General features: G+C 40.3%; 5 protein-coding genes across 12 annotated transcripts in view; 2 read left to right on the top strand and 3 right to left on the bottom strand.

The window, feature by feature from the left end:
* Positions 1-7421, bottom strand: part of dhrs7cb (dehydrogenase/reductase (SDR family) member 7Cb) — an 18441-nt gene extending 11020 nt beyond the window's left edge. The window contains exons 1-3 of the mRNA XM_055150200.1: positions 7307-7421; positions 2444-2597; positions 837-949 (exon numbers count right to left, since the gene is read on the bottom strand). Coding sequence (XP_055006175.1) covers positions 837-949; positions 2444-2594 — 264 coding nt within the window. The 5' untranslated portion in view covers positions 2595-2597; positions 7307-7421. The remainder of the gene's footprint in view (positions 1-836; positions 950-2443; positions 2598-7306) is intronic.
* Positions 7422-14978: 7557 nt separating this feature from the next.
* Positions 14979-89606, top strand: mprip (myosin phosphatase Rho interacting protein). Of its 4 annotated transcripts, XM_055150192.1 has the most exons (25): positions 14979-15904; positions 37327-37404; positions 40951-41016; positions 55714-55865; positions 56754-56838; positions 56912-57065; positions 59205-59634; positions 66204-66330; positions 67598-67690; positions 68778-68834; positions 68995-69063; positions 69142-69231; positions 69315-69424; positions 69864-70398; positions 70665-70802; positions 72399-74876; positions 77668-77815; positions 78501-78618; positions 80607-80766; positions 80975-81085; positions 83082-83168; positions 83251-83413; positions 86157-86242; positions 87622-87685; positions 88410-89606. In XM_055150192.1, exons 1-24 carry the CDS (start codon positions 15782-15784, stop codon positions 87652-87654), a joined length of 5691 nt encoding a protein of 1896 aa, XP_055006167.1. In that variant the 5' UTR covers positions 14979-15781; the 3' UTR covers positions 87655-87685; positions 88410-89606. The 4 variants fall into 4 exon arrangements, with proteins under 4 accessions (XP_055006167.1, XP_055006166.1, XP_055006168.1 ...); XM_055150191.1 differs by lacking the exon at positions 87622-87685 and having other exon boundaries at positions 14980-15904; XM_055150193.1 differs by lacking the exon at positions 87622-87685 and having other exon boundaries at positions 14982-15904; positions 72399-72458.
* A 1233-nt stretch (positions 89607-90839) lies between these two features.
* On the top strand, positions 90840-102830 carry si:dkey-94l16.4 (uncharacterized). 2 transcript variants are annotated; one of them, XM_020928918.2, is made up of 6 exons: positions 90841-91048; positions 92303-94937; positions 97223-97316; positions 97823-97872; positions 98322-98390; positions 99490-102830. In XM_020928918.2, exons 2-4 carry the CDS (start codon positions 92308-92310, stop codon positions 97853-97855), a joined length of 2757 nt encoding a protein of 918 aa, XP_020784577.2. In that variant the 5' UTR covers positions 90841-91048; positions 92303-92307; the 3' UTR covers positions 97856-97872; positions 98322-98390; positions 99490-102830. The 2 variants fall into 2 exon arrangements, with proteins under 2 accessions (XP_055006173.1, XP_020784577.2); XM_055150198.1 differs by having other exon boundaries at positions 90840-91048; positions 97223-97872.
* Positions 102831-103708: 878 nt separating this feature from the next.
* On the bottom strand, positions 103709-117436 carry bsk146 (brain specific kinase 146). Its single transcript, XM_055150199.1, has 5 exons — positions 117223-117436; positions 109581-109828; positions 108912-109114; positions 107241-107432; positions 103709-106791 (listed from the first exon to the last, which is right to left on the bottom strand). Exons 2-5 carry the CDS (start codon positions 109759-109761, stop codon positions 106060-106062), a joined length of 1308 nt encoding a protein of 435 aa, XP_055006174.1. The 5' UTR covers positions 109762-109828; positions 117223-117436; the 3' UTR covers positions 103709-106059.
* Positions 117437-124058: 6622 nt separating this feature from the next.
* Positions 124059-144179, bottom strand: part of wu:fj29h11 (uncharacterized) — a 54982-nt gene continuing 34861 nt past the window's right edge. For 2 of the 4 annotated variants that reach the window (XM_055150189.1, XM_055150187.1), the window contains 15 exons: positions 143544-143803; positions 142880-143096; positions 142179-142362; positions 140676-140802; positions 140519-140605; positions 139967-140152; positions 138210-138466; positions 137927-138072; positions 137238-137322; positions 134120-134243; positions 131298-131417; positions 129975-130205; positions 126978-127221; positions 126268-126424; positions 124059-125514 (listed from right to left, as the gene is read on the bottom strand). In XM_055150189.1, the coding sequence (XP_055006164.1) occupies positions 125101-125514; positions 126268-126424; positions 126978-127221; positions 129975-130205; positions 131298-131417; positions 134120-134243; positions 137238-137322; positions 137927-138072; positions 138210-138466; positions 139967-140152; positions 140519-140605; positions 140676-140802; positions 142179-142362; positions 142880-143096; positions 143544-143803 (2839 nt within the window). In that variant the 3' untranslated portion in view covers positions 124059-125100. Of the gene's footprint in view, positions 125515-126267; positions 126425-126977; positions 127222-129974; positions 130206-131297; positions 131418-134119; positions 134244-137002; positions 137102-137237; positions 137323-137926; positions 138073-138209; positions 138467-139966; positions 140153-140518; positions 140606-140675; positions 140803-142178; positions 142363-142879; positions 143097-143543; positions 143804-144179 lie in introns of those variants that run through there. The other 2 variants (XM_055150188.1, XM_055150190.1) reach the window with 2 other exon arrangements.

Genomic DNA, 144179 nt, shown 5'->3' on the forward strand with positions numbered 1-144179 from the left:
GTACTGTGTAGTGTAGTACTGTAGTAGTAGTTAGTAGTACTGTAGTAGTAGTACTGTTAGTAGTAGTACTGTAGTAGTAGTAGTAGTAGTAGTACTGTAGTAGTAGTAGTACTGTTAGTAGTAGTACTGTAGTAGTAGTAGTAGTTAGTAGTAGTACTGTAGTAGTAGTAGTACTGTTGGTAGTACTGTAGTAGTAGTAGTTAGTAGTACTGTAGTAGTACTGTTAGTGTAGTAGTACTGTAGTAGTATAGTTAGTAGTAGTGTAGTAGTACTGTTGGTAGTACTGTAGTAGTATAGTTAGTAGTACTGTAGTAGTACTGTTGGTAGTACTGTAGTAGTCTAGTTAGTAGTACTGTAGTAGTACTGTTGGTAGTACTGTAGTAGTACTAGTAGTACTGTTAGTAGTACTGTAGTAGTACTGTTGTAGTAGTACTGTAGTAGTCTAGTTAGTAGTACTGTAGTAGTACTGTTGGTAGTACTGTAGTAGTATAGTTAGTAGTACTGTAGTAGTACTGTTGGTAGTACTGTAGTAGTATAGTTAGTAGTACTGTAGTAGTACTGTTGGTAGTACTGTAGTAGTATAGTTAGTAGTACTGTTAGTAGTACTGTTGGTAGTACTGTAGTAGTAGTAGTACTGTAGTACTGTAGTAGTACTGTTAGTAGTACTGTAGTAGTACTGTAGTACTGTAGTAGTACTGTAGTAGTATAGTTAGTAGTACTTGTTAGTAGTACTGTTAGTAGTACTGTAGTAGTACTGTTGGTAGTACTGTAGTAGTACTGTTGGTAGTACTGTAGTAGTCTAGTTAGTAGTAGTAGTATGTGGTAGTGTGTGTCACCTCTCGAGGGTCGGCGTCTGTACACAGGGTGTCGTACAGAGACTCCAGTTTGTCCCAACTGGTCCCACACAGGATGAGACGAGCCCCGCCCACGTGGAAGAGACGGGACAACTCTGCACACACACACACACACACACACACACACACACACACACACACACACACCCAACACACACATACAGATACTGTTAGAACATTTGAGTAGTACTCTCCATGATATTGTCATGTTTCTGGGGTCACATGCAGCAGAACCTCGAGGCATGGCTCAGTAGAACTTCCAGATTGCTCACAGAAAGATGAAGGGCCCTCTGCTGTTTGACTGTTTTTTTTTTTTTTTTTTTTTTTGTTTTTTTTTTTTTTTTTTTTTTTTTTTTTTGGAAACTAAACTCTTTTGGGTTCATCATTATTATTTAGACCAGGGATCCCCAACGTCCAACCTTTCTGAATCACACGTACTGTGCTGAATAAGTCAAATTTGATGAATTAAATGCCTTTACCATTGCACATGTATTATTTTCATGCCTAAGTTTATACACTGATAAATGGATAATAGTTTATGTTTTATAGGCGTCTAACTTATGGTGACCAGATTTTCAATATAAAAAAAAACTGGGACACCCCTGGTTTGTGGTGGTTGGTAATAATACAATTGTGAAATGAATGAATAATTAAGGAAAACTTTTCTGCACTCAGCCCTTTCAACTCACATTTTCTTTGTGTTTTGGTCGTTTTTTAAGCAGCTTTTCTTTATTTTACCTACACAAATGACAATTTATGCCTCTGTTTATTGTTGGCAGGGATCAAATTGGTTAAAAATAGGGACACCTGGGATATTTCTTGTAGAAAACTGTGACAAATCAGTGGTTTTGGATAAATCTGCTGGGACAGGGGACACAGGGCTCAAAACTGGGACTGTCCTGGGTAAACAGGGACGTCTGGTCACTCTATTCTAACTGTACTTTATCTAAGGCCATGACTCTTTAATATACTAAATTTCTTGTGACAGCTAGAACTAGTAGCTCTCCGGTATTTTTGTTTTGTAAAGATAACTCACTGAAGGAAAAAGGCTGGAGATCACTGATTTAGACTGTGTTTACCCTTAAAGATGCACTGTTCAACTTTTCTGGAGAGAGTCCTCAACCTGTTTGGCTCCATGGAGATGTTAATGCTTTGGGTTAAATTGTCCAGAGTATGGCATAAAACAACTTGTATGCATTTATTCAGCTACAGGTGTTTTATTTATTGCTCAAAAATATCTTAAAAAAAACATTTATTGTTACTGTTGGTGGGGTCGCAAAGCTCCACAAGCCTCCATGGAGATTTTTACATTTATGGAGCTACTATGGAACATTTTAGGCACATCTCCATGGAGACAAGTAGCTGATGGACCCTCCAACAGACAAGTTACAGAGTGCACCTTTAATTGAAGAGTGATTTGGCCCTGGTGGTACTCGAAAGGTCAAATGGTAACGGGAATATAAGGTTTGGAAGTCAAGATAGATGGAAAATAGATGGATTTATTGATGGAAAAGAGTGAAGAAAAAGAGAAAGAAATAGAAAGAAAAATGAAGAGAGAGCAAAAGAGAGAGCAAATGAGAAGAGTTTACCCGTCCCCACTCCGGACACGGCGTCGGTCAGGACCACCACTTTGTTGCGCACTTGAGCGTTGGACATGAACAGCAGGAACTCATTGTACACGTAGTACACACCCGCCGCTACTACTATGAGTACGGGCAGGAGTACTACGAACGGAAGCATGGTCTGAGGACGAGAGGAGAGGGGGAGAGGGAGGGAGGGGAGAGAGAGGAAGAGAGAGGATAGAAAAAAATGAAAAAAGGGAGAGAGCGTAGAGAATGTCAACAAAGAACAGATAATGGGTGAAGAGAAAGAGAGCATGAAGGAAGTATGGAGGAAAGAAAAGATAGGTGGGGAGGTGAGAGTGGAAAGAGAGTGGAAGAGAGAGAAAGAAAGAGGAGAGGTGGGATACAGAAAGAATGGAGGAAAGAAAAGAGAGGCAGGGGGAGTGAAGGGCGAGGCAGGAGAGTTGGAAGTGGGAAGAAAGAGAGTGGAAGAGAGCAAGAGAGGAGAGGTGAGATGAAGAGAGGAGAGAGAGAAAGAGAGGAAAAGAGAGAGTGAGAGAAAGAGTGAGAGAGAAAGAGGAGATGTGAGATGAGGAGAGGAGAAAGAGAGAGAGAGGGGTCAGGGAGAGGTGGCATGTAGAGAGAGAGAAAGGAGAGAGGAGGAGAGGTAGAGAGACGTAGAGATAGAGAGTGAAAGGGGAGAGGTGAGATGAGGAGAAGTATAGAAAGAGAGAGAGAGAGAAGAGAGAGTGAGAAAGAGAGAGAGAGAGAGAGAGAAGAGAGAGAGAGAGAGAGAGAGAGAAAGGGAAGAGGTGTGAAGAGGAGAGAGAAAGAAAGAGCGAGAGAGAGAAAGAGAGAGAGAGGTAGAGAGAGGGGAGAGGTAGAGAGAGAGACGTAGAGACAGAGAGTGAAAGGGGAGAGGTGAGATGAGGAGAAGTATAGAAAGAGAGAGAGAGGAGAGAGACAGACAGACAGACAGAGAGAGGGGAGATGAGAAAACGTAGAGAGAGAAAGACAGAGAGACAGAGACAGAAAAAGAAAGGGGAAAGGTGAAATGGAGAGAGAAAGAAAGAGCAAGAGAGATAGAGAGTGAACGGGGAGAGGTGAGATGAGGAGAAGTATAGAAAGAGAGCGAGAGGAGAGGTGAGAAAAGGTAGAGAGAGAAAGAGAGAGGGAGGAGAGAGAGAGAGAGAAAGAGGAGAGGTGAAATGAGGAGAGAGAAAGAGAGGGGGGGGGGGTGAGATGAGGAAGCGGTAGAGAGAGAGAGAGAGAGAGAGGGGAGGTGGAGAAAGGGGAGATGAGGAGAGGAGGAGAAGAGAGAGAGGGAGCAGAGTTAGTGTCCAGGGTGAGTCACTGAGAGTGTAGAGACCCGGTCGGGGTGAGGATCATGTGGGTGCTGAGGTGAGCTCCCACTCTGTCACTGTCATGTGCACCCACACACTTCCAGAAACACTCCTCTGCATTATTCACATTTGAACCCACACTTGTCACACCTCAGGCCTGTTTTTCACTGTTTACATCAATAAATGAGTAAGTAAACAGATAAATAAGTCACATACAACATATAGAAGTTAGGTGTCCCAGTTTAGTAAAAGTGAAATTGTATCCTCAGAACATTATTTATTTGTGGCATAAAGTGACGTTGAGTACTCTGAATACTTTGAGGAGATACTTTTCCCCTGACAGGCCAGTCCAAAAACACTGTGTGGGTGTGTCTGCAGCGTGTGGAACGGCACCACACACCTAACTTTTCCACTGGAAGGTTCACCACCTGCTTGTTTTTTCCTAGAATCTTCCACCGTATGACATTAACTGTGTGCATCTCATTTGCGGGGTTAGTTCACTTCTACCATCCCCGTTTTTCCAGAATCACATTAAAATGAACAAATATATAAATAACACTGAGCAAGAACTGAGTAGATGTCGACTTCGGCCCTATTCGCACGGGATAAATTCAACCTGGGGACGTCAACTCTGTGTTACTTTAATGCATTTGTACGGGGTAAGCAAAGTCTGTAAATTGCTCTATTTGAAAGTATGACGGAGTATAAGGCTTAGATTTAAAAAAAAAAAAAAAAAGATGCTGGCGCTACGAGAATAAAGTCGTAATATTTCGACATTAAAGTTGTAATATTACGAGAATAAAGTCGAAAGAAAAGTAATTTTACAAGAATAAAGTCATTTACAAGAATAAAGTCGTAATTTTACGAGAATAAAGTCATAATTTTATGAGAATAAAGTCGTAGTCAAAATAAAGTCGTAATATCACGAGAATATCGGCTGCTCGGAGAGTCTGAATGAGTAGGCTGGTGCTCTGGACAAGTTGGAGCATTTTGTAAAGGAGAAGAATCCGTGTATCATTCGTTCATTCGACTGAAACAGGACTGAATCAGGACTAAACCAGGTCCGGAACCAAACCAGAACTAAGACCAGGATTGAGACGGGACCAGATCTGGACTGAAAACGGTTTAGTCCTGATTTAAATCACGGAAATGGGAAACGGCGTTTCCGTGACTTAAAATACGATGCGGGAATATTGCGCCACATACAGACTGAACCAGGACTAAATCAGGACTGAATCAGGACAAAACCAAGACTAAACCGTTTTCAGTCCTGGTCTGGTCCCGGTATCATCTGGTCTAGTCCTTGGTCTGGTCCCGGTTTCAGTCCTGGTCTCAGTTCTTGTCTGATCCCAGTCTCAGTCTTGGTCCCTGACCTGCATTTAGTCCTGGTTAAGTCCTGGATCAGTCCTGGCGCAAATGAAGAAAATAGTTGTTTTTTCATTTTCTTGTTTTTAGTTTTATATTGAAAAATGAATGAATGAATGATACACGGATTGAAAAGCATATTCTTCTGCGGCATTTTTCACTTTGACTTTGAGTTTATTACAACTTTATTCTCGTAATATTATAACTTTATTCTCATAATATTACGTCTTTATTTTGACTTCGACTTTATTCTTGTAAAATTATGACTTTATTCTTGTAATATTACGACTTTAATGTCGAAATGTTACAACTTTATTCTCGTAGCGCCAGCATCTTTTTTTTTTTTTATCTGAGCCTTATACTCCGTCGTATGAAAGAGAAAAGAATGTGGAAAGAAAAGAAAGAGATAGAAAAAGCACAATTATAACAACAAGCACTGAGATGCAGATTCACACGGAACTCAGTTATCAGCGGACGTCTGTGTTTGGTCATTTACGGCAGAATTTTTACTTTACAAATTACATTCACACGGGATTAAGATCTCAGGCATCCTCTGCAATTATTACAAATCAGCAAAGGTCCACAGGTCACACTAATCCTGTGCAAATAGGGCTATAGATAACTAGATAAGATAGTTAAAGATGTTAAACAAATGAGGTAAAACGTCACCAAAAAACATGTCAGTCTTTTTGTCTTGATGCTATTCTCAGATCCTAAACATAAAAATAAGACCAATAACAGAAATATTACATAAAAACAGATTGGTAGTCTTTAGTTTTTCATTTAAATTGGCAGTTTATTTCATATATTCTGTTCAAATAAAAGTTAGGATTAGCTTTGAGACACAAATATCTGTCAACATTCAGTGAAGTTTCCAAGCCTCGGTAAAGTTTTTAACTCGTTGTCCGTGACGACCAAATGCTCCTTGCTGTCCACTGTGTGATCTTTACTTAAGTGTGCATTGTTTTTAGCAGAGGTGGGACCAAGTTTGTTTTGCAAGTCTCAAGTAAGTCTCAAGTCTTTGACCTCAAGTCCGAGTCAAGTCACAAATCAAAGACGGGCAAGTCGAGTCTCGATTCACTGGCCCATAAGACCAAGTCAAGTCCAAGTCAAGTCCAAGTCGTCTACTTTGAGCTTCAAATCATTTCAAATCTTTAAACCAAAGTATCAAATATAGCTTAGATTTTTGCAATTTATATGAATTCTTAACTAAATTTTACTTAAAAGCCACGGTATATTTATATATGAGTATTTATATAAGCAATATATATGCAAATTCTTCCTTTTTAAAAGTCTTGACAAGATCTTAGTGTGACTCATTATAGTCTGAATAGACAGAATTCAGATTTAAAAGTGCTCAATAACAGTGTCTTTGTCTGCAGTGAAATAGAAGGATCATGTTCTCTGTAGTTCCCTCTGTTTCACTGTATTGAACTGTATATTACTGTAGTACATTTGAGGATACTACATCACAGTACTTCCGTTACATCTTAAGTAACAAACACAGAAGTGGGTGAGACATGTTCCAGTTTGTTCCTGTAAAATTAAGAGCTGCATGTATCAACTGTAAAGAGAAAAGTATTTCCTAAAAACACATATATTTTTAGGAGAAGCATCAATCTTCTCAGGTCACAGGTCTCAAGTTCAAGTCAAGTCCCAACTCACTGAGCTTCAAGTTCAAGTTGAGTCCCAAGTCTTCTGACCTTTCACCTGACCACATGTCACAGCCTGCTTGTCTCCATGAAGATAAACACATTTCAGGCAAAGCAATAACAAACTGATGGTGAAGACGAACCCTCCAAAAGAGAGAAAAAAAGAAAAAAAACTAATAGTGAGTAGTAAGTTTAAACATTTTGACTCAGATTAAAGTATGTTTGGTTTTGAGCTCTGCCTTTGAGCTCATTGTGACCCCATGTAAGGAATGGCTTTATAGAGAACAGCTAAATATACTCCCTGCTCTTAAGAATACTGTTACAAGACACCGCCAGGGTCAAGCGGAACACTTCACTTTGGCCTGAACTCAAAAACACGTCAAATAAAAGCATTATTATTTGACTCATTATTTGTGTCAGTCGTGTGCAAGCGTGACGTGCGGCCCCGCTCTGGCCCCGCTCTGGCCCCGCTCTGGCCCTGCTCTGTGCTGAGTGAAAGCAGTGTGCTGGGGTTGTCTCTGGGGACTTACGGGCGCGTGCAGAGGAGATAATCCTCCCGGAGCGCTGCGGTACAATCCCCCGGCTCTGCTTAGGTAACAGGCCCACTGTCCATTCACCGAGTCCCAGCCTGTGTGTTCACTGTCCAGCCGCTCTGACCCACTGACGAGGAGGAGGAGGAGGAGGAGGAGGAAGAGGAGGGGGTAACCTGCGACCAGAATAGACAGAGCAGAGTCAGCAGCGAGAGCGCGTGGAGGGTAGTGTCGCTGCTACCGGGCTGCCAGGGGGTAGAGGGAGAGCAGGGTGGTGGTGTCGTCTGAACAGGAAGCATGTGCAGTTCAAATTGGAAAACAAAAACACATTCTTGGAAGACAATGTTGACTCTTTTTAAAGGCCATGTATGCCTGATGTTTGTGTTTGACTAAAATGTGTCTTCAGATATACAGGGTGTCCCCCCAAAAATTTACATAATTTCACAAGCCAGTAATTTTGGAAATTCTTGTTGAAATAACTTCAAATGTTCACAGAATGTATAGAAACAGATCAAGATTTTATATTGAATGTTTTTTTAATAACTTTGTTTTTATTGGTTTTAAGTAACATTTCAAAACATACAAAAAACATATAAATCAAAAACAATGTAACAACAGTCTGGAGTGACAGGTTCTTATTTAAACATGTATTTGATATTGACATTTTTATGTACTATGTTGTTTTACTGGTGTCATTTATGAAAACATTCCACTTTTCCCATTGCTCATTGTATTTGTACCTTTCAGTTTAAGATTATATGTTATTCTTTCACTGAAATATTCTCCACAATCCTGATCCGGTCTTGTTGTGCGGGTGAATCTGGTTTTAACCAATTCTGTGTAATTCCCTTTTCAGTTGCAGCTAAAGCAGTTTTTGTCAAATACATGTCCTCCTTCCTTACTACATCAGATATATTTCCCAGCTACATCACCAGACATGTGTTCAGAATCCCATATCCCAGAATAGTCGTTAAGGTTGTGTTTAATTGTTCCCATTACATACCCTAATTTTCAGGCAACTCCAAAACACGTGTGAGATCAGCGTCCATTTCTCCACACAACCTCCAGCGCTCTTGCAGGGTGGACGTCTGTCTACTTTTGAATGTTTTATTTTTGCTCTGTCATTTTGTGTCTTGGAATCTGCACACACACTCACCCAAGACTGTGCAGCTTCAGTGCAACATTTGGAAAAACTTCACCAACTGGTAAACACATTTGGACTTGGTACCAAAAATATAAAGAGAAAGGCTGATTATGCAGGGCTAAAGGATTACACATGTGTGCGAGCAGATTCCAAGATGCAAAATGACTTCTCTTTGGGAGTGAACAGCTCCACCTAAAAACAGAACAAAAATTTAAAAAATTAACAAGTGCAAATCAGAGGCAACAACCTGGTCCCCATGAGGCGTCGATGGTTCAGTTCATCACCACAGAAGCAGTTTATGAAGAGCCCAGCCCATATTACATGATCATTATATCCACAATATAGTGTGTGTATGTGTACAGGCCCATGAACATGTGTGTGATGTTGGTCACACATGACAATGTCTGTGTTTACTAGTGTGGAACCAAAATGTCACTTTTCATGAGTTGTGTGTGTGTTATTTGTGTGACTGTAGATCAGTGTGTTGTGTATCACCAGTAAAACAAGAAATGGAAATTATTTTTGTTCCAATTAGAATTTTAACAGCTACACTGAAAGAGAAAGGAACTGTTCTAATTAGTGATTATCTCGAAAACTATAAATATTTGACTATACAAATGCATAGAATTATAAACAGATCAATAGATTTTTCTGAGATTTTGAGACACTCCCATTGCTCGAGCTCCATCCTTCACGGAGTTATAACCAAAAATGCATATTTGACCTTGGTTACCTTGACCTTCAAGTGACCTTGACCCCGGTTATGTGTGTGCTAACTTGTGTGATGATTGGGTGAATATTTTAGCCTGCAGATGTTTCAGAAATTGCAGAAATTGCTGATCCTTTATAATGGCGTGACCTTTCAATTGACCCGTGTGACCTCAAATGACCTTGGATCGTCACCAAACTTTTTTTTTTTTGGTGGCATCAGGCATAGGGGCTTGACCCATGTACCAAATTTGGTGATAATCAGTCCATAAATGGCTGAATTATTGCGGGTGGACAGACACACACACAGACACACAGCCAGGGTGAATACATAACCTGGTCAAAACTTCAGGGACCAGGTAAATATAAAATCTTGATCTGTTTCTAAACATTCTGTGAATATTTGAGGTTATTTCTACAAGAACTGACAAAATTATTGGCCTGCCAAATGATGTCAATTTTTTGGGACACCCTGTACTGTATGATCCGCTCCTGAGGTCAAAATAAGTCCACTGTGAACTGTCTGCATCTGTTTATTGCATTTTATTGTCAGAAAATCCAGAAGTGTGTTAGCATGCTGGTTGTTGTTAGCTTTAGTGTCTCTCTGCTCCTCTATTTATCTTGTGTGACAGTTCAGAAGATGGCTTGGAGCGAGCAGCCGAACAATGTAAACAAGGTAAATACATGTACTATTGCATTGTCTTAATCTAACCAAAAATGTCTCGAATCATTGTCAACTTCTGATGCTTTGAAGGTGCACTATGTAACTTTTATGTTGGGGGTCGGTTACCTTCTTGTTTCTATGGAAATGTCACTGCTCTGCTTGGAATGTTCCACAGTATGACATCGCACAGCTCTACCTTACATTGTGGAGAAGCTTAGCCAGGCTGGTGCCACCTTGTGTCTCCGCTCAATATTCATTTCTCTCCAGAGACTAGGTCAGGAATCAGAATACACTAGACGGTTTGCAAGAACCCCGGAAGTTGTAGACCATGCACCGGCCAATCAGCAAAGAGCTGTGAACGCATGACGTCAAACTGGTCACGTCTGTCTGGGTCCCTGTCTGGCACAACAGTAAACAAAGCATCAAGATGGATGTAGACGAAGACAGACATTCTGTGTTGGCAATGATTCCTGAGATGTTATTGCCCTTCTTCCTAGGGGATTTGGCGCATCACATTACGAACAAATCCTACCACTATGAGGTCAGACGGTTTCTACGAAGTGAAACCGGCTGATGAATCAGGCTAGGGGAAGCTAGCCTGATGAGATCGAAGTAGGAGGCAGACTTCAAAAAATGTTTCTTTGACCAGACACAAATTTATTAAAGTAGACTTCTGGAGTTAACGCAAAATAACTTATCACAAATAAACTGTTCAAACTAAAACCCACTGAAGTAAATGTGATCAGCGATAAAATGAAGACTGCAGACGTATGTGATGTTTGGAATCATCTGGAATTTGTCACTTCATCTCTTCTAATCACATGTACCAGTGCACTCAGAGTTGTGCGTCAGTGGGGAAATAATGAAACTGAGGTGTGGTTGGAATTGTTGATGAGCCGAACGTAACGGAACACTACAATGACATGGAGATGAAGAAAACTGGGACATTTTCTCATTTTTCTTAGATTTTGTAAGACTTACTACCGTGAATAAAGCCCGCCGGAAGTTGTCATCGCATCTTTCCAAACGTCTTCCAGGTTTGTGACATCAGCGTGAACTCAACCTATTGACAAAACCCACTTGCTTATATTCCCCCCCAACAGAAAGTATCATTTCCTTTACATGTAACTTTCTTAAGTCTAAAGCTAAAGCCCTTCAAAAACAATGAAACAAAACAGAACTTACCAACTTGTCACATACATTTATTCAATTAAAGGTGGTTTTAAAGCACATAAATACCTAGAAAAACAATCAAATGAAGAATGACATCATATGTGTAGATTATAGGTCTACCTGCCGCACCAACTCGACAGACAGGTTTGTTTCAAGGGTAATTAGCACGCAGCCACTCACATCATTGTAATAGTCATACCGTAGTAATAAATCATGAATATTTAATTGTTTTTTAATCTCTTTACAGTGCTGGATATGTAATTAGTGTTAATAGACCGTTAAAGTGTCAAAGCCTTAAATGTTTCTCTCTTCTGTGTGTTTTTACAATCAACAAGCTCTACGAAACAAAACATAAAAGGTAGCGGTTCACTTGAAAATGGCCGCTTCATGACATCACAAGGTGGAACAGAGCATTTTGAGCTTTGCAGATGTAGACAGACTAATAATAAAGGGTTACTCAACGTGTGAATGAAACAAAACACAAATCTGGGTATGTCTTTGAGGAGGAAAACATGGGTAAAGCTCAGAGGAATCCATATTGTGTAATATAGGACCTTTAAAACTAATGCCATTAACACCAAGTCAATTAATGAATAAATATGATTTGCTCAACTAATTATTCACCAATATTTGTTTAAATTTTTTAATAGTCTTATTGAAGGAAATGTATGTAATCTCCACTGTGTCTCCAGAGTCTTCACCTGCAGACAGACACACATCCAAGTTTGTCTCATTCTCAGTTTATGAACAGGCCTCATGTGAAAACTCAGAACCTCCAGAATTCCCTCTCTGAGCTGCAGAGGCTGCACTAGCACTGACTCATGACTGGTGCAGGTGCTGGGGTTTAGGGAGTGACTGTTCAGATCAAAGAGGAACATTTTAGGTTAAAATCAGGCATGCTTAAACTATGGTCAAATGAGGTCCTCAGACCAGTTTTTCTTGGCCCCTAGACAGGTAATTTGGCTCATATTACAGTATGCAGTACTTTTTACTGCATGTTTTTAAACATCTAACATTGTGGTCATACCAGCTTGTCCTGTCAGATCTCAGAAGCTCAGCAGGGCCAGGTCTGGTTAGCTGGTTAGTACTTGGATGGGAGACCACTGGGAAAATCAGGTGACACAGTGGGGCACCAGTCTCAAAAACTGTTGCTGTGTCTTTAGGCAAGGCACTTCACCCACATTGAAAGTGGTGTGTGTGCGTGAAAGATGGTGGTGGTCGGAGTGGTCGATGGTGCAGATTGGCAGCCTCGCTTCTGACAGTCTGCTCCAGGGCAGCTGTGGCTACAATAGTAGTTTACCACCATTAAGTGTGGAGTGACTGAATAATGCCCTGTAAGGTGTCTTTGTGACATTTGTCTGTGAAAAGCACTATATAAATAGAAAACTTACCTACTTACTTACTAACAACAGCACCATCAACGGACAGGAGAGCACCTTTGGGGACAGGCTGCTGTCCCTGTCCTGATCCATAGACACAGTCTGGAAGTGGTTTGTTCCACATGGCATATGGCTATTTAACACATTTCTATACATTTCTGCTGTATTATTATTATTGTTGTTGTTGTTGTTGTTATTATTATTACGTGTCATTCATGGTGCTAAAAAATGAATTTCCTTCAGGATCAATAAAGTCTGAATCTATGTCTCTATCTATATTTATACATTCATAAGGCCATAATAAAATATTGAGTGTTTCTTATTGAGGATCTGAGCATTGATAAAGGTCTTGTGGCTCGGTCTAACCTGTTCTAAATGCACATATTGTAATTATTCACTGTAATGACCCCCTGTCTGTGGCCCTCAATGAGCCTGTTTCATGTTTCGATATGTGGCCCTGGATGAAGAAAGTTTGCATATCCCTGATTTAAACACACTGGATCTCAGCATTCAAAGTGGCAACCCAAATGAGAGACTCGTGTGAGGCTCATTCTGCATTCTTGAGAAGAACCAAAACACCAAATTATACGGCTCTATAGATAAGACCATGATTATAACTTGTCTGTCATGCCAAATGTTTTTGTAATTAAGAGTAAATGTGCATTACAATTGTCAACAGTAAAAGATTTGATTTGAACACGTTTACACAGATGACATTTAAAATCAAAATCTTACATACAGTTCCTTTATGGTCAAATGAAATGAAAAATTATTAATTTATTATTAAATTAATGGATTGTTTATACAAGAAATGTCTCAGATGTCCCTATTTTTGACCAATCTGATCCCTGCCAACAGTAAAGAGAGACATAAACTGTCATTTGTTTTGATAAAATACAGAAAAGCTGCTTAAAAATTACCAAAACACAAAGAAAATGTGATGACACTGACTCACATGTTACTCATGAATAAGTTATGAACGGGGTGGGTCCATAACTGTTTTCCTTGGTAAGGCACTCCTTTCATAATTTTATTATTACCAACCACTCCAAACTGAGGGTGTCCCAGTTTTTGATTTTGAAAATCTGGTCACCCGACATAACCTCTTACATTATTGATTTAGCAAAAGCATAACAAAGCCATGCATTTTAAACTACCACAAGAAAAAAGCTTTTAAAAAACCCCAGATACTTCAGCCGTGGAGTGTGTTTCCAAAATTCAGACACATCAGATAGGGATGGTTGGTATAAATAAAAGTGTCATTTTCAAGCATGTTTCCCTGGATTTTAGCTAAACAAATGACATTAAATTTGTCCTTTTACTGTTAGTGGGGAACAGATTGGTCAAAACTAGGGACACCTGGGACATTTCTTGTATAAAACTGTGACAAATTAATGGTTTTGGATAAATCTGCTGGGACAGGGGACACAGGGCTCAAAATTGGGACTGCAGGTAAATAAAAACTGGGACACCTTCAGTTTGGAGTGGTTAGTAATAATAAAATTGTGAAACGAGTGCGTAATTAAGGAAAATTGTTCTACACTCAGCCCATGCGAGTCAGCATAATCACATTTTCTGTGTGTTTTGGTCATTTTTAAACAATTTTTCTGTATTTTACCTAAAGAAATTAAAGTTCAAAACTGGGACTGTCCCAAGTAAAAAGGGGCGTATGGTCACCCTAATCATGACTTAAACATCTTATATTATTTATTTAAAACCCCTTTATGTTTCAGCCTATTTTCCCTAAATGCCTGACTTAAATGACTCTCAGTTCAAACTGAATACTTTTGAAGCACACATTTGTATATATATATATATATATATATATATATATATATATATATATATATATATATATATATGTATGTGTATGTATATATATATATATATATATATATATATATATATATAAGATTTTTCTCAAAATGAGAAACTCTAAGTCAAGTCATTTTTATTTTTATACCACTTTTAAAGGGATAATTCAGAGTAATTCAGTAATCCAAAAATATCAAACTATCAATATATCATATAGCATAATGTGATGATTCAGTATCATCACTGCTATACTGATATATCGTCAAGAGTATTTTTGGTTATATTTTATTAAATAATTTTGTTACAGCGCTAGTTTTGTTGCTTGTTTAGTGGAAGGAAACTTGTTTATGCAGCACATTTGACATATTCACCATTTTGAGGATTAAAATGGGTGTATTTCATATGAACTTTGCACAAGACGTGACTTAACAAAGACTTTTATTATCACAGTCATGATTTCAAATACATTTTTTATTGAAATGTATCAAATCGATCTGTATTATATTGTATCGAATCAAAAGTGCACTGAATCGAGACGTATCATATTGTGGCCTATGTATCTATATATGGTGGTCTATGTATATAAAGGAAATGTGGGGACATAGGGCTGAGGGAACATAGGCACGCTCCTAACGAAACCATGCATTTTAATGTACCACAAAAGAAAAGAAAAGAGCTCTGAATAAAGCCCAGATAGTTGATCCGTGGAGTGCGTGTAGCGTGTGTACCCGAGGATGGCGCCACAGAGCCGGCTCCGTGTCTCCTCCTCCTCCTCCTCCCTGCGCTCTGCCCGCGGTCCGCTCCCTCCGCTCCGTGTGGAGAGAAGAAAATAAACCCCTCCACCACCAACCACCACCGCCACCGCTCTGCTAACGGGGCTAGTTATGGAAGTGCAGCCCAAACACTGACTCCTCCGCGGGGACACCGAGCCGAGACTGCCCCCCGCATGCACCGACCACACCGGGGGGACCGTACGCGGGACCGTGTCGGGATTCCGGGAGCGTTTGTGCTTTTAAAGACGCACACGGGCTTCTTTTCTTTCGCTTCTTTTGGCTCGGGCTAGCTGAGCGTGCTAACCGTAGCCTAGCAGCGAGGAGCGGCGCTGGATGAACTTCGCATGGGTTGACCGCGGTGGTAAAAACGGTGCATCGCTTCTCGTTTGCCCCCGCTCGCATGGTCCCCTCACGCCGGGAGTCTTTCGTTACTCGATGGAGGCTTTCCCCGCGGATCTGGAAGCCTTTACGAACGCGCACATGCTGTTTTTTTCCACGCGATCACGTTATTGATTTGGGAAGCCCACTGGCGGAGGAGCTAACAGGATATTAGCCACTTTTCGCTTTGTGGTCGCAGGCCACGGGACGCTGGTCTAATGGCAGCTAATATTTATTGCAAAGTGTTCCAGAAATGCAGATGATTTCATGCAAATAAACATTGATTTTCCAGACGATCTTTTGGCTTGAAATGCAGCGAGCGGTTGCCAGGTTGGGAGAGTAGGAGCAGCGCAGGAAAGCAGCGGGGTCGCCTCATCTGTTCCGTGGGTTAGAAGAAGTGCACCTCCGTCCGATCGGATCCGAACCGCACAAAGAGGTGACATGTCTGCCGCTAAGGAGAACCCATGTCGGAAATTTCAGGCGAACTTCTTCAACAAGAGCAAGTGTCAGAACTGCTTCAAGCCCCGAGAGCTGCATCTGCTCACCGACCAGGATCTCAACCAGGTAAAACCCCACTAATATTATGTAAATGAGCAGTCAACAATAATGCATCGTTAAAATGTATGGTACATAAAGTGGATTTTAATTGGGAATGGGTTTAAATTTCTCTTAAAGCTCCCACATTGCTCTGTTTTATGATTTATGTTATAATGTTTCGTCATCACAAAGAGACCTGGAGTTGTGTTTTGTTTCATTCACACATGTTTAACACACAAACCCTGCACATTTAGAATGAGGGCTTCTCTCGGACAGAAAACACCCTGTTCCACCTTGTGATGTCATGTGGTAATACAAGAACTGCACCATTGTGTTTTTAAACTCCTTACACCTTCACTAGAATCATTTGGATGTTTTCAGTGCTGGAATTGCCAATCTGTACTGAACAAAAACGTAAAAGGTAGCTGTTAAGTTGAAAACTACCTCTTTCTGACATCACAAAGTGGAACAGAGCATTTTGAACTCTGGAGATGTTGACTGAGTAATCCTTTATTATTAGTCAAACACTTGAATGAAACAACACAACTCCAGCTATGTTTTTGATGAGGTAACTGCGTTCTAACATGACTAAAAGCTAATCTCGTAGTATTCGAGAGACTGGTCTTGGTCTTGAGGCCGGCCTCGAGACGTTTTTTTATTACGGTCTTAGTCTTGTCTCGGACTCAACCGTGTTTGGACTTGATCTTGTCTCTGTCTTGAAGGCGCTTGGACTTGGTCTTTAGGTCGTACACTCGATAGATTTATAAAAACATTGATATATATGTGCCGAAAATGACAAAGATGGTATTGATTTGGTCTTGATGGGCCATGGTCTCGGTCTTGTCTCGGTCTTGTCCTGGTCTCGGGACCCTGTGGTCTCAGACTGTTCTTGGTCTCAATTAGTGCAGCTTTGATTACAACACTACTTAAAGCTCACAAGAGTCAATTCTGCGTGATGTAGGACCTTTAAAGCTGCTCTGTGATGTAACGTTTCTGGTGGGGGGCACATCACCCGCTGGAACCCATAGTCTGCGATGTTATTATTGTGCCTCAAATGTTGCATGGCATTAAACGTATTTATAGTATTTATTTCATTACAATTCTTGTCCGTGTTAAAGCAAAACCTCGGAAAAAAAATCTTATTGTGAGTGGCTTCCCAATTGCCTCTCCACAGAGTTAACCTGTAACTTGGCCTGGAGGGATCATCTGCTTATCTTGATGGAGAAGTTAAAATTGTGGAGTTTTCTGGGCAAAGTAACAAGTTACACTGCACGCTTTAAATACTATTACATAAGAACAGGGGGTGCGTGTGATAAGTTGGCATGGTATGGTTTGTAGCGCTGTATATCATGTCAAGTGTGTAAAGATTAAATATTAACTATGGTGTAATGTATGCGCCCTCATAGAAAATGCAAATAGGTTGAAGGTACAGGTGTTTTACTCCACTAACTTTGACACTAGAGATTTCTGCATTTTATATTCCAGTAATGACAGCCTAGCATATAACGATGACTCAAACCTAGACTAAACTAATACAGGAATCTCATGCATTTCAGAACATGTTTGTAGAGGTGTAAGTACATGGTTAGCGTGGTTAGGTATTTACTTGTATCCTTTGTTTGCAGACAATACTGGGCTATCTAGAAATGCAGCCATTGCGATGTGGAATAGCTCTTGTTCAAGTTGCATTTCGGATTCATTTCACAGTGTTTTAGTTCATTCTTTTATTACTGATTTACTATTTTATAATGAGTTTGTGGAATTTTGGGATGTGTCACATGGGTGTGTAACCAGTAGGGGTGTGCAGAAATGTTTGTTATATCGTATCGTTTAATATGATGATGCAGTTGTGAGCTGCTGTATCGATACATCACCAGTAGTTTTTGGTTTATTTTACTAAATTATTTTGTTACAGCTACAGTTTTGTTGCGTATTTAGAGGACGGAAACTTGTTTATGCAACACATTTGACATTTTCACTGTTTTGATGATTAAAATGGGTGTGTTTTTCATATTCACTTTGGACAAGAAGTGGTTTAACAAAGACTTTTAGTGTCACAACCATGTTTTAGCCATAAGCATATCGAATTGATTGGAAATATATTGTATCAAATCGAAAGCGAACTGTATCGAGATATGTATTGTATCATGGCCTATGTATCGAGCTATGAATCGTATTTTGCAACTTCTTAATTAGACTCAGCCCTAGTAACCAGGGCAGTCCTAACTCAGATCTTTGGATTCTATAGACTTCAGTGTCAAGTTCATTGTCAATGTGATAAAGACAGAAGATAATTAATTGAAACTTTTAATGGAATTGTGTTGAAAGATCAAACCGCTTGGTACAGAGCCCATGAGCCAGTCGTGAGGCAGACAGTTATTTGAGAGGAGGTCAGACTTTGAAGGAGTACATGTGATTTGTTTTGTGTTTTAAGTGGCGCTGGAGTGAGAAACATCCATTTGGTGTTTAAAGCTTTAGTTTAGTCTTGTTTTAAAAAACATTTTGGATTTCTGGAGAATCAATGAACGAAGCACAAACTCACAAAAGCCTGTTCATCCGAGGTGTGAGAAATGTGATTTTATTTGTACAGTAAATCACAGGTGACCAATGAGCTCCGTCGTGCTAAAACAAACAAATCTGATTGGACGATCATGTTCGTTTGGGTTTGAGTCACGACAGAGGGAGTGGTGACTATATATCGATACTTAAAATATATTGAAATATCCATATATCGTATCGTTTAATGTGATCAATAGCGGTCAGTATCAATAGCGTGGTCTGCTGTATTGATATATCACCAAGAGTATTTGTTGGTGTGTTTTACTTAATTATTTAGTTACAGAGCTACAGTTGTTGTTTGTTTAGAGGAAGGAAACTTGTTTATGTGACACATTTGACATTTTCACTGTTTTGATGAGTAAAATGTTTGTGTTTCATATTCACTTTGCACAAGAAGTGGTTTAACAAAGACTTTTAGTATCACTATTCTGATTCATCAAGTTTCACTCTGTAGAAGCCCCGCAATGTTAGAATTCGTTCGCTCGATGGTAGGCGGGTACTTTTTTTCATTTAACCAATCGCTGCCATTTGGTCATGACGTATGTAATACACCACTAACAGAGCTAACCGTTATATTAAGCTTTTCTCAAATCCTGTAGGAAGAAGGACAATAATGTCTTTCCCCTTGATAAAATTCACCAAACATTCTCTTTGTTCCGGCTTTAAATCCTCGATCTGAAGAATCATTGCCAACACAGAATGTATGACTCTTTACTGATTGGCTGGTGCCCGGACTCGCACTTCTGGGTTTTTGTGAACTGTCTAGTGTATTCTGATTCCTGACCTAGTCACAGGAGAGAAATTAAATTGAGTGAAGGCACTAGATGATGCCAGCCTGGCTATAGTATCACAGCCAAGATTTAGACATGTTTTTTGAAATGTATTGAGTTGATTTGAAATGTATCGTATTGAACCAAAAGTGCACTGTATCGAGAGATGTATCGTATCGTGGCCTATGTATCGAGGTATGTATCGCATCAACAACTTCTTAATGATACTCAGCCCTAGTGATAAGCAGACTCTTATCCCTCTGTATAAAAAATACAGTCAGGATTTTCCAGGCAAGTTCCAGGCCAAAAGACAAAAACTCTTAAAGTAATTAGGATCTCGTGCAAGTGAGAAAGTGTCAAATCAGATTAAACTGTCCAGTCACTCCTAAAACCCTTGCTAACTCGCTCCATGCTTGCTTTTTTCCGTTTATGCCCATATAAATCCCAATAAAATAAGATGAGCACACATTTTGATCGCCTGAGACACTGTTGACTGATCACCGACTGAGGCCCACAGCCGTACAAAGCTGCTTGTTGTGGCGTGTGGACATATTGGTGGTGCTTCCTGTTCCATCCCCATCAGTTTAGTCTGTGTTGTGTCCTGTAATTGATCCCAGACTGAGCCCCAGAATGAACAGAGGATCCAAACAGCAGACGTCAGCAGTCCTCTCTCTCTCTCTCTCCCGCTCCCTTCAATCCCGTCTCTCTCTCACCTCTGTTCTGACTTTGTGCTGAGTTGATTGCGCGTTAACCCTTCCCTGCCAAGAGCCCTGAGTCAGGATTGGCTGCAGGCGGTTACATCACTTCCTCTAATCCCACGCTGACCTGGTACACACACTCTGCTGCTGCTGCCGTCTCCGTGACGACAAAAGACTGAGGAGTAGCTTATACGGCCAGGCTACTACACTGTTAACCTCGTGTCAACTTGAGTAGGATTACAACTGAGGAACATTACTATTAGTAGTTTTTATTTTCATATTTTGGGCGATAAATCTACTCTTAGTGATAGCAATATTATTTCTATTTATTTGTTTATTTGTTACTTGATAAGAAATGTGCAAATGTATTGGTTCACATTCAAGGATATCCTTTTAAAGCAAATTTTTGTAACTTTTTTGCCCAAAATAGCACTTTGTTTTTTATTGCACTAAAATAAATAAAATAAAATACACCGTCCTTACTGTGACTGGGTTTATGTCTCCAGAAACGTGACTAGGGATGTAACAATATCCAAATTCCTCGGTGCGATATTTTCACGATATTCACGTCATGGTACAATATTTAGGGCTGGGTATCATTAAGAAATTGCCGATATGATACACAGGCCATGACACGATACATATCTTGATACAATGCACTTTCAGTTCAATATGATATTTTTCAAATTGATTCGATACGGTTCAATAAAAAATAAAAGCTAAATCATGGCTCTAATACTAAAAGTCTTTGTTACATCACTTCTTGTGCAAAGTTCACATGAAACACATTTGACAAATGTCAAATGTGTCGCATAAACGAGTTTCCTTCCTCTGAACAAGCAACAAAACTGCAGCGCTGTAACAAAATAATTTCATAAAATATACCAAAAAATACTTTTGGCAATATATTGATACAGCAGCCCACGATATTGATATTGTATCATCACATTGAACGATACGATATATTGATATTTCAATATTTTTGCACACTCCTAAGATATTTATTGGAATATTTTGTAAAAGCTAACAGAATTGTGAATATACTACTTTTTCCTTTAAAAATGTCTTGACAAGCCTTTGGTTCTGTCATAAACTGAAGAGTTCTTCACTTCTATCTAAAAGTGCTTAATAAGTAATTTAATTGGACTGAAACACAGCAGAGGATCATGGTCTATGTAGTTCCCTGTGTTTCTTTTACCTGTTGCGTCACCAAAACAATAAATTAATTAATTTAAGCAAAGAGTCTTGTATTTCGATATATTGTGATGGCCCATGATATTATTGTGAGATTTCTGATGATACAATGTCACGATATTTCGTTTTTTGTTACATTCCTAAATGTGACTTTTCATCTGGCCTGCTTGATTTCACAGAAATGTTCTTCCTTTGTTGTTCCATCTTCCAACATTAGGTTTTAAATTGTATTACTTATTTTTCTATTTATTTAGACTTGTACATATACATTTATATAATTATGTCTTATTTGACACCTAGCCAGGCTGGCGCCACCTAGTGCCTACGCTTAATTTCATTTCTCTCCTGCGACTAGGACAAGAATCGGAATACAATAGATGGTTCGCAAAAACCCCGGAAGTGCAAGTTCGGGCACCAGGTAATCAGTGAAGTGTCTCATATTCAATGTTGTCAACTATTCCCGAGGTCAAGGATTTAAAGTCGGAACAAAGAGAATGTTTGGTGTATTTTATCAAGGGAAAGACGTTATTGTCCTTCTTCTTACGGGATTTGGGAAAAGCTTCAGCTATTTAACACCTGCCTCTTGCTATCTTTTTTGCTACTTATTTAGAATTTATTATTAGCATTTATATTTTTTACTCTTGGTTATTTTATTATATTGTGATGAGTGAGCTACTGTGTCCAAATAATTTCTCTTGTGGATCAATACACTTTGTTTAAGTCTAAGGCTACGTGTATATGATGACGGTCTGAACAGAAGATGCAAAAGTGGCGTCACGTCTTCAGGAAATCTGCGTTCATATGGTGACGCAAAAGTGTGTGGAATTCGATTGGGTATGCATGCCAGGCGGCTAGGTGGTGCTGCGATACACTATTCGACTTTTCCAATCGGGAAGGTGGTTTCAGATTTTTGCCTTTGCTCCGAAAACACCGTCACCGTCTAAACGAAAGGCACTTCCAATAAAATGTTTTGTCGTTTTTACCCTCAAGCGTTCTTGTGTAAACAGGCCCTAAGTGTAAGTCTAAGTAGCATAAAACTTACATTTAAAGGTGCAGTGTGCAACTTTTCTGGTGGAGGGTCCGTCACCTGCTTGTCGCCATGAAGTGATGTGTTTTATGTCATGGAACATTCCTGGCAAAAGCAAAAACATCTACTGTATCTGTTTATTCATTACAAGTGTTTCTATTGCTCAAAAATACATGAATTCTCTCTGTGACTAGGGTTACATCTCCATAGATCTGATCTGTAATGTAGTGTGTATTTGTCTACCTTGAGATAGATGGGTTTAATCTCATCTGTGGAACATTCTAGACAAACCCTGCACCAGAAAAGTTACACACAATGCACCTTTTTAAACAGATTTATTGAAATGCAAAAAAAAAAAAAAAAAAAAAAAAAAGAACTACTTTTGAGGTCCTGTGATTGAATATCATAAACATCCAATAACACATCTGGAGAAGTCTGTACATACTGATACCTACGACGCAGTGATTTACATTAGGAGAGGACCAGGAGAGGCATTCAACTGCATGAAGTTGGAAACAGCCAGGATAATATTAGACGTGTGTTTGGATGTTCACTCACCCGTTTTAGATCAGCGGCGAAGATGAACTACAGCCTCTCCGCCGAGCATGTTGCTTTGATCTGATCTGCTACGTTTAAGCGAAAATGAAACTTAGTGGTGCTTCAGTTTGTTTGTGCAGCGGATGATCAGCGTAAATGAAATGTTGCCGATCCATTTCTGCCAAAAGTATTAGCTGCAAAGTTGTAGTGGTAATGCTGATTTATTACAAGCACCTGAGCGTCTCATAGGCCCCCCTCCACACCTGTTGAGCTCTTTGACCTTCTGTAGACTGGGACAAGAGTGGACAGACAGGTATTCCTGCGAAGACGTTTTGAATTGGGTTGTTTACAGTCACAGAGAACTCAAAGTGCGCTAAACGTAGGGATTGTAAACCAATTCCATTATCATCCTTCAGTGCCCTTCCTGTAACTTTTCCAGATCTTCACCCGTTTCTAGAAATCGAACGCGCCTCTAGAAATCGTTACACTGTTAGACCTGTCACAATAAATTCCTGCATCGACAATTATCAGGGGGTCAGTATTAGGGATGGGCATTCGATGAAATTTTCTTAATCGATCATCGGAAGAATTAACGATCGATTATCGATTAATCATTAACGTTTTTATATTAAAATGATCATCATTATTATTACTATCTGCACTACTAATCTGCATAAATAAATTCAACTTTACGACATATAAACCGTAACCACTCTAGAGCCACATCAATCCGTTTGACATTATAATGTGTTTAATTCAGTTTTGTGCAACTCTCACAGAAACGAAACTTTAAACCACATCGCTAATTTGCATAAACTAAGTGAAGATAAAACTACAGCTCTTGTGTCGCTGATGCGGTCAACTTCTGTCGGATTAAAAGACATGACTCAGTGGAATACAGGTTAGTGTGACCAGATTTGCGTTTGTTAAAACCAGGACACCGTACGGGGGGCTGGGAGGTGGGGGCTCATCATCGGCATTGCGCTTCTCTCACCTGGCAAAACTTTTTCCCACTGGACACCGAAACATTTGTGCTGCTTTGTACACTGTGCACATGGACTCACACTTCTCCCGAACGCAACGGAAAGCATTGAATTTCTTGTACAAGTCATCGTTAAATATGCATTTATGCTTCGGTACGTTGCAGACTGACCGAATGTAGGTTGCTGTGCGTAGCGTGACCAAACAGGGGTCCGTACATATAGCTCTGCACTTAGAAGGAGCGAGCAAACACAAACATTCGGTCAGCCTGCAACGTACCGAACGCAACGGAAAGCGTGGAATTTCTTGTACAAGTCATTGTTAAATACACATTTGTCCTTTGGTACGTTGCAGACTGACCGAATGTTTCTGTTTGTGTCTCGCTCCTTCTGAGTGCAGAGAGCTACATGTACGGACACCTGTTTGGTCACACTACGCACAGTAACATACATTCGGTTTGTCGATTTAAAATTAATGTAATCGATGAAATTCTTAATGATCAATTATCGATTAATCGACTAATCATGCCCATCCCTAGTCAGTATTACGGATGCAACGATACTGTTTTCCCACAATTTGATATGTATGACGATACATTGGGTCATTATGTTGATTTGATTTCGATACGTTTTAAGACACACAAAAACAAGTCATGTCATTTTTCGTATAATGAGTCTAATATAATAACACTATAATATTACTATAAACATTACATACAATTCATTACAGTACAATTTCTGCACAGCTGTAGTTTATTTGTGAAGTGTTGTAGTTCATTTGGTTCAGTGATTTACAGTGAAAATAAATAAGAACAGAGCTTTCTCATGCTATTTTTTATTTTATAGTATAGCCTACTCTTACTATATCATCATATCAGACTTTTCCTTTTTTTGATGATGATTTGATGATTTCTTTTCCTGCTGAGTCCTGTCACTGAGTTCACACAGGCGCCTGTGTCGGTGCTGCTCTGCCTCGTCTCCAGCAGCAGCAGAGACAGACAGTCACTCCTCCCACACTGTTGAATATTTAAGCTGTAAGTCCCTGTGAAACTGTTTTCTTGTTACATCTGAGGAGGACGCTGTGATAACTGTTTCCCGTTCGGACCAAAATAAATAACAAAGCGTGCATGGAGGGGTGTGTGCATAATAGGGCTGGGTATCATTAAGAAGTTGCCGATACGATACATACCTCGATTCATAGGCCATAATATGATACATATTGCGATACAGGCCACTTTCAATTTGATATGATATATTTCAAATAATTGATACGTTTCAGTAAAAAAATAATGACGAATTGATGGCTATGACACTAAAAGTTTTTGTTAAACCACTTCTTGTGCAAAGTTACTATGAAACTTTGCACAAGAAGTCATCAAAGTTTCATCAAAACAATGAAAATGTCAAATGTGTTGCATAAACGAGTTTCCTTCCACTAAACAAGCAACAAAACTGTAGCACTGTAACAAAATAATTTAGTAAAATATACCAAAAAAATACTCTTGGCGATATATCGATACAGCAGTCCACGATATCGATACTGTATCAGCACCTTAAAATATACGATGTATAAATATTTTGATATTTTTACACACCCCTAGTGCATATCAGCACGTGCGTATCGACCGAACGTTGTATTGAATCGTGAAACCAGTATCGAACGATTCGTTGCATCCCTAGTCAGTATTGTAGATTTTCTTTGCGTAACAGTAACCGAATGTTAAAGCAGATTTATACTACATAATTGAATTTTCAGAGCTTTTAGCCATAGTTGTTTCCCCTTCTCATTTACCATCCTGATACTATGTTTAGAGTGATTCATGCATGTTTGAGTAATCTTTATTCTCCTGTAATTAAGACACCATTTTGCAGATCAACCCCCTTTTTCACCAACACTGCAATACGCCCACTGCCCTGTTCTTACTTCATTCTCTAGTTTTATTTTCTTAATCTGTGATGCGTTTACGCTGACTTACGCTCCCTATGGGCGCAGACATTTTCTAATGCGGAAATCTTTTTAGATCAATATTACAGTTTTACAATTACATCCACAAGTGTCTTAGATTATAACTATATAGCAGAGAAAAGCACTTTTTAAACGACAAGGCTCTGGGTTTTACATACAGTACATCATTGTAGGACTTGGATAATTCCGTTTTAGGGCCTGAACGGTGTTGGGGAAAAAAATAATCTAATTGCGATTTTTCTGGAACGTAAATTTGAACTGATATGCTAATACAATCAAACTGAATCATATTTCAGTTTGTGTACATCTAAACTACAGGGTTAGCAGTCCATTTGTTGTGTCTTTTTTTTTTCTTCTGCTCTAAAGCCAATCCTCGCACATCCTTTCACCAAATATTTTCCTGTTGACAGCCCCCGCCCTGCACCGTTGAGTTTGAGCAGGTCGTCCCTTTGCTGTTGTTAGCCTTACTAGCAGAGCATCCCCCGCTTTCCTATCCGTCCCGTATCAGCGCCGTGCCAGCTATCCAAACAGTCAGCAGGGAGCTCCGTTACACAAGCAGGTTTTGTAAGTTCCACTCTTAAAATATGTAGAGCTGTAGTCCTTGTAGTTGCTTAGTTGCGATTATTTAGTTGATTATGTTTTTTTGCATTTGAATGGCCACAATTAGTAAATCACGCAAGTACCATTTCCTCCACAAAAAAATAAAATAAAATCTCCGGTCTTATTCTGCATACAAACCTACTACCTGTATGTAGTTAAAGGTGCACTGTGTAACCTTTTTTAAACAGCTCTACTTTACATTTAATCAATTACAGTTGCTCAAAAATAACTCAAAAAAAGAGGCATTCTGACTGTGAGTGAGATCACCTCTCCACAGATCTGACCTGTAACTTGGTCCGGTTTGGTCTCCACGAAGTTAGAAAGGTTTAATGCCATACTGTGAAACATTCCAGACAAAGCAATATGGAGAAAAGCATTTGACAAACCCTCCACCAGAAAAGCTGCAACACTGCACTACGGCTGGGTATCATTCAGAAATTGCAGATACAACACATACACCGATACGTAGGCCACGATATGATGCATATCTTGATACAGTGAGCTTTGATTACTTTTCGATACGATTCAATACGATATATTTCAATTCGATTTGATACGATTCAATAAAAAAATCAAGGCTTAATCATGGCTGTGACACTAAAAGTCTATGATAAATCACTTCTTGTGCAAAGTTCATATGAAGTGCACCAATTTTAATCATCAAAACAGTGAAAATGTCAAATGTGTTGCATAAACGAGTTTCCTTCCTATAAAAAAGCAACAAAACTGTAGCTGTAACAAAATAATTTAGTAAAATATATCAAAAAATACTGCTGGTAATATATCGATACAGCAGCCCATGGATACGGTATCATCACACCAAAAGATAGATGTGCACAAACATGTCCTTTAATGTAGTGTCAGTTCATAGTCTTTTTTTTTTTTTTTTTTTTGGTCACTTATCCTTCCTGTATGTATTTAAAATGTGAACAGAATCGTTTTATTAGGATTAGGGTCCTAAATTGCAAATTTAGTCTAATCTTGTCATAAAATTACACAATTTTTTCCAAAAGTTCAGCCCTGTAATCAAATAATTTTGTTGTAATTATAAGGAACTATGTGCAACAGGAGAATGGAGAAGGCGTAACATGAGTTAGATGGAGTTTTAATCTGCCCTGTCATTAATGAAGATTTTGTTCACTAGTACTTCTTCTGTAAGATTGTAATAATTTTCAGATCTTTTACTAGCATCACACCACGCACCCTTTTAGCCGATTAAAGGCCCTAATTTTTTCCCATGCAAAATGTGTCTTGCCCCAGTAAATCTATATAAGCAGCTTTTGAGGTCAAAATTAGAGATCTACCGCTATTGTATTTTCATACCAATAGTTTCTAATTCAGAGCAACTGACGGCCGATAAAATTGATTCTTTAGACAGCTGGTTGGCCAAAACTACTGTGTTTTCCGGGCTAGGCGCTCTCTTAAGCCTCCAACTCCATCGAGAAGCGACTGAGCACCCCACAATCCAGGGCGCCCTATACACGAATCCACTCAGGTGTCCCAGTACGACTTCACAAAGCCGCACCACCAGCAGCGCACGCAAACACACACGGAGCAGATAGCGACCGCGCAGCGAAAAACACCCAATCACACAATCATCACTCCACGCCGACGAGGAACGGAACGGAGGAACGAACCAAAAAGTGAGTCCAATGTGCCACTTCTAGACACAACTGAACAACTAAGTCACTGCGAACACGCCGACAATCCGTTGGTCCCAGACATCACCCTCCCTACACGCCACAACTGAACAAAGCCCAGAGTCACCGTGAACGCCACAAACAAAGTCCCACTGACCCATCTAACTGCTGTGTTTTGTTTAAAGTCCAGTGCTGTTTATTTGTGAAAAAAGTTTGGAAATAGACAATTCAATGACAGTGTGTCTTATAATCCAGAGTGTCTAATAGCCCAGAAAATACGGTAAATATCGGCATATGCTGGAGATTTTTGGTGTGTCTTTTCTCCATGGAGATGTTATTGCTTTGTCTGGAATGTTTCACAGTATGGCATTAAACCTTTCTGTCTTCATGGAGACCAAACAAGACCAAGTTACAGGTCAGATCTGTGGACAGTGTGTGGAATTCCTGTTTTTCTAGTTATTTGAACTATAAAATCTAAGTTAGAGCTGTTTAATGGCATACTTTGGAACATTCCAGGCAGAGTAATGTCATCTCCATAGAAACAAACAAACAAGGTGATGAGCCCCCAACCAAAAAGTTACATAGTGCACCTTTTAAGGCCGATAAAAAGTACATATATTGACCAGATATTTTGGCCAGTTGATGTATTTGTCTGTCTCCAGTCAAAACAAGTCTGCTGCGTGCTGTCTGCATCTAATTATGAAAGATTTTACTGTCCAATAATCTGGAAATGCTTGCATGCTAGTTCTTGTTATCATTGCCGTGACAGTAAAACTCCTCCAAACCACTCTGTTATGAAAAGTGCTTATTAACTCATAGTGGTGAATCATTAGGATGCTCAGAATGCATAAGGTAAGTGAGGAATAATTCTGGACCACTGCAAACTGTTTAAATGAGTATGACAGATCCTCTAATCTTGACTTAATATGGTGGGATAAAACCTGTTGTAGATCTAAATTATAGTTTTACACAAATCGCACAAAATGAAGCAATTTGTGAAGAAAAGTTGGAAAAATATGTTGATATTTACAGGAAGTTCTGTTCTGTTTTAGACAGTCCCACACTGATAACATCACACTGGGAAAATTCTGTTCAAAAGTTCATCACATTTACACAAGAAACACATTTTTCTGACACTTTAAAACAAACACACTTTCTTATATTTCTATTTATCAAACAATAATCTCTGTGTATATTAGAACAGTTTTGGCTGCTAGGTTAGGAAGTACAATTTGAAACCTAAAAAAATGGCCAAACTGGGAAAAAAAAAGGAAAATGTTAAATTATTATATTTAAGACTTTCATTAAAACACACTTTTGTAAATGTGTAGTCTGTCAATCTGTCATAGGTGTTTTAGAATGAACAAGTTCTGTTTTTCACACTTTTAATAGAGTCAAAATCATGTTTTCTACGGCGGTCGGCATCACGCTTTCTACGGCGGTCGGCATCACGCTTTCTACGGCGGTCGGCATCACGCTTTCTACGGCGGTCGGCATCACACTTTTCTGAGACGGTCGGCATCACGCTTTTCTGAGACGGTCGGCATCACGCTTTTCTGAGACGGTCGGCATCACGCTTTTCTGAGACGGTCGGCATCACGCTTTTCTGACACGCTTTTCGACGGTCGCATCACGCTTTTCTGAGACGTCGCTTTTCTGAGACGGTCGGCATGACGCTTTTCTGAGATGGTCGGCATCGTCTGCATGACGCTTTTCTGAGATGGTCGAAATTAAATCTGTAGTCCAATCTGTTATAGGTGCTTTAGAATGAACTTAGTTCTGCTTTTCACATTTTTAAGAAAGTCAAAATCACATTTTTTAAGACTGTCAATTACGTTTTGAAGACTGTTTTTAAGAAGTTATTATATTTAAGATTGTACTAAAGTGTGTTTTAGTGAAATGTGTAGTCCAGTCAGGCATAGGCGCTTTAGAATGAACTAGTTTTGTTTTTCACTTTTTTTTTTTAAGATGGTTGAAACCACATTCTATAAAACTGTCAATCACGTTTTTCAGGATGGTCAAAATCACGTTTTTAAGACAGTCAAAATCTTTAGTCAGCCGAGAATTTCTTTAGCCGACTACACCCCTACACACCAGTCTGCCCTCCGCCTCGCACCACACTACCACCGTCATGGGGCCTAAAGCTGTCTTATGTAAGTCATTAGAAACAGTGCTAACTTCAGAGCCCCGGTTAACAAGCACAAGGTGAGCGCAGTGTTTTTCCAATGTTCCTCCTTACTGAACTGGCACCACTTTAAGTAGATAATACTCTTGTGAATGGAAGGCTTGAGTAGCTCTGAGTAATGCTGTTAAAAAGACTGCAGAGAGGTTAAGGGAATTAGCGTCGAGAATAAAACGTTATTAAGAATAGAATGGGCGGAGAGGGCGAGGAACGCGTCTGAACCAACAAACGGCCTGCATGGAATCGACATGGAAGAGTGTCTAGTGTAAACAGTGCATTTGTTTTGGCGAGCTGTGCGCAGGTATGCCACTCCAAATAAGGTGTGGGATTAGAAGGATTTAGACGCTTCTCACATCGCTTCAGAGCTCCGCACGGTTTTCTGATTTCCTTTATACGTCTTAATTGCGATTTATCTTTTTAAAATCCCGAATCGGCTCAGGGTGCAGGTTTCGCACACATCCAGGAGTATTGACATTTGAGATGAGGCTGAAAGCTGGATTGCTAAACTAATCCAAGAATCCCATGCATTTCAGAACATGTTTGTAGAAGTGTAAACAACGTGGTTAACTCTTTTCTCATGTTAAAAAAAGATACAGATGACGTTCTATTACCTAAATAATTCCAGTTTTTGTGATCACCAATCCAGTTTTTCCATTTCCAAATCCAAATTCCGATACTATAGAGGGATTATCAGACTACGTCACTTCGTGCTCGTCCTGTCTTGTATCATGTCAGTGTCTTGTAGGATTTCATCAGATTTCAGACTCTCACGGGGGCGGGGTCAGTTGTATCGATCAGGTATGAATGAATGTCCGGTTATTGACGTTTGACCCATTTCTTTTTGTCATGGTTCTCTAAATACCTTAAAAACATGCATTGTCATTGTCAGTGTAGTCGCCTCTCCACATCTGACCTGTAACTTGGCCTTGTAGTGTTACTTGCTTGTTTCTTTGGAAATGGATATGTTTAAGGCTGTGTTGTGGAAAATCCCAGGCCAAGCAAAGACATCTCCATGGGAACAAGCAGCTGGCAGACCCTCCACCAGAAAAGTTACACAATGCGCCCCCAAGTATCAACCGATACCGGTGAGAAACTGAAAACAGCATTTATTTTCTTTAAACAAAAATTAAATAAGAAAGCTGCACAGCACATTTGGATCAGTTTTGTTTTAACCATAGGGCCGGAGCCAGAAGTAGCCGGGATTGGGCCTCAAGTTACTTTTTACAGAAAAAGTCAGGCGCCAAGGTCAGAAAGGTTAAGAACCCCTGATGTAGCTATGATTTATCTCTAAAGTACTACAGAGCATCTTAGTGTAAATTCAAGTCCAAACTTTTGGAGACTTTCTGAGCCAGCTACAACAGTAAATAGTCTTTTTTACAACAATATGTCCATCCAAAATATCTGCTGAACCGATATTTTAGAACCGATATATGATCCAGCAAATTTTTCAGGATCTGTACTGATATCCGATACCAGTATTAGATCGGTACATCCCTATTTCTGATTAGAATTCTGCTCAAATTCAAAATGAGGACTTAAGAGAACACTGTGGAGTACTTCCAAATTCAGTAGCATGGCAAAAACAAATTCAGAGTGCATGTTTCTGAATTTGATTGATATGTCCTGGTGGACAATAGTGGGTCCTTGGGGTACATTGACTCCTAAGGGGGTCCGTGGCCTTTGAGAATCCCTTTGTAGTGTTATCATCCAGCATTTAAAAATAGTCAATAACTTTCCTCATCCTTCCTCATTTTGACACTCTGAGTAACGACTTCCTGACTCTTCCTTTCTGTAGTTATCCCAGGTCACGCAGATAGGGTTTAGACTGTCACGCGATTCCCCTTGATAGATGAATGTTCTTCGCAGGGATCAAAATAGCCAACTACAATCACATAAGTGTTCCTCTGCAGCTCTCTGATCGTCCACTTGTTGGGAAATGTGTGTTAAATGCTGCTCGAGTAACCTGCCAGGCTTATACACTGTTGTCCAAACAGATTTGTGTATTTCAGTGACTCGTGATACGAAGGAGCACATTGATCATCAAAATCACAATTCTCTCACCTCAGATTAACAGATTAGTGCTTTGCTCATTGATTCTGCAGAAATCCACAGCGGTTTTAGTTCCCAGTTATCCCCCCCTTTTTCCTTGTAAACAGCCATATTTGTTTTGATAGGTCATATGTGCATGATTCATCTGTGGCCAGAACATCTTTTTTTTTTCTATTATATTGCCATTACGCGAGTCAGTGCTTCGCTGTTTAATGCAACGCTAAGCTCAAATACTCTATGCCAGGGGTGGGCAATTATTTTTTCCATGGGGCCACATGAGAAACAGAAAATATTGTGGAGGGCCAAAATGCTTAACTCAATTCTGCATAATATTAATTGTATTTCTTTATTAAAAAAAGCATTAAATAGCATTGTTTTGATGAGCTGGAAAGACCGGTAAGAGTTTATGACTAGGTTGCCGTACCAAAAATGCCTCTAAAATAAAAGCAATGCAGCTTTAGTCCACGCATGAGGTAAAATTATAAAATGTGTTTATTTTGTAATTCCAAATTAGGCCCTTTTAGCTATCAGATTCAACCAAAGGGCTGTATGCTGGACAATGCCCAGGTCTGTTCTATGCTCACACCTTTCCCCACCCACTCCTCCTATTGGTCAGCCTCTGTCATCCCCTGTGACTGACAGGTAGATTTAACCAGTCACATGTTAGCGATGTGTAAAACAAGCCTGAAGAGGTGTTAGATGTCATCCATGCACCTCTCCTGGGCACTGTTTGAACCCTCATTACAGTGATCTTTAAGATTCTGTACAAGGCTCCACCCACAAGCCTACATCACCCATGCTCCCACATGACAATTCTCTATAAAAAATATAAAAAACATGATACAGAACTGTACACTACAACTTCACAAACCTGATTTGATGTGCTGTAGTTTAATCAGTGGGAGGCACACTGATTGTGTTGTGATAGTGCTCTGAAGGGGAAGTGACTTAGCATAGGGAGCAGAGTCTTTTCTTATAAAACTTGTTAAAACATGTTAATACATTGTTTTCAATGAATATAGCATTTTCAAAACAATCAAGGATGACATATTGACCTAAATATGTCATGTGTTAGCAGTTAAAACCCCACAGAAGTCAAGTAAAGAAGTATATTGTCTTTTCGATGTGTATTGACCACAGTAAAACCAAGCTTGTCATTAGTGTTGTCTTTGTCCCTTAAAGCTCACTGATGACAGTGGAATAGAAATGCTGCTCTTTGTTGGGCTCTGGGACTTTCCCTCGTGCTCTCCGACCCCGCGGGCCTGTAAAGCTCCGATCCGCTGTTCTTCTTCTGTTCTCGCACTGTTTACACACACACACACAGGCTGCTGTTTGTTGCGGTGGAAATGTTTGTTGTGGTTAATCTGGTTGGTTTGTAACATGCAAATCTGCCATAACCAGTGTGGGACAGTGTCCTGTGGGAGTTTGAATACCTCTATGAGTCATGATATTGTTATTACAGAGACATGACTTGTTTGAATTACTGCCACTTTGGAATTGTAATTTGTAGGTAGTTTTTTTAAGTTCTACTTTATTTTAATTATTTTTCTTGATTAACCAGATTAGATTTTGAGTAAAAAAAAAAACACTTGTAATTGAATACATGTAAGGCAGAGCTGTTTAATGTCATACTGTGGAACATTGCAGGCAGAGAAATGACATCTCCATAGAAACAAGCAGATGATGGACCCTCAACCAGAAAGTTATAGTGCAGCTTTAAAAGTGAACGGATTGTAAAATTACAAAAGTACAGAAATGACATTCATTATCACTATAAATTTCTGTTTTGTAAATTTAATCCAATTAATTGGGTGCTTTTTGATGAGTTGCTTATTTGGGATGTAACAATAACCGAAATATCGTGATATCATATCGTCAAAGGTCTCACAATCAATAATATCGTGGGACATCACAATATATCAAATTACAAGGCTCTTCACTTAAATTAATAGTTTTGGTGCAGTAATGGCTAAAACAAAACAGAACTACATAGACTATGATCCTTGATGAAGAAATAACTGTTCTAAGTACTTTTAAATCTTAGTTCTTTGGATTCTGAAGTCTTGTCAAGGAATTTTAAGAGCAAAAAGTAACATATTCAGTTTTATTAGCCTCCATAAAATATCACAATAAATATTGTACTGTGAGATGTATATTTTGAACATTTCGAATTAAGAGATTTAGATATTGTTACATCCCTGTTAACTATACTATATAAGTTTCTGTTATTTAAATTTAATTCAACTTTTGGGAGCTTTTTAATGATTTGCTTATTTTTATCTTATAAACAAAGATGCAACAATAACCGAAATATCGTGATATCTTATTGTCAAAAATCTCTCAGTAATATTGTAGACCAGCACACTATATCGATTCATAAGTCTCTTCACTTAAATGAACCGATATGGTGCAGCAATAGCTAAAAAAAAAAGAGGAAACTACATAGATCATGATCCTTTGCGTCGTTTCAGTGCAGACTGCACAAAGGAATAACTAATAAGCACTTTTAAATCTTAGTTCTTTTGCATTAAATCTCGTCAATTGTAAATCGTGAAAATATCGTTCCGAGAGCTTTGGATATCGTTACATCCCTATTGACTATACTAGTTTCTGTTATTTGAATTTAGTTTGACTTTTGGGATTTGTTTATTTTTATACTTAGATAATACTTTTTACTCAATTTCAGGAAAAAGGATCAAGTCACGGTTGTATTTTTCCGTAGTTTTGTATTTAGCAGCCAGTATTGATACTAAAAAAATTCCATTCACAGGACAAAAATTAACCTTTTCCTGAATACATTGAGAATAATTTTGAGCTGTATCAGACCAAGTATAAGAGCACATAGACTAGTATGGAACCTACCTGGACCACTGAGAATTGGTATTTGTATCAAAATAGTGTTGTTATGATACTTGCAGTTCAAACTCTGTCAGGCTGAAACTTCTAAATAAAGCTATAATATCATATTTTTGCTATTTTTGTTTTCTGGGCCATTTTACTGGCATTTCTTATTTTTATATAACATGTTTGTAGAGTTTGCTACTTTTTTTCACCTCATTGCGCGTTTTTGATGTCGCCCTATATCCTTGAGCGCTAACTGTCCATGTGTTGCATACGTCTGTGTGTGTGTGTGTGTCATAGGTGTGCTGTGTGTGAAGCTAACCTTTTGAATGTGCTGCAGAGCGTCCATAGGCACGCAGAGCAAGTTGAAACAGGGCACATATAGAATAGTGCGAGGCGTGCAGCGACTTGGAGCACAGGGCCAGTATTAGAGCTGAAGGAATGGGCTAATGGTTCACTTCACTGAGGAGAGAGGAGCTTTAAAGAGCCACGGCACAGCAGGACAGCTCCGTGTTTATGTTTCCACTGTTTTTTCTACTTTTCCGCTCTCTGTCACAACCAAGCACAATAAAGAAATCAGCTGGAGCACTGGGCTCTAGGTGAAGCCGGGGTGAAAACAGTTTTATGGACAAATCAAAAGTGCAAAATGATTTCAGTCTTGGGATGGGTACGTTTGAGTTTCTGACAATGGCTTAAACCAGGGGTGGGCAAACTTTTTGACTCGTGGGCTAGAAAGGGTTCTAAAATTTGACGGAAGGGCCAGACCAGGAGCAGATGGATGGAGTTTTTTGGTAATCCACCTCATAAAAGAAAAAAATAACATGGGATATATAGAAAACACATCCCATGTTATTGAAATATCCCATAATTGAAAATCATTACAACAAAATATCTGTCTTTCAAAGTCATTTTATTGAAATGACTCTGAAAAACACTGACAATTATTATTATCATAGTTCAAGTTCAGATGGGCCAGATTAAAAAGATTTGCCCATCCCTGTTTTAAACCAACTGATTAACAGTGAATATTTTTCTTGATAAAAATACAAACTGTATTTCTTTTTTCTTTTTTTTTTTTTTTAAATCTGTGACTCAGTAGAATGCAAATATAGTGATAAAATGATCCATCTCTGCTCTGGGTCATGTGGAGTACTGTCCAAGCAGGGTCACAGTTCCCTCCTCCAGACACACTCGTCTAGAAGGTAATTTATTTCACCAGATTTTGAATTTGGAATGCCTTCGAATTTCTCACTTTGCATTTTTTAACTCAGAAAAAACATTTTTGAATTGTTTTTATTCTGAATGTCAGTTAATGAATGTGTATATTTTGTTTAAAATACAATACAAATAAAATCACCTTTTAAATATTCAGCCCAAATATTTTCAAGCCATCAAATTCAACAGTCAAAATTCACAGTGTAAAATATGCAGTGAAAGAAAAAAATTGCACCAAAGATCCAAGATGCCAAGGCAGAAGCAATTGATCCAAAGTGATTCAATCTAACTTACTAACAAGCTGGAGATGGTGCAGTGAAGTGATCTGATTGGTCAGAATTAGTCTCATCAAAACCTCAAACTCCACCCACAGATGAGAACAGCCAGAAGAAAACCGAATTGATTGCTTCTGTCTTGGCATCTTGGGTCTTGGTTGTAAAATTTGTCACTGAAAATTTTACACTGAATTTTGACTGTTGAATTTTAGGGCTTGAAAATATCTGTGCTGAATATTTAAAATGTAAACTTAAAATTTCAGCAACTAAAATTCAGAATAAAAATAATTCAAACACAATAATTCAAAATCTGATGGAACAAATTATCTTCCATACACTCGTGTCTGTGCCACCTCAGCTGACTGTGTGTAATGGAGCAGCAGCTCTACTCCAAGCTCCTCCCGGGTAGATGAGGAAGGCCATGATGCCACTTGTATCGGAGATGAGTGCAGAATCTTCTCATTCATTTTATTAATAGACCTGTTTTTTTTTTTTTTTAACAAATTCCTGTTCAATATTCATACAGTGGTGATTCATTTTTAGTGGGAAGTTAATGTAATTTATTCCATCACACTGTGATAATCCAGCTGTTAGTGACACATATTTGGTTGATTATAGTATGTGAAGATAGACTAGATCTAGCTGTCGTACTGCTGAGACTGTACTTTCCTATTGTGAGTGACAAAGCCTCTGGCCCCGGTCCCACCTGAGCTGTTTGTTGTTGCTGTCAGTCTGCACATGTCCTCTGCACATGGCCCCAGTGTGCTGGGAGAGGAGCATGTCATCACAGTTAATGAGCTGCTAAAGACTGGCACTGGTTTGGACACAAACACAGTGGAACATCTGGAGTGGTATCTGCAGCCCTCCCCCACGCTCCTCTAATCACTGCCTCACCCACCTCCTCTTTCTCTCGCAGGCCAAACCCATTTATGGAGGATGGCTGTGCCTGGCCCCCGAGGGAACAGACTTCGACAACCCTATGCAGAGATCTCGGGTAAGGACATGTACCGTCATCATTCAAGCATGTACTGTGTATTGGGTTAAACACTGTGTACAGGCAGTGTCTGAGCCCAAACATACACTGCTACAGATGTCACCATATCTGGTTTAACTATTGCTGCACAGAAAGCATGCATTTAAGTAAAGAGACTTGTCATTTGATATACTGAGATAGCCCATGATAATACTGCGAAACCTTTAACAATGCCATATTAAGATATTTCTGTTATTTTTACATTCCTGTCAAAAGAAACAGAAAACACACACCAAAGTTCATGCAGAGGTGCAAATGCAAGAATCAGCAACTTCAAAGTGAAAAAATGCATAGCACACTCAGATGGCCAGTGTCCAAAGCTTTTTAAAATTTTTACTATGCATAGTGTGCTATGCTTTGTTCACTTTTTTAAATAGTTGCATCCCTACATCCAAAAACAACCATCTTGCTTAAGGGGCTTGGTCCCTGATACAACAACAGTACAACCTTTCAGTTGTGGCTTTTCATCTCACTGAGCTTTGCCCAAAACAGATTGTAATAGATACCATTGACTTAAAGATGCACTATGTAACTCATAGTTCCCACGGTCATGGAAATCCTGGAAAAGTCATGGAAATTGAAAATATCATTTTGCAGGCCAGTCATGGAATTTTAGTATCTCTTTCACGCAACTACAGTGTTCTGTTAAGTTCTCATTAGGCTATTCTGATTATTTCTGAACATACTTTTGTTTTAAAGAGACGACAATAAATGCACTGACAGAATTTTGAATGTTAAAAAACTATAATCCCAAACCATAAGGTGAGTGGAAAGGGTTAACATTTCATATTTAGCCCTGAAAGTCTAATCAGTTGTACACATGTAGGTGCTGTAAAGTCATGGAAAATTCACTTTAAGTCATGAAAAAGTCACAGAAAAGTTTTGAAATTATGTCAGTAAAAAAGAGTGGGAACACTAGTGGTAGATTTTCTGGTGGTGGGTCCTGCCTCCTGCTTGCTGTCATGCATTGATTTACCTATGGGTGTTCCATTTTATCCCCACTGAATGATTCTCTGTGCAATCATAGCAATAACTTTAAACTAATTAAGTTTAATGACATACTCTGGGGGAACATTCCTTACATCTCCATGGGGACAGGCAGGTGACAGACCCCCCCCCCCATCAGAAAGTTACATAGTGCACCTTTTAGTATAATCACTAAACACTTAAGTGCTTAAGTAGTATTGCATGAGCAGGACTGCACCAAAATAGAAGACAGACACACATCGTAAACTGTGAGCGTCCAAAAGGCCAGAGTGTGCCCGTGTTTAATGTACTGTTGTGTACAGCTCATCAGTAACATAAGCAGCCTGCAGCAGTGGTCGGGCCAGCTTCCTGTTCCCTCTCTCTGTTACATGCATTCACTGACATCATTTTACTACACAGGCACTATAGGTGTGTTCCACAGACTGTATGAACATAGCTGACCCACTAGCCGTCACGTTCCAAATAAGAAGTGAGCATGGGTGTATTCCATTGACTCCAATTCACTTTAAATTGAAAAACGTTGCTTCTCTCTCTGTAACTGCAGCTGTAATCCTCGTCATTTTGGTCTAAAAATGTTTGTATCAACCTGCTCTACATGATCCTGGTATTTTTATTTCTGTATTTTGTAGGGTTGTTCCGATACGATACCACACATTTTTCAGGTACTGGTATCGGCAAGGTCTCAGACTGAACCACTACCAATCCGATACCGCTGTGTATTTTCCTGAATGGTGACATATAGATGCAAGCAGCCGCTGTTTACCTCGATGGCTATTGACAGACACCTAAAACACGATAATAATGACAGAAGAGAGATTTGTGTTACCTCTTTGATACCTCCATTTAGCCTTTGGTGTGGACACTCAACTTGGTAAAATAATTAAAGCTACCGAGAGTGCAGCGTCAACAGCACTAACTCAGACTTTGTTTACTCTGCAGAATTAGCCATGTGCTCTGAGGATGAGCGTCTTTTTACAGGCCTCAGTTTTTTTTTATCCATGCACTGCGGTAGAAAGTAGAGATCTAACAATAACTCAAATACCGTGATATCGTATCATCAAAACTCTCTCAATAATATCATGGACTGTCACAGTATATCGAATTACAAGTTCCTTTGCTTAAATGCATGGTTTTACAGTAGCAATAGCTTATAAACATAAACTACATATCCCATGATTCATTTTTGTGCAGACAACATGAAGAAAAGTTATTTACTTAAATTCTTGGGATTATGACGGAAATAGTTCACACCAACTTCACACCACTGTAGAAAAGATTTTAAAATCTTAATCTTATCTACAGTTATGACAGCCTATTGCCTACGATAGCGTTACATCCCTAGTAGAAAGTACCGTATTTTCCACACACGCATAGCTCTTAAGGCTCCAACCCATCAAAAAAACTACTATGCGCCCCACAATCCAGAGCGCCCTATACACGAATCCACTCGGGTGTCCCAGCATGACTTCAGTAAACTACAAAGCCGCAGCATCCGCAGCACACGCAAACACACACGGAGCAGACAGAGACCATGCAGCGAAACACTCCCACAACTACACTCATCATTCCACGCCGACGAGGAACAGAACGGAGGAACGAACCGAAAAAGCGAGTGCAATGTGCCACTTCTAGACACAACTGAACAACTGAGTCACTGCGAACACGCCGACAATCCAGTTGGTCCCAGACAGCACCCTCCCTACACGCCACAACTGAACAAAGCCCAGAGTCACAGTGAACTCCACAAACAAACAAAACCACTCACCCATCAAACTGTTGTTTCATTGAAAGTCTGGTGCGCTTTATTTGTGAAAAAAGTTTGAAAATAGACCATTCAATGACAGTGCGACTTATAATCCAGAGCGCCTAATAGTGCGGAAAATACGGTACATATCCCATGATTCATTTTGGTGCAGACAACATGAAGAAATGTTTTTTACTTGAATTCTTGGGATTATGATGTAAATAATTCACACCAAAATCTTGTCAAGATAAAGATAAAAGCAAAAAAGTTTCCTATCTACAATTATATTAGCCTCTCTAAAATACCGCAATAAATATTGTGCTGTGAGATGCATATCATGACAATATCGTACCGAGAGATTTTGATATTGTTGCATCCCTAGTAGAAAGTAATAAAGAAAAGTATAAATACTTAAATCAGTACTACTTATCATCAAGATCATTATAGATTTCTCTAATATTTTAGTACTCACAATCGCCTTAATAGCCTTAGTGTACTTCTTCATAGCTTTATTATCGGACTGGTATAGGTATCGACGAGTACATCAAGGCCAAGTATCAGGATCAGATTGCAAAAAAGTGGTATTGGAACAACAGTAACATTTTGACCGTAAATCAATTCCTATTCCTAAAATGGAACTCGGCTCAAAATTCACCTCTATAACTATCAGCCTCACTGAGCTTCGTTTGACTGGAGCTGAACTTCATACAGTCTATGGGTGTTTTGTTTGTGTATTTTTGTATTGTACTCTGATCATGGTCCTTGTGCGTTTGCAGAAGTGGCAGAGGAGGTTCTTCGTGCTCTATGAACATGGCTGCCTGCGCTTTGCACTCGACGAATCGGTGAGTTTATTTTTTATTTTTTATTTCTTTTACAGGTTTGTCAAAAGGAAAGCAAACATGCACTAAGCCTCCGTCACAAAGGCCCAGCAACTGTGACCAGTGTACAACGGTTTTTCAACACATCAATCATAACATCTCCATTGTGAGTTATTTTCAATCAATCAACCAGCCTTTATTTTTAGAGCCCCTTACAACACTGAGCGTGACATAAGTACTTTCCAGTGACATCAATCAAAGCCATAGAAAAGCATTAAACTATTATACATTACATACAATAGTACAAACAGTAAACAAGTGCGTTACTGTTAACCCTTCCAGATCTAAGGGCAATTTTAGTACATTTGTCCTCGCCTGGATTTTTATTTTTTTTAATTAGTTTTGCTATTAAAACTCTCCCTTTTACCCCCTAATTAAGTGTTATACATCCTTTTTTCAGTACAGCCTGTTTTTTCACAATCTGCTGCTGGAGTTGTGTCATATGACTGTAATAAAAACGATAGGACCATAAATTCAAATGAGGAGAAAAAAAAAAAAATCAGATAGTCAAACTCACTCTTTCATACAAAACACACAGTAAACATGTATAAGTGACTTTTTGGACATACAAAATGCTTAATTTAGGACCTTAGCTACAAAAGTGCAAAATATCAAGTCTGTAAGTAAACAAAAAATATCCTTATTACCTCAAAACAAAACAAAAGTGCAATCGCCTCATGACTTTCCTTGTGTCAGTCATGTTTACAGCTGGTGTCAGGTCCAGGACACAGAGCCACATCACTTCCTGCATTTCCATGGACTTTATTACATTTGGATTTGGACATTTGGACTGAATTAAACTTTTCAAATAAAAATAGCAAGAGATGTGCAATTACACAGACCGAGGTGCGTAATTTGCCATTTATTTGAGAAATAGCTGCACTTAGAGCAGCTTTTTCAATTGTTAGGAACACAGACGCTCAGAGCATCGACCATTTTGACTCACTACACTCTTTGGCAAAAATTAACCAATAAAAAATGGATGGAGCGTATGAGTTTAGCGGAAAATTCCTACTGGGCACTTGTTTTCCCTACGTTATCACGCAGCATGTGATGTAGGATAATGCCGGAAATATGCTCAGAAAACCACTTTTCTCTGCTTTTTGTGGAGGAAAAAAAAGTTTCTATTTTTTATCACTGGAAAGTTGGTTATATAAAAAATTCCCAGGCATCGTAGGCGATACCGTCGGTCTAGAAGGGTTAAAAGCCTAGATTTAAAAACGCAGACTATTTTGTGATTGATGTGATGAATATGACTTTACCTTTTATACTGATTGCAGATTGAATTTTTTGTTTTGAAGTTTTATCGAGAATCATGTAAAAACTGCTTGTGACCAGACTATCTACTGGTGTTGTCTCGTATGGTGTATTATAAGAGCAAGCGAACTGTGTTGTACCTGAATTTTACAGTTTTTAAAAACATGAAAAACAAAATTAGTTCATTTTAAACAGTTTGCAGCGGTCCAAAATTATTCCTCACTTACTTATGCATTTTGAGCACCCTAATTTTTCACCATGAACAGCTTACAAGCACTTTTCTCTTCAAGACTAGAGCAGAGTTTTGACAGCACAGTAAAGTTAACAACAGCTGACAATTTCTGATTATCAGACAATAAAACGCTTTCTGAAGATACAGACTGTGCCCAACAGAGTGATTTTGACCTGCAGAGCTGCTTACCACGGATGGGACGAGACACAATTTCCACAAGGCGAGACACGAGATTGGGTCCATGAGAACGAGACAAGACGAGATTTTAATATGCTGTATTTTTTGGACTCTGGAGAATCTCTGGAGATAAACCATAGATCTGTGAGGTAAACGGAGCGCTGCTTCCTCTCCTGTGTCTCTGTCGTCAGACTCAGCATCAGTTCCAGTTAGAATTATTCTGGCCTTTCTGAATCCCCACAGGATGGTTTTGGTGTCATTGAAGTTCAGGCTTTGTCGATTCATCTAGTAACTTCCAGGAAAGTTTCATGGCGCACCCGCCCGGTTCCCGTGAAGCTGTACTCTCCCTCCACGCTTTCCGCCAGTCAATCACAAGTCTCTCGCTCACTCCAAATTTTCTTTCTGCTGCTCCATTACCGTTTTATGCTGCATATTTCACTATTTACAGCAAGACAGCTGCTTTTTATACAGTAGGCATGCGCAGTAGAGTGAAGTGACAGTGGTACAGGAGTAATAGTAGCATCAGATACTGACAGACAATACTAGAGCGCCCTCTCGCAGCTGTCAGTCTGAAAATTTTAATATTTAAGTCGCACCGGAGTATAAGTTGCAGGAAATACCCAAACATGGAAAAAAGTGCGATTTATAATCTGAAAAATATGGTAATTCCTAATCTCTTTCACGTTTCAGTTTTGGCCTCAAATTTATTTATTTATATTCTTTATTTGATTTCATATTTTTGTTTCCATTCTAGTATCGCTCTTTTGAATAAGAGATTTAACTCACCAGCACGTGACCCTTTTTTGTGCAATCCAAATGTAAACACTTAAACAAAAAAAAAATGTCAAGAGAATCTCTTGTGGCATTTTTGTCGCACGAGACTTGTCCCACGATATATCTGTACTGAGGCAAGACACGTTTTACTCGATACATAGAAACAAACCAAATCCAGGCCCTTTAACACAGAAACATAATAGATGTGTAAATGTGTGGGGCTCAGAGCCCGTGGAGAACTCCGGCCGGTGCCAGTGTGCCCGTGCCAGCTGTTTGAAGTGAATCTCTAGTGTCTAGAGCACAATAGGAGGAAGCCCAGTGCGTGTGAGTGCATATGTGTGTGTGCACGGGTTTATGTCATATTGTGAGGACGTAAAATCTGTACGTACTCGCGAGATGGGGAGCTGACTGCTATTATTAGATCAACATGATGACCTAAAGTTATGGGTTGAAATAAGTTAAGGTTAGGGTTAGTTTTACGATACTAAAATTTTAATCTTATTTGAAGGAAAAAAAATAAATAAAATTTAGACAATACTGACTTTCAACATTAAATTACTTTACTTTCTTTATTGCCATGTGATCTTATATCTGTGTAATCCCTCAGTGAGTACTACTACACTACTATACTATGTGTTCTTATACTTCTGATACATCTTAAGATCATTCTAAAGCTACTAAGGAAAGGTTCATTTCTGTCCTGTGAATGGGACTTTGGTATCGACACCTGCTCAAATTAGTTAATCAATACTAAAACTAGTATTGAAACTAGATACTATCTGATTTTCAATAGTTAGGCTGTAGTGACTGTAGTTAATGTGCATAGGTCTGTCACAATAACTATTGTTGATGTACAATATAATGTTTCATCAATTCTTAAGATTGTAATTGGGGGCGTGCAAAAATATTGAAATATCGATATATCGTATTGTTTAATGTGATTGTACAGTATCTATATTGGTAATATTTCGATAGAGCAGTCCCCAAGAGTATTTTTTTTGGTATGTTTTACTAAATAGTTTTGTTGCAACTACAGTTTTGTTGCTTGTTCAGAGGAAAGAAACTCGTTTATACAGCACATTTGACATTTTCAATGTTTTGATGATGAAAATGTTTGTGTTTCATATTCACTTTGCACAAGAAGTGGTTTAACAAAGACTTAGTATCACAGCCATGATTTAGCCTTTATTTTTTACTGGACTGTATCAAATCAATTTGAAATATATTGTATTGAATCGAAAGTGCACTGTATCAAGATATGTATCGTATCGTGGCCTGTGTATCGAGGTACGAATTGTATTGGCAACTCCTTAATGATACCGAGCCCTAACATTTATACAGAACACCTCTTTATAACAACAAACCCTAAAACATTTTAACTCTACACTAATCTTTTTCTCCAAAAAATGTATCCATAAAACATGAGCTGCAATGAATAAATAGTGTATAAAATCACAATGTGCAAAAGTCTGCTGGTATTTATTGTGAGTTACTGATATAATAATTATTTTACCTATTACCACACAAACGTTAGTGTACAATAAATATTGACCCTTAAAAATCAGTGTTTAATCTGTAGGGCTGCAACATTTAATTTAGTATCATGACTACAAATAAGTTCTATTTTTGGATAACTGGAATCATTAACTCAACTATACAGACTCTAAAATGCACATCAAAAGACTTTTTATAACAAAGACAGCAGCATTATTAAATCAAAATGAAAAATAAAATATAAACAAAGCAGTACACAGCTACTAAGCTAATTGTTAGTTGCAGCCCTATCCCTGATTTACCGACCCGTAACTTGATTTAGTAATTATCATTATAGGTTTAAATGGCTGACCACATAGCGTCATTTCCTAAGTAATTTTTTGGCCAAATTTAGTTTTCGGTCTCGTTCTACTCTCCAGACCCTGCTGCATCTTTAAGTGAATCAGAAATCATGTTACAGCCAAAAAAGCACAAACTGTCGCAGTCATCTTTCAGTTTGTTTTTGTATTTTCCCTAAAACCTCAAAAAAATGACGTGATGTGATTATCCTACGTGGCTAAACTAACAACAACAAACAACAACAGCAGAATATAAGTCAATGTAATGTCCGCACAAAGGCTGTAAACATGACTTGTGTGTGCGTTGTGTTGTGTGTGTGTGTGTGTGTGTGCGTCTCCATCGGGCTGTGTTTCCAGTGACACCCTCTGCCTCCTTTCCTCTCATTGTGCGGCTGCTTCCAAAACGGGCCGCTCCATTGTGCTGGGGCCTTTTCATGTGCAGCTGAGCCAAGGAGAAGTGGGTCAGAGAAGGAGCCTCAGGAGACCGACTACACTCACCACACACTCAACACTTTTGATGTCATTTCAATGGTTATTAATATTCATCATTGAACAAATCATCAAAACATTGAGGGTACAAAGGAAAATCTCAAAAACAAAGACTTAATGATTGGGTATTTTACTTAACTGCTAAGACTTAACATATTTAGATCACTGTGTTCTCTTTTATTGTTTTGAAAATGATACATTCACTGAGAACAATATATTAACATGTTAAATTAGTTTCAGTTTCATTTTTGACATTCTGAGTCCCTCTCCCTTGCTCCTCGCACTAAGTAACTCCTCCTTCAGAGCGCCGTTGTGACACAATCAGCGAATGAAACTACTGCACTACGTTTTGTCAAGTTGTAGCGTACAGTTTTGTATCCTGCTTTTGTATACAGTGATCCCTCGTTTAGCGCGGGGGTTATGTTCTAAAAATAACCCGCGATAGGTGAAATCCGCAAAGTAGTCAGCTTTATATTTTACAGCACCGCACCTGCCCGTTAACCCCCAAGATTATATCAAACTTTTGCACTGCCTCCGCCACGCACTGAACCAAGACTGAACCAAGACTGAACCAAGACTGAACCAAGACTGAACCAAGACTGAACCAAGACTGAACCAAGACTGAACCAAGACTGAACCAAGACTGAACCAAGACTGAACCAAGACTGAACCAAGACTAACCTTGGACTGATACAGGACATGAAGAGGAAGACTAAACCAGAACTGAACTACAACTAAACCAGGACTAAACCAGAACTGAAACAGGACTCACTGTTGGGACGGGCTCGGAGGTGACTGCAGGAGAAAGGACCCGTGCAGAGCTCTGCACCTCACGGAGGTAAGAGCGGCAATTGCGCTTTGCGAACAAACTGCTCGGTGTTCTCTTTCTTAAGTCCAAGATTAGTCCTGGTTTAGACCTGGGTTAGTCTTGACTCACCTGTCTGTAATTACTACCCGCCTGTAATATGCAGTACCTGTTCATATGCTGTAAAAAAAAAAAAAAAAAAAAAAAAAGCTAAATTGCACACAAAAAAATCCGCGAAACAGTGAGACAGCAAAAGTTGAACCTCGATATAGTGAGGGACGACTGTATTTATGAAAATTGGCCATCTAGGAGTGTGATGTAGGGTTGTGGGCTGAGTCTTGCACAAAACTGTTCTGCTAACCCGGGAGAGATCGTCCAGTATTTTAAGCCAAAGATGTTTGTTTTGTCTTATGAACTTTAACTTCTTAGGTTCTTTTTAAAGACAATGCAGTAAAGTGTATTTACCTTGTTGACATGTTTCGGCTGCTGCTGCAAGCATCTTCACAACTGTCACCGGTGTTGGTGGTGACGTGTCGTATATCAGCTGTTGTTACTTCCTGTAGGTGTGGTCAGCCTGATGGACCTGTCACGTCGCTCAGACTAACCATGCCTCACATCGCCCGATGTTCTCTGGAGGAGGTTGCCCCAGGTGTGTGAAAGGAGGAACGCTCCGCTACTCCGCTCTGCTTCTTTTGTCCATATTCAAACCAAACGGCTATCACGCATAGGTCTGCACAATATAGGAAAAATGTTGAAATTGCAAACAATAGGAATAATGTAGTCGGCTACTTGGGGAATACTTTTAAGGTTTTTTTTTAGCTCATCATTGATAACAATATATCATAGAATTTTTACCAACTTAGAAGTGTGCAGTTCAAAGGAAAGGACACAAGTAAGGGACTGCTGAACTGTGTAAAATGAGCTGTTTGTTTTTCCTTGATCCATGGAGACTGTAAGAGGCAAGCTGTGCAGCTAGCTGAGGATCAAGCTATGGGCATTTGAGATATTACAGGCTTTTTACACCATATGTGACAACAAAAGTGGCAGAACACCTTCCAGAGGAAATACTTGAAAGGAATAAATCATTTCATCATTGACCAAAACACCAGAGATGACTAAAAGGCCTTTCCTTTGTGTTCACCTGGACACTGCTGTGATTCAGCAGGACACAGAGGAGGGACTCTTTTGTCTCTTCCTCAAACTGCCCTGACACAGAACTGTTCAAAGTTCATATTTTAAATGTGACCAGAAGAATTTGACATACAGACTCAAATATGAATTGACAAACTAATACAAGAATCACATTTTAGAACATGTCTGTACTGCTCTAACCTACTGGGTCAGTGTTTTTTTTTTCTCCCTAGAACAAGGCAGGATATTTTATTGGTGGAAGAAAATTATGGTATCTCAAAAATTACATCCGTTCAAATTTCGAGCCCTAATCCCACAGAGCAAGTATCGATGTGCTTGTGGTATTCTGACACAACATAGAGAATTTCTGCCAATACCCATTTTATGAAACCTTGACAGACCCACTGAGATTGTTTTATGGAAAACATGTACCCACTCTCATTATTTACAGAGATTACAGCAGCGCTAGTATATGACTGTTTATGAGCATATCCATGTGTGTTTGGCATGGAGACGCAGGCGCCCATCCACTTCAGATCATTAGTTCTTCTCCTCCACTTTATTCAGGCTGTAGAATTACTTGCAATCATGTTTGTCTAGAAAATACCTGCAGGCCCTCATTGTCCTGAAATGTGTTTATAGAGCTGTGGAAAGAATCAGCTGAAGTATGCTTAAACAATACCAAAGAAGTCAAACTTGCTAATGGAGATGTCTCAGCTTTGATGTGAAGACAGAAATCATGGATTAAAATCAACTGACTCTCTCCCCTGGACTCAGGTCTGGTCTCAGGTTTGGTGTTTATGGTTACGACGCTCCAGCTTTGTCAGTTCTGATACAGATTTCGAGTGGTACATAGAAACATAGAAACATATTCACAGTGGAGGCTTTAGGTGGAGAAGAAGATTTTCTGATAGATGCATAATCCATGTATCATTTGTTCATTCGTTGTACAATATAAAACAAAAAATAAGAAAACAAAACAAAAACAAAACAAAAAAACTGTGATTTGTTTTTTCAGTTTTTGATTTTGTGTTTAAATAAATAATGGAAAAAACAGATAATGGCTGTTTCTCATTTTTGTGACTTAAACTGCAATGCCGGACTTTTGCGCCGCATATGGACTGAACCAGGTCCGGGGCTGAGACCGTTGCTGAGACCGTTGCTGAGACCGTTGCTGAGACCGTTGCTGAGACCGTTGCTGAGACCGGGGCTGAGACCGGGCTGAGACCGGGCTGAGACCGGGGCTGAGACCGGGGCTGAGACCGGGGCTGAGACCGGGGCTGAGACCGGGGCTGAGACCGTTGCTGAGACCGGGGCTGAGACCGGTTTTGTCCCGTTTTGGTCTCGATTCAGTCCCGGTTTAGTCCCAGTTTAGTCCCGGTTTAGTCCCGGTTTAGTCCGTATGCGGCGCGAAAGTCCGGCATCACAGTTTAAGTCACGAAAACGGGAAACAGCCGTTATCTGTTTTTTCTATTATTCATTTAAACATAAAATCGAAAACTGAAAACAATAAATAATCATTATCTGTTTTTTCATTTTGGTTTCAGAGACAAATAATGAAGAAAACTATTGTTTTTTTGTTTTCTTATTTTTGGTTTTACATTGAACAACGAATAAACGAATGATACACGGATTATGCATTTTATATAAGTTTGACAGAGCTTTACAGGCTTTATAAAAAGGCTTGCAACACAAATTTTAGGTGTGTATCACAATGACATGTTATCGAAGTGATAAAAATACTCAATATGAATTTGCAGTAAAAAGTTCTGCCTAATGATAAGTAGGGCCAATTCAACCATAGTTTAGACATCCTGCTTTATCTCTAATTATGTGTCCTAGATCAACCGATACCAGTGCAAAGACAGAAGAACAAAAATAAAATCAAAAGCAACTACAAATAATTCAAATATTATGAGACTTTCTGAGTTAACTTTGGCCAGTAAATTGTCTTATTAAATCAATTTATCACAAATATTTTAGAATCATATCAATATCAGATACCAGTATTGGATTGGTGCATCCTTATTGGAAACTGTTTTAGTTGAGAGGAAGACACAGTAAATATGCACAATTATTGGCATTTGAGGAAATTAAGAGAATACATGAGTTTAGCTCACAAAAATAAAAAGAAATGGCAAAATAACGATCCAATTATGAAGTGAGTCATCAAAATCTTTCAGCAGCTTAATCCAATCAACCTAATTTATTGTATCACAAATGTTTTTTTTAGCTAAACGAAATAACATTTAACTTTCCCAAATATAGAAAAGAAGTTGACAGATGTGAAAGAATTCAAGTAGCAGTTCATAGTTTGCTCATTTAAGTGCATATTATCAGCTGATGGAACCAGTTTGCGAAGCTGACGTCAGGTCCTTTCTTACCCGGGAGGCAGCGGGGTGCTATCTGTCCTCCGTAGAACCTCCTCATGCACAACTATTCAGCAGCAGCAGAGAAGAGAGCGTCCACATGCCCTTATTTGGTGAACTGCAGCACCACAGACCCGGCAGCGCACGGACTCCCAGAACCAGGCTCCAAAAAAACCCATAGAGCCAGACATTCCTGAGACAACCAGAGCTCCCGATGCCGGCCGCTAATGGATCGTACAATTCAACAACGATTCAACAGCACTACAGCGGCCGCCAAGGTTTAAGACTAGACTAATTAAAAAGACATGGCGAAACAGGAAGTAACACAAGAGTGATGGAGAGGGAGACCACCATGGAAGTAGGCAAAGGGGCTATGGCCTTGAGCACACTGACTCCACTTGGAATTGGGACCAAAAACAATTCACAATTTTCCCCTTGTGATCAATCATGATTTTCTATTCAGTTTTGTTTTGTGTAATTGAAAAGTACATTTGCCACGTTTCCATGATGTTTTTTAATTCCAAAGTAATTATTCTGAATTAAATTGTTCAGAATTAAAATAATCTCCTACAAGTTTACATGGACATAATCATTCCAAATTGAGGTTTACATGGAAAACACATTAAATCGCCTTGATTTAATTCTGGTCAACATCTGGGAGTGTTCTGATTGGACAGGGACACCGGCGTATTTAGGTTGACCGGAAGAAAACACACACTTCAGCTGCTACCGGCTTTTTTGTCATCTCGGTTTGTCGTTACTCCACGGACACAAACACGATCCAAACTTTTCCTCAGTCGATCAGATGATAATTGCGCAGCAGCTGGAGAATTCTCTCATCACGCTTTACGTCTGTCAGTTGAGGAGGAGAAGGGAAGAGTGTCGGAGAAGGGAGGAAGAAGACAAACTGAGTGTGAGGCTGCTCTACCTCAGCCCACTCCCACATCCCGCTCACAAATCCAAAGAGACGTAGATGAAAGTCCGAAGCCAGGACTGGTCAGACGGGCGACCACACTGAACGACAGGAATTATTTTTAAGAAAAATAAACATTTACATGATTGAGAAATACATTAATTCGGCTTTAAAATCAGAATAAACCACCCACTTACTTTAATTTACACTAACCTTCCCATTTTCATTATGAATTAAGTGTTTACGTGGTATTTTTCAAGTGGAATTAATTTTTATGCAGAATTAAATTATTTTAATCGGAATTAAAGCTCTCATGTAAAAATGGCATATCAATTTTTCCTGAACATGAACAAAAACAAGAAAAAAAAAGTACTACAAACACATCTGGACCTGCAGGTTGTCAGAGCCTTAACCTGCAGATAGAAACACATCCTACATTTGTCTCATTCTCAGTTTATGGACAGACCATGTCTCATGTGAAAGCTCAGAACCTCCAGAATTCCCTCCCTGAGCTGCAGGGGCTGCACTAGCACTGACTCATTATGGGCTGCAAGTGCTGGGGTTTAGGAAGTGACCATTCGGATCAGAGGTTTAAATCAACTGAATTTCAGCTGGAACTGGCAGAGACTCACAGAAGGCTCATTCTGCTTTCTGACATCATGGCCAATGTTTTTATAAATGGATCATGTTTATAGAATTTTAAACACAAATCTTTCATACAGTTCTTTTAACACAGAACATAGTCACATTTCTTCTTCCAAAGTTTGTGTCTGCTCCAAACCACAGACTTTTACTGACAGAGGATTGGCTGCAGACCTCTCCATTAAAAGACCCAAGCTTATCTTTTACAATAAGAAACGTCTAAATCTTGATTAAACTGAGATTAAATGCAAACCCCTACTCCACAGCCTCCACTGTCCCACCGCATCTCACACAAGTCCTATTTATAGTTGTGGGAATGGTGGAAAACTTGTGTCATCACCCGTTTATCACATTTCGCATCACTCATTTCAGAGGGGCCAGTCATATTCCATCAGCCCAGGATTCCAATCATCTACCAGAGTTAATTCCACCAGTGTTTGGGGTTAACTGCCCCAAGAGATGCACAAGTCATATTTGTAGTTTGACAATAACAGAGATACACTTGTAAAATATAATCCATAATCAACTACTAGTGCTTATGTGTGTTTATGAATGTCCTGTGACATATCTTCTGACTGAATAACCAATGTGCTGTGCTTTCACCTCAGGAGTGGTTAGTGGTTCCATTCTCATGTAAGTCAAGCTAAGCTTGGGCTTACCGTGCTTAAAGTTCCATTCTGTAACCTTTCTCGGGTAGTGTTCAGCACCTGCTTGTCTCCACAGATGATATTGCTTTGTTTAGAATGTTTCGTAGTTTTATGGTGTTAAATGTATATATTGCTACAGGGATGACAAATGACACCATCAGACAAACAGATCAGATCTATGAAGAGGTGACCCTGCCCACAGGATGAATACATGTTTTTAAGTTGTGCAAAACAAAACAATGCACCCGCAGTTGGATCTTTGCAGTTGATCAAATTTAAATCAAGACTGAGATTGTCATTCATCAATTTGAGTGTAAAATAAAGTGATTTTTGTCATATCTCCAAGCCTTAAGTGTAATTGAATAAATGTATAATTAGTTTAAATGTAACTGTGGTACATCTACCGCAAAGCTCAAAACTCCATGGAGTCATGCAAGTAAAAAATCTGAGTTTTACTCAAATTTTTGCATACAATTTATGCTAAAAAAAAAAGAAGTTGTAAACAATTTGAAATGGCAAGACTAAATGTATGGAATAATGCATAGAGTATGGAGACTGTTAAGATCTCAGTGTAGCTGCGGGAAGCCTACTGTTACCATGGAGCTTATAAAACAGCACTTTGTTAGCGCAGACTGAGTTAGCCTGTGCCTTTAGCTTTACTTCACGCTGCTTTATTTGGTCTCATGCTGAAATGTATCAAACTTTCTACTGTCATAAAAGTAGTGTAAAGATTCTCACATGCAGACAGTGTGCGTTTAATAGGAGTCTTGAGTGGTGTCGGGACCAGACGGAGCGAGCTCTGGAACTGTGTGAGAAAGTAGTCTCTTTTAATAATATCCCAGAGCTCAGCTATAAATAGCTTGACCGTGGAAGCACACAATGGGAGGATATGGAACTGTGTTAGGCTTTCAGGGTTAGCCTTGGTCAGAATCTCGCCATTGTTTTGGTGCTAATCAGTTAATATGTTACTAGCCATCTAGCCTTTTTAGTAAATGGCACACCCAAAACACTGGTTTATATGTTTGTTGTTGTTTGTTTATTGCATATCTATGAGAACTGGATAGTACTCAATAAATTAAGTACTTAAAGGTGCACTATGTAACTTTTTGGTTCTGAGTCTGCCACCTGTTTGATTCCATGGATACATCATTGCTGTGCCTGGAATTTTCCCCAGTATAACATTAAACAGCTCTATCTTACATTTTTTCAATTACAGGTGGTTTTATAGCTCAACAATACCAAGAAAAAAACGACATTCTGGTCGCTTCTCCTCAGATCTGACCTGTAACTTAGACCGGTTTGGTCTTCATGAAACTAGAACGATTTAGTACCATACCATGAAACATTCCAGACAAAGCAATGACATCTCCATGAATGACCGTCCACCAGAAAAGTTACACAATTGGGAGCCAACTTTTTGGTTCCTGAACGCTCTGATTTTCACTGTGAACACGTCAGTCAATTTGAGATTAGGTGCGGGAACCAACACCAGCAAAGTTCTGTCTGAAAACGCTACCTGTTGATCCAACTCAAGTACTGTATTTGACAGTGTAACATAGCGTATTCATGTAGTAGTGTAACTTAGTGTATTAATGTAGTAGTACTTTAGTTTCCGCACTATTAGACCCACTCTTAAGCCTCCAACCCCATCAAAAAACGAATGTGCGCCCCACAATCCAGAGCGCCCTATACACGAATCCACTTGGGTGTCCCAGTACGACTTCAGTAAACTACAAAGCCGCACCACCCGCAGAACATGCAAACACACACGGAGCAGACAGCGACCGCACAGCGACAAACACACCCGCAGACACACTCATCACTCCACGCCGACGAGGAACGGAACGGAGGAACAAACTGAAAAAGCGAGTGCAATGTGCCACTTCTAGACACAACTGAACAACTGAGTCACTGCGAACACGCCGACAATCCGTTGGTCCCAGACACACCCTCCCTACACGCCACAACTGAACAAAGCCCAGAGTCACCGTGAACGAACAAACAAACAAAACCACTCACCCATCACACTGTTGGGTTTCCTTCAAAGTCCGTTGCGGTTTATTTGTGAAAAAAGTTTGAAAATAGACCATTCAATGACGGTGCTTTCTTATAATCCAGAGCGCCCTATAGTGCGGAAAATATGGTACTTAATTAAGTAATGTCACTCACTGAGAGCATGACAGAGGTTGACCAATAAGAGCTGTGGGAGGGGAAAAGTGGCTGTGTTTGAGAATAGAGCTGCACGAAAAGCACTGATTCATAATATAACGATATCATCAAAGAGCTAATCATCAAATACAATCACAATTCTGTTTTTTATTTTCATTTACCTGCTAATTTAGTTTACACAACCATACTTTCAAATGCATTTCTTACATCAGAAATGATATAACAATGACGACAGTTTTATAAGGTCACAATTTCGAGCTGTCTACCTCCTCCTACCCAGACGCTCAAATGATCCAAAGTATGTGGGTGAGTTGATTAGCATAGTGGTTCGGCGAAGTCCTCCTGTGTGAGTGTGTAAAAGTCCATATTAGGCCGGGCCCGGAGGGGTTCAGACGGGCCTTAGAAGGAGCGGGGAGCACCTGGGTGACATGTGCTCCCACTCCTCTCTGATCTGACAGGAAAGCCTGGCTCTACTGGATGTAAACAAACTGGAATAGCTGACTAATACCTATTTTTATATTTGGCCTATGCAGTGTGATAGAGAGCAGGCAAGAGGATGATATTAAATGTTGATTGTGCAACTTTCTGGACTTTTTCTCCATGGCGATGTTATTACTTTGTCTGGAATTATTCACAGTATGGTATTAAACCTTTCTATCGTCAAACCAGACCGAATTAAAGGTCAGATTTCACTCATTTCTTCCCCTCTGATGTACCAAGACACAGAAATGACTGTCTCATGCAGTTATCTCTGCATGGTCCTCATCAAACTCCGCCCACTTTGTACTTTTTTTTTCTTTTCACTCTTCGTAATGCGTCATGACAGATGTTTGGGATAGTGTCAGGCAGTTGAATCTCCCGTGATTTTTACAAACAATATGTGTGATTGGACACGTTGATGGTTTCTGTCAGTGGTTTTTGTGTTTGCTATTACACGACAGAATGCTTTGCCAAATGCACATGTTATGTCTTTCAGTCGTATTTTATGTTCCTTTTATGTTGCACTTAAACTGAATCATATAAAGGGCTTTTATTGCAACTATATGAAAATAAAATCAAGTAAAAACTCACTATATGATTCCCTTGTATCATTACATGCAAGTAATTTGGTCACATTTACCTTCGTTTGACATTTGACCTTTTTTTTTTTTTTTTTTTTTTTTTGACCCTCTGTCTAGTCCAACTTTGTTCTAATGTGTCTGTGTTGTGTTGTGTTGTGTACAGCCCAGCACACTGCCCCAGGGCACCGTCAACATGAACCAGTGCACGGACGTGATCGACGCAGAGCCCAAGACCGGCCAGAAGAACTCCCTATGCATCATCACGCCCGAGCAGGAGTACTTCATCAGAGGGGAGAACAAGGAGATCATCAATGGGTATGCGCGACCACATGCGCATACACAACCACACACACAGAAATACTTTTGGAGTCTAGTTTATGGCTTTGTTGTGACTGTAATGCACTAGCTTTATAAATCTATCTATCACCATGGAGAATGTTCTCAAGTGTGGTTTTAAAGGGCCACTACACACCAAAATCACTTTTTTCTACTAATTATCTGTGCAAATGGGTCTAAAATAGAAGTGTATACCTATTCCTGGCCTTATTTTGGCATTTTAGTGCATATTTGCTAAAAATCTGACTTTTAGGTCAAAGCCGTGTCTGTAACGGTCTCTTCAGGATCTACTACGGCCAGGACAAACGGCCGTCAATGAGTCGGTTGCAGGAGCCCCTCTCAGCCTCGCCTCTACCTGGCACCGGCGGGCACTGCAACGTCCCGCCTTGTCTGGAGAAAAGGGAAATGGCGTGATCAGAGTACAAATGTCTGCTCTATTTCAAAGTCCGGAGCGCACCAATCCACGCCATGTTGGATTGTTCTGGCTGTCGGTCAGCTGTCAATCATAGCTCCATTGCCCACCCCACACCCACTTGACCCAACTTGCCTAGAGGATTTTTCAGATTTTGCTTAGAGCGGAGTAAAGCTTTGGGAGGGGGTTTAACGGCTCTTTAAAATAGCTTCCTATTATCATGGAGAGTCAGCTCCAGAAGGGCCTCGAAAATGAGATTGCTAAACATCTCAAGGGGCTTATCCTCCAAACAAATAAACCGACATTTCAGAAAGCTAATTATTTTAGAGAGATTCAATGAAATTGTCAATATGAAAGATCTAATTGATCTAATTGATTGTCATATCCAATCACCATGACAATATTTGATCTCAAATGAGTCATTACACTAAAATGTATTTGTTGAATTCCTGCAGGTGGAGTGAGCAGCTGTCTGTCTATCCTCGCACCAACAAACAGAACCAGAAGAAGAAACGCAAGGTGGAGCCTGCAACCTCACAAGTAAACTTTGTTCCTTCTCTCCTTAACATTCAGACTGAGTATATTTGTAATGTTATTTGCATGTTGTGTTCAGGAGCCTGGTCCAGCGAAGGTAGCAGTGACGGGCTCGGGGATCCCAGAGACGGAGAAGGGCCCAGACTCCAGCTCCATCATCTGGCAGGAAGAGCTGAGTCAGAGGGAGGCAGAGGGAACAGCGCTGTGGGCTACTGCTGATCTGCCCCCTACAGGTCTGGAGGAACTCGATGCACTCACAATGTTTATGGGCTATCCAGGCTACAGATAAACAACCCATAGCCAGAAGAAGAATATTAGATTGTATTGAAACGTTGCAGCTGATGGCATCAATGTTCTCTGGGGTGGCCTCTTTGTCTGAAGCTCTGTTACTCAAATTAGACTTTACTCTGAGTTTTGTTTTAATACAGTCTGACCGTAAAGAGCTTTTGTGCTGTTAAACAAGTCCCACTCCAATAACATTGCAGTCCCAACTGTCTAGAATCCTGAATGTTTAAAACAGAGCTGGAGGACAAGTCAGAATTCGGATTGCAGATTTCTTGACCTTGTTTATGGTTCTTACAGTATCTTAGTAATTACTGGGCTTATCCGAATGAAACAAAAACTGACACAAAGTTCAACGTCTTCTTGGTCAGTACACATAAGCAAAAGACACTTCTTGGAAAGAGGTGCCTTTATTCAACCCCAAAGACCTGATTGTTGTTAGTTGAAAGGGCTTTAGGATTTTAACTGTGGATCATAAGTTTGGATAGTTCTTGAATGACACTTGAAATGATGACACGATTAGCCTATTGACTGGAATTTGTTGTGACGCAACATACCTAATATTTTCAAGCTATTTCTGATTCGGGGCACATCCAGGCTCATGGTTTTGTGCTTCTAATACATTCACTTTCATGCATACTTGAAGGACACACTTTTATGAGGGAAATCTCTGGGCTTATCTGGCCACTTCCTGGTCCTGACCTTGTTCAGGCTAGTAAACAAACAGGAAGTATTAAGTAAATCTGCCAGGGAGAGGTTTTAAGACATTATTAATTGTGGTGCATTTGTTGTTTCCTGCATGCATGTTACTGCACATTGAAAGTGTAACTAACTTAGAGGCTAGTTAACAGGCCCAGTGGTTACACAATCTGGTGAACATTAATGACAAGAAAAACAATGCCACAACTCGCCTCACTTAACAATGCTTTTTAATAATAAACTCTGATAGCGCTGGTGCTCTGGTTGCTCAACTTATCCATTTTCTGTTCAGCTTCATTCTAACAATAAAATGAACTGACGTTAGAGGTGCTCTGTGTAACTTAACTCGGTGAGGGTCTCCATGGAGATTGTATTTGTTTGCCTGTGTTTTCACAAAATAACTTCTCACTGTGTAATTTTTTTGCCAGGCATAAAAGCATGTTTGTTTTTTACTTTTGGATGTTTTTATTGCTCTGAAAAAACATTCTTACTGTGAGCAGGCTGGCATTTTCCACATGTGTTTCCAAGGAAATGTTCCATTCGTTACTACCGTATTTTTTGGACTATGAGGCACACTTAAAATCGTTTAATTTTCTCATAAATCAACAGTGTGCTTTATGTATTAATTCTGGTTGTGCTTACTGACCTCAAACTGATTCTATGTGGTACACGGTGCTCAAAAATCTGTCAAAATGTTTTAGCATAACTTTGGAAAGCTACGAAGCCGCACTGCTTGATGGATTTTCGGACCATTATGGCTAGTGTAGTCAGGAGCCTTGCGGAATAAAGCCCAATTTTACAGTCCTTAGTCTGACAGAAGCTGACTTCATCAAGGCACAAGGAGCGAGCTGTTTTTTTCAGCACTTATATTTTATCCAAATTAGCCATGTGGTTTTAAGTTTCGTTTCTCTAAAACGTAAACAAATGTGCACAAAGCTGCATTAAACACATTATTACTCAATGTATATTTCAGTCCTCCTCATAGGAAATAAAACCACCCACATTTACATTCATAATACACATTCAACAAGACAGGGAGGCAATGCTGTCGAATTACATCACGATCTGCCAATAAATTGTGGATGCCTGGACTAAAGAATCAGTCTCAAGTGTCATCTGTTTGTTTTGCTTAATGTGTCTTAATTATGAAAATAGACGAGATAATTCAACATCATTGATATTGTGCCTTATAATCTGGTCCGAAAAAATACTACTTTATAGTCTCAAAAAATACGGTATATTCCACTTTGTAGCGTAACGGTACAATTCCATGGAATCAGGCGGTGATGTTCCAGGAAATTCCACATTGCTGCTTTATATGTGGCTAATATTAGGAGACTCATTAGAAATGGCCATTTGTTTACTAAAGTCCTTGTCTCTGTTTGGTCCAGGTGATGTTGCCGTGTCCTCAGACCTCAACTCTCTGAATGGTGATGAAGTGGACCGCAGCTCCAGTCACGTCCTCCACGGCTCCGCCCCTCAGCCCACCAGCGACCCTCTTTCCCCCACAGGCTCCTGCTCCAGCCTGGGAGGGGTCCCCCGCTGCCTGTCCCCGGCCCCCAGCGACCCCTTCCCCTCGGGCAGCTCCCTGCTGTCCAACGGCTCCCACATCAGCGGCTCTCTCAGCTCCCTGGACTCGGACGCCAGTGGCAGCACGGTGACCAGCGGAGAGGGCCACAGCCAGAGCGCACACAGGGGCCACCACCATGACACCCCCAGGGCCCGCAGGCTGGAGGCAGAGGCCCGCAAGGCTGAGAAGAGAAGCCGCCACAAGAGCCCAGACAGGAGGGACAGAGAGTCGCTCATCAGCCCCGAGAGGAGGTCTGATATCACACACACTACATATCCACTACTACTGTCTGTGTAACCAAGCATTCAAGAGGGCGGCTGGATTGGTAATCAGTCCTAAAATGTCTCTCTGTCTGATCTGAATGGTCACTACCAAAACCCCAGCACCTACAGCAGTCATGAATCAGTGCTAGTGTAGCCTCTGCAGCTCAGGGGGGGAATTCTGGAGTTTCTGAGCTTTCAAATGAGGCATGTTTTGTCGATATACTGGGAATGAGACGAACTTGGATGTGTCTCTATCTGCAGGTTAAGACTCTGGAGACACAGGTTCAGTTGTAATTAGTATCTTTGAGTATCTTTTTTAAAATATAGTAGAACAACACCTTTAAACATTACTAGTACCACAGTACTTTTGCTGTACAATACAAAGATACAATCTTGGCCCAGTATTAGTTTGTGGTATTATTAATACTAGGCCAGGGAACCACACCAGGGAAACCGGTTTTCCTTGTCAGAATTGGCCTGATAAAGAAAATTAGATCCCTGTCTTGGTATGTGGACCACTCTCTCTCACTTTTTGGTCTAGAAACCCTCCATCAGCTTTCTCCTTTTAAAGTCATGGCTGCTATCGGGGCGCTATCTCGTGACGCACGCTGCCTCCGAACTGTTTGAACCACTATGGATGGACCTCCTCTAATATTCTCCTCCGCTTTGGTATCAGTTCCCAGAGCCACTGTAAGCAGAGGCTGTTTAAACACAAACCGCTGGAGTTTCCATGGACTAATCTGGCTTTACTGTCGGAGGGCACAGGTCTCCCTCTCCATCGGGGGGTGGTGGGTGGAGAGGGCTGGGGAGGGGTCATCTCTTTCCCCTCACAGGAAGCCCCGGGCCCCCTGTCCACCGCGGGACGGCCCATAAACATGTTACTGCCCCACTGTGGTCTGTTCTTTATGGGCCAACGATCTAGCAGCTACAAGTGCAATGGAAATGGCACTTGGCATGTCCAAACTGTAGCCCAGGGACCAAATGCAGCCCTTTAGGTGAACCCAAAGGGCCTATATTACCTTAAGCAGTACTACAGCAAAATTTGGGAAATTTACCACGATAAAGCCCATATCAAATGTTTCTGTCCTACTGAGGATCTAAACATGATTAAAGGTCTAGTGGTTCAGTATAACCTATCCCCTCGATCAGCCCTCCTCTTTGGCTACGTTCAAACTGCAGCCTGAAGTGACCTAAATCAGATTTTTTTCGCCCCATGCGACCTGTAACTGATCTTTTAAAAACAGTCTGAATGACACGGATCTGTTTTTTTCAAATGTGACCCAGGCCACTTGGATACATGCTTTTAAAACCGATACATATTTGATCTTTTGACATGCGACTTCAGTCTGAACGGCCAAGTCATGTTCATCCCACCTACATGGTCACAAATGTACACAAACGTTCTTCTCCTCATACGTAAACTGTGTATGAACTCCGTGTCAGTGAAGCACATATCAGTCCCACTACTCTTGACTGCGACTCCGCACTCACATGTTCCTTTCTAAGGTCGTTGCTGCCACTGCCCCACAAAACGCCAGGGCCAAAAACCTCATCCTCCTTCTCCTCAATCTCAATAAGCTGTACATGTTGTGGCTCCGGTACAACAGCAACTTTAAAATCTCCAAATCTTCAATATTCGTGTCCATGTTTAGGCGACTTCCGTAAACACTGAACACGCTCTGTGTGACATCGTCGTGTCCTCCAATGTGCATGTGGGTCACTTTTGGGGCGTTTAAAGTTCACACTAGAGATCAAACACAAGTCACATTTAATTGGAAATGTGAACGACCTCGCAAAAAAAAATCTGATTTCACAAAACAAATCCAGATTGAGCATTAAGCCTTGCAGTCTGAACGGTAGCCTTAGTCTGTGTTACTTTTTTTTATGTGTGGCCCTCGCTAAAAATAGTGTCTAAATACCCCAAAAATGTCACTTGAGAGATGTCACTTTCCATTCATACTTCAATTTTTTATTTTTTTCCCCAGCATTTTGAGTTTTTAAAATGATAAACAACTTACCCAGTATTATTGTGTAATACAAAGCAACATTCACAATATAATTTTATTTATATATATTTAGATTTTTTCAGTGGTTAGCCAATCTTTATGCAGCACTCTCTGCACATGGTAATTATCCACTCATTTTAGATCAGCACTGACACAAATTTTGGTCTCTCCGTATGATTCTTACCGTATTAGCTTGTGTTGTGAATAGTTTTGGTCCATGATAAGTGGATGAGTAAAAAAATACAGTGTTGAATTGCACTGAGAGAGAGGCAGCCTGTCACGATAACACATTTTGAAGCACGATATACTGCTACAGAGGAACATTGCGAGAAACCATAATATTGAAACCACCTAGTGCTTCTGCTCAATTTCATTTCTCTCCAGCGACCAGTTCAGGAATCAGAATACACTAGACAGTTTGCAAGAACCCCAGAAGTTGTAGACCGCGCACCGGCCAATCAGAGAAGAGCTGTGAAGCCATGATGTCAAACTCAAGCTCCTGTCTGGGTCCCTTTTGTGGAACAGCACAACAGTAAACACAGCGTCGAGATGGATGTAGACGAAGTCATACATTCTGTGTTGGCAACAATTCCCAAGCTCGAGCATTTAAAGGCAGAACAAAGAGAATGTTTGGTGAATTTTATTAAGGGGAAAGACGTTATTGCCCTTCTTCCTACGGGATTTGGTTCATTACATACGTCATGACCAAATAGCAGCGACTGGTTAAATAAAAAAACTACCCGCCTAACGTCGAGCGAACGAATCCTAATGCTGCGAAGTCAGAATGAAGTGAAACCCGCTTATTAATCAATCAGGTGACCAAAAATGAGCCATAGAAGTACATTTTCCAACACTCTACAGCTCAAATCTTATTGTAATCTAACAAAAAGACCCCAAATTACCACTTTTGCACAGAAAATGTACCCATTAAAAACACTGGGCACCAAAATATATTGTTCTTGCCCTCATATATTACACAATAAGTGGCTAGAATAACTATTGTGACGGGACTATGACTGAGACCGAAAACTTTAAGCAGTTGTAGAGAATCAATTCTGCATTTCTGTACAGGAAGTCACTGAACCTGTTAATGTAATGATTAAATAATGCTCTGTGTCAAATACCAAGTAGAAAACAAAACAAAACATGTCCTCTTAAAAGGCGCTGTAGCTGATTTTTTTACTGTCTTAAAAATGTGAAAACTGTTTGCAGTGGTCCAAAGTTATTCCTCACTTACCTTATGCGTTCAGAGCATCCTAATTATTCACCACATTTTGACCTCAATAGCTGCTTTTACAATATGTCTGTCCTGGGGTAAGATTAATTCTGCTCAAATAAATGGAAAATAATCATGTTTCGCTTTTTAATATAAATGTTTCTTTCTAAAGCAGCCCTGTTAGAAATCCTGTGTTTTCTGTGTGTTGCTGAAGATGCTTTGATCCCACGTCAAAGCGTTCTCCCGGTCCCATGATGCCTCTGCCGGCTCCTCTCCTCTGTTCCCTTTTAAGGAGCGGGGCTTTGGCTGAACTCTCCCCAAATAAGGCCAGAGTTTGGGCCGGAGTAATGTAATATTTGCCTGCTGTGTGTGCTCCCTCCGCGCACCGCTGCTCCTCTGTGGCTGAACAAAAGGCCTGTGTGGTGGGCCGGGGTTTGGTGTCACTGCAGGGGAACACACACACAGCTATGCAGACTCAGGACTCCGATTCACTACACAGAGGGGACATTTCAAAAAGAGGAGTGGAGTTTGAGGCAGGAGAGAAGCATCTGGTATCTGAAGGACCGCTGCGATTATGGAGTAGGGTTGTAAAAAAAAGACACACATGACTAAGTCGTTACAAATCCATACAACATTTTTTTGTTTTTTGTTGCGTGTGCAACAAAAAAAAAAGTTCTCTCATGCTATTTTTTTTTATTGACGTTATACACAATAGTACAATACTACTACTACTACTACTACTACTACTACTACTACTACTACTACTACTACTACTACTACTACTACTACTACTACTACTACTACTACTACTACTACTACTACTATTAAAAACAACAATTAATAATAATAATACATTTAAAATAATTATTTTAATAAATATATATATATATATATATATATATATATATATAATATATATAAATTTAGTTTTTTATTGATTTAATGTGCAATAGTACAATACAACTACTGCTAATACTACTGCTGCTAATACTGATGATTATTATATGATTAGTAGTAGTAGTAGTAGTAGTAGTAGTCCCCGTAGTAGCAGTAGCAGCAGTTAAAAAAAAAATATATATCAAAACTAAATTTTATAATAATAATAATAATAAAGTTGATTAATAAGTTGAGGCAGAATATACATAATAGTGCAATGATAGTACAAAAAAAATCATATAGGAACACCGAAGGAATTTAAAAAGAAAATCCCAATTCTTCTGTGATAGTAATTTACAAATTTTTCAATTTTTTACTTATTGTTGAAGTTGGTTATTATAATTGAACATTTCAAATGGATTCTGACAGATGTTATTTTGCAAAATATGGGTTTCAAGATTAGACCAGATTTCGTCGCTCTTGTTTGTCTGACTCGAATTAACATCTGTCCTTTATGATTGGTTGGTGATTTTTAAAGGCCACAACCCGGCTTCAGTTTTTATGATACTAACTTAAGCTCCGATGAAGACCAGTCATGTTGGCTTTGGCCATTTAATAATCAAATCCTTTTAACTCTACTCTAAGTTTTGATCTTTTTTCCCAAGAGCACCCTTTTCCTGTTCGCACTTGAAAGACCTGCAGCAAACAGCCACATTTTTGTTTTTCAATACAAAATTATTATTGAAAGTAGATACTCTTTTGATTGCTGATTTGATTGCTTGATTGCCTGCTATGTTCATTAAAAGTGTTTTTTTTTTTTTTTGTATTTTTTGTTTTGTTTTCTTCCCTAAAATGGTATCAGTGTGGGGTTAATACCAAGAACTGATACTACAGAACCACGGCCAGGTCTTTATTTGACAACTCTCAGGTTAACAGTGAGCACTGAGCAAAGGAGTGGACCGTAAAGAGTGCACTTTAAGAGCAGCTACATCACTAAAATCTTTTGTGACATTAACCGGAATATCGTGATATTATATCATCAAAGTTCTCACAATAATATCGTGGACCATCACAGTATATTGAATTACAAGTCTCTTTACTTAAATGAAGAGTTATGGTGCAGCAATAGCTAAAAAAGACACAAGGAACTACATAGACCATGATCCTTTGCTGCATTTCAGTGCAGACTACAAGAAGAAATAACAGTTCTAAGCACTTTTAAGTCTTAGTTCTTTGGATTAAGTCTTGTCAAGGCATTTTGAGAGGAAAAAGTAACATATTAACAGTTTTAGCTGTTTACGTCCACAAAATATCGCAACAAATGTTGTACCGTGAGCTTTATATCGTCAAAATATTGTACAGAAAGATTTGGATATTATTACATCTCTAATCGTGAGCCTTCCCAACATATCGTGAGTCTCCCCATGATATCGCAGTAAATATCGTACTGTGAGGTTCTTACTGTGACAATATCGTATCGTGAGACTTGGATATCGTTACACGCCTATTTTTGTCAGCTGAACTAGGAAAACATTTAGGACTCTTAAAAGGTTTCATTGTTATGAAATGAAATGATATCAGCACAGTGCTTATGTTTACAATAATGGCTCATTAACATTGCTAAGTGGTATACCGATTCTTTGTGCATTCAACGTGACTTCTGGTCATTGAAATGTAAAATCTAATGACTGAATAGTTCAAAAGAGGTATAACGTGTCCATATTGGTCAAAGTGCGGCTGTGGTAAAAGTAAGTTCAAGCTTTACTGTACTAATAAATGGTAAGGTGCTTTTAAAAGGTCCATATTACTCTATTCTCAGATGTTTGTTATAATTTTGTTTCCTCATCTCAAACATACTGTATCTGGAGTTTTTTTGTTTCATTCACACATGTTTAACACACAAACCCTGCAGAAACCCTACAGAAAACACTCTGTTCCACCTTGTGATATCATATGGTACAACAGGAAGTGCTCCATACACTTCCACTAGGATCATTTCGATAATTTCAGCTCTGGAATTGCCAATCCCTTCTGAACGAAAAGTAAGAGGTAGCTGTTAAGTTGAAAACTACCTTTTCGTGACATCACAAGGTGGGGCAGAGCATTTTGAGCTTTGGAGATGTACGGCCTAACAATAAAGGATTACTCAAACATGTATGAATGAAAAAAACAAAACACAAACACAACTTCAGGTACATTTGTGAAAAAGTAACATAACCTGGCTAAAAGCTCTATAATAACTCTAATTCTAACTAATACAAATATGGGAACTTAAAAAAATAAAATAAAAATACTCTGCTATAGTAATGTTAGTATAAATTTAAAACAGCCCCTCAAATAAGCATTCTAAAGTGAAAAAGTGCACTGTATGTCTTGTAGTATTCCCTTAAAGTGTTGTTTGCATCATTGGCTGTTCATGAAAAGTCAAATGACAGCGTTTGTGTCCTGTGGCATTGCAGTCGCTCCGGTGTGATCGAGAAGCTGGAGGCCCTGGAGCTGGAGAACCAGGAGAAGATGGAGGTGGAGGAGAGCGGGAGGAGCGAGGAGAGACAAGGCCGCAGCCAGCACAGGCGCTTCCATCGAGAGGTACCGACACTGCTCCCCTCTTCCTCCTCTCTCTCTCTCTGTCTGTCTCTTTTTCACCCCTGCCCCATTCCCTCCATCCTGCTTTTGTTCCGAGGAGGTCAGGGGTCGTCTGCATGGGCCGTGTTCATATCCAGTTTCCCTTCAGTGGTGGGATTCCCCTTGGGCTCCAGACTTCCTTTTCCCACCCGCAGCTCCACGCTCTGCAATAATAATGTGTTTTTTTTCCAAATATCGCTTTTAGTTTTCAGTTCACAGTTAACATTAACACATGAGAGCGCTCGTAAAGGTGCACTATGTAACTTTTCCGGTTGAGGTTCCATGACACATGGAATATTCCCCAGTATCGAACTGAATGTAGTGTTTTGCATTTTGTTTAATTACACGTATTTGTATTGCTCAAAAATATCTGCAAACCTAGGGATGTACGATATATCAATAGGTTTTTTTATAGCGTTATCGGCCAATATCATTTGATGCTTAGACAGACTTTATTGATCCACAGGGAGTATTATCTGTTACATAAGGGTGAGTTGTACAGTTGTAGGGAGTATTATCTGTTACATAAGGGTGAGTTGTCGCACAGTTGTAGGGAGTATTATCTGTTACATAAGGGTGAGTTGTCGCACAGTTGTAGGGAGTATTATCTGTTACATAAGGGTGAGTAGTTGTACTGTTGTAGGGAGTATTATCTATCACATAAGGGTGAGTAGTTGTACTGTTGTAGGGAATATTATCTGTTGCATAAGGGTGAGTAGTTGTACTGTTGTAGGGAGTATTATCTGTGATCGTTACTTCAAGTTAAGATACATTTGTGAGCCTTATTTTAAAAGCTAAAAAACAATTTCAGCAAATATTGTATTGGATCAAAAAAAGGGAAAAAAAAAATCTATATCTGCCCATCTTTATTTAAAATGTGCATTATTATAAGTGGGGTTGCCTCTCCACAGATCTGACCTGTAATGTGGCTCAATGGACAGTGTAAACTGTTAAAAATACTGTGGAACATTCCAGAAAAGTTACAAGTTGCACCTTTTAATATGGAACTCAACAATCATTTCTGTTTTAGAGAGTTTATAAAAGCTTTAACACATGAACATTTAGGGACATGTATATTTTCAAAAAAAAACATTGTATTTCCTACTTGTTTGAACCTTTTGTGATGTAGAATGTGTGAGCATTGTACAGCAAACACTTTGATAAAGAAGAATTAGTGTATGAGCTCTAAATCTTGGTGATGTGTGAATGAAATGTGTTGTGTGCACTTCAGGACCAAGGGCAGGACCCGGACTTCCCCTCCACTCTGCCCCCCCTGAGAAGAGCCAAGTCCCTGGACAGAAGGACCACAGAGTCTGTCATGACCGTAAGACACTGCTCTTTTTCTGACAATCATCAGAACGCCCATGTACAATGAGTAACATTCAAAATGATGAGACTTTGTTTGGTTTAGGATTTTCTTCATTCTCCATTACAACCTTTGAAATGAACAGTTCAGACCTTCATGTACTTAAGGATCAGTTGTAATGGAGTTAAATGTCTCCTCCTTCAGCAGTGGATGTAGGCATCTGGTGGAATGGCTGAGTGTGCCAAAGCCTGTGCTGTTTTGATCTGATCCTGGCTCTGATTTGTTGTCGAGACTGTATGTGGTTTGGTAACACACTTAAGAGAATTAAAGGTGAACAGAGGTCTCTGTGGCTCTGGACTTACCTCACATCTACCATTATGTAATGAGGAAAGAGATTTCACTCCATTTTAGTCAAATGAGGAAACGGCCTGGCCTTTTTTAAAAAAATACATGTCAACTGCAGCGTTATGACCTGATTGAGCACAAATGTTGTATCATTGGAAACAGGATGAAGCGACTGTGTTTCTCGGTGTGAATGTAGTAGACCAGCCCTCCATGCTGCAGGGGGCAGTAGTTGCTCCCCTCTCCCTCTGCTGTGCAGGTTAACTTGTGTTGTGCTTGTGTGTTTTGAGCGCACTGTTTATTGTGAGTCACTATCAGGCACTGAGTGATGTGAGTCTGAGCACCTGCAGGACGCACGGTGCATCTCTGCTCTCTAACCTGACCTGCTCATAGTCTCAGAGGCCCTTACATGACCTCCTCCTCCTCCCCTGGGGTGGAGGGCGGAGGAGAGGCTTGAGGAGGCAGGACTGGAGTGCTGAGAGATGCACCACGGTCACCACAGTGTGGAGGAGTTGTCCTGACCCTGTTCTCCATCACATCATTACAATTCTGTCCATTCTACAGAGGTCAGGACAACTCCCTCCTGTGTGGGCATGTTGGCTTTTAAATACTCAGAAGTGGTTAGAACCTCTTCCCGAGCTAATGTGGTAAAGAATACAACAGCTAACAGCATTTTGTGCTGCATGGCAGTATAAAAACAAAAATAAAGTGAGCAATTCAGCTGTTTCTGCATTTCTAATAGTCATATGATGTTTTGTTCTAGCCTGACCTGCTGAACTTCAAGAAGGGCTGGATGGTGAAGCTGGATGAACAAGGCCAGGTAATGTTTCACTTTGAATTTAGGATAGTCTTATATGTTTGTTTTTAATTTTTGTCTGTGGTCTTTGCCAATATACTAGTGTACTTGACTGTACTCTTAATTGGAGAACAGTGAAAGTGCTGTGTATCCTGTAGTTTACTCTTCCGCTTGTGCTCCACAGTGGAAAAAATACTGGTTTGTGCTGACGGACCACAGCCTGCGCTACTACAAAGACTCCATCGCTGAGGAGGTGAGTGGACCTTCTCACTGTCTCTGCTTGTATCATGTCTCTCTCTGTCTGACCTCAAGCTTCTGTTGTTGTCATCAGGCTTCTGACCTGGACGGTGAGATTGATCTGTCCACTTGCTACAACGTTACGGAATATCAGGCTCAACGCAACTATGGGTTTCAAATTCATGTAAGATCGCAGAGAATTTCATTGTATTCTATGATTTGGTTCCTTTCTTACAAAACTGATGTTACTGATGCTTTTGTGTTTAGACGCAGGAAGGGGTGCACACTCTGTCGGCCATGACGGCAGGGATTCGCAGGAACTGGATCCAGGCGGTCATGAAGAACGTCAGACCCTCCACTGCCCCAGATGTAGCAAGGTTGGTTTGTCCATCTCAAGAAGACAATGTTATGGGAAAATGTTATTGTCAATACCAACATGTGTTTTTGCTCAGCGGCATGGAAGAATGAGTAAAATAAATACCTTTTACTTAAGTAATTTAGCTTTAAAGACAGGGCAAAACAGATTTATTTCATTTTAAACTGTTTGCAGTGGTCCAAAGTTATTCCTCACTTTCCTTATGCATTCCAGACATCCTAATTAGTCACAACAAGAGCACTTCCTGATTATCGGACAATAAAACACATTATAATTAGATGCAGACAGTACTCTGTGGACTCATTTTGACCCAGAGCTGCAATATGTCTTAAAAAAAAAAGAAAAAATCAGGTATGGTTACTCCAGGCAGTCAGTTGTTATTAAAGCAATGGGGCATTTCTTTCAGTTTGAAGCTAAATGCACACCCTTGTATGTTCCAGCTCCACTGAGGACCACAGCTCTTTCTCTGCTCTGGAAGGTTTGGTGCGACCAGACGTGACCCAGGATTCCCCTTCCTCTGAGACGTCCTCTGTAGACTCCCCCTCTGTGGCCAAGAGCAGGGCCAGGGAGCGCAGGCGAGAGGGCAGGTCCAAGACGTTCGACTGGGCAGAGTTCAGACCCATCGCCCAGGCTCTGGCCCAGCAGAGGGCTCAGGAGGCAGAGAGTCTGCAGGCCGACGTGGGAGAACTGGAGAAGAGCCGCCGCAGAGAGGAGAGGCGCAAGAGGTATGAATCTATGACCAGCTCTGCAGTGGAGCCCGCAGAGGAAGTGAGGACTGAGCCAGAGAGCACAGGGGACACTGGAGGGCCTGGCTCTGTGGACAGGCAGCAGAGAGTGGAGGAGGTGATCGAACAACACTGGAGACAGGTGGAGAAGACGCCCATCAGAGAGGAGAGGAGGGTGCCCTTAGCCTCGGCACAGCAGCTCCAGCAGGCCTCGGAGCTGGAGCAACTGCTGGACACCTACAAGCAAGGGGTGGGTTTTGTAAAGTCTTGTAATAAAGAGAGAAACAACTGCAGTGCTTCTCTGCAGGACAATCAGATTCCATTGATTATTGTTATCAGCCTATTCAAATCATATCCCAATTATCCTATTCAAAACATAACCCAGTTTGTCAACTACTACAACTTTATACTGAATGAATTTTGCTGTGTAAATGCATGTGTAGTAAGAGCAGAGTTATGTCTATCAGTCCAGACTGAACATGTCCAAATAAAAACCCTGGTGTTTGGTTTGGGCAGATGGAGGAGCTCAAGGCTCAGCTGGAGAGCTGTCACCAGCAGCTCTTGGAGTCCAACAGGCACAAGGAGCAGCTGGAGCAGCAGCTGAGGAGTGCTCTGGAGAGGGAACAGGACATCCGCACGGGCTACATCTCTCCTGTGAGTTCACCCACTCCACTCTACTGTATTGTACTGGACCATACCAAACCTCTGCCATACTCTGTCCATCTCATAACATCTGCTGCATGTCATATTTCATGTAAGACAAATGTAAACAAACTGACACAAAAAACAGCTGGCTCCATGGAGTCTTTGCATGAGTTCAGTGCATGTTTCATATAATAAAATTCTTGTACTACATTGGCTTTAACAGGTTAATCTCTCTGATCATAGACCTGAACTCATGCTAGAAGATACTTAGCATACTAGCTTTAGCATTTTCATCAGACTTTTGTTAATTGCAATTCTAAATAGAAGCTATTCCCCTTGTTTGACATGGGAATGTTTCCCTATTTATTTATAATGCAATAATTTTATGTTTGAACTTTTACATGTTTATCCAACAATGAGACATATGCAAATATAGTTGATGTAAACATCAGTATATTTTGTTGTCTATCCCACGTGTATATCTTACACCACAGTTGTTGCTGTCCACATTTGCTAAGTCTGATCTTCTAAACATGTTTGAATAGTTTCTACGCTTGACTTCTACTGATGTGCATGAATATCATACTCTCATCTTTTAACTTCTGTTCAGTCCATCAAGTTTACCTTCTTAACATACTTTGGCAACGCTCTGATAAAATGCCTTACTTGTGTAGTGCAGTGTCATTTTATATGTAATATTTGTACGTTGGTTTATGACTTAAACTTGCATTAAATGAAATGGTAGAATATATTGTGTGTTGACCATCACAGCTCAGAGTTGAGGAGATGGTCAAGTTGAGGACGTGAAGGAGATAACAGCAACTGTTTGTAGAATGTGTTTTCTTTCCATCCTAAAGAACTCATGCAGCTGCAACTAATATTACATGACTTACTCCAATGTATAACCATCTAATGTGCATGTTCTGTTGATCCACTAACAACTGGCCATTTAACTCTTTGCTTTCACACCACACCATTAAGGAGAGAGCAGGGTTTTAATTACATTTGAACTAAGAACGTGTAGGATTCCATAGAGATGTATACAAGCAACCCTCTAGTTTGGAAAGCAAGTTTGTGACTGAGCTGGGTACTGGGCATCCCAAGTCTTGGCACGGATGGTACACATAGACCTGTCATAATATCACATTTTGAAATACGATGTTATTGACCCCCAAAAGAAATAGATTTATTTATCATGTATTAAATGATAAGTCAATATAGTAAGTATTGTGACACATTATTATTTTACACATTATTTTCTCATGCATTTGTACCAAAGAACCATACTGTAGTTAATAAAAGCATTAACTATTGAAATCTGTTCAAAATAAAATTTTTAAAAAGTCACTTTTGTGCTTCCCCAAACTAGACGTGCTGTGGTTGTTGCCTTACAGAATACTGCTCTCTCCATTCTTATTTTGTTGTATCACTATGTAATCACTATTATTCTCAGTTTTTATTTAAGATTATGTGTGAATGCTAACAGTAATGTCACCTTTTGTTAGAATGTAGAAGTAAATGATTGCTAGTTTAAACAGATAATGATTAGCAAGCTTGTGTCTCCCCTGCTGTGTGTTAACCAACTGTCTGGTCCCCTTTTCCAAGCTGGAGCCCCCTTTGGGTCTGGAGGCTGATGTGACGCCCCAGATGAAGAAGAGCGAGCTGGTTAGTTCTCAGGCACAGAGCTTAACCAGGAAGTACCAGGAGACCAAAGAACTCCTGAAGCTGCAAGAGCTGAAAAAGCGCAGTATGCAGGCACAGCTTGGCCTCACGCTTTCTCACTTGCCCATTAAGGACACTTACTTTTCTGACACTCCTCCCCCTGAACCTGTTCTAAAAACTGTTAGTCTCTTGCTACGCGACAGCTCCGAGGCTATTCAGGAACTGGAAGACTTGATAACTGACAAAACTATCACCACCAAGGAGCTGTCTTCCTTACTCAAATCACATAGCTGCAATCGTGACATACCTGACAGACTACAGCTCCAGAAGATTTTGGAAAGCTGGAAATGCCAACAGGAGATCACAAATGAGACCATCAGGAAGAGTTTAGCCAAGGCGGGAGAAAGCATCCGAGAGTATGAGGCACGTCTTTTAACCATGGAGGAAGCAGTTGGGAAAGTCCAGAGGCAAAGCTTTGAAGGCCCCAAACACCCCTTCAGTCCTTGCCCAAAGATCGAGAACCACTCTGAGACAAGCGAGATGACTATCGGAATGCTTTCTCAGAAGGTGGAACTATTGACCTGTGAGAATGGAGCCTTAAAACAGCGATGCCAGGAGATAGTCAATCAGCTGACAGAAGCTGACCGAGAAATCGACCGCCTCAAAGCAGAGCTGATCTGCCAGCAAGGTGGCAAGCAGCACCATCTCATCATGGAGGAACTCAAGATGCTGAAGGCTGAACTAGCTGAGAATCAGGCTAATGCTATCGACAGAGAGTACTACGAGAGGGAGCTCAATGAGAAGTCTCTAAGGCTTCATGAAGCTCTAGTTACCCTGGAAGAGCTCGGGACTACCCTCAAAGACACTGAAAAGAAACTCCAGCTGAAGGAAGCCACCTTAAAGGGTCTCGGCTTCACCGCGGACATGGAAGGTGATGACCTGCAACCTGAAAAAGACCAACTCCATGAGCTCCTAGAAGCTTCCCACGCCAAACTGCAGGAGACCGAAGCGCAGCTAGAGTCTACAGAACAGAGATGTAGAGAACTTGAGGTTAGGAACGAAGAACTTGTAAGACTAAACCAAGAGTCAGAATCTGTTTTAAAATCAAGGCTAGCACAGGCGGAAGAGGAAATCCAGATGCTACGAGACAAGATAGAAACACAGAGTAGATTAGAAAAGCCAGAGTATGTTCAGACAGGGGATGTGCAGGTCGCTGATAAAGAAGAACAAATGGTAGAAGAGTTTGAGAGGAAGTCAGAGGCACTTAGGCAAGTTTTAGACATGGTAGCTCAGGTAGAAGTTAACGTAGAAAGAATGCTGTTGGATTTGAGAAGCACTTTATTTGAGACACCGCAAGATGGACTGGTTAGTCAAGCAGACCGGGTAGTAGCTGTGGAAGGGGAATTCTGGAGCCAAATGGGTAAAGTAAACCCAGATGTTGATAGATCTAGCATAGAGTTTACAAGTTTGGCCAAACAAATAATTGCACAAGAACAAGCTCATTTAGAAATGCGTAGGATATGTCAACAAGTAAAAAGTGACGACGCCCAAGAAGATTTTGCAACAGTGTATAGTTGGTTCGACAATGATGCTCATAGTTTAATTCTTGAAGAGTTGAGAAACGCTTTGCAAGAAAAGTTAGATTCAATAATGGAAATAGTCTCTGGTTTAAAGCAAAGAGATGAGAGGTTTATGTCTTTGGCTGAAACTAGCATAGGCCAAGAGGAGCGACAAAAACAGACTTCAGATTATTTGCGAGATGCTTTCAAAGAGGCTTGCATGGCGTATGTGACGATAAGGTTGAACGTTGAGCATGAGAAAAAGCAGTCAGAAATCCAACCAGGTAATCAAGAGTGTGCAAACTGTTTAACATTAAAAGAATTGGCAAGCAATCTCCAATTGAAAGTTGACGATCTACAAAGTCAAATGTCTGAGGTAGATCTAAAGATACAGATCGAAGGCAAGGCAATAGATTCAGTGGATAAAACGATAGAACTTCAGGACATGTTAGCAAAGCACAAAAAGGAACTGAGGGAGCTGAAAGAATCCTATGAGCAGGAAAATCACAAGTTACAGCAAGATTTGACAAAGGTCAATGAGGCGTTACACCTCCGTTCTGAAGAAAACATTAAAGAGATCGACTCCCTGACCAACTGCATGGAGAACCTCCAGGAGAAGCACGAAGCCGAGCGGAAGCACCTCACCGAGAGGTTCAATCAGGACATGGAGGAGCTCTGGAGTTTGGTCAATCAAGCGAATCTGGTCGACAATATGGCTTTCTCTCCCCAAACGCTAAAAGATCACATCCAAGAGCTGGTCCGCCAAGTATCAGCCATGAGTGAGGAGAAGATGCGGCGCGAGGAGCAGGACGACCCCACCACGCTGCGGCGGAAATACGAGCAGGAGCTGGAGAACCTCAAGGTGGAAGCGCTACTTGTCCTTGCCGTTCCTCGTCTGTGATGCCTTGTGTTCCTTTGTGGCAAACCCAAACCCCCATCCCCTCTTCCGCCTCTCCCTCCCTGCCCCCAGTGTACCCCCTAACCCGGCTCACACTCCTGTCGCTAGCCCCTTCCGTGTTGCATGATAAACTAACCCTTCCTCAGGTTAACCACTGTCACCGCTGTAGAGTTTGAAGAGGAACCCATTTTAGCACCAGGTGTACAAGAGGTATTGGATTATCCTGATGAGGTTATGCTGCAGCAGGCTTCTTGTTTTCAAGTAAAATGTGTTCCTCTTGTGTTAGTTCAGTGTGATCCCATATCTAATCCAGATTCCTAGCAGTATATCACTGAGAAGGATTTTTCAAACAATTTAGTGGGTTATTCAGTGTATTATTTATTACTTTCATTGAGATTTCCATTAATTTCAAAACATGTTTGTTGTAAATAGAACTGTGACCAGAAACACTTGAAATACTGTCTAATTTATTGGATTGGGGTAAAGTATTAATTATCGCTGCTACCACCACACCTATCCAAACAAATTCAGACTAGTTTTATTACTGCTATTATACCTGCCGCTAATCGTATTTTATATTCAGATATTCCCTTCTTTTCACAATAGGGTACATTTTCAAAAGTACAAAATGGAGCACACATTGACTGACTTCACAAAATAGGTATTTACAGTACAAGCTTTTTATTTGTTATGTCATTGAAGTTAAATCTGAATGCACATTTTGAATGGCAATAGAAATATTTCATATACTGGAACCAGAGTAACTGAGATTCACTGTTTTTTGAAAGAAATCTTAGAAATTATGATCCACAAATGAGTCTAGAGAAGGCAGTTAACTTGGTGCTAGTTTTTGTTTCATGTGGATAAGCCCAGATTACAATTCTCACCTGACTCCCCTCGGCTCAGTGTAAAACTCTGTCAGTCTTGAATGTTGTGATGTCACGTGAATGCGCCATATTGGTGCTTTTCAGATTCTACAGTGTGATGTCATCCCTCAGATAGAGGCAAGAGCTACATTTTTAATATGAATCACATTGTGTTTTGACATGAAATATTCAGATTCAAGGTTAAATTCACAAAAATTGAACCTGATAGTTTCCATCTGTATAAAACAATACTGGCTTATCGAAAATGTTGTGATCTCATTTGAAACCCAGTAATAACTTCCTTCACTGGATTCTATAGTTTGGTCCATACATAAAACAGTCTAAGATTCCCACAGCAGTTAGAGTGCCTGACATGTTTGAGAGTGGGCACGGCTGGCTGTGATGTCAGTGCAGGAAGTTTACATTAGCTGAGAGGGGCCATGCTGCGCTCCCAGGCCCTGATCCCTGTGAAAACACTTCCTCCTGCATTTGGTCCCGGCGTTACAGAGAGAGCTGGGGCTGGCCTCAGCTTTACACCCAGATTAAGACCAATGAATAGGCCATGGAAGCAGCACCAGCCTCTGTACTCCTAAGGCTACATATGTTCCATTATGACTCTTGGCCTTCGCGCTCCATGGTGTTACCAGTGATGTAGAGCTGCACCAGGCCGGCAAGTTTACTTTGATATCTATGTTTTCAAAAGTGTGATTCTTTTCATAGTGCACTTTTTAAACAACTCGAGACCTATTAACATTTGAGGGAAAACAAAAATAAGTAAATACATGAAACTTTTTTTTTTCCCATTTCACCCTGAATCATTAAATCCTTAATTGAATCTCCACAAACTTATTTGGCCAGGAGAACAGCCTCCTGCTTGATTCCATGGAAATGTTGTTCCTTTGGCTATAATCTTCCACTGTATGACAAAGAAACTTGTCTGTCTCCATGGAGAATGTTCCATAATGTGATTTTAACTTTCTATTTCCATGGAATCATGCAGGTGATGTGCCTCCTCCGGGAAGTTGCATACTTTAAATATGAGCTGATAAACTAATATAAGAAATCCCATACATTTCAATGTATGTTTTCTAAACTACATGTACAAGATTTTTACATAAAGATGAGTTGTTCTTTGTAGATGAGATTTTAATATGTAAATAATTGCAGCTTTTGCAGTTTAATAATTGCACTAACTCTAGCAGTGATCTGTTATTTGATTTGAATATATATCCTGCAGTCTTAGATGGGATATAGGGCACTATAGTATGGAACTGCAATGTGATCCTGGCTTGGGCCACTTGCCAACTGGGGCTTTCTGTTGAATGCAGCTCTAGGCTCAAGTACAGACACATGTCGTCTACATTTCCACACCAACTCGTTTTATTCATCTGTCCCTCTGTACATGAGTGACAGGTGGACTTATCCAATCACAGTGAAGTGCAAACCTTTAGACGACTCAGGTGCTCCCGTAGAAGTAATATAAAGTTACAGATGAACTGTTATTACAGTTTTCTCATTTGTAATGACAAACAGCAAAAATACAACAGGAGGCAGTCATTTATAAGTATAAGCACTGTGCTTTTATCCAATAATTTGCCCAAAATCAGATGATTGGCACACATTGCCACAAGCAGTTGGCTCAGACTGAAATCAGATGAAGTGAGTTTAGGGAGCCTTTTGCCTGGGTCAGTGACATTTCTCAGCTGACTCTCTCCTCTGCCCGTGACTGTCTGTCCTGTCTCCTGCGTGTCCGTTCGTCCCTCTTTAACCCTCTTCTACTCACACAGGCTGGACTTGCTCGTGGCTAACCGGCTGTAGCTTGCTGTAAATGTAGCTTTGCGTGTGTGCGAGAATGCCCGTGCTGACAGTGTCCCGTGCTGCCCTCCTAGGCCACGTGTGAGCGAGGCTTTGCCGCCATGGAGGAATCCCATCAGAAGGTGATCGACGAGCTGCAGAAGAAACACCAGAGGGAGCTAGAGAACCTGCAGGAGGAGAAGGAGAGGCTGCTGGCGGAGGAGACGGCGGCTACTATAGCGGGTAAAGCTCACACACCAATAGAACATAACATTGATTTGGGTGTGATCACAGGCATTGGAACTCTGATTTCTTTTAAAAAAGGTTTATAATGATTCTTGTCCCCATTAAAATAAATAAATAAGTGGGATGCATTGCTGAAGAAAATATAAACTACAAACTAATTAATGTCCCCTATCGGGATTATCCCTCTAAAACTACTGCGATAAATACATTACAGAAAGAAAGAGAGCAAGTTGGTGTCTGAGTTGTAGATGTTAAAACTTTAAATCTTATCTTGGTGTAGAAAAATAAAAGTTCCACACCAGAAACTCATGTACATGTTCCTTGTGCTTTTGTGTCACTATTTTGTTCATAAATCAAGATATGAACACTAATTACAGATTTGATTGGTGGCTATCTTGCCTCATTACCTTGAACATCCTTGCTCCTGATTGGACTCTATGACCCACCAAAATAAAATCAATCTATCATTTATTGAACAGTAAGTTGAGACAGACCTGTTTATAATGTAGGTTAACATCTGCAATATGGATTCTGATGGTGAGATTAGGAAAGGTTCCATTTGATTGTTTGGTTTTATGGAAATCCCAGCTGATCTAAGAACCATGAGCACAGTGAAGGCCCACACAGATAAATGTATTTGACTATGCCATGTGCTGTAATGGTTTTCACTGTGTCTCTGCAGCTATTGAAGCTATGAAGAACGCCCACCGGACTGAGCTGGAGAAGGAGCTGGACAAAGCTCGCAAAGCCAACAACAACGCCGAGAACGCAGACATGGAGGAGATCCACAGGCAGCACGAGTACGTAGGCCCTACTCGGATGGGATGTAGTCTGGAAATATGGCACCATCCAGTCACCACTTCCCCTTTGTAATATCAGACACTTGTTGGTTGACACTCTAGAACAGAGGTGCGCAATTCATTTTTCCATTGGCCACATGAGAAACAGAAAATATTCTGGAAGGCCAAAATGCTTCACTGCATTCTGCATAATATTTATTGTATTTCTTTATAAAAAGCAGTAAATATCATTGTTTTGATGAGCTGGTCAGACTGGTAAGAGTTTGTTATGACTAAACAATGAAAAAGTGATGCTGCCAAACAAAAAATGTCATTTAAAAACATCTCTAAAATAAAAACAATGCAGCTTTAGTCAGTGTATGAGGTCAAATGATAAAATGTTTATTTTATAATTCCAAATGAGCTTAACCGAGCCAGTCAGAATCAACCAAAAGGCCTTATGTGGCCCAGGAGCTTTACAAAGCCCACGTCTGCTCTAGATCTCTCTCAGATGGGAGGAAGAGCATTAGATGTATCTCCTCCTACTTTCTGTTTGCAGGAGTTTCTGGGACTTTTTGTCTTTTTTTTTTTCTGACAAATTGGAAGTGCTTGATTTAAGTAGAAGTTGTTTTGATTTGGGTACATTTTGATTTAAGATTTGTAGACTTGCATGTGTCTTATTTCAAGTGCAGTAGAATTGGTCTCCTCATTTCAAGTGAGAATATGCTTATCATGTTCTTTAAGAAAAAAAAAAGATGCTTGTTCTATTGGCTATTTTAACATATCAAGTACTAATTCCAACATTTTTTCACTCAACTTATTTAATATAATTTTCCTATCCAACCTCTTATTTCTTGCCTGACAAATCCAGACTGATATCGTTCTGTATTTGTTATACGGAGTGATATCAGTCTGGTGAACACTCCTCCACTGCGTGTCATGCCTGACCAAACATGACTCAACAGACGAGTGAATAAATGTGATCCTTTAAAGTGATGCAGTTCTTTTCCACCAGAGTCAGCGCTCTTCATTTGAGATGAGAGTAACTATAGGGCACAGAGCTGTGCACAGAGGTGCTGTTTGAATAGAAAAGCAGCTTGATGATAACACATGTGGGTGATGCTCTCCAACAACATGTCATTTGGCATTCCTGTCTCACACGTGTAACCAGCCTCACAGACCTGCGCTGACACGTCCACACGCCTCACCTGCTCTTTCTGCCTCCAGCTGCATGTGTTCATTTCATCTCATATCACCTGCAGCCCGGAGCTCTCAGCACTTTTAACCTGTTGGCTCCTTATATACATTAAAGGTTATAGCTGCAATCTGCTCTCCACACACATCATATCATAGACTGCACGATTGGGCTCATTACTAACTGAATTTTAGTCATAAGAGCGTTCTGACTGTGTACAGTACTTAGCTTAAGATCCACAAATTATGAACATGCTCTTACTTTTAAATACATACTTTGAAATCATGTAAAATACTGTATATATGTAATGTATCAGCATAATGTTTGTGAGTAAAAATTATGTATGATTCAATATTTCATATACATTTTGTGAGGAGAAGAAGAACACTGATAAAGCAGGTAACTTGAGTAGATGTTGGCTGGAGCTTAGCATCTTTTTACAGACCACAGTTGTGAATGATTTACATGTCGGCCTCCTTGTCATAGCCTGACCTTGTCAGATCTCAGAAGCTAAGCATGGCAGGGCCTGGTACTTGGAAGCAGCTAAAAACCTACTGTTGTGTCCTTAGGCAAGACACGTTGCCCACTTTGACAGCCTTGCTTCTGTTAGTCTGGAATTGTAAAGTGACTGGAGCGTCTGGAAAAGTGCTGTACAAGACTAATTCATTATTATTATTTTTAATGCATACATTTTGACTCTGCTCTAACTTTGTACTTATTTCTGTCTCTCCACATTATTGCAGTAGTTCAAAGCCACATAATGCATGTGAACCTTTAAGAGTGAGCTCACTGCGTTGTGTGTTGTGTGTTGCAGAGAGGAGCTGGGCTCGTTCCAGCGGGAGATCGAGGTGCTGTCGGAGCAGTACTCTCAGAAGTGTCTGGAGAACGCTCACCTGGCCCAGGCCCTGGAGGCTGAGAGGCAGGCTCTGAGGCAGTGCCAGCGCGAGAACCAGGAGCTCAACGCACACAACCAGGTAACACGCACCTGCTAACATACACATGTGATCGGTTTTACAGTATTATATCAACAACATGATTTAAAGTGAAGATATGGGCTAATGCAGTGTAAGATAAGTAGTTATTATGGTTAAAGTTGGGATTAGTCTTCAGGAAATAAATGTAAGTCAATGTAATATGCTCAAAAAGCATGGAAAGCCAACATTTGAGTGTGTGTGTGTGCAGGAGCTGAACAACCGTCTGGCTGCAGAGATCACCAGGATGCGCTCCATGGTGTCAGAGGAGGGCTCCGGGGAGGGCACAACAATACAGGGCAAAGAGCTCTACGAGTTAGAGGTGAGAATCCACTGACCCCAAAGTCCAGCTGCGCCAATGCTTCAAATCCGGGACGGCTTTTTTTTTTTTTTTACTGCCAGCATTTCATGCACACATTTGAACAGTTTGCAACAGACAAATTTCCATAAGTTAACCTAAATGATGTCCTGTAGATCCAGTCTTGTCTCGTCTTGTGGAAATTCTATTAAGATCAAAATATGACAAAAATGATCTTGTGAGATTTTTTCCCCCTTGAATTTACCTTTACCTTAGACAAAAATGAGTTAAGAGCTGGTGAGTTATACCGTTTGAAAAGCTGTAGTTCCAAAAAGCTTGCAGTACTACAATGACCGCTAAGTATTACATCATAAAATAAATAAATAAAGCCAAATAAATAAGAAGCCAACATTGTCAAAATCTTGTCTTGTCTCGTTTTCGTGGACCTAATCTCGCGGTGTCTCTCGTCTTGTCCCGCCTCTATTGCAGGTGCTGGGCTTTAGGTAATAACGATTCAGATCAGAGACACTGAGGTTTATTTCCAATTTGTTTTAGTCGTCATAACTGGCAACCCAAATGTGAGACTCAATCTGATTAAATAATCATCTTTAGAACCAAAACACTAAATAAACAAACCTCTACAACGTCCGTCATGAACAATTTGCTGTAATTAACAACAGATCAACTTCATGTTTGTTATCTGTAAAGTCAATATTTGATTTGTACCGTTTACCTTGTAGCTGGAACACAGATCGGTCGTGTGAAATTTGAAGTTACAATTCTACATATCCAAAATATAAAATGAAAAGGCAAACAAGTAATCAGGCATTTCTGTTTTATTTCATCATTTGATTTAATATGTGCTGTATGGAGTAAGAAAGCTTTCAGAAATATTTGTGTGCATAGGGTAGAAATCCGTGTGTATTTGTCTGTAGTTGAGCATAAAATAAATATTCGTAAACTCTCGAATGAGTCCAGTCGTATTGTGTGTATTTCATCCATCAGATTACGAATTGAAAAGTTACGACATCAAGAATTACAATCACCAAATGGAAATTTCCGATTACACTTTCTTCAGTCCTGGGATCAGTCTTGGTTCAGTCTGTATGGGGCGCAAAAGTCTAGCAATTAGATCAACGTTTCTTCTGCTCAATAAATAACGCCTGTGAAGTGATGATGTATTTTTGACAGTCGAGTCGCATCTGTGAACTCGTATTCGTACTGAAGAAAGCGTAATTGTAAATTTAAATTTTGTGAATGTAATTCTTGATGTCATAACTTTTCACTTCATATTCTGGTGGATAAAATACACACAACGCATTTTATGTACGACTAGACTCATTTGAGAGTTTACGAATATTTTTTTATGCTCAACTACAGACAAATACGTACAGATTTCCCAAATATGCACAAATTTCTATCCTATACACGTGAATAATAGGCTATGTGCACAACTGCGCCTGGTAACCACACTCTTAGCCTCACTACAGTTGTGTGTCTGTGAGGTTTTTGCTATGTCATGCTAAAATGAATAAATATTTCTTTATTCTTCTTCTTCCTCTATACATTTCTTTTTTTATTAAAATTTTGTGAGATTTTTTCCCTCATGTTTTTACGTTTGGATTGAAGTACTCTCAATTTCCAGTTAAATTCCGAGTGTAGTTCCAAAACTAGAGCCACAATAAGAGCAGAAATATTAAAATAAATGAAATATTGTGAGTTTAAAATTGGGAACTGAATTGCACAGTGTATTTATTATAGCTTAAATTATGTCAAAATCTCGTCTTGTCTCGTTCTCGTAGATCCAATCCCGCGTCTCGTTTAGGGGAAATTGAATCTCATCCCACACCTAATAGTAAATATTAAAACAACGTCACAAACTGAAGTAGTCTACACATATTCAAACAATTGAGTATTTCAATTAATAAACATTTTAATAGGCTCTGCGATTTTAATAAAAGTGACTGTTGGCTTTGAGACACTGAACTGATTCTTGTGTTTTTTCCTCCTTTGTGTTCAGGTGATGCTGCGGGTGAAGGAGTCTGAAGTGCAGTACCTCAAACAGGAGATCAACTCTCTGAAGGACGAGCTCCAGGCAGCGCAGAGAGTACGTGCTCCTGCTGTCCACTCCCCCTCCGTCCCTTCAGCGAGCTCCCTCTCTCAACCGACGTCTCGTTTTTACGTTTTAGGACAAGAAGTACGCTACGGACAAGTACAAGGACATCTACACGGAGCTGAGCATAGTGAAGGCCAAAGCCGAGAGGGACCTGGGGCGTCTCCGGGAGCAGTTGCAGCTGGCCCACGAGGCGCTGGGGGAGGCTGAGCTGGAGGAGGTGGACCGCGGGGGATACGGTACATGAACTTTGGACTTTGGTTATGGGCGGCTCCTGGTTTATTCCATGTTTGTAGTCCTGGTACATGAAAAGTAGGGAGGAAAAGTGTTGGGAAAATGTTGTGATTGCAGGAGACTTTGTGTTTGGGATAAGACTGACATAAGACATTATTAAGTTAGCAGCTTTAAGACATCATAAGACTCCATGGAGACCAGTGGTGGAAGAGGTACTTGATTTTGTTACTTAAAATTCAGATACCAAGGCAAAAAAAAAAAAAAGAAAAATCCTCAAGTAAAAGTATTAAAGTACCCATTTTAAAAATGTACTTAATGAGTAAAAAGTAAAAGTATTTAGCAAATTTTGATGTCTAATAAAGCTTAAAAGTAGTGATTTAGATGAAGAATGTTGGCTTTTATTTGTTTGCTGAAATTACAAACAAAATAGACAAGAAAAGATAGAATTAAAAACCCTTCATGCGTTTCTGTAGGTCTCAAACACTAATTAAAAAAATACTCTTACTTTTCAGTCCTATTCAAAATATAGTGGAGAAGAAGTACAGATAACTGCTGTCAAATATATTGAAGTAAAAATAAAAAGTATCCACTGTAAAATGTACTTGTACAGATATCTACAATTTGTACAATACTTTACTACTTTTACTTTGCAACCTGTCACCACTGACACAGACACAAGGACATTTATTTACGTTGTAGAGGACATGCATTACTTAAAGGTGCATTTTGGGTTGCTTTGTTTTTCTAGTAATGTCTCTGCTCTGCCTTGAATGTTCCACAGTATGACATTAAAGAGCTCTACCTTACATTTATTCAATTACAGGTGGTTTTATAGCTCAAAAATACCTAGTAAAACAGGCATTCTGACTGTGAGTGGGGTCGCCTCTCCACAGATCTGACCTGTAACTGGTCTGGTCTCTATGGAGATAGAAGGATTTAATGCCATAGTGTGAAACATTCCAGGCAAAGCAATAACATCGCTACATCTCTCAAAGCATTTGACGGAGCCTCCATCAGAAAAGCTAACATGTGTATACTGTTCACCCGCCGTGTGTTGTGTGAATGTGGTGTGGGAGTGATTGGGGTGGAGCTTCCGTCAGTCTACACCAGAGTATCATTTTCCAATATGGATTGAATAAATAATGTACTGTGAATTGCTTTTGGTATCTTAATAACAGTTTGATAAATCCAAGGCAACATTTTTACTACTTGAATAAATAAAGCCTTTGTGATTTGAAAATTAGAAACATTTTCTATCACATATTTGATTGCATTAAATGCACCATATCTGATTTTAGAACCAAAGTTATTCCTCACTTACCTCACGCATTGTGAGCATCCTAATTATTCTGGTTTCTATAAATTCTCTTCACAACTTTCAGAATTTTGCGATCACGGTTATACTAACAGCAGCTAGCATGCTAACCAGGCACTTCCTGGTTCTCGGACAATAAAACACTTATAGTCAGACGCAGGTAATACATGGCAGTCTCTACATCAAGGTGCTTTCACACCGACAGAAGGTGGTGCCGACCAAATGGTCCATTGGAACCAGAAGCTCTTAGTTGGGTTGTTTTTTGTTGGTGTGAAAGCTTCAGTCGCACTCAGATCCACACTAGATCAAGCTGATCGAGACCTCAAAAAAGACATGGTCTTGGTCCGCTTGACTCTGCACCAAATGCCAAACTCTGGTGCGGTCCCTCTGGTGAGAACGCCAACTTGGGTCCAACCCATAGTCAGTAGGTCCAAACCAACTAATGAAACGAGATACTAATGATTTCATTTACTGTTTGTAGTGAGTGAATACACAGGGCCAACCTTGAACCGTGGCCAAACGTGGTCTAAATAACGGCAGAGCGATCAAAGGAACCATAACTGAATTAATGAGCCATTTGCAGTTTTACTGTACCGGCTATGTGGACTTAGACTTGCATGGATTATTCTTTGAGACAAGCATGTGCTACTGACAGGAGCGACCAGGTAGTCCTGTGTGCGCACTGGGCCTGCAGGCGTCAGTGGTGGGCCCCCACGCCTCTCTTAAAGGGTGTGACGGGGCCGGGTCCCGACGTCTGAGCGGCTGGCAGTTCTTGGGTTTGCAAGTCCGAGCTCCCTGGGCCAGGAAAGCTCTTAGGCAGGGTTCAAGAAACCATGTATGCCAGAGGCCGGCCTCCGCTTGGGGGTATAGGGATTGGCCCGCCCTCTCCGTACCCAGTGTAGGTTTGGGAAGGCCACTGGGCGAGACAGTGCCTCTCAGCCTCGCTTCCGAGAGGTCTGGCGTGCGGGAGAGCCTCGGCGTCCTCGAGCCACATGCAATCGAACCCACTGTGTGCAGGAGCCTTGGATATAGTCAGTCGGACCAATTTTGGTTTGTTTGCAGGTGTGAAAGTCCACACTGGAGTCTATATGCTACATAATAACAATTTTATTACCTGATGCAGACCAAGTAATCAAACTAGCAGTGTGAAAACATCCTAAATACACACACACACAAAATAAAACTTGACAAGCGATGCCCTGTAGTGTAGTTCATTAGTGGGATGCACGCCGATAGTGCTCTGAAGGGGGAGTGACTTAGCGCAGGGAGCAATACATTGTTTTTGGTGAATATAGCACTATCAAGACAATAAAAGGTAACAAGGTGATGAAAATATGTGATGTGTGATGTGGACATGTCCTCTCCCAGTCATCCCAACAGTAAGGGTTGTCATCGTGTATCAATCGTTGCTAATCAGAATGTTGTGCTTTCAGACATCATGAAGTCCAAAAGCAACCCAGACATTCTCAAGATGGCCGCCGCTGCTGCCAAACGCTCGGAGCGCACCATGAGGTCAAAGGTGAGTGCTTTGGACGTATCGGAGGGGGTCTGTGAGCTGCTGCATCCACTGCCCCTGTCCGAGTTTGAAGAGTTAACATGGTCAGAAACACTCCTGGCATGTTCCTGCTCAGAAGTCTGACTCTTTCTATGTTACAAAATCCACAGCTCAAACTTTGTAACTCATATCTCTGTTGTCAACATATTTTCTGTAGTTTGTATCTTGTGCTTGTGTCTGCTATATATGCTATGACATCTGTGGATCATTATGTTATAATATGGAAAAACCTACACATACCACCAACTTAAGAAAATAAAGTTGGAGAACGAAATATAGAGCAGTGAGTGTATGCTGGTGGCTGTGCAAATGGGGGTTGATCAGGAATATGGCATCTTGAAAATAAGTGATCAAACGTGCACACATCACTCCAAATAAATGGTAAATGGTCACATTTTTCTATAGCGCTTTTCCACCTTCAAGGCACTCAAAGCGCAAAATAATACAACTCAGAGAGGGCCAATGAGAAAGAGAAACAACTGCAACATGGTTAAAAGCTCTCAAAAGTCAATTTTGTACAATAGGACTGATTTAACAATCACATGGACAGTGAATTGTTTACAAAAGATACATCTTTAAAGCCACAGAATGTAACTTTAACCCTCACAAAGACTGAACTAAAACAAACCAAACATTTGCATCACCAGAGCCCTTATTTGGCCAGAAGGAGAGCCGCCTCCTGCTTGTTTCCATGGAAATGTCCCACAGTAACCAGACTATAATATTCCACAGTATTCCATAAAAGATATCTCCGTGGGGAATGCTCTAAAGTATGGCTTTAACTTTCTGAAGGTGGCACCTGTGTGAAATAGAATGTTACACACTGTACCTTTTAAGATATGCAGCATTTGTTGACAAATACATGTAGCAATAAGGTGACATTTTTAAACTTTAGTACTTGCGTTTACTGTTTATTCATTGTCTTTCCAATATATTTTAGGCACTTTTTTGTAAAAAAAATAAAAAAAAATGCATTTAAACATTCCAAACTGAACATAAATGGTACAAATATGATACACAAACCAGTTCAAGCAGCAGATCTAAACATACTGACCTGATTCATTCCTCCGCTCTGGAAACGTGGACTGTGTCAAATCAACCTCCCTTTGTTCCATTTTTTAAGTGCTATCATCACATCACAGTACTTTAATATAATCATGGAAAAAACCTGCCTGCTCCCTCAGGCTGCATTCACAGAGGCAGTGTCTCCCCCTGCAGGCCTCAGGCATGCTGTGCAGTGTGCAGTGTATAGTGTGCGGTGTTTAGTGTGTAGTGTTGTGCTGTGGTGTGTCGTAGCTCTAGCCGTAGTCTAACACACAGCTCCTGCTTGTGTGTTTCCTCAGTCTGTGAGTCGAGACATGCCCTGGGACAGTTAGGGCTGCAGCACAGAGCGCCTCTGCTCCTGAGGTAAAGCCACGCCCCCACGCCACGCCCCCCACGCACGCACCGCCTCCAGCAGGCCGGCTCTGCACTGGGACCACTCTGGGTTCTCTCAGACAGCACAAACGATGCACAGTGGACACTTTACAATATCGAGTCTTTTTCATTTTTTATTTTGTGCAGTAGTACCCACTCAGTCTTTTAGAGACTATGACATAAACATAAAGAATCATGACATTTGGTTGACTGTAAGTGAAGTTGGTTACACGATAATGTACAAACCACTCACTCCTCTACTTATTGTTAACTTAACTTAAAGATAAAATTTGTAACTTTGTTTGTCTGGTGATGTCCCCTTTTAGTCTCCATGATGATAAATATTAATACATGGGGGAAGATTCCAGGCAAATGTATAACATCGCCATGGAGACAAGCAGGTGGCGAACCCTCCACCTGAAAAGCTACATAGTGTAACTTTTAAAAAGACACGTTCAAACCCATTGTAACCTTGCTGGTGAAAATGTTACAGATTGTGACGACTCTTTAGTTTCAAGGTGAAAAGCATGCAGGTGCATACATTTGTGCTGTCTGGGACTTACTAGCATATAGGCTAATGTGGTGACACACCTCACTGTGGGCTACGCTCATCACTTAGTTGAGCTGCACTTTACCTGCTGGATGTTGTTGACAGTAAATGTGCAGTGAGGAAATGATACGATCTTCTAAGACGTGTGTTTTGTTTTTGTTCCAGAGTCTAAAGGAGGGCCTGACCGCAGAACAGCGCCTCCACCTGTTCGACAACAAGGACCCAAAAGAGTTCTGAGCGCTGCATGTTCAAACGCCCACTGCATTTTAGCTCCTATCGTACCACACTACACTGGCCACACACCCCTCCTATGTTATTCAGAATATGGTATGAAGTTTGAGTTTATAGTCGGCATTCCCTGCACTTCAGTTAACTGTGACTTTTTTGTACTTTTTTTTTTTTTTTTTTTTTGCTGCCATGTCTTACTGTAAATACTGTTTTTAATAATGAACATCCGTCAACACTAAAAAAAACTGTGTAAGCTACTGTTTTAACTCCCCGGACTGTTGCTAGCCACAAATGTGACGGTGAATGGCTAAAACTACGGCAGCCCCAGAAGGTCATAACCAATTTGCAATTTCACGAAAGAATGTAGAAATGGAATTTATATTTTTCTAGATATTTTAACAGTTTCAATAATAGTTTTAAACTATTTCAGTAAAATAGAGTGTTTTAATTTAATACGAAATGAGTTCATCTAATTTATAACGGTAGTTTAGAATCAGCATTCAGAGATTTCAACATTTTCTGCTCAGTACATTGTGTCCACTGGACACAATGTACTGAGCCGGTTGGCTGGTTTTCCAAACATTAGTCAAAATATGTTATATAGTTTAGACATGAGGAAAAGTCTCCATTTGGGAAAATATAAATTCTCGTTTTGTTTCTTAATTTGTGAATTAGTTTTGTCCTTCTCAGGCTTCCGTACCTAACAGCTCCATTTTGATGAGCGAGTATTACTTGCATAACAAATATATTTATGAATGAATAGTGTGCATGTTTTTGTTTTCACTTCCTCCTCCTTCTTTATCATTCCTGCTCGCTAAAAGCACAAGCTCACCACAGTACTACAGAACAACAATTTTCCAGATGGCTGCGATGTCTGCAACTAACTCACCCACATTTCACACAGCGTTTCACACAGCTCCAGCATATGAATGATACTTTGAGTAGATACTTTTCTAGAGTTTGCCTCACTACAATCATTGCAGTTTGTCTTGTTCAGTGGCAGTCCCTTTATATTTATTTAAATGGCTGGGATATTCACATTCCCACTCCTCTGTACTCTTATTGTAAATATAAAGCAAATATACACCAACTGACAACAGGTTTATTAGCAATAAATATTTTTGCACCCTTTGACTGGTCTTCTGTTTATTTGGTTCTGCTTCATATTCAGCAGTATTAACATAACTACTGTGATATTTATTTGATACTTTGCAGCTGATGTCATCAATGTTCCCTGGGGGTGTTATGTTTTCAGCTGGATGCCCTGCCCTGTCTGAAGCTCTGTTACTCAAGTTTAACTTTCTAGACTCTTTTTAGATCTTTTTTTTTTCTTTTTTTCCTCTTGTTAGGCGTGTTCTATCAAAAATCACAACTGGAATCGATTGATTAAAAGTAAAAAGAATTTATTCCCTGTCCAATTCAATTCTAATACAGAGCTCTGGGTCAGACCACTATCCCTGATGGCCTATTCTACACAGGACTTAGTTTCAGGCAGTCTGAACACCTGCATTTGTCCCTTAACCCAGTATATATACATTCACAGAAATATGCATAATGATATGTTGATCAGGTTCACGCCTTGGATCCTCCTTGAAGCCTCTCCGTTTATGGGAATGACCGGATCTATTTAAGTTTGGTGCCAGCCAGGACGTCCCCTTGTCAGCTGCTCTGTACAGAATTTCCTTAAAAATACACAACCTACACAGCTGTTTCTTTAAACACATATATCAGATTTCAATAGTTAAGCATTAATTGTGTGACTTCATTAACAACATTTAAACAAATATATGATTTCAGCATTTAATAATTGCATGTGGTATACTCACGACACTTTATTATTTGTAACAGCCTTCACTCTCTCTCTGTTTTTGGGGACAGTGTTTGCTATCATGGGCCTTGTGTAACTGCCAAACATTCTGCCTTGGAGATACATAAGGACCATCCCCAGTATGATGTCACTGCAAAGTATCAATTGAATGATTCTAGAATAGGATCATATTACGGTAATTATACTGTACTATAGTTAACTTAAACTGTTAGCCTAGTGCTATTGTTGTTTTTAAGTCAATGGGGGAAAAGTGTTTGTTTGATCACTCCAAACACTCTTGGTGTCTGTGTACATTGGTGTACGTATGTGGATGGGTGAGTTCATTGATGTAAAGCGTTTTATAAATGTGACCATTTTCCATTGAACACATAAGTAGAGGCAGCCTGAAGCTGTATGCTTGTGCTCAATGTCATAGTTGTTTTTTTGTGTAGTTTCTCATTCCTTTCAGAAGTGAATGTGTTCTTTTCTTCGGACCCTTTCAAACCGGAAGTACTGTTGCGATACGCAGACTGAACGCACATGGCAGCGCCGCTTTTACTTTGGAGGGTAAACCGGAAGTGAAAGTTAAAATCTAATCTTGACGCCGCAGCAACTGGAGAGTGTTCCTGTAAAGTGCGTTTCTTTTATACATTGCGGCTGTCTCGGGTCGTACTATTGTTAGGATTCAGAGGAAAAGGAGAGATGTTATGAGAAATGAAGAGTAGAGTGGTTTAAAGCGGATCTGAAGCGGCTCCGTGTGTCTGTCCCGGTAAGTTTACCTCTGCCTTTGTTTCACGCACCGGGCCTGTCCCTGCTGCTGCCACCGCTCACTCAGCCCAGAACGTGCTGCCGCACTTCATTAGCAAAAAAGTTTAATTCAACCCATCTGCAACTTTCGTCTGCTGATCTAAACTAGTCCATCACAAGTGTGAAGTTCCGGATCGGATTCTTTGTCTGTTTCGGTCCGGAGCAAGTTAAAAGACCACTAAGTATTATTTTACAGTCAGCATTTGTATTTGGACCCTCGCTCTTGCCGTTGGTGGTTTTACAAAGTTCCTCGGGGTAGTTTGCAGATCTAGCCGATGACTGCTAATGAAATCTATTTCTTATATTGTAACGAGAACTTATTCATGTTTTTGTAGAAACCGAATCCAAGATTTTCCTCTATCCTTATGACCCGATACCTAGTATTGGGTCGACGATGCCTAATTTAGTATCAATAGTAAAAACTCCTGAACTTGAGGGAATGTGGACGGGGTTTGACAATGAGACAGCCGTAACCTGCGCTAGCCGAGGCCTAGCATTAGCCACCGCTAAGCTATCTGCTAGCCCCTGTTGTCAACGAATGTTGACACTTGTCACTGAAGCTGATGGTTCTTCTAAAATAACAATCATGTTTTTTTGTTCTAATCCTACATTTTGGTTATGTTCAAATGTGGTGTTTTTGCGCACGCTCAGTTCACGTGTGTGTCTCCGTGTGTGTGTGTGTGTCTGTGTGTGTCTGTGTGTGTGTGTGTGTGTGTGTGTGTGTGTGTGTGTGTGTGTGTGTGTGTGTGTGTGTGTGTGTGTGTGTGTCTGAACACTAATCACATTCAACAACACGTCCCATTATAATGTCACCTTCATCAGGCAGAGTTCTGCAGTGTCCCCCAGCGACTGTGTTTATCTGTAGTAATACTTCATTACAGTTATCAATTAGTGATGATTACTAAATCTACTGTACCTACAGGTACAAACACATTGTCAATGTTGCTTTGTAAATAATATACCATTTAGCAAAATGATTGATTGTTCTTTATTTTCATTCAGAAGCATTAGGACAAAATTTTACATTTATTAGTTTAATTGATTACTTGGTGTAACATTTATCATATTTTATATTGTACAATATCTATCACTGTCATTCATAAACCACTCTCTTGGCTTTTGCCAAATTAGCCAATTTTACACATAAGCATCAGTCTGTGGTATCAGCTGCTTCCATGGAAACCCATCAAACTCCTGTTTTGTTTGTCCTCTGCAGTTGTTATGGAGCAGCCTCCTGGGACAGCAGACGACCTCCAGACCCCACAGGACCTGTCCACCTCCAGTCTGCCCGCTGTGGTCAACCTGACCAGGAGAGGAGGAGAATGTGCCATGATCAGAACCTCCAGCTGGTATCAGACCGCAGAGCAGGGCAGCACTGGATCTTCATATCCAGACACTGCCCCCTGCACTGTCCAGTCAGGAGGCCAGATCCTGCCTGATAACGCCTTCTCCCCCACCACTGTCACACTGTCCTACGTGAGCCGGTCTCATGTCTTCTCCACCCAAGACTCCCTGTCTGGGACCTCCTCTGTGTATGGTGTTCCCACATTCAGCAAATACTCACTCCAGCCTTCGTGTGAGCCTGGAGAGACAGACATGGCATTAAACCAACCTTATCTGGAGAACATGGATGGACCTAGTGATCTAGCAGCACACACAGATCATCTCCAGTCTCTCTCCCTGGAGCAGCCTGAGCTTGACGTGGAGGCTAATATAAACCAGACATCTGAGTTGAGCAGGACATCACAGTTGGACATATCAGAGCAACACGGTGTTAATAACTGTGAACGTTTACAAAATGGTGGGGACATTTGGTTTAGTGAATCCTTACAAGATGGTTCCATGTCCTTACCCGAGTGTCCTGCAGCCTTACAAGAATCAGAGGGTTCTAGTTCTCTAAGCAAAAATATGGAACATTTCAGAGACAATCATTCCTTACAAAGTAGTCACACCTTCACAGCAGAGTTCCATCACTCTGAATTGGCATCGGATTGTTTAAAAGAACATCCAAAATTCTTCCCTGGGTTTTCAGAATTGGTGTCGAAGGAGGTTTTAGAAAAATCACCCAAAACTTATGAGGAGTCTCCTGCACCCTTGGGAGAGGGCAATGACTCCTTAGAAGAGTGCCAAGAAACTGAAAACTCTCTGGATTCCTTACAGAAAGACAAAGAGAATGTTTTGGGTGAGGACAGTCCAGAAGTTGTTTGCTTATCTCTACATCAGAAGGCAGCAAATACACAGCTGGGAGAAGTCATCAGCCCTTCGGAAGACCCTGTGTCCCCTTCTGCTACCTCACTGGACGAAATGGATGATGTCTTCATACTTCCACCAGCCTCCAGTTCACAGAGCGGGGAAAATTCCTTTTTAGAAACAACAACAGATGATCTTTCAAGTACCCAAGACACCATCCAGCCAGGCTCTGAGGACAGTGCCACCAGCTTGCTTTCGAATGACATAAATGAATGCTCAATTGGTAGAGGGAAGTCAGCTTTTGAGCCGCTAATCAACTTGACGGATGACGTTTGTATGGCAGATGTTTTGGATGGAAAGCTCAAAACCGGCAAAGTTTTGAACGGCAACTCTAAAGCACTACAAAAGACGGTAAGCGAAAGGAAACTACCTGTGCGATCCGGTAGAGGGATGCGGCTTGACGCTATCGTCATGAACATCAACTCCAGTCGGTATAATGTGTCCGGATGCATACGAACTGGCAAGAAAAGTCCCCAGACAGAGGAAGATAAGATAATGCCACGTAAGAGCCACAGGCTTTCAGCAAGAAATAACAAATGTGACAATAAAGAAGAGATGCCGAAAGTCTCTCCTATAAAGGGTCTGACTAAACCAAGCCCAGAAAAATGCAAAAATGCTACCTCAGATTCACCCCGCCAAAGCACCAAAAATCCACTACAAGCCAGTCCAGTAAAGTTAAAACAGAAATCATTGTGTGATCAAACTCTGCCATCAAAAAACTGCCAAGAAGCTGTTTCACGAACGGATAGTGATCTTGATGTTACTGTTGGAAGTGTTATGTTGACTCCGGAATCGTCCAAATCTCCAACGAAAAGCCCAGGCAAAACCAACAACGAGGCATCTGTGAAAAAAGCCCGCCCAAGAGCGAAATCGAAACCAGCGCCTGAGAGAAAACGGAAAAAATGTAACATTGGAAATGCTTCTAGTATGTTTTCTCCCAAGGAGCCCGAAATCAAGCTGCGATACTTAAACTACAAAGAGGGGAAACGGGACTCAAAAAGTGATCGCTTCTCGCCGTTCATCCGGGTGCAACGCAAGGAGCAGGCGCCCTCACTGTGTATTGTGGTCAACTACCCAGAAGAGGTCAAAACTCCACGGAAAGCCAACCAACAGCACGGATCTTCAGAGTACGTGCCCGCCGCTGTGCCCACTACTTCCTGTCTCCAGTTGGGTCGGGTTTCCATGCAAGCGGACCAGCAGGCGGCGCTTGTGTGCTGCCTGTGCGGTCAGTCCGCCAACTCCATGGACCTGGGCGATCTCCACGGACCCTATTACTCTGAAGGGCACCAACCCCTGGCGAAAAGGTCAAACGCGGGACCGGGGCTGAAGGAGGAGTCCAGTGATTCAGATTCGTCGTCATGCAGCGGGACATCAGTAAGGCGGCAGCAGCGGCGGCGGCGGTGGGGGGTGAGGAAGGGAGGAGTCCGGCGGCGAAGCGGGCTCGGGTGGACACACAGGATTGGTACAGCCCCCCCGTGGTGCCGTTGGGTCCCTGCGAGTACTGGCTGCACGAGGACTGCGGGGTGTGGTCCGCCGGGGTGTTCCTGGTCAGGGGGAGGGTCTATGGGCTGGAGGAGGCTGTCAGAGCAGCACACAGTACGGTAAAGGCACATTCACACACGGCTTCATAAAATTTAACATGTTAGTGTTTCCCAAACTTTTTTTTTTCTGAGGACCCATATTTTAAAAGTCACAAACCTCTGTGACCCAAGTCAATAGACATTATTCATAAATCACAAAATAATGGTGGATTTCAGCATTATTAAACATTAATGAGGATATTTTATTGTTGACTGAGTGATCGTGTCTCTGAACTATTAGTTTTACTCAAGTTTTAAACAATGAAAAACAGTCACTGAAGCAGCAATAAAAGGATCCATAAGTCATCTATTTGGACACTAAATTTATTTTTCTTTTCAAAATTCAACTGAACCAGCAATATTGGAACAAAATAGTATGTAGAACTGCAGACCTATGTGCAGACTGTGACAAGGCAACCCCAAAAAAATCTCCTGCGACCCAGTCTTTGAGAAACAATATGCTAGTGCAGTTGTATTCGGTGTTCTTTGTATGTTTTCTGTACACTATGTACACCATCTGCTATCAGATAGTGTATTTCCTCTGGAAGATCCTATGCTACATTTCTTTGCCACATTTGGTGCAAAAAGCCTGTAGTATCTCAAAGGTACTTAACTAGCCTCTTGCACAGTCTCCATGGATACAGGAAAAACAAACAGCTCATTTCACACAATCCAACAGTCCCTAACATGTTTCCTTTGAACAGCACATTCTGCACTTTTTAATTGGATAAAATCCCATGATATGATGTTAACTGAGCTCAAACAACAGAAAAGTTTGAAAAACTGCCCAGAGTGTCGACCAGACAGCCACAACTGCTGTAATGTTCCACAGTATGGGATTAATTCTACAGATCTCCATGGTGACAAGCTGGTGATGCCAGTATTGCTGGGTTTCAGTATCACAGCAGTCTATAGGCTGATAATATTCAATACAGATGGGAGGAGGGTACAATGCAGGTTTTTCCTGTAATATAATCAGTTCTTGATTAATGTTCAACTTTTTATAGAAAAGTAGAATGTAATCAATGGGGAGAATGACATCACACTCTAGAATCAAAAAACAAAATAAAAAAACATGCGTTTTATTGAATAAATGCAAGATTGATGCGTTTAATGGCAGACAGACATTCTGTAGTGTTTTTCTTGCTCTGTCAGTAGTACAGGGCGGCTGTAACAATGGCCGACTCCTTCGCTCGTGTGCCGGTGCAGATAGCTCGGAGCGCTCCACCCACTGGGAATGTAATTCAGTTAAAGAATGATCTAATTGATTCTTCTGCTCGATACTCGCTTAATTAAGTGTCAGGAGCTGTCAGGGGATGTCACTCACACTGCGCTCAAAGGACTTAAAGGAACCGCCTCACCACTCACCTCACATGTACTGTAGGACTGCAGTCTTCAGAGAGAGTACTGAAGAGACTTGGAGCATGAATATGATTTCAGCAAGAATATTCTGACAGGATTTAATGTAATAATAATAAACATTTAAAGTAAAATATCCTCATATGCACTTCAAATATTTGCATTTTTTTCTCTAATTTGATTAGAATTGCTTTGGTTGATCGTACCTTGGTCAATATTTATCATAGTTTTACATCAGTGTGAGGAAAAGATTTGAAAAGAAGTACAAAAATACAGGAAGTAGCTCTGAGTTCTACAACGGGATACATTTACCTGAAAGTTACATGCAACAAGCAGAGATAATTTCCGCACCAGGAAGATTCTGGTAGATAAAACAAAGTAAAGATGTTTTCATTTATTTTCATTACAGTAATCACATAAAAGTATAAAACTATAATACTACTTACACCAGTCTTGTACTTGTTTTAACAGTTATAGAATTACTATTTCCCATGTTTAATCAAAGTAAAATAATAAACTACAAAAACTCTTCGATATCCATAGTTTTTTTGTAAAGGCTGAGCTGTAGGTGTCTTTGGTAGAGTTGTGTAATTTCCACATCACTAACTAGAGTAAGACTTTTTCCACTTCAAATCCAAATCTTTACTTTATTTCTATAGCACATTTTACAAACAAAGCAGTTTGCAAAGGGCTGTTCAGAGATCGTAAAATGAAGAAGACAAAAAGGTACTTTGGAATGTGTAGGAATTTGGTCATACCAGTCCTAAAACAATAAAACCAGTCAAATCAAATAAAAGCAAAACCATAGAAATCATAAAATAGTAAATAAGTAAAATTACTGCTTGTTGAAATGAACTCATGCTGTCGCTCTCCTCTCTCCCCATCCTTTCTCCCCTCTCTTCCTCCTCTCCTCTCGTCCTCCCCTCCTCACTCTCTGTGTGTTGCAGAGGTGTTCATCGTGCGGGGACAGGGGTGCGTCTCTGGGCTGTCTGTTCAAAGGCTGTCCCAACAAGTATCACTACAGGTGTGCTCTGCAGTCAGGTGAGTCTCTGGGGAACAAACATTTTGATCTGGTATTGTATGTCAGTCTATCAATCAGTCAAACTTTATATTTCATACAAAAAATGTGACACAATGTGCTTTACAGTGATTAAAAACAGTCCCACACTTCCTTCCACCCACCCAGACCCCACAGCTGCCTGACCCCACACAACCAAACAACCCGGACACTCACACACATGCACAGACATGCGCACACACACTCACACACATAGTGACATGCTAAAATACATTAAAGTGCACGTAGTAAAATGTGAGTCAGAATACAGGAGAACCAGTTGAGAAAGCACCATCATAGTGTAACAGAAATACTAGTTAAGTTAAAATGTTCTAACAAATCTGAACTGACAAATGTTTGTTTTCACTTGAATTAGCTGAACTGTACTGTTTACCAAAAGCATGCTGGGAAAGCTTGTGTTGTGTGACTGATATATTGCTCATACATCAGGCCCTGTCCTCAGAGCGTCTAACCCCTGTGTGTGTTTCAGATTGTGTTCTGGAGGAGGACAACTTCTCCATGAAATGTAAAAAGCACAAGGTGAGATATTCAGGTGTTCTCTGACTATGGGATGCACCAAAGCTTCATATAACTGAATTTTAATTTTTTATTTTTTCCCCATGGGGCCACACGAGAAACAGAAAATATTTTGGAGGGCCAGGCAAAAATGCTCAACTTAATTCTGCATAATATTAATTGTATTTCTTCATAAAAAGCAGTAAATAGCATTGTTTTGATGAGCTGGTCATACAGAGTAGAGTTTGTTATGACAAAGCAATGATAAACTGAGGTTGCCTTACAAAAAATATAATAAAAAAAAAAAAAAAAAGCAATGCAGCTTTAATCCATGTATCAGGTAAAGCAATAAAATATATTTAGTTTGTAATGATCTAAAACGGGCCGGTCAGAGTCACCCAAAGGGCAGTGTGGCCCGGGAGCTGGACAATGCCCAGGTCTGATATAACCTGGTCCCCTCATGTCTCCTACAGAACAAGTCCATCAAGGCCCCTCCGAGCAGCCGGCCCGAGCCCAGCTGACCACCACAAAGGCCACTCCTGGTATGTACTGAACTCTGGGGCTCATGGGAGACTAAATGAAGATGGTGGACAGGCCAGAATTGTAAGGGACTACAATCACTACTGAATCACTACTAAAACACCTCTCTCTAATCTTAATGGTCACTACCTAAACCCCAGCATGAATCATGAGTCAGTGCTAGTGCAGCCTCTGCAGCTCAGGGAGGGAATTCTGGAGGTTCTGAGCTTTTAAATGAGGCCTGACCTTTTTATATAGTGAGAAAAGAACATTGACAACCCAGATTCAGTTGTGATTGTTGTGTCTTTATTGAAACAATAAGAGCACATGCTACATACAGTTCCTTATAAATTCAAGAAACTGTCATTTTGTGTCGACAGTTATGTTCTATTGTATATCATTATGATTCAGAAGGAGGTATTGACATTTTAGTGTATTTTTTAGTGTAATAATATTGGCAGTTTTCAGATTCTAGAATATGATGATGCTATACTCCCAGATAGGGGCAAGGGGCCTTTTCCCTTTTCCCGAATGATCACATTGTACTTCTTGTGAAATATCTAAAAGGTAAATTTGCAAATGTTGAACCTGATCATTTCTATCAGTTACTAGACTCAAGAACTCTCTGTATTACATCACAAATCTGTATTTTATCAATATTCATTTTAGCTGCCCCCATCTGTATTGCTGGTTTCAGATGACGACATAACATTCTATAAACCAATATTATTTAATACAGATGGGGACAGCTAAAATTTAGTGCAACATAATTTTACATTTTAACTATATAAAGTGAGTTCTAGGGTTTATTCAGTTATTGGAAATACCAGGTTCAACACTTATGAATTTACCTTTGGGATATTTTACCACAAAGTACAATGTGATTTTCTGAGCCCATAACATCATCACATTCTAGAATATAAACCACGAAAAACATATTATTGACCTATAGAATGTAGTGATGTTATCTGACACCCAGCAATTGTACACACTTTTAACACAATAGATCAAAACAAACATGTATTAACTTGATTCAAACCAAGGCTGTCGCGTGCTTACTTTATGTAGTATGGAAATTGCATCATATCACAGTTGCGTCTTACATCTTGTTTTCCTCTTTAGACTTTGCCCCCTCCGCTTTGCAGTGGTTGACTCCTCCTCTTCCTGTGGTAACCATGGCGACGTGGAAGATCCTTCTGGCTGCAAGCGAGGACCTTAAGTTCCCTCGTCACAGGGACCCTCAACTCCACTCAGTTTGACTTATTTATACAATATTTACGTTTTTTGGGATTAAATAACAATCAAAGATATTTAATTTTATATCAATTTGTATGATTATTTTTATTTATTCCAGAATTCTTAATGTGTTTTTAAGTTATTCTCGAAGCTGTCAAAGGATTGAATTTTACCTTAAAAGGACATCAAATGGTACTTGACTGAAATCAGAAAGTTCGGATCATAACAGCATTAATTTTCCAACGCTAGTTTGTTTACAAGGGAACTGAATGTATTCCGACATTTTAGCGTTTTCGTTTCGCTGGAAGCACTTTGGAGTGACACGTGGTCCTGGATAAGTTTTTATGAAGTTTTTAATTTTTTCCGAAGTTTACATTTTTACAAAAAAAAAACTTGGACAAACGTCGATGGAAATGTTGATTTTGGATGAAAGCACTTTTTCCGCCTTCTTGGGCCTCCAAAAGTTTGTATTGACAGGGTTTTCCTTTATAAAAGCGAGAGGAGGGAAGCAAAAAAACAAATACAAAAACAAGAAAAAAAATAAACAGCCAATATTTTCAAAAAACATAATGAAGCGTGCTCTGTTTTAATACACTGAAGGATTTTCCAATATTCTTTTCAAATTGAGACTAGATCCAAATTGGGCAGTAGATTTTTCGCCCACTTACTCCAAGTTTGGCAGTTCTGTTCCTGATGTTGTGTCCATGAGCAAGACTTTTCCCCCATATCACCAAAGTAAGAATGAGTCAGTTTATTTACCTCATAGCAGTACTTGGGCCATAGAAGCTCAGCTGGTATTCTGTAGGTTGCTGGTTTGATCCCTGCTACCTATATTTCTTTCTGCCATTGTGTCCTTGGGCAAGACACTTCCCACCTAATATCATAGTATGAATTCTTAGTTTTGTTTTTTTTTTCCCAAATTGGTAGCAAAATTTAACTAAATTAAAGGTTGCGACATAGGTAGCAGAAATCAAACCAGCATACTGCCACTGTGCCTTTAGGCTAGACACTTTCCCCTCTTTCACCAAGCAATACATTTGTTTATTTCAAACTGAGACTGCTCTGGCTCAGTCAGTAGCAATAATCACCCCCAAAAACCTGAAGGTCGCCGGTTTGATCCGTGCTATCCATATTGCATACTGCCATTGTGTCCATGAGCTAGACACTTCACCGACCTTGCCAGACTGAGCCCTACCTAAAACCTTAAAATATAATGAATCATAATTTGTTTAAGATCTGAACAAATTTGAATAACAGACAGATTGGTGCACTGTGGAGATTTTTATAGGGGTACGGCTCTTGTCGTCATATTGAGAAGTTAACTTTGATCAGAATGTTCCACAGTATGGCATTAAACTTCTTTTTAGCTATTAAAACGTGACATAAAATGCAGTAGATAAGTGTAATGCCATATTGTGAAGGGCTGTAGTGAAAAAGATCAACTAAAGACATGTTCTGCCAATCGATTAGTCGACTCAGAACTCAAAACTATTATGCATCTCTGTGTATTTGATCCAAACTACACTCACAAGACTACACCTGCAGGGAGTTAAGACAAAAACTACTATTTATGCAGAAAAAAGCACTACAAAATGGTGCATTTATACGTTTTATATTATTATATGCATTTTTACCATAACTAACTCATTCTGGTCTTAAAATATTCATATGGTCCCGCTCTACTCCATCCTGATGTTTCCATTTTCACCCTGAATCATTTCCTCTTTCTAATACAGAACGTGACTCCTCATTTGCTCCTATAACCACAAGTGTCAGTGAGCTTCATTTGACTGGAGCTGAACACTGGGTGACGTCATATTTCCTTAGTCCACTTCGTTATACAGTCTATGCTTTTTACAGTATAAATAAATCTTCAGCTCACTCACGTCTTTCTCCTGTTGTCCACCGATTAATCGACTAAGCAACTACAGCCCTCAAGTAAAGTATAACATCTCCACGAAGACCACACCAACAAAAAAGTGAGATTGTATATCTTTAATTTGACAGAGTAGAGTTTTCCTCCTCTCACTTTTCGCCTCCATTCTCGTCTGTGCGCTTGGATCACAGACGGACCCTTCTCTTGCATTTTCAGTGTTACAGACCTGACTTAAGTTTACTTGAGCGAACTCCGCGACCGGCATTGGACAAATCAAACTGCTTCTTTTTTTTTTTTTTTTTTTTTTTTTTTTTTTTAAATATATCTCCAAGTGGTGCTTTTCAAAATGGCCTTACCTGGTGAAAAAAGTATGCATCATAGGTTGAGTTCACGCAACATCACAACATTGTAGAATCTCTGTACAGTGCATATGGTGGGTTAGACTACTCAGTTTTTTCATTATTTTTGGTGAAGTTTATAATTTTACTTACTGGTGTGGCATACATAGAGTAATTCAATAATTGTTACCTAGCAACCATAATGTAAACAAGGGCTTATCATGGTTATTATGAGTAGTGAAAATACATGCCAGCACCTTTATTGGTAAATGTCAGGGGAAAAAAAAAAATTCTCATATTGACTTGGGTGGGATTCTATAATTTGAATGTAATATCTCTGCCAGTGTTCTGTTTATCACACGTATTATCTCACCAAACAAAATTTGGAAAAACACAAAACCTGTCATATGCACTTTTATATGAGCCTCTGCCCTCCAACTGAAATTCTGACGTCAAATTGGTGTATGTTGTGAACGCAAACTATTCATTTCAGCCAAGACAAATCATTGAGGATGATTGGATTTGAAGGCAGCTTGCATGCACTTTTCCCTGCTTCAGAAATATTCCTCCTTCCAAGTGTAAAATTGTGTGTACTTTTCCATCTCGCCTGCAGGGGGAGTATTGTACCAGTTTATTTTTTTGTTTGTTTTTTTATTCTAGAGGCAGCTCAAGACCTTAAATGCCAACTCACCAGCAACCAATGTGCCATCTGTAATTACTTTGCAATCGATCCTCTCACCTGGATTTTGTGTTGTACCAAATACAGCTGTTTTATAATCTGTTCTCAGGGCTGAATCTCACATGTTAGAATTACATTTTTTTATGTCTGTTAAATAGTGTACATTAGTTTGAAACTGGAGCCATGTAGCAGCGTTCATATTTCCATTCAAACTGTTCATTCCCACGTGTTCCATGTGTATGTGCTGTGCTGAACGGCCGTGTTTGTTTTCACTGAAGCTTTAGTTCAGCTCGCCCGCCTGTCAGACAAAATAAAACATTTTGTTCCATGAGAAGTCTTTGTCTTGAAGATATGTATACATATATAATCTCTCTCTGTCATGTACAATATATATCACTTTATATCATATCTTACACAGTTTATATTATTATCATGATATATATTACACACACTATATGTAATACATGATTTAGATCAGAGGTGGGGACTTACAAGACATGAGTTGGACACAAGTCAGACTTGTCCAAATAAAAATTAATTTCTACAACTTTTGCATACTCATACTCATATATAAATGTACTATGATTTTTAAGTACAATTTATCTTAAAAGTCAAATAAACTGAAAAAAAACAAAGCTGTATTTGGTGCTTTGGTTTAAAGATTTGCAGTGACTTGAAGCTCAAAGCAGATGACTTGGACTTGAGGATTTTGGACTTATGGGCCAGTGACTTGAAATGTGACATGGACTTGCCTGTATTTGACTTAGGACTTGACTTGGGACTTGACTCGGACTTGAGGACTTGGGACTTATGGGCCAGTGACTCGAAACGCGACATGGACTTTCCTGTATTTGACTTGGGACTTGACTTGGGACTTGAGGACTTGGGACTTATGGGCCAGTGACTCGAGACTCAACTTGGACTTGCCTGTATTTGACTTGGGACTTGAGGAGGACTTGAGGTCAAAGACTTGAGATTTACTTGAGACTTGCAAATCAGCAATTTGGTCCCACCTCTGATATAGATATCCATTTTATACATTTATATATTTATACATATGTATTGTCTATCTATCTATCTATCTATCTATCTATCTATCTATCTATCTATCTATCTATCTATCTATCTGTTTAATATTCCGAAGCAATAAGATAAAGTGACATGAGTCCATGAAGAACAAGTTTATTTTATTGACCAAAGGCAGCTGTACAGGAAGACTGTATGGAGACTGGAGCTCTACTCACTACAGTGCACCAGGCCCGTGCACCAGGGCCCGGGGCCGCGCACCAGGGCCACCCAAAGGTCCAGCTCGTCTTTAGCACATGGTATGTTTAGGCTCCACTGTCACACCTCCAGTGGTGGTTTGGGACAAGTCTTACATTGGCACAGACTGGCTGATGAGACAGAGGACATCAGGGCTGACGTGGTGTCCTCCGTGTGGACATGTGAGTGTCCACAGTGCTTTTGTCCCATTGTTCAGGAACAAAGGGGACATGAGCTCAGAGCATGGTACCACCAGCCCCTCTCCTTCTGTCCCACCCACCCACAACCCACCACTGGACCGGGCACGTGAACACCCCAGGGAGGAGCAGCTACAGAGGCCTGGGAGGGACAATACACAAGAGCTGCACACATACAGATCATGCAGATGGGACAAAGCAATAATGCCACAGGCTGGGTTCACGTCAGGGTTTCAAATGGAGGGCAAGGACTGTGTTTGTCTGTGGAAGAATTACTCTAACACAATCCAGGAGCGTTTAGCTTCATTTTAGTGAGGAATTGTGTCCTCATACTTGTCATTTCAACAACATCGCTCCAAAAGAGGCGTGCAGAGACACTGGACTGAGTCTTACAGCTAATACTGCAAGTTGACTCAAACATACATGGATGACATATAAATCCTCCTCGGGCATGTTTTTGATGGGGGAACAAAATTATAACATGATAGAAAGTTCCAAAAGTACATTCTGCACAATACTGCCTCTTTAAAGGTACAGTATATATATTTGTTTCTGTTGCTGGGCTGTACATGTGCTTGTTTCCTCCAAATCATATGTGGGATATTTCCAGTGAAGCACAATGTTCCTCATGTGGCAATAAACTGATTTGTCTCTGTGGAGACGCACGGGTGAAAGCACAAGGTCAAAGTAAATATTAGCAGGAAATACTCGTGTAACTGATGGATGGTGACGTGAACACAGCCTACAGGCCTACTGTCATTTTCATTGATTTAGTATTTTTCTTTAATTTGGACAACAGCTCTGGTGTCAAAGAAACATGCCACACTACTTCAAGTGGCAGTGACTCTCTCTAAAATGACGTCAGATGATGCTTCATGCTCGGCTCTCTGCACTCAAATGGTGACATCACAAATACATTACAATGGAGGGGACTTCAGCTTGGAGACAGCCAGGTTTTCCTTGGTGTTATGTGTCAGTACATATGAGCTGCATCAGGTTCAAGTCCTTTACATGACTATAATGTAATCATTGGGTATTTTGTAATCATCTGAAGACATAATTTTAAACAACATGATCTTATTTTGTAAACCTGACAATATCCTGAACATTGTTCTTCTCTAAAAACCTGATACAGCTGAAATGCTTTTACACAGTCATGTACCCACTGGCTGTACACTTTTACCGCTGTGTTCTGTAAATATATGGTTGATCTTCACGTTGCAGCTGGGCAAGAGTTTTCTGGTTCAAGAAGCAAAATTCACTGACGCAGGAGGGCTGTGCTATGCTAACAACGACACATCACTACTGCTAACACATTCTGCCAAATTTGAAAGATTTTCACGTCTCAATTTAAATGTAATTTCATGCAATTAAAAAAATAATAATAAAAAAAAATAACTTGTGTTTTTACTTTTTTGTAAATGGATTTTCAAACGAAGATGAAGATGGCTCAACTGAATCTGTTGGAAAATATGTCTGTCGAATGAAAAATAAAAATTGCAAAAATATTGACAATACAAAACATGAATGTTAATCAAATTTGGAAAAAAGTTAGAAGTGAAAAGACACAACAGAAAAGACACAGTGAAGAAAGAGTCCCATAAACTATTTGGATCAACTTGAAATTGCACTGTTGAAAATGAGGATCTGAATCTTGTCTTTGTCCCGTGGCATCAACTCAAAAGTCTTCAGTTCACCGTTCTTTTTTTGCTGGAAGTATTGCTTTAAGAAAAAAAAGGGAACATTTGGTCTTCTTTTCACGGTTGAACTGTACTGGAAGCATCAGTTTGGATTCCGCAGGCTCTGGGTGATATTTGGATGTTCCTCTGCCTCAGGCGGTGGGACATATGACAGAGGACAGACACGTGGACATGTCTTTAGTCTGAGCTTCTTTGTTTGGACACAGAGCAGAGGTATTCTTTTGTGGTGGAACTTTTCCAGAGCTAAAATCCACAGATGACAATGTTCAGGATGCTCAGAGAAAAGACTCCAGGTTTGTGCAGTTCCACATGTAAAGTCAGAGTCTCTCACGTCCTTCTCACTCAGCACAGTTAAAGTTCAATGAAACAGACTTGAAGCTCCACCCCTTCCCGCTGCACGCACTCAGACGCAGATCTCGATGGGCGTGGCTACGAGCATGCGTCCCCCCGGAGACCCGCCCTCTCTGGGCACCCTCTCGTAGCTGGTGGTGGAGGACACTGAGCTGTTTGTGGACACTGACACAAAATGGCCGCCCGCAGGTGGATCCATCATGGCTCCTTTACCTCCCCCACTCCCTGCACTTCTGTCCACCGCCACAGGGGACATAGGAGACATAGGAGACATGGGAGACATGGGGGACATGGGAGACAGAGTCTGCTGCTTCATCCTCTCCACCAGCAGCTCCTCGTCCTCCTCGGCTGAAGATGAAGAGGACACATGGTTCTGGTTGGTTCCGTTGTTGACGGCGTTGCTGTTGGCGTTCCCGTTGGCGTTCCCGTTGTTGTTGTTTTCTGTATCTAACATCCAGGTGTGGCTGAAGTAGACAAAGACCTCTTTGACAGAGCAGCGACGCTCTTGCTCCACAGACAGGAGGCGCCGGAACATTCTGAGGGCCTGCTCCGTGAACCTCCTCCACTGAGAGGGCACGACAGCGCTCCTCCTCCTCTGCCAGCGCACAAACTCCTGGTAGAACGTGTCCCCGGGCAGCGCCTTCTCCCAGGGGAAGTTCCCCGTGAGCATGCAGAAGAGCAGCACTCCAAACGCCCACACGTCTGTGCTGTAGTCCACACAGAAGCCCTCGTGACGGGAGGCATCGCACAGCTCTGGAGCTGTGTATGGGATCGTGCCGCTCACCTAAGACACAGCAGAGACAAATCAGGGACAGGGAACATTAATATTTACACTTCTGTAACCATACAATAATACATAACGTGGTGTAAGAACATTCTAAGAGCAAGAAACATCACAACATGACTCACATTCTGACCCTACAGGATTTGACCTTTTCAGTCAGACAAATATGATAATTACACCTAGAAGAACCTGAACCAGTTTAAAAGTCTTAAATGAATGACACTATTGTACTGGTTTATTTGTATAAATTATGATTTAGTATTTGTATATTTGCCCTCTCCATGAAACAAACATGTCACAACATTTTAAACAGATAACACAGAATGCCACTTGTTTCAATTGTTTCAAATGTGATAGTTTTTTTTTAATTTTTTTTTTATGATTGTCTTAAGAAAACCTCAGCCATACACAGGACAGGAGCAGGCTGCAGAGGCCTGTAGGGCACATACCCGTTTGACCGGAGAGCCGGCGCGCCTCGTCATCCCAAAGTCGGACAGTTTGACCTTCCTGCACTCGCGGTCGAAAATGAGGATGTTCTCAGGCTTGATGTCCCTGTGCACCAGTTTCTTACAGTGCAGATAGTCCAGTGCCATGGTAACCTGGTGCACACAGCGCTTAGCCACTGCTTCAGGCAGACCGATCTGGAACAAGATACAAACACACACACACACACGTGAGCACTGCAGTGTGTGTCTGTACTGGACCACACACATGTTGGATTTTTATTCTCATAGGGAACATTACATTGACTTGCATTCATTCCCTGGAGACTGATGCAGTATTTCCCTAACCTTAACCTAAAGCCACGTTGTTGATCTAAAGAGTTTTCATCATGGGGACCTAATTTCTGTGTCTGTAACAGAGTCAGATTGTGAGTGTACTGAGAGTGTTTGTACTGAACAGACTTTCCATGCTTCTTGGGAACTGTCACAGCCAGTGTCCTGCCCTGCGCCTTCTTTCCACTCTTCTGCCTCTCCAGGTGTGTGTCCTCGCCTGCCTCAGCTGCCCTGCCCGCCGCTCCACCCACGTGACCCCACGAGAGTATAAAAGGCCTGCAGGTGCACATCTCCTCCCTCTTCTCCTGCTCTCCTACTTCACTCCATCCACTGGGCCTGACACACCGCTGCCACCATTACTACCATGCTTTTACAATAAATGCCCGAACATGGCTTAAAACTTTCGCCGTAGTTGAGTCCCCCTTCTTTGTTGCTGTCTTTTAAAGCCTGGGCTGTATAGAGACATTACATAGACTTCCATTCATTTCCCTGATTCTAACCTTACCACATGACAAACCTGTGGGAATATGAAGTATCTGTGGGAGTATGAAGTACAAGTGGGGGTATGAAGTATCTGTGGGAGTATGAAGTACTTGTGGGGGTACGGTGAGTACATGTTTGGGTATGGTGAGTATCTGTGGGGGTATGGTGAGTACCTGTGGGGGTACGGTGAGTACCTGTGGGGGTATGAAGTACCTGTGGGGGTATGGTGAGTACCTGTGGGGGTATGAAGTATCTGTGGGGTATGGTGAGTACCTGTGGGAGTATGTTGAGTACCTGTGGGGGTATGAAGTACCTGTGGGGGTATGGTGAGTACCTGTGGGGGTATGGTGAGTATCTGTGGGGGTATGAAGTATCTGTGGGGGTATGGTGAGTACCTGTGGGAGTATGTTGAGTACCTGTGGGGGTATGAAGTACCTGTGGGGGTGGTGATACCTGTGGGGGTATGGTGATACCTGTGGGGGTATGGTGAGTATCTGTGGGGGTATGGTGAGTACCTGTGGGGGTATGAAGTACCTGTGGGGGTATGGTGAGTACCTGTGGGGGTATGGTGAGTACCTGTGGGGGTATGGTGAGTATCTGTGGGGGTATGGTGAGTACCTGTGGGGTATGGTGAGTACCTGTGGGGTATGGTGAGTATCTGTGGGGTATGTTGAGTACCTGTGGGGGTATGAAGTACCTGTGGGGGTATGGTGAGTACCTGTGGGGGTATGTTGAGTACATGTGGGGGTATGGTGAGTACATGTGGGCGTATGAAGTACCTGTGGGGGTATGTTGAGTACCTGTGGGGGTATGGTGAGTACCTGTGGGGGTATGGTGAGTACATGTGGGCGTATGAAGTACCTGTGGGGGTATGATGTCGAAGAGGTCCCCTGCCAGGGCGTACTCCTGGGCGAACACGTAGGCGTCGTCGGTCTGGAAGGCGATGCCGAACATGTTGATGATGAAGGGGCAGGGCGACAGGTACAGAGAGATACTGTACTCGCGCAGGAACGAGCGCAGCTTTGTGCTCTTCTTCTTCAGGAACTTCAGAGCCATCTTTGTGCCTGGCCAGAGACAGCACAGTGTCAGTGTGAGGGAGGCTTAAGACCAAATACACAATACTGGAAACTCCAATTTAATACTAAAGAACAGACCCAAATGATCATCTTAAAAGCTCCACTTTAGACAATCTTGAAAATTCCAACACAAAATGAAATGAGTTTAATTGTCCTTTTACACAGAATTACCAAAAATAATTAATAAAGCTTTCATCTAACCCACTTTCTGCTATTGTCCCATAGAAATCCTTATTATCTAAATAACATGATTAAAAAATATTTAAATCAATACTCACTCCTTTTTTATTTATATAGTCATTTTCAACACAATAATAGTATTTATTTATTAAACCCTGTGGTTTTATACAAATTCTGATAAAACTCAAGCTGAGCCTCGACTACACTGACTCACCATAAGACGATCTCAACAAAACTGCACTGGGGTTGTCAAAAGAATAGACTCTGATCTCACCTCTGATCTTGTGGATGACCAGATCGACGCGCCCGTACGTGCCCTTGCCCAGCTCTCCGATCACCTCGTAGTACTTGTTCACCTCCAGGCGCTCCAGGTTCTGCGCCGCCATCAGCTGCAGCTCCTCCAGGATATCCATGCGCTCCACACGGTCCCGGGAGCCCAGCGGGGAGGAGCTCATGGTGGGGACGAGAGGGGGAGAGGAGCCAGGAGAGGAGCAGAGGTGTGGAGGCTACACGCGCAAATCACTGGGGGAAGAGGGACACGGAAGTCAGGTATAAAGTGCACTGAAATCTTGGCTAGTTTAAAAAAAAAATCATGACGTTTATGATTTTGCTTCCTGTTTGGACATTCATAAAGGGGATTCCACAAATGTTACCTAGCAACCATAATGTTAAAAAGAGCAAAAATGTGTTACACAATACTTCTGATTAAACTAATAAATATAAATAACATCAAAATAAATAACAGCTCAGAATGAAATGAAGGTGAAATGAAGAAAAAGGCCTTCCTGATGTTTCATGTTGATGACAGATGTAGACGGATTCTGCTTTAGAACTCAGCATTACTTTTTTTAACACTTTACACTGATGAAAAACTACAGCAGCAATTTTCAGTCTCTAAAAAAAATACAGCAGTTCCAGAAGGTTTTCCAAAATATCAGTACTGGTTTGATATTAACAATTTTGAAGATATTTAGAAACGAAACAATCTTACAAGTTAAAACACACAATTTATATATTTTGTTTATATTATATTTACTTTTTAACAAAGTGAAGAACTAAAACTCATTAAATAATTCATAAAATATTCATGTATTATATTTTTGTGGGCCTTGCTATTGATCTTAGGCCTGAAATGATAATAACTGTATCAACTTATCATTCAGTATATGAAAGCTGGAGCTATATATTCTTGATCATGTACATTTTCTTTGCACATTTTTTTTTGGTTATTTTTGGCTATATGATAAGATTTAAGTTCATAACTTATAACATATGCAACTTCAATACTGAAGAGTTTCATTCTGCTGTGTTTTTTTAACAGTATTGTAGATTTTTTATAGTTTTTGTGTTTATGTTTTAAATCTGCGTTTGGGTTTTTGTGTCAGAGGCATAAATTAGTTTGGTCTATATTTACTTTAACCACATATCACACTTCCAAATGTGTTATCAACAGGCCTATCCACAAACCAAATATCAGATAGTGGCAAAAAAAAAACTAAAAATCCACTTCAGACCATCGATCTGTGCAGACAGTCACACAAAAGGAAACACAGAGGATGTGTCAGTGTGTCAATGTTCAATGGATTCTACAAGTGAATAAGAAAAATTCCACCCCAACTTCTTTATTAAACTGACAAAAAAAGTGACATACAAGGCGGATGATCTGACACCGGAACCCAGAAAATGAAATGTAAGATTCATTGCTCACACTGGTGTTTCATTTTAAATGGGTACAGTTGTCGATCACAGAAGAAATAATGTAGGCTTTTTTTTTTTTCTTTTAACCCACAGACCTCCTACACGTGCAGCTCTGTGTTTCATGGATTAAACCAGGACTTAACTAGGACTGAATCAGGACTGAACCAAAAGTCTGGGTTGAATCAGTACTGATACAATCTTGGTGCATTTCTAAGGAAAGTTTGCTTACATTTCATCATCAGTATAATATCATTTTGGCTCCGGCCCCACATTACTGCACAGTGTAAGCAGAAGGCTCCTCTGAGCAGCTGCTGCGCTCTCTGCACTACAGTGATTTGAATGTGAATGTGAAACGTGGCGTGAGGGTGGCTGGAGATGCTAATGTTCTGCAGAGGAGCCTGGAGGAGAATCTAACACGCACACAACACACACACGCACAAACGCACACATGTTGGGTTTCCATGCTCACCAATACCAGGGACGCACCCGTACAGATTCTGATACTATTGCAGGGTTTCCGATGACATCACAGCATTCTATAGGTCAGTAATATTTAATACAGAAGGGGCTGCTAAAGTAAATACAGTTAAAATGTAGGTTTTTGTTGTAACACAGCAAGTGAATGAGTCTAGCCACCAATAGGAGATTTGTGAAGAAACGTTTTGGTTATTTCATTACCAAGTACAATGTGATTAATTAACCCTATAATGCAAATTTAACACCACACAAGTTTTAGTATTTCATAACTAAGATATCACCTTAAAAATATGTTTTCAATTGTTATTATTGTTATTACATAATGGTGTAATTTTCTTTATATTAATGAAATGTGCAACGGTCTATTTGGTAACTGTCCGGTCTCTTCAATTTTCACACACAAAATAACAATAATCTATATTTTACTACTTCAGAGGATACAGAGGATCCACTCATTTATTGTTTATATATAGATTTATAATAATTTCACACATGTGTACGATGGGAAATGTAATGTACATCTGTGCTTGAACAAGGACCCAAACTGTTCTCTCTCCTTCCACATGGCAAAATAAAAATCATCCTGTTCAGACATTTAAAAACATAAAAGGAAATGTTCAGAAAAGTTTCTCTGAGTTCTAAATGAATCAAAGAGAATTTAGTTTGGTCCTAAAATAAACAAGGTTGGGATCTATAAAATGACCGTGAAGGCCCAATGTATCAAATATGATACATTTTTTATTTATTAAAAAAAAATCATATATATTTTCTTTTTATATTTTGTTGAAAGGTCCAATAAAGACTTAAATATCAAAGAATCCAAATTTTCTGTCTATTATTTCATGTGTCAGGCTTTATAGGGTTAATAGGGAAATGTGGCTCTTGCCCTCATCTGGATGTATGACAACATCACATTCTAGAATCTGAAATAGCTTTAAGTATCAGACTGAAAGAGACTGAAAAAAAAAAAAAAAAAGCATTTATTTCCTTAAAACTAAAATTTGACATTGCGATATTCATCTAAAAAGAGTCTTCTCTCAGGCATTACTGCTGTGACAGTCTTCTCACTGACGAGCCTGTGTCTCTTCTCTAATGTTCTGAGAGGAGGAAGAGGAGGAAGAAGAGGAAGAGGAGGAGGTGGATGGATGGAGAGGAGGCACAGGGCAGTGACGTAACAGCCAGAAAAGGCACTCTGTTTTGGGCTTAACTGTGTGCCACACAGACCCCCACACCTCCAGGCTCCACCTGACATTTAGGAACAAATCTGCGGAAAAATGTGACAGACAATACTGGACCTGCGGATTTCAGTCTCTAGGAAAGGCTATAACTACAGTCACAAGAAAAAACGTCTTGCTCAAGGACACAGCAATATAATGTAATGCTAGTAGTAAGGGTATTGTATATGGTAATACTTTTAGCCACATTTTCCACACATTTTTACTTGACTTCTGAATCAGCTCTCAGAGTCTCCCCTCCATTTGCTCTCTGTGCTAAGTCACTTCACCTTCAACACAATCAGTGTGCGTCCTGCTAATACAGCACATCGCACCAGGTTTCTTGTGTATCTTTTCTGTTTTGTATCATGTTCTTGTATATTTATTGTATATTTATGTTGAATTGTTGAGGGCTGAGCTTGTGCTGCTAACGCAAGGAGGGTTTGAAAGGACAATATTGGATTTGGATTCTGGTGGAGGGTATTCCACCTGCTTGTCTCTATAAAGATGTTTTGAAGATGCTATCTTAGTTGTATATTAAACTGTAAGTTTAAAACAAAAACACCTTGTAATACATAGATTCTTACAGTGAGCATAGACACCTCTCCACTGATCTGACCTGTAACTTGGCCTGATGGTGTCATGCTTGTCTCAAAGGCTCTCAATCCACCCCCTTCCAAGCAGCTCGCCAAGGGATTTCTGAATTATATATATTAATTAGTCAAATCTGATTAATTACCTTTGTAAATGTGTCATTTTGATGCCTAACTTATGCACTAATAAATGGATGATGATTTATGTTCAATAGGCATCTAACTGTTCCCCGTCAGAAGCTCGCCATGGCTCTTCTACTTTCTCAATTTCTTGTGACCTCTAAAACAAGCAGCTCTCTGGCATTTATGTTTTATAAAAGTAGATCACCAGAGGAAAAAAAGTTGGACACCCCTGTTCTAGGCAAAGCAATAACATCTCAGTGGAAAGCAGAAGGTGACGGACTGTCCACCAGTAAAGTTACACAGTGCACTAAGATTGAAAAAAATATAAAAAATCAGACACTAAACAGTACTACAAATACTATTGAAACTGCAGTATCCGAAGTGATATTGAGGATCAAGTAAGTTAGGATTGTAACAGCACAGCGTCTCCACCATCAGTGTAATGTGTGGCTCCGAACTCCAACAGTTCATTTACCCAAAATAAACACATAATCCTCTCCACTCCATTAGACTGCTGTGTTAAAGCATTAGTCTGCTCTGATGAGACACGCACACACACACACCTGATACCGGGGCATCTGGAGCATTCGGGAGCAGAGTCTGGACCACTCTGTGTATGTGAGGAGGGCACTTCAGACAGACACGAGGGCGGAGAGAGACAGACAGACAGACAGAGACACAGAGAGAGCAGGGAGGGGGGAACAGTGAGTCATTCTCCCAACTCTGACGTACAGAAGAGGGCTGCAAAATGTAACCAAATCAAATCAGAATTCCTTAAATAGAAATATTTAAATAGAAATGATCAAATTGAGAAGACAGAAGTCACTTTGGGCCAGTGGATCTCAAACTTTTCACATCCAGTACCACATAACAAAATACTTGTCTTTCCGACTTCTATCAGTTGAAAGGCTGGACTATTCCTGGTTTAAACAGAACTACGCCACAATCTAAGTCAAAGTGAGCTCTGTGAAGGGACGCCAAAAACATTTCTCTTCTCCTAAACAGTACCATCACTCAAGACAACTTCAATGGTAAATAGTCACATTATTATAGAGCTGCTTTCCCACCCTCAAAGCACTTTACATCAAGAAACCACTCACCCATTCACACACACACACACACACACACCAGTGCACACAAATACTGAGCGTGTGGGTTAAGTGTCTTGCCCAAGAACACAATGATAGTATTCATCTATGAGAGCTGGAATTGCAAGTCAAAGAGAAGTGAAAACTGTTTCTCTTCTCCAGTAGAATATCTGAAGACAATTTCATCATAAATTATTTGCCGACATTTCTTGTTACACGCAAAACATGTAAAGGCTTAGTCCTTGGTACAATAACACATACACTTGTGCTTGTCAAGATAAGAAGTTTGGACATCCCCTATAAGTTCTTATGAACAAGGACCAGGACAAAAAAAAAGTAGAAAAGCATGAATAAAATAGGCTGCAATTTAAACAAGGAGACCCGGGGAGAGCTTGTGTACAACCACAAAGAACTGTGCACCACAATTTGAGAAACACTGCTTTAGATAACAGACGCCGGAACATAAAAAGTATCCTGTTTTTTTATGAGAAAAAATAGAAAAAAGTGTAGCTTATACCTAGACATGTTCTGAAATGTATGGAGCTCTCTCATATTGAATGTCACGTGATGTGTCTTACCCAAGGACACAACTAAATAACTGCATTTCTTTGTGTTTGTGAGGGGAAGTCTTGTCGAATGCTACTGGATCCATGTTCTATTACTACGCTTTTAGTCAAAATATATTAAACATTTTAGATGTATATGTCCTCAAAGCTCCAACAGATGTCGCTGTTTTGTTTGGACTGACCAACTGACTGAAGGAAATACATGAAGTGACTAAATGTGGTACATTATAGTAGCACCAAATCTGATCTGAATGGTCACTCCCTAAACCCCAGCCTGCACTAGTCATGAGTCAGTGCTAGTGCAGCCTCTGCAGCTCAAGGAGGGAATTTTAGAGGTGCTGAGCTTCAGATGAGGCCTGTCCATACTGAGAATGCACGTGTCCTCTATCTGCAGGTTCAGTTGTGACTGTAGTAACTTAAAGTGCAAGAGTAACATTAGCAATGAAATAGTGATGGTCCCCAGACAGATTTTGTTTAGAGCCCCTGGAAGCATGAGCCAGATTGATTTAAAAACTGTAGTACTGGAACAAAACCAAGACTCAGTGTACTAGCAGTATATTGATATTGATACGCCAATATCTGACACATTACAGGAATTGTATGGAGCACTTACAGTTTAAAAAATGTGCCAGAACTGAGCCTGTGTTGCCAGAGCCATAACCTGCAGATAGAGGTCACATCCTGCATTTGTCTCATTCTCAATTTATGGACAGAATAGGCCTCATGTGAAAGCTCAGAACCTCCAGAATTCCCACTGACTCATGGGGGGCTGCAGGAAGCTGAGGTTTAGGTAGAGACCATTCATATCAGATACATCCCAAATGAGACTCGTGAGGCTCACTCTGTTTTCTGATCGAATAATCATCTATTTGATCTGAACATGTTGGCCTCATTTCTTCGCTCATACGGTTCTTTTAATTTCAGATTCAGTAAAATGTCTCTTCAAACTGTCAAGGAGGGAGAGAGGAGAGGGACTCACAGCGCAGGAGATGTCAGCAGAGCTTTAGAGCAGCTTTGATCTGAGCCGGTTTGGACTTCAGCCTGGTCTCCTGTGTTCATACTGCAGACTACTGTCACAATAAGTCACCGGCGTGCGAGACGGGGCTGTTTCAAGCTTTAATCCTGCTCCGGTTTATCATGGTGTTTAGTTTAGTCCTGGTACGGTCCTTCTATAGTCCTGGTTGAGACCTGACATAGTCCTAGTGTAGCCCTCGTTTAGTCCTGGTGTAGTCCTGGTTCAGTCCTGTTGTATATTTCTAATGTAGTCCAGACTTAGTCCTGGTTTAGACATGTTGTCCTCTGCAGTTCAACAGAAGTCCTAGTTTAGAATGGTCCAGGTTTGGATAAAGCCCTACCTAGCCCTTAGTCCTGGTTTAGACCTGGTGTAGTCCTAATGTAGCTCTGACTTATTACTTCTTGATTAGTCATAGCCCTGGTTTAACCCAAGTTTAGTCCTTTAGTTATTGGCCTGGTGTAGTCCTGATTTAAACTTGGTTCAGACATGGTTTTGCGCTGATGTTGGCCTTTGTAGCTTTGCCTGGTTTAGTTCTCAACCTGACTTTACTTTAAACCTGATGTAGTCCTGTTTTAGACCACTTTAGACCAGTAAACTAAGTCTAAACTCAGACTAAACTTGGACTAAACCAGAACTAATGCGAACCCTGCACCCTGACAAGTAGTCCTTGTTTAGATCCTAGTTCAGTCCACGTTTTTCCCTCATAGTTCTGCCTTCACATTCCGAATAACACACAGAGCAGAGTAGAATTCCACCTTTGGCCCACTTTGGCCCACTTCCAATTGCAATGTAGCCGTCTCTGGCGCCTTATGTAGTGTAAACAGCGCGTCTACGTCACGTCACCTGCATTGTACCCGTACTGCAATAGTGACACATGCATTGCACCAGCCTTGAACCAGCAAACTAAATATACAACATTAAAAAAAATGGCAATTATGGAGCTAAAAAAATGCAAAATAAACTGACAAAATAGATTACAGCGCGTTCATTACGACGCATCAAAACGTAACGATGTTGAAACTGTACTCAGAATGAACCTGCGCGTAGAAAAAAAATAAAATTAAGGTTAAAACATAACATGAAATGGTGGGAAAAACGCATGTGAGCAGGTGCACGGGTGTCTTGCGTTTTGCTGGACTCACCATTCGCTCGGCTTCCATATGCTGGCGGTGTGGTCCGGCCCGGGAGCCAAGGAGGAGCGCGCCTGCTGTAAACACACCCTGCGGCACCAGCGCATGCCAGGAGCGGGGAGAGGAGGGAGGAGAAGCCCGGCTCGGAGAGGGGATACGCGGGGAGAGCTGTCCGTGCGCCCGTGGTCTGGAGCAGGTGCAGGTGGACGTGGAGAAGCGCTGGAAGCAAGACCCGAGCATCCCAGAGTCCTCTACCGCAGCCGCATCGCTCTGTCCGCGGGGGGAGGACGGGGACGGCGGGGAGAGGACAGGGTGAGGAGGAAACACGCCTCTTTTTGCGACGCGGGCCAATCACAGAGAGGGAAAAGGAAACGGGTACGCCCACTAGACAGGTTAGAGCCAATGAGTGCGCGGAGGAGCCCGGAGCTTGAGCGCAGAGGCTCGGTAACAGCGGGCGCACGCAGGCCGAGTTTAGGGCCGGGATTGGAGCTGTCAGAGCCGGGTTCTGACGGGAGGAGCACGGCTGAATTATGCACCGGGAATTTATCTGTGATAAACCAGAGTCTAAGAATCTAAAAAAAAAAAAAAAAAGACGTGAATAAATCAGAGTCCTGCATATTTAGGCTTAATAATAACGAGTTCTTCTCTCAGACTGAAAAAGCTTTGTTGCACTTTGTGATGTCATGTGGTAAAAGGCCTACAGGAAGTGCTCCACTTTGTTTTTAAAATGCATACACCTTCACTAGAATCATTTGAATAATTTCAGACTGGGAATCTCTATTGCAGACATGTCAAACTCAGGCCCAGGGGCAAAATTATGCCCGCAGTATAATTATATTTGGCCCACAAGATCAAATATTTATTAGAGCTGCCCACCGGCTACAGATAGTCTATAGAGATATTATTTATTTAAAATGTTTTGTTATTTTATATTATGCTTGTTCTGGATTCAATGTTTAAGAAAAACATTTATTTTAATAAGAAAATGTTTAACATCACATATCTCGAAAACATGCAGATGTTGTTGACATTGTTCAATAAATATTTAGTTTGGCCCACGACTTACTCCCAGTTTTTAATTTTGGCCTCTGTGAATTTGAGTTTGACACTCCTGCTCTAATGAAAGAAAAGTAAAATTTGCTGTTGTATACATGAACTTGAAAACTACAGTTTCATGACATCACAAGGTGAAACAGAGCATTTTGAGCTTTGGAGATGTACCCAGACTAATAATAGGCTCTACTCATGTTTACTTCACAAACCAGGAAGTCATTTGGAAACATGCGATGACAACTTCCTTTGGGCTCTGTTCGTGGTAGTAAGTCTGACAAAATCTACGAAAAATTAGAAAATGTTCCAGTTTTCTTCATCTCCATCATTGTAATGTTCCGTTATGTTCGACTAACCAACAATTCCAACCAGACCTCAGTTTTCATCATTTCCCCACTGACACACAACTCTGAGCGCACTGGGTACATGTGATTAGAAGAGATGAGGCGCCAAATTTAAGATGATTCCAAACATCACATACGTCTGCAGTCTTCATTTTACCTCTGATCACGTTTACTTCAGAGGGTTTGATCACAGTCAGTCGGTGAGTCCAATGTCGGGAACTACACCGGAAGTTGTCATCGCATCTTTCCAAACAACTTTCTGGTTTGTGACATAAGCGTGAATAGAGCCTGTAGGCCTACAGGAAGTGCTCCACTGTGTTTTTAAACTGCATACACTTTCACTAGAATTATTTGGATCATTTCAGACCGGAAATCTCAACTGAATGAAAAGTAAAATTAGCTGTTGTATAAATGCATTTGAAAACTACAGCTTCATGACATCATAAGGTGGAGCAGACCATTTTGAGCTTTGGAGACGTAGACAGACTAATAATAAAAAGGTGGTAACAACATTCTAACATGGCTTAAAGGTGCACTGTGTAACTTTTCTGGTGCCAGGTCCGCCTCCTTCTGGTCTCCATGGAGATGTTACTGTTTTGATTATTCCACAGTATGGGAGTAAACTTGGGAATCACAACGGAGAAAGGTTAATGGTCAGACCTGTGGAGATGCAAATGCCTAGCCAGGCTGGCGCCAGCTAGTGCCTCAGCTCAGTTTCATTTCTCCCGCGACTTGGTCAGGAATTGGAATACACTAGACGGTTTGCAAGAGCCCTGGAAGTTGATGATGTCAACTCACCGTGACTGTCTGGGTCCCTTTTGTGGTACAACACAACAGTAAACAAAGCGGTCGAGATGGATGTGGACAAAGACAGACATTCTGTGTTGGCAATGATTCCCCAGATTGAGGATTTAAAGCCATAACAAAGAGAATGTTTGGTGAATTTTATCAAGGGGAAAGACATTATTGTCCTTCTTCCTATGAGATTTGGTGTATTACATAAGTCATGAACAAATAGCAGTCATTGGTTAAATAAAAAAGTACCACCTACTGTTGAGCGAACGACTCCTAATGCTGCGAGGTCAGACAGTTTCCATGAAGTGAAACCGGCTGATGAATCAGACTAGCAAATGCCTGCATATGGTAAGAATTCATGTTTTTAAGGGATTTCTGCTATGAAACACCTGTAACTGAGCAATTGGAGGGAAGACATGTTTAAGGGCCTACTGTGGGACATTCCAGGCAAATTAAATAACATCTCCATGGAGACAAGCAAGTAGCAGACCCTCCACCTTAAAAGTTACAGAGAAGAGTCCATTTTTCATAATATAGGGCCTTTAAAAAGAATACATCAGCGCTACAGTTGTTCTCAGTTAAAGCTCTGTCTGATTTGAACATGTTTACTTCATATTTGAGGACAGCGGTCATGAATTTAAAACCAAAATACATATACATGGCTTAAACCACTACTCTGGAACTTCTGTCTCCATGGAAACAAGCATGTGGCGTATCTTTCACCAGAAAAGTTGACATAATGCACCTTTAAAGTGTACCACCGATACCCAGATTTGAACTTTGTGTACAAACTATGGGTAACTCCAGCGTGACTCTGTATTATATTCTATATTTAGCCCAGAGCAGAAGATCCATTAGTATAAACTGTGAAAACACTTCATCGTAACACTGTTCTCCACAATGCTATCTATGGACCGTCCCGCAGCTAATGTCCTTATCCAACAATCGGGCTGTTGTGGTGGTGGCCATTTTGTTAGATCTCCTCGTGCCCCATGACCAGAGGCCTGAAAACAACACTGGATTTACACAAGATTTCACACGGAGTTTAGTTACATAAATGAAAACAACGTTTCAGTCATATTCACGGGTTTCAGAATGATGAGAAATTAGGACTGTTGCCATAGAAATTAATAATACAGAGTGTCCCAAAAATTTGGCATCATTTCACAGAACAGTAATTCCGGCAATTCCTGTTGAAATAACCTCAAATTTTGACAGAATGTATAGAAACAGATCAAGATTTTATATTTAATGTTTTATTTCGGGTCTGTTTTGAGGTTGAGCTGTTCACTCCCAAAGAGAAGTCATTTTGCGTCTTGGAATCTGCTCGCACACATACATGCAGCCTGAATTTCGGACTTCCACTCATCGCGCAATGCATACTGGGAAGGGCCGTCCGAAAAAGTGAGCATCAAACCACCATGTTTGATTTCCCAATGAATGCGTCTATTGACAAAGCCGATCTTTTCAAGTCTTTTGAACCATGTTGCTTTTGTTTCTGGTTCTGATATTGTCATATTTTTGTTCTGGGATTCGGACATCGTAATTGTGTGGTTGTTGAATCCTGACAGCGGAAAACGTCTCGAGAAATGAGCTTCGGAAGTTTGCGAACTCCAGAAATGCAAAAAGGGATCAGATGTGTGTGACTGCAAACCTCTGTTCAAACTGTTTCCCTTCCCAACGGAATTGGAAAATACTGAAAGGTGAAAGCGATGGGCAGGATTGATCCACAGGAAGAACCAAAAAAAAAAATCATCTCGAGTATGTTATTAGAATGCTAGCTACTGTCATCTGGACTGTCAATATGGCGACCAAAATAAAAACGGCCATGTGACTGCAGGGCCTCTAAAGGGTTTTAACATATTTAAATCACCATGTTCCTTTTACTGGTTTGAAAATGCTATATTTGCCGAAAACAACAGATTAACATGTGTTACATTGCATATTGTCCCTGCTTTTAGGATGGAATTTTGTCTATAGGTGACAAAATTGGTAGAGAATCATTTTTGGAACTCTAGAAGAAGTGATAATTTTCCTAACTTTTTTCTACAAACACATTTTTTGATCTATGCTGGAATGTAGCTTCCTCATGAAAAACAGACCTGGAGTTGTGTTTTGTTTCATTCACACATGTTTAACACACAAACCCTGCACATTTAGGCTGAGTTTTTCTCTCAAACAGAAAACAGAAAAAACTCTATTCAACCTTGTGATGTCATGTGGTAATACAGGATACAGATGCTCCACTTTTCTTTTTTTTTTTCTTTAAATTACATTAAATTAATTAATTAATTTTATTATTTATTTATTTAATAGGGGCAGTGCATATTAATGAACATCTACAACACTGCAGTGTTTTTAACCTCCGCACCTTCACTAGAATCATCTGGATCATTTCTGACCTGGAATTGACAATCTCTACTGAACTAAAGGTAAAAGAAGCTGGTCACTTGAAAACAACCACTTCATGACATCACGAAGTGGAACAGAGTGTTTGAGCTTTGGAGATGTAGACAGACTGATAATAAAGAGTTACTCAAACATGTGAATGAAACAAAACACAACTCCATGTCTGTTTTTTGACGAGTTAACAACATTATAACATGACTTAAAACTTACAACAGTAATATAGGACCTTTAACTGACCTTTACCACAGGTGCTGCACACTAAACCAAGAGAGCAGAACAGAATAGGCTCGATTCAAACTTACGTCACAAACCAAGAAGACGCTTGGAAACATGCGGTGCCAACTTTCGGTGGTTCCTGACACTGGGTTTGCTGACCGACTGTGATCAAACCCACTGAAGTAAATGTGATCAGTGGTAAAATGAAGACTGCAGACATATGTGCTGTTTGGAATCATCTGGAATGTACTGCCTCATCTCTTCTAATCACATGTACCCAGTGGACTCAGAGTTGTGTGTCAGTGGTGAAATGATTAAAACTGAGGTATGGTTGGAATTGTTGATTAGCCGAAAATAACGGAACACTACAATGACATGGAGATGAAAAACTGGAACATCTTTTTTTCGTAGAACAGAGCCCACAGGAAGTTGTCATCGCATGTCTCCAAACGTCTTCCTTGTTTGTGATGTAAGCATGAATGGAGCCTATTAGAAAAAGGTGAAAACACTCTAACATACTGTGGTGATGTGCTGCGGTGAGGTTGTTTTTCAGGACACCCTCTGGTTGCGGGGTGGTTGCGTCACTGCTCCCTCAGGCTGCTCTCTTCAGTCCCATGACAAGGGGAACAGGGGCGCTTGTGTTCACCACAGGGCTGCTGCTCTGGATGCTCTGCCTGTAAAGAGGGACTATGGAAAATGTAGGTAAACATGTCAACAAATACAGCCACAACTTTTGTAATGCCTGAAATATTTGTTTTGTTGTTCAATGGATTTGTTGTTGATACGTTATTTGACCAGTTTAAATACTCATGGTACTGCAGCTAGAAAAAAATAATTTTTACTATTATTTTAAATGTTTTAAATTGTAAAGGCTCATTTGAGGACATGTGTATTCATCTTTGTGTCCATTATGCCACTTTTCTAGAGATGTCATTACTTTGCCTGGAATGCTCCACATAATAGCATTAAACCTTTGAAATTTCTGAAACATGGGCTCAGTCCCACTCTGATTGTTGTAAAGCACTATTACAAAATAAATATAACATAAATCTGAACACTGCAGAGTTAAAACATAAACATGAGAGCATTGAAGGTCAGTTCCATACCAATGAGCACTCCTTATGTAACATAAATACCAAAATACTACCACATCCTTCAGTGCATTCTCTACACTTGAGCTGTTCCACTGGCATTAGACACAGTCTGAGCTTGGATTACACATTAGAGCTTATTGTAAGGACAGGTACAATAGTTTGCCAGTATTAGAGCTTGTATTGCAGTTGTTCACACCAGCTGGTATAAAGATATCAAAAGTGTGTAGTGAATGAATCATGCACTGTGAAGCGCTTTGGGCATTCATTCATAAAAAAAATAAAAAAATAAATAAATATAAATAAATAAATGTCATGAGTATTTAAAGGCTCTCTACCTGATTTGCACCGTCTTAACAATGTGGAAAAAAACAAACAAAACTAGTTCATTTGAAACAGTGGTCCAAAGTTATTCCTCACTTACCTTATACATTCTGAGCATCACAATTAATCACCAGTATGAGCTTATAAGCAATTTTCACAACTCTGAAACCAGAGCAGAGTTTTGCTGTGAGCATGTTAATGCAAACTTCCCACTTGGATAATAAAACATTTTATAGTTAGATGCAGATAGTAAACAGATGACTTATTTTGATCCCAAGCTGATTATACAATATATCTGTACAGGGGCAATAAATATTAGGGACATTCTGCCCCTAATATATGGGGAAAATTGGACACAAGCCCTTTAATTCCAAATGAGTAGGAACATCAGCCAGCACTAGTTTGAATCATTTATACTGTACCATTTGGCTGTTGGACTAAGTTCTATATATAGCTTACACTTTAAACACATATAGTATGTATATGTAGACTTGCTCTAAATATGGCTCATAAGACGTTGGTGTGAATGCTGCCATTATCACTGCTTTCATTTCTTGTGTTGTAAGAGAAAGGTGACTCATTACTGCCCTACAGCCCACACTCACACAGACACTTGGGATGAGCCGCTGGAACATGGCTTTATTAAAAGTGCAAGTATAAAACAGAAGATAAAACCATCAAAACACCAAAAGACTGAACAACAACAAATCAAATGAAATATACAAGGAATGTTCAGATTTAAAAGGCACATCAAAACTCATCTCAGTGCAGTAGGAAGTCATGCTGGGACCACAGATTCCTGGATAATAGTACAGTGCAAAACCAAGTGCACCTTCATTACTCATTAATGCTTTTTGTCTGTGCTTATGTTTTACAAGTATTTAGCCATAAAGAAAAATTAAAACTTGAGTTAATTAACATAAGCAGTAACAACAGATGCTTTGGCACATACACTATCGTCTTTTATAAGCAGAGACTATATTGTAATACACATTAATAGAAAACCAATAGATGAATAACCACTATAACTGACATAAGAGTTCTTAAACATTTCAGGTCGGGGCCTAGAGTTGGGCGAATTCGTGATAAAAATTTAATCGTGAGCCTTTTGACAATCTGCTATTTTATTGAAATCATCAGCTGGCGATTCAGTATTTCATTAATTTAAAGCAGCACTCAACTCAGACACTTTCCCTCAGCTCCTTCTCCTATTGGTCAGTCTCTGAGTGAGTGTGGAGTTAACCAATCATACTGAAGGGTGAACTTTCAAGAGCCGGAGATGACTTGAGTCCTTACAGGCAGTATATAGTAAGTCTAAAAAATGTGATCTGTTTCAAGAAAATCTTGAGCTTATATTTTTTGGCACATCACCCACTCCTATCGGTACCCCTATGGTAAAATGAATTAGATGTTTGTAATAACTGCAGTTAAAAATATTCAAAATCATGCTTAACTGATCTAATTTTACTAAAATATTAAGTTACCAGTTAAGAAATACATTAAATACAGTGTCAGCATTTTAAAACCAAATCTTTCAAGTCATTTTGTGAAAACCACTAAATTAGCTTACTGATTCCCACTTGGTTAGTGATTCACACGTGGTCCCAGGACTAAAGTGTCACCATCATGTTTTAGTGCAGACTCTTTGAATGCCGATCCATTTAGACAAACAGAAAGAGCTCCAGGTTCTTGGTGTGCAGGTGCTGTGCCAGGTTCTGGATGCGGCACAGGCGGACCTGCTGGGCATCCCCGGCGCTGTACACTCTGTAAATGTGGTATTGTTCCTTCTTCTTCAGAGCAAAGTCCAGCTCGTTGGCGGACATATGCACGAAGGCCTTGTCCGTCTTCACCGTGGACTTGACCTCAATGAAGACGGTGGTGGCGTCTCCGTGCGGATGGGTGAAGGACAGCTGGAAGTCGTAGGGCTGGCCGCTCTCTCCGCGCTCGTTGCACCAGGAGACGGAGGAAGGGCGGGCCGGGTCAGTGCCGTTGCACCAGTGTAACAGGAAGGAGTGCACCAGGCGCTCCCCCCACTCACCGATGGCCACCAGGTCCTTCTGGTCAGAGAAGAACACCTGGAGAGGGCGGGGTCAGTGTTAGGTTTAGGTTTAGGTCTGGATTACGGCTGTACATATTTGGCAGCAGTACCTATACTTGTCATCGATTATGTGGTACCACTTTATAATAACTACACTCTTCATAGCCTTAAAGTAATAGTATGTAACTTTCTGGATGTAGCACATCACCTGCATGTTCCCATGGAAACAGAAAGTTAAAAACATACTTTGGAACATTCTACCCCATACACAGATACATTTTATGCTACACTGTGGAAGATTATGCCTAAATAAACATTTCCATGGAAATAAGCAGGAGGAGGCCAAACAAAAGTCAGGTCTGTGGAGATGCAAGCCTGCTCACATTAAGGACATGTTTTTCCATGCATTAACACGAAACATGTTGAAGAACAAAAAAAACAAAAAAAAAAAAAAAAAAACCCCAAACAAACATGTTTTTATGTTAGTAATTTTTTTGGCAAAAAGTTACATACTATGGCTTTATTTAGAATATTCTTCATTCTATATTAAACATTAAACATTCATTGAGAATGATTCAGGCTTAGTAACAATTCAACTCCTAAGCCTAAAACCCTAAATAAGTAGTTAGTAAGCCTAAATCATCCTTAATAAACAATTTGGTCATCATGAATTAAATCTTTATGAAGTAAGCATTAAACAACAAGGAGCAGTGTGTTCTGCAGTTTTAACGAGTCAAACTCCACTACACACAGTAGTGATGTTCCTCTGAGCAAGCAGGCCTACACTTACAGTGTCGGGCTTCTCACAGGCGATCACCATGTCCTCCATAGACATGTCCCCTTTCCACTGGGGGAAGTCCATGTGCAGAGGGGGGCGGTGGGGGTCTGCTGAAGCCGCACTGCCCTGGAACACACCGGACACCACCACCACCTCTGGACCTGGGACTCTGCACACACACAGGAGAGTCAGTTCACAGTAAGAGTCGTACATAAAGCTGTGCTCTGACTAAAGACTGGGAGAAATAGTTTAAGCATATTTATATGAGATGCCAGTTTGACATGCCAATTATGATCTAAAATAAACCGGCTAAAGGTTTACACACTCAGTCAACAATGAGTTTTAACATGGCTCTGAGCTCAACTAGATGTGGTTAATGAGTTGGTACCAGCCCACACCCTCTGGATTGTTCAGAATTTGCTAGTTTTGCGGGCTGATGCTAACGGCTATAGGAAAAAATACAGGGCACTGGCTCCGGTGTTCCAGAATCTTCCCGAGCTGCTAAGTGGATGACAGCATTAACATTGTACCACAGACATATAATTAGTAAACGTGTTGTTCAGAGAGACAAATGCCAGGTTATGTGTGAACAGAGCAGACTCGCTGAATGGGACTCACTGCTGAATGTTCTGGCATTTTGAACCTGGCAATTGTTCTGGGATCTGTATAAATGTACTCTCTCTGCCCTGTGTGTCCCGTGTGTCCCGTGTGTGTGCGTGTACATGTGGGGGTGTTCTCCGTACGGGCTGTCTGCCTGGCTTGTGGGGGCAGTGGTGGGGATGGAGCTGTCAGTGGGCAGGGCAGATGGAGCAGCAGCAGGAGCAGCAGCAGTAGTAGTGGCAGCAGCAGTAGCAGCAGTAGTATCCGTGGTGGTGTGTTCAGGAGCGCTGGGAGGTTTGGGCGCTGCAGGGGCCTCCTCTGCTCTCTGTCCGTCAGGCTGGGCTCTGTGGCGGGACTCTGGGGGCTCTGTGGGTGACAGACAGGCACACAGGGACAAGGTCTATCAGTGTGGGCGGTTAGACTAGAAAGCTGTGTGTGATGGCAACACTGGACACTCAAATCAATAAATACAGTAAAGGCACTCTTCTGGACAAGAGTACACAAACAGCTTGTTTCCATGGAAATGTACTTGTTTAGCCAGGAAAGCTCCACAGTCTGGTTTTAAATGTGTTTATCCCCACAGAGACAAGCGGGGAAAAAGCAATGTCATCTTTACAGACACATTTTGAATAAAATGAAAACTTTCTTGAGGCAAAACTCGCTTCATCTATTCCAGTCTGTGGAATGGATTGGAAGAAAACCTGAAGCAGTGCCCAAATTCTCAAAAGAAACTATAAAGAGTTTTTGCTTTTGTGGTGACAGAAGTGACAGAACTGGATGATCTAAAAAAATAACTAAAATAATAATAATAATAATAATAATAATAAATACAGAATTAAATGAAAATAAATAAATACATAAAGTATCGATATACAGATAAAAAAAATAATTAAAAAAATAACTGTAAAACATAATACAGCACAATACAAAATAAATAAATAAACAGGGTTAAAAGTATATTAAGTATGCATAGTATGTAATTTATTTAGCTATATGTAAATATTTGTAAAGTTTTGTGATCAATGTACAGCAACCACATCATTTTAAAACTATGTAATGAATAGGGGCGGGTTAATATTTTTCGTCTTCCCACTCTTTTTCAAGATACGTGTTTTTCTGTTGTTTATAATGTATATGTAGTATGTATATGATTATAGCTTCTCTTTTGACACAAACAGCGACTCGAAATAAAAACAAACCAATCGATCCTTCCATACCTGAACTACTGTGTGGAATTATGCAGGAATCACATACTAATAATATATTTTTAGGTCATATATTACACAAATTTCTGTTTTAAGCCATGTTATAATGTTGTTACTTCCTCACAAACATACCCGGAATTGTGTTTTGTTTTATTCACACATGTTCTAGTAATCCTTTGTCATTAGTCTGCTTACATCTCCAAAGCTTTGTTCCACCTTGTGATGTCATGTAGCGATAGTTTTCAAGTTAACAGCTCCTTTAGTTCAGTTAAGATTGGCTGACATCATCCAAATGATTCTAGTGAAGGTGCAAGGAGTTTTAAAACACACTTCCTGTATAACCACAAGGTAGAATGAAGTTTTCTGTTTGAGAGAAGAACTCGGCCTATATATGCAGGGTTTGTGTGTTAAAACATGTGAATGAAACAAAACACAACTCCAGATATGTTTGTGATAAGGAAACTACATTAACGCATCAGAATCAGATCAGGAAATAGTATAATATGAACCTTTTAAGCAAAAAAACAAAAACAAAGTGCGCTGATCTTGTTGAGTATAGCAAGTAAAGGCCTATAGTCATATGCTCCTTCTTTGTACACAAGAACAGTCAGTGCAACCTTAGAAGAACAGGCATTTTAAAAATTAAGACTAGAAGTAAAAGTAAAAAGTGATTTGTATTTCTGTGAGTATATGGAACAACCTGGATGTTAGATAAAAATCAATAACTGAAGCCTTTATAAATACTTTATAAAGCATGATTTTGTAAAAGTTATAGAGCTCTCGAATGATCAATGCATACTGTTTGTTTTCTCGAACTGTCTCTAGTTTGAGATTGCCCTGAATGCAGTCTGGGTTCATGTAGGGTTAGGGTTAGTGTTGTGAAACTGTAAAGGTAAACCTGCTGTTCATACTGTACTTCATACTTGCTTTTCTTGTAATTTGGGGTTGTTGTTTATATCATTCAGCAAATAACAATGAATGAACTACAGTGTTACTACCCTACTACTACTACTGCTACTACCCTTCTCCAGAAAGGTTATTAGTATTATTAAGTTTAAACATTCACTTAAAGCTACTATTTGTAATTAGATTAGTTGACCCGGCCCTGTTGCATTCTCACATATCATTATCTACCACAGAGAGCACACTTCAGCGTGAACAAAGGTAACAGAGGGAAACAGGTGTCACATCTACCATCTACTGGTGAATAAAATTGAATAAACATTTGCATATAATGTTTCAAAATTATAAAGTCTTCTTTAAGGTCCTATATCACAAAATTAACTATTGTGAGCTTTAAGCCATGTTTGAATGTTGTTACCGCATCAAAAATAGACCTGGATAGATGTTTGTTTCACTCACACATGTTTGATAAACCGTGTCTGTCTACATCTCCAAAGCTCAATATACCCAAAATAAGAAGTAGTTTTCGAGTTCACAGCTCTCTTTACTTTTAGTTCAGTAGAGATGATTGAAATGATTCTAGTGAAGAGGTATGGAGTTCAAAAACACTTGAGACACTGTAAGGTGGAACACAGTAGTTTCAGTGCAGTTAGCTCCTCCCTTCAGGCAGATATAAGAAAGTTTCCATCAGCATCTGACCAGAAGTGAAGAAGCAACTTGGATGAGCTGCGAAACATTTTCGAGCTAAAACCTTTGTCCAGTTGACAAATTGATTTTCTCCTTTGTCAAGATGGAACAGAGAGTTTTCTGTTTAAGAGAAGAATCCTAAAATATACTAAATATGTAGGATTTCTGTGTCAAACATGAGTGAATGAATGACAACAACAGCTATGTTTTTGATGAGGAAACAACATTACAACAGAGATCAGGAAATAGTGTAACACGGGTCCTTTAAACGGTCTCAATCAGGAATAAATCAGAACTCTTCATCCTGTTCTTAGCGCTGCTGACCTGTGTGTCTGGAGGTGCTGGTGGTTGGAGCAGAGGGCTGTTGGCTGTGTCCGTGTCCCCTCTGCAGGTGCTCTGGGGCTCGGGGCTGGTTCTCTTGGCTGATGGGAGCAGGGCTGGAGAGGACCCTGGAGGCATGGTCCCTGGGCTCTGAGGGGCCCTCATACTGCCTGTCTTTGGGAGGAGCGGGCGGGGGCCACATCTTGTTCACTGCCTCCACCACACCATCTCCAGCTGCAAGAAAAACAAAAGATCAACTCATTAACAGGTGTATAGAGTTAAATTGATATATATATATATATTTTTCCTCATACTGTAGAATATCTTAGATTTAAAATTTTGGAAAAATTTTTGAGGGAGATTGATCAGAAACTTATGAAGCAATCACATGTGCTGTTGTCTAAATGTGATGCCAAATAATTTCATAAGTTACATTTTTATTTTAGGTTTACAATTTTAGTTTAGTTTTTTTTGTTTGTTTGTTTTTGTTTTTTTAAAAAGGTGCATTGTGTAACTTTTCACCTGCTCATCTCAGTCTGAGTCATGGATCTATTCAAATAACTGGATAGGGCACTGCTAAACTAGAGCTGTTCCAAGTTGGATTAGTAGACCCCCTAAACACAAACAGCTCAAGTTCAGCTGACAGGGACTGACAGGGACCTATAGCTTTCACAATAATTGGAGTTTGTGTACATACAGTATTTTCAGATCATAAACTTTTTCTCAGCTCAAAATCCTTCAGTCATCTTAAAAACTGCTTTTTAATATTTTGCTTTGGCTCTGCTCTACTCCGCTCTAGCTCCTCTCGCTCTGATTGGTCAGAAAAATGAATGATACAAGGAAGTGGTGTCATACTATGGAACAGTCCAGGTAAAGCAACAACATCACCATGGAGACAAGCAAGGTGACAGATCCTCCACTAAGGTCTGGTGCTTGATTTTGACTTGAAAAACAGAACTGGTTGATTTGAAACAGTTTGCAGTGGTTATTCCTTATCCTAATAATTCATCGTGATGAGTTTATAAGCATTTTAACAACACTCAGAGACCAGAGTGGAGTTTTGCTGTCACAGTAAAGCTAGCATACTAACCGCACATGTCCTGATTATCGGACATAAACCACTTTATAATTAGATGCAGGCCTCAAGAGCTGCTTATACAATAGGTCTGTACTGGGGCAAGACAAGCTTTGCTCAAATACACAGGGAAACATAAACAAAATGATAAAAAGCTGGTTACATAATGGTAATCTATTAACCCATGTGAAGTGAAATGAATGAGGGCTTTGAACAGTAGCAGCAGATAGCAAGTTGTGGCTGTGGCGTACCTTTGCGTGCGGCTCCTGTGTTGGAGAGGGAGGCTCGCGGGGGCCAGCACACCAGGGTCTGCTCCCCATCCTCCTGTGACGGCCGAGGGGTCTCGTCTGACACAGAGAACTGGGAGAAAGCTGGCCAACAACAGGGAAATACACATTAGATTAGACTGTTATTCATTACTGCTGCCATTTATTGTAAACAGAATTCTACATCTTCATATCTCTTGCTGTGTAAACAAGTCTTATGGTGACAGGGTAGTGTTGGTGCCCAAGGACCCAACTACCGGTACAGTATGTTGATATGAAGCCCTTATCCTCTGTGACTGTTGTGCTAATAATTTAATTTTACTCATTTATTTGAAACAAGGACAGTGCACAGAAAACATTAGTCTCAGAGAGAAAAGATGCTCTGCGCCAGATTTAGCTACAAGCTCCTTTTCATCTGCACACCTTGGGCAGGTACAAAATACATTAAAGAAACTATTTACATTAGACCAACTCTAACAACAACATTTCCTCATTAACTTAAAATAACCACTATCTAATTGATCATTCAACATTTAAAACAGTCATTTCACAAATTCATCAGTTCATCAGTTTAGTTCAGTTCATCATCATTTACCAAATTCATCAGTATTATTATCCTCTAAATTACAAATTAGGGCCCGACCGATATGGATTTTGTTGTGGCCGATATGATACCCATAAAATGGGAGTTGGAGTTGCCAATAGCAGATATAATCACCGATATATTTAGTGATGCAAAAATTCACAGTAAATTGAATTGTTTAAAAAACACATAGGTTTGCCTCTAGTAGATTTTAAACTGGATTTATTTAGATAACATTTATTGTTATTCTGACTCTTGCGTCATATTTACACACAGTAGGTCGGCTTAATGGCATTTTTGCATCACATTCTAGCTACTAGTGATGGATAATCCAGTTCTTTTTTGCCCATATCAGCCCATATCAACAAACATACTGGCTGATAGCCGATATGTTTCCAGGTGCACATATTAGCCGATGATATCGGCTAACTGATATATCGGTCAAGCTCTAATACAAATCATCAACAACATGACCATCAGGACAAATGTCATAAGACACTTTTACGTCTACCGACTACACATTACATCTACAGTACAATCAGTCAGAATGTTTAAGCGTTTCAAGAAGCCTAATATTGACATGCTGCTGCTCAGAAGATATTGTTTTAGCCCATAAGAGAAAGAGTGGTAGTTAGTGCAAGTTTTAAGTTCAGCTGGAAGCGTGTTCCAGTTTTTTGCTGCTGTATATAAGGGACACAGGACGTTTAGGCTATGGTCAGATCAGAATTTACAGATAAGCAAGATGCTCTAGTCATCTGCTCTGATCTTAACTGGAAGAAGCCTCTTAAAGGAGAGGGCGCAGCATTGTGGAGAATTCTGTAGAACAGCCCCATCTCAGAATAAAAAAGCATATTGTAAAAGTTTAATAGGTTCTGTTGAGTATGTTACAAGTGATTTTTTATTTTTATTTTTTTTTATCAAAAACTTTAAAAGCTTGCTTAAAAAGAGTCTCAACTGATATTTTTTAGAGCCAATAGAGCCATGTGTACATTATGAATACAATTTGACCACAGAATGAGTCTGGTGATGGTTGATGGCTTAAAAACTGCACAGGAGAAGTCCAGATTATTACCTATAACGCAACAAAACTGTCTGAAAACTGGATGCATGAATTACACAAGCATGACTGAAACAAACAAACAAACAAAAAAAATATGTTTTTGTTGAGGGGGCAACAGTATAACATGTTTAAAGGGTCAAAAAAAATCACTTGAACATAATCTGTATTTTGTAACAGTTCCATGTAAGTTGAAAAGGTTACACATCTACACCATTACTGCTTTCTCCTTTAGTCCCTGTGTGTCATTGCCCAAAGTTGAGCCTGCTTGTGTTATGTAATGTGCCGTAAGCTCTGGATCACAGTGATGAGTCTGCCTGAGCCTGGACTGTCACTGCATTAGGGCTCTACACCAGTCTCACGGAAAGTATCAGAGACAGCTGCTGTAGCTAACCCACAGCCCACTACAACAGAAGGTGACACTGAGGCAGAATTGTCAGTAAAAGCAAAAAGAAATACTGATACTATTTGAAAAGTAGGGCTGTAAATTTGCAAAACTGTTTTACATTCAGCAAGGCCAGAAGAAAACTGGGAGTGGAAAATATTTTAGTTATAAGAATGAACTTGCCTGGAACTTAAAACAGCTGATTATTTTGAAATTAGTGGCCACAATAAAAATGTAAGTTTAACAGTATCTCACTTAAATATTTTCTATCAGTTCCTGGTGACAGCTCCATATCCATGCTAATGATGAGGGGAAAGGCTTGAGACTTCGAGAAAGTCAATTTTCCTTTAGAGTACATCAATAATAAACTGCTTTGGCAAGGACATAAATGGCGTAAAGTATCAGCTCACCTCAGTATGACCTTCTCTACTCCCTCAGCTCCTTCTTTATAAATACACCTCGCGCTGATTGTAAACTCCTGTTACCTCGCGCTAGTGTGAACCTCTGTGTGACTGGGTGTTGTGCATTTATCCATGCCACTTTTACACCAGACAATAAACTTAAGCCTATATAAACAGAGGGCTTCAGGATGTACCTTCACTGCATCGAAGATCTTCTGAGAGACTGTAGCATGTTAAGTTATAGTAACCAACATCCAATTCCAGCAGCCATGTTCAGAGTGTCAAATGTTCCCAAAAATGCATGCAAACTAACAGGAAGCTGGACTTTGTAATTTAAATGTTCTCTTGCATACTTTGATAATGGGATTTTCTTATGCATACCTCTCTCCAGGCTGGGCTCAGGCTGAGGGGGCTTAGGCGGCTCGGGGACCTCCCACTGCTCCTCTTCCTCAGGCAGCTCTCGGATGTCCTCCTTCTGCAGGTACCTCCTCAAAGCGGCGTGGTCCTGCAAAAACAGACGCAATTAGCACTTTTTAAAATAACAATATTCATCGAAAATAACATAATAAAAGAAACAGGTGCGCTGACTTCGGTGTTGGAAAACTGCAGTGCTCAATGGGAGCTGACGTCACCGTAAGCATCATTACAACAAAGCATCGCATGCTGTTGGCCCCTCCTGTGGATAGCTGCACCTCACACTAGAGCAGAGCAGTTTTTTTCATCCCACGTGTAGGGCTAAGCCAAAAATCGGAAGACAGATTGCAATCTCTACTTTGGTAAAGATCAACACAAAATAAAAACTCTAGTGCTCCTGAGAGCCTGCCCTTTATACCTGAAGTTCATATGGCTGTTTTTAATAATATGGAAGAAGACATCAATATGGGGGGGGGGGGGGTCGTGATACATTTTTTTCTCATATCGCCTAGACCTTCCTATATGTATCCCCAAAATAAAATAAAATTGTAGAACCAAGTGAGTACAGCACAAAGTTTATTTACTGGTGATTATAGATGACTCAAGCATGCACAAATCACTCCAAATACATGGGGTAAAAGTGGATAAAGCTCTGAAAAGTCCATTTTACGAAACAGGTCTGCTTTAAGATAAATCAGACGTTACAGACAAAACTACTACTCTTACTTGAGTAGTAGTCCTAATTTCTTGGACCACTACTTGGTACTTCTAATTGAGTCATATTATTTTAAAGTAACAGCATTTTTACTTGATACATCTGATATCTCAGCAGAAATCTTACTGTAGAAGCACTCAGGGGGTATTGCAAATCATAAATAAATACTGCTAAGCCTTTCATATCAGAGCTGAAATGAATGGCCGTTACAGATGGGAGTGATGTTATGAAATATTAATCAGAGAGAGAGGGATTCAGTTTATTTACACATACACATTCTAATGACTTAGCTCTTTGCCTGTGGGATTATATAACATGGGCTAGTGACCCAGAATACCAAACAGTGTAATGCGTAACTGTTTAATGTTCTCTCAAACACAACATGTGATGATGGAACAGTGTTCATTTCATCGACTAAATGATTATGACACAGTTCTAAACAATGTTATTTCTGCTGAGTAAATAGAAATAAACAACATAAAATGCACCAGTAATGACCTGTTGGCCTTTAGTCATTTAGTTGATTGATACAAATTTAGGCTCCATCAACCGATTAGTCAACTCATTATTTTATTTAGATGATAAAGAACAGCAGAAAGGAGAAGTGAGTGAGTGTGCTAGCTGAAGATTGCAGATTGCAGATGAAGTCTTGGGGAGTGCAGTTTGGGTGAGATACAGAGATACTAGGGATGTAACAATAACCAAAATGTTGTGACAATAAATCGTCAAAGTTCTCACAATAACATCATGGAGCATCACAATATATCGAATTACAAGTCTCTGCTTAAATGAAGAGTAATGGTGCAGGAATAGCTAAAAAAAAAAACAGAGGGAATTACATAAACCATGATCCATTTCAGTCAGGCTACATGACGGAGTAACTGTTATAAACACTTTTAAATCTTAGTTAGAAGCATATTAACAGTTTTGTGCCTCCACAAAATATCTCAATAAATATTGTACCGTGAGATGTGTATCGTGAAAATACCGTACCGAGAGATTTGGATATCGTTAAGAAATACATAATAGTTTTGAGAGCTTTTTCTACTTTCTTTTTTATTTAATGGAAAAGAATTTCTTTAGTCGACAACAGCAATAAATTACACACATTTTTGTCAAATAAAACAAAAATAAATAATAATAAATTTAAAAATCCAACATTAAATTTGGCGACCAATTATAATTTAGCTTTATGCTTCTGATTACATTAACACTTTAATGGAATCGATTTTGGATAATTTTATGCAATTTCAAAAAAAAATAAAGAATATAAAACTTTAAATGTGTCCCCCCTCACTGTAGAGGTGAGATCGGGCCTAAAAAATCCAGCCCGACCCGACCCTGCCCGCGGGTATTAAAACCCGACCCGGCCCGAGCCCGACCAATTAACTTGATTTGCAGGCCCGAGCCCGAAGCAAACCCGAAATGTCATATTTTATTTGTGAGGACTCGGGAGGAGGAGCAGTGCTCAGCGTCGAGGTGCCAGTCTTTTTGCTCTCGTATGAAAGCAAAGCGCCACATTGACGACATTCAGCGAAGCCAACGCAAGTTTCTGTAGCATTTTCAACAATCAATTTGAAGTTTTTCCACACCTCACTCTTACCGGTGCGTGTTTGTCTTTTCAGTTCTCCTGCCTTTAGTTTAACTTCTTGCTCCTCCATATTGGGGACACCAGGTCAAAATAGATGCAGACTTGCGGAGGGGAAGATTATTAAATTAAGAGGGGGCGTTCACGTGAGCAGAGCTCTGGCTCTGCGGCTCCTGTAATTAGTAGTTAAATAGCAATTACATTACATTACTTCTCTGTTTTATCCGTATTATTTATTTTATAACAAGTATTCCTTAGTTTAGTATCCACACATCGTTTTAGCATACATTTTATAAACATATATATATATATATATATATATATATATATATATATATATTTATTTGAAGCCCGAGCCCGACCCGACCTGAAGTAATGATTGACATTTTAGACCCGACCCGACCCGAATTTCGGGTCGGGTCGCGTCGGGATTGGGCTCGGTCTTAAGATCTTACCTCTACCTCACTGTCCCCTTCAGTCCTTCAGATCCCGCCCCTCCTTCCTCCTCACTTTCGCTTTTAGTCCTCAAGACCGCGCCCCGCCTTCCTCCTCACTCTCCCTTTTAGTCCTCCAGACCCCGCCACTCCTCCTCATCCCTCACTCTCCCTTTTAGTCCTTGAGGCATGGCAAACTTTACCAACTCTATCTGAAATGTGATTATGGGCGGGGTTTAGGTGTTTAGTTCCACTTTAATCATCATTGGAAGTAAAGTGTAGCATTAACACGCTTTGTCTTTAGCTCATTTGTTGCCGTATCGCTCCCAGAGGATTGTGCAGACTTACATGCAGAGATGTGATGAGTCCGCTCAGGAAGTGCATGAGCTCCTTCCTGTGGGCCGCCTCAGAGCAGAACAGCTTCACCAGCTCCCTGCAACACAAAACAAAACAATACAGCCGCTATGTTTACATGCACACGGAGCTCCCAGTACGCGCTTGGTCCAATTTTCATCCTGTTTCTCCAGACAACCACTCAGACGTAGCCTGGCTCATGTCATATTGATATGTGCCTTACTCTATAATTGTTTCTATAAACTCAAACTGTAAGAGATGTATACAGTTCCTTTAAAGGTGCATCACGTAACTTTTCTGGTGGAGGGTCTGTCAAATACTTTTCTTCATGGAGATGTTCTTGTTTTGTCTGGAATGTTTCACAGTATGGCATTAAGCATTTCTATCTTCATGGAGACCAAACCAGACCAAGTTACAGGTCAGATCTGTGGAGAGGCGATCCGGCTCACAGTCAGAATGTCTGTTTCTGTAGGTATTTTTGATCTATAAAACAACCTGTAATTGAATAAATGTAAGGTAGAACTATTTATTGTCACACTGTGGAACATTCCAGACAAAGCAATAAGATCAGCATGTGACAGACCCTGCACCAGAAAAGTTGCACAATGCACCTTTAACTAATGCATAATAAGTTTCTTCATAGTTTGTGAGATAAAACTGAATCCCATTTATAGAGGTGTGACCTGCAGATGTCCAGCCTGGATCCCAGGTTGTCCTTCTGGATGTACAGCTCCTTGTTGTCTTTGAGAAGACAGACGACGTCCTCCAGCTCCACGATGCTGTCCGAGTCTGGGAGGTCCAGCTGGTAGCGCCGGTACAGCTTCCCCACCTGTGAAAAAAAAAATTAAAAATACAACTACAGTTACGTTTTTGATGAGAAGACAACAAACAAAGTTAAAAGCTTTAAAAGGTTTTAAGCATTACATTTTAGCCGTTTAAATCCAAACTAGGAAAGTTCCGTCAAACCTGTCCAAAGGAGAGTTTCTTGATCTTGTGTGCGATGTTGCTCTCCTGCAGCTCAAAGTAGACTTCGGACAGGTCTTCTCGGTGGTAGAAGAACCTCTGGATGTAAGGCACCACAGAGCGCACCATCTCTTGCATACTGGGGCAGGGTCTCAGGTTTTCTGTTTGGGCTTCACTGGTCACACAGGCAGACAGCGGTTTGATTCCACAGATGTCCAGGAACAAGCTCCGGTCCTCCTCTTGGAACGTTGTACTGGGGCCTGATGTGAGAATACAACACAATGTCTCAAATCGTTTAAAGAGGGGAATTACTCCTCTATGGGGTCTCCTAACACATAAAAGATATTTAGATCACAGTGTTATCTATTATTGTTTTAAAAATGTTATATTTGCTGTATTGACATGTTTTATAGGTATCACATCACATTACAATCGGAGGGCATTCCACTAATGAAACTACTGCACATCGCATCAAGTTGTGAAGCTGTAGAGCATTGTTTTATACCATGCATTTGTATATGTATGTAGAATTGTCGTACTGGAGCATGGGTGATGTAGGCTTGTGGGGGGAGCATTGCACAGAATCTTACAGCTAACCCCAGGGTTTGAATAGGGCCTGGGAGAGATCGCTAAATTACTCAAACATGGGTGGATGACATCATCTTCTGGCATGTTTCTGATGAGGGAACAATGTTATAACATGATATAAAGCTCAATACATTTTGCATAATACTTCTGGTAAGTTGTTTATATTGGTAGGTCTGGAATTGTTGACTTTCACACAGTATGATCTGAGAAAGTATTTACACTGCATTCAATATAGAGTGACAAAAGCTGAGGTGTTGGAGCTGTTGTTTGAACCAGATAGTTGGTAGTTCAAATCCCACAGTGTGGTTGTGTAATGGGTGATATGTAGAGGTGTATTCATGGGTTTCAAGCCAACGATTCCTTCCTGATTTAAAGGATTTTAGGAGGACCTTTCCCCATTCAAAATATATAATTGTGTGATATATTCTATTGCTATACCAGCAAGGATCAAATCAGGAAGGAGCCCTTACACCTGAACCCCATGACTAAGAGCAGAATGACAGCCATGTCTCTGTTTACAAATGATCAGAAAGCCCATTTGCTTTTACCGAAGTAGTTGCCAATCTCCATGTGGTGCCTGTCACATTAACACTTTTCTATTACCCAATAAAACACAACAATATAACAATTAGAAATGGAATTATTAATTGTTAAAAAAGTAATCAGTTTGCCGTAGGGCAGCTATGGTACAAGTATCTTAATAAATGAATGAATAAATAACTTTAAGAGTGGTACCTGTCTTTATTCTTGTAAATGAGTAAATGTAGTTTCTTTCCTCATAGAGAATATGTAAAAGCAGCTGCACACTGTCTACAGTGATAATGAAGTCTTCTACCCCCCATCACTACCCTGGAAATAAGTAGCAGTAGGATTGAATGCGAGAGTTAAAACTGTGCTTTAAATATATCCTCCTTTCGCAGTTTGAAAATAGGTTAATGCAGCTTTGTCAAATGATTTAAAGTGAGAAAAGGGCTTCTAAGAGAAATGTATCATTATCATACAGCTGTTTTCACTAGAAATATAATAAAATTTGTCAAATATTCTAGATGAAATAAAAATCTAGAGTTAAATCATAAACTAATGTTTGAAATTTTTTTAAAGAACCGCACACAATCCCTCTTGCAGTGAGGAGGGGTGTGATTAATAGTCTGAGTTAAGCAGGACTTGTGTACCAGGCCTGGAGCTCTTGGTCTTCTTGGCTGTGTTCTTCTCGGCTGGGGGCAGGTTGAGCAGGCACAGCTCCTTGTGGGCTTTGAAGACCTTCTCCAGCTCTCTGCTGTCACTGAGCATGGGCCTGCGGGACAGACTCACCCATGTGTTGTCCTTAGTGGGAAACACTCTCAGATCAGATATCATCCCTACAGGACCAAGACGAAAGGAACACAGTTAGAGGGGTCTTAATCCATTTAGTTTATTTGTATATTTAAAGGTACATAGCACACATTTTTTCTAATGGAGGATCAGTCTGGAAGGTTTGTCATTTGTTCAATTACATACTTATTTATAGCCAAAAAATACATGGAAGACTCACTGGCTAGTCTCCATGGAGATTGCTAAGATTAATGCTATGTTGTACATGTTAAAAATTACAACAATTCATTATTAATCAATTAAAAAATCATAATACTCACAAATGAAGATTGTTTAATGGTAAAGTTATTAAATTTGTTAATATCCACTCATTCCTAATAGTCTTTTATTTAATTTATGTATTTATTTTTTACCTTTGAGGGTAGAACAGTATCCAAGGTTGAGCCTGGGTTGAGTGCTCTCATCCTGGTCCATAGTAGTTGGCATTTTGCACTTGTTAGCTGTTGGGATAGGAGTCATTTTAAAACCACATAAAGCAGATAAACACAGCTGCAGCAGAAGCGTCTTTACCCAGAGTGGCGTAGAGCACAGACACATCCTGCAGGACCTCACTGGTGGGTATGGGACACGAGGAGCACACCACGTCCAACAAGCCCACGTACTGCTTTATGTTGGGGCTCTTGTTCACGCTCAGCAGCTGGAAACAAAAAAAATATAGACCACTTCAAACAATGCTGCTTTATCTATTCATTCTGCTCATTATGATCAGGCATCAGAGAGTCTGGCACCAATTTAAAAAGTGTAAAAGTGTAAAAAACGTAAATATGTAGGACACAAATTTGTATCAGTCCAGCATAACTTTTATTGTACTGTTGTCTTAAAATATGTCAGTGGGCTGCTATTCCACTGTTGAAGTTGTTATTTTGCTATGTGTTCATTCTTGTCTGTTTTGTTTATATTTTGTATGATTTTTGCTGGTTTCTGTGTTTTTGTGTATGCTTGTCAAGAGGCCATTTAGTGAGGTGTACGCTCTCTCCAACTTGTCCATCAGCCTCTCCTGTTTGCAGGCCTCTTCCAAGTCTCTGTGCTGTAGCTTTTTGTTTCGGTCTTGTGTTGACCTTGGGAGCAGCCGTCCAGTGTATGGCTTTACTGTTGGTTCAGGTATAGTTTCAGAGTTGTCAGGTGCTGACGCCATCTTCAATGGCTAAATTTTCTTTTGTGACTACACTGTACATGGTTTTTGAATAGCATTATCTACTGTTTCTAGTCCTTTTTTGACTACTGCAATTTCAAGTACTATGTGACATCACGCATAGGGTTGGGTATCATTAAGAAGTTGCGAATACAATACATACCTCGATACATAGGCCACGATATGATACATATCTCAATGCAGTGCCCTTTCAATTCGATACGATATATTTCAAAGTGATTTGATACATTTCAATAAAAAAATAAAGGCTAAATCATGTCTGTGATACTAAAAGTCTTTGTTAAACCACGTCTTGTGCAAAGTTCATATGAAACACAAACATTTTATTCATCAAAACAGTGAAAATGTCAAATTTGTTGCATAAACAAGTTTTCTTCCTCTAAACAAGCAACAAAAGCACTGTGACACAATAATTTTGTAAAATATACCTAAAAATACTCTTGGTGATATATCGATACAGCAGCCCCATGATATCGATATTGTATCACCACATTAAACGATACAATATGTCGATATTTAAATATTTTTGCACACTCCTAATCATGCAGGACTGGCCTGATTACAGCCATGTGTTTCTGATTATCAACACTGTCTGGAGAGGCGGAACTGAAGTGTGGATACCTGTTAGTCCAATTACACTGTTCCTTAAATGTTTAAGACTACTGACAGCCATGATCTGGAGCTCATAACCATAGCTGATAGGAACAGCTGTAGGGGAATCCACTGATAATCCTGGAGATGTCAAAGAACTCCCTTCCTCACTTTAACCTTGAAATTATTCAACTCAGTCCCTTGTCCTCAGCTTTTGGTTCCAGAGCCTGAAAGTGTGTGGAGGAAAAAGCAGTTAAAATAGTGTATACCCTGGTGAAGAAATCCTTCATGTCCTCTAGGTTGTTGTAGAAGGGGGCGAGCACTCGGGGGTCCTGTACAGGGCTGGAGGGGTTCTGGGTCAGGCTTTTGTATCGGAAAAACATGGAGGTGGGGTCGCTCCAGCATACATCCTTCAGGTGGTAGAACCGGCCCGAGCACCACTCCTCACTGTGCCTGTACACATCCGCCCATCAAAGTAGTTCATTTAGCTACAGCAGTTTCTCAGTGTTATAGTGCATAAGCCACATTAGACTACTCATTTCACTAAAACATAGTTAACATCATAGATTTAAGATTTTAACTTTATTTTAAGTTTATTATTTTTACTTACTGGTCAAACACGAGCATAGAGGTAATTCCATAACTGCTACCTAGCAACCATAATGTAACTGTAACTGTAACTGTTATTTTATTAAACTAAGGAAGAAAGATTCTCAATTTGGATGGGGTTTAGAACTACTTCCTGGATTATTATTATTTTTTTATTCTCATAAAGTGCATCTTAACTGATGTAAAAGTATGATAACTACTGACCACAGGTATTATCCCACCAAACTAAGTCAGAATGAGAAAAAAAACAAGAAAACCCATCACATGTACTTTAATGCCCAAGATACTTTCAACTACTCTCATTCAAACATATGTATGATTTATAGGGTAAACCTGACTAGCCCTATATGTCTGTCCTTACCTTTGTAGCAGCACAAAAACAGCGGGTGTGTGTTGGAACAGCTCCTTCAGCACACTCTGGGAACAGTTCTTGTACAGGTACGAGTACACATTATGGATGTGCTCCACTGTGGATGTGAACTCTGACCCTTCAGGCTCCTCTCCCTCAGCCTGGGCCCCCCCACACCACTCCTTCAGGTAGGAGATCAGAGAGTCCACCGTCACCGTGTTCCTCATGCCTGGACAGAAACAGGAACAAGAGGGAAGAGGAGTCAACACACAAAAACATTTCAGTTGGCTTGGTTCTAGAATCCTGTATTTCTAGTACTTTTTTTTTATTGTGAAGTTCATCATATGTTTGTTTTGTAGTAAAGTAGTAAAAAAGTAGTTGTTTTTTAAAGTAGTATGCAATGATGCTAAACAAAATGCTGCAAGATAGGATATTTACAAATCTGGCTATGTTATGAAGCACATTTGAGTCTAGATTCAGTCATTTCTAATAGTCAGTGATTCTCCGCATGATAAAAGCATGTGGACTATTTTAGTTTTAAATGGCACTGACTGAAAGTGTGCCTTCTTTATGTTTAGGAAATGAACATTGAAACACATTTTTTTATAGTAAAAAAAAAACATGCTTAATTATTTCCATCAGAAAAATCATAGTTCATATGTTAGAGACACGTTACCTAGTGCCCTGGTGAACTCGCTGGGCTGGATGTCCACATACCACACGTGCGTCCCCAGCAGTCCCCTTATCTCCTCTGAGGACAGGTACACAGAGCTGGGGCACAGGAAGCTTCTCTGCTCTTGTCCGCTCTGCACGGGGTGATGTGCTGGCACCCACTCCAGGCGGCACAGGTAGTAGTAGAAAGAGGAGCGAGTGCTTGCGATTGTCCGGCCGTCTCTGTCAATCACCTGGGCTGTCAGGTACTGGGAGTAGTGGTGTCTGGAAGAAACAAACGCATGTGAAGACATTACATTATGCAACTTTTCCAACACTAACCAATATATAGTAAACTAAAATAGACCCGTGGACATGCTTTAAAGGAACTGTATGTAGCCTGCACTGATACATAAAAAAAAATAAAATAAAAAATTACTACAATCACAACTGAATCCGTGCTGTCAGAGCGTTCAACTGCAGACCAAGGACACATCCCAGTTCTTCTCTTTCTCATTAGTTTGGACAGCATACTGCAGCAGCAGAGGTACTGATTAATGGTGGATGTAGGTACTGAGGATTGGTTTAGTCCTTTTAGGCTTAAACCTGGAGTTCAGTATTGAAGCTGGCAAAACAAATGACTGGATAATCATCTTAAGAT

This window comes from Boleophthalmus pectinirostris, unplaced genomic scaffold, assembly GCF_026225935.1.
Source record: "Boleophthalmus pectinirostris isolate CB_2022bp ecotype Guang Dong unplaced genomic scaffold, ASM2622593v1 HiC_scaffold_14, whole genome shotgun sequence".
Classification (NCBI taxonomy): Eukaryota; Metazoa; Chordata; class Actinopteri; order Gobiiformes; family Gobiidae; genus Boleophthalmus; species Boleophthalmus pectinirostris.

Bases quoted from the DNA above. Each gene is read 5' to 3' on its own strand.
- bsk146 (XM_055150199.1), bottom strand. From the start codon at position 109,761: ATGAGCTCCTCCCCGCTGGGCTCCCGGGACCGTGTGGAGCGCATGGAT. The intron at 109,115-109,580 runs GTGAGATCAGAG...GTCTCTGGCCAG, and splicing joins GGTCATCCACAAGATCAGAG to GCACAAAGATGGCTCTGAAG. The intron at 107,433-108,911 runs GTACTTCATACG...ATCTTGTTCCAG, and splicing joins TCGACATCATACCCCCACAG to ATCGGTCTGCCTGAAGCAGT.
- si:dkey-94l16.4 (XM_055150198.1), top strand. From the start codon at position 92,308: ATGGAGCAGCCTCCTGGGACAGCAGACGACCTCCAGACCCCACAGGAC. The intron at 94,938-97,222 runs GTAAAGGCACAT...TGTGTGTTGCAG, and splicing joins TCAGAGCAGCACACAGTACG to AGGTGTTCATCGTGCGGGGA.
- mprip (XM_055150191.1), top strand. From the start codon at position 15,782: ATGTCTGCCGCTAAGGAGAACCCATGTCGGAAATTTCAGGCGAACTTC. The intron at 69,064-69,141 runs GTGAGTGGACCT...TGTTGTCATCAG, and splicing joins AAGACTCCATCGCTGAGGAG to GCTTCTGACCTGGACGGTGA. The intron at 77,816-78,500 runs GTAAAGCTCACA...GTGTCTCTGCAG, and splicing joins GACGGCGGCTACTATAGCGG to CTATTGAAGCTATGAAGAAC.